At 38.0% G+C, this 144,179-nt stretch overlaps 3 protein-coding genes across 7 annotated transcripts; all 3 read left to right on the plus strand.

Moving 5' to 3' along the window:
- The first annotated feature begins 6,986 nt into the window (after positions 1-6,986).
- oafa (OAF homolog a (Drosophila)) lies at positions 6,987-30,778 on the plus strand. Its single transcript, XM_053507292.1, has 4 exons — positions 6,987-7,617; positions 24,994-25,128; positions 25,831-26,011; positions 27,752-30,778. The coding sequence occupies exons 1-4, from the start codon at positions 7,408-7,410 to the stop codon at positions 28,024-28,026; spliced, it is 801 nt and encodes a 266-aa protein (XP_053363267.1). The 5' UTR covers positions 6,987-7,407; the 3' UTR covers positions 28,027-30,778.
- Positions 30,779-32,873: 2,095 nt separating this feature from the next.
- tlcd5a (TLC domain containing 5a) lies at positions 32,874-36,644 on the plus strand. Of its 2 annotated transcripts, none has more exons than XM_053507294.1 (3): positions 32,874-33,002; positions 33,747-33,956; positions 35,401-36,644. In XM_053507294.1, exons 2-3 carry the CDS (start codon positions 33,761-33,763, stop codon positions 35,931-35,933), a joined length of 729 nt encoding a protein of 242 aa, XP_053363269.1. In that variant the 5' UTR covers positions 32,874-33,002; positions 33,747-33,760; the 3' UTR covers positions 35,934-36,644. The 2 variants fall into 2 exon arrangements, with proteins under 2 accessions (XP_053363269.1, XP_053363270.1); XM_053507295.1 differs by having other exon boundaries at positions 32,942-32,993.
- Positions 36,645-42,061: 5,417 nt separating this feature from the next.
- arhgef12a (Rho guanine nucleotide exchange factor (GEF) 12a) lies at positions 42,062-114,799 on the plus strand. 4 transcript variants are annotated; one of them, XM_053507269.1, is made up of 40 exons: positions 42,062-43,264; positions 65,623-65,643; positions 67,896-67,990; positions 75,958-76,056; positions 76,688-76,737; positions 78,621-78,678; positions 79,734-79,897; positions 80,178-80,237; positions 80,777-80,866; positions 83,542-83,622; positions 83,749-83,877; positions 83,981-84,079; positions 84,171-84,281; positions 86,088-86,186; positions 86,505-86,547; positions 87,609-87,714; positions 88,869-89,006; positions 89,092-89,124; positions 89,598-89,712; positions 89,803-89,905; positions 90,050-90,259; positions 96,399-96,534; positions 97,668-97,703; positions 97,845-97,978; positions 98,129-98,275; positions 98,373-98,458; positions 98,556-98,681; positions 100,911-101,025; positions 102,769-102,869; positions 103,247-103,324; positions 106,041-106,116; positions 106,231-106,398; positions 106,478-106,565; positions 106,708-106,785; positions 106,889-106,968; positions 107,412-107,579; positions 108,305-108,466; positions 108,590-108,807; positions 108,912-108,969; positions 111,930-114,799. In XM_053507269.1, the coding sequence occupies exons 1-40, from the start codon at positions 43,233-43,235 to the stop codon at positions 111,938-111,940; spliced, it is 4,002 nt and encodes a 1,333-aa protein (XP_053363244.1). In that variant the 5' UTR covers positions 42,062-43,232; the 3' UTR covers positions 111,941-114,799. The 4 variants fall into 4 exon arrangements, with proteins under 4 accessions (XP_053363244.1, XP_053363242.1, XP_053363241.1 ...); XM_053507267.1 differs by lacking the exon at positions 111,930-114,799 and adding an exon at positions 110,420-110,806 and having other exon boundaries at positions 108,593-108,807; XM_053507266.1 differs by lacking the exon at positions 111,930-114,799 and adding an exon at positions 110,420-110,805.
- The last annotated feature ends 29,380 nt before the right edge of the window (positions 114,800-144,179 follow it).

Below are 144,179 nucleotides of genomic sequence, written 5' to 3' on the forward strand. Positions count from 1 at the left end.
TTGCATTACTCTCTTCCCTTGCAGGCTAGGCAATACTACTTAATTGTGGGACTGTGAGCTCATGAATGCAGAAGAAGGCAGTTAACATTTTTCCCCAACTGTTTTAAGATGCCTGGTAACATTTGCTGTATTTAACTGACTTCAGAAATCGGAAGTTGACTACTTACATCATTTCCAACCTCTGTGTGTCCAAGATACAAAGTGGCGGAAATTTTTTTTTTACACATTGACATTCATCCTTTGTGAACAACAATTATGCCAGATAACTATGATGAGTAATGTATACCGATCAGCCATAACAATAAAACCACCTCCAATGCATAGATGTCCCACCCCACACCCCACAGCACCTGACAGACTCACTGGGTGCCAGACACCACAGGACACCCACAAAGGCCCTGCAAAGCCATTTCCCAAGGAGCCAGAGCTGCCCTGATGGCACAAGGAGAATCCACCGATTAGCCTGTTGCCTTGCACCTCCAGGTTCCAGGTTTAATTCTTGCCTCAGGATCTGTGTACATGAAGTTTGCATGTTCTCCCCATGCTTGGTGGGTTTCTTCCAGGGACTCCTCCCACAGTCCAAAGACATGCATATTAGGCTAATTGGCCTTCCCAAATTGCTAATAATAATAATAATAATAATAATAATAATAGTGTGTGTATCCATGTGTGAATGTTGACTGGAGGTCCTACCACGGTTGCAAAGGTGGGAATAAATACAATGGCCACCGCTGCCCTCCACAGTCCCTAGTTGAACCACAGAGGTTCCTAGATGAATGGATGGATGGATGGATGGATGGATATATCTTTATGTACAATACTTGTACATAAAGCATATAAGGGTAAAATAGGTATGTGAGCAATTATGTACATTTAATATCAGAGTTTGGATTGAAGGAGAATGCATTCAGGAAGCATATTATTTGTTTCTTTTTAGAATTTAGAAATGTGATCTGTAAATGACTGCAGCAGTAGCATAATTCAGAAAAGATGTGGTGGCTGGCTAAATGTGTCTTGGAGAAATTATGTGATAGACTTCACATTTCCCTGGCCTTATTTGTCACATGTCAAGCCGCTCACCTATTCAGGATTTATTGAATGATTTGGTCATCTACTTTGTCAAAGTCAGAATAAAACATCATTTTGCTAGCTATGTTGTTTTTATATCCAGTACAACACAGGTGTCGTGCCAAATGTTCTTAAAGTCAAATTCATCACTTCAAAGCAATATTCGCTGCTGCTTTTAAAAGCGTTTCAGGCATTTCGGAGGCACTAACAGGCAAATATTTAGCACTGCCAGAGACTAAAAAATGAAAAGAAAAGAGCTTTTATAAAAGGTATTACACAGCCACCTTTCCAATAAAATTGAAGCTCCACGAGCACTTATGATTTCCTGCTGATTATTATAGAACTGAAACAGGGAATGGGAACCGGACTTGTCGGCACATGTCCCGCTTAAAATATTCCTGTTATTGTACTTCAAACCTACAATTTGCTTACATCAAACATTCATAACTTACTTATCCACTACATGCAAATAATGACATGAAAACAGAACAAAACAGGTGTCAGTCTTTCTGGAATGAAGAGCAGTTTGAACTGTGCTATTTCCTTAGGAAAATAATTGACTAAAAAGTCATTTGAAAGAAATAATGGAAATGTAATTATATCTGGAAACATCATTAATAAGGATGGCATAGTTCTGTTGTGTCTTACATAGTCTTATATATAAAAGAAATAATATGTGTCTTAAGGGGAGGCACGTATGTGGCTGAAGCCTATCCCAGGAGACTTAGGGCACAAGGTGGGCTACACCCTGGCCAATCCATCTCAGAGCATACACACACTCATTCACACACTACAGCCAATTTTGGGAATGCCAATTAGTTTATTCTAAGCAGAGGACCAGAGGAATCCCACCAAGCATGGGGAGAACGTGCAAACTTAATGCACACAGACCTGAGGGAGGAATTAAACCCAGACCCTGGAGGTGCAAGGCAACCGTGCTAACCGCTAAGCCACCCTGCTAGCATTTATTCATACTAAATTTAATTAAATAATGTAGATTATATTCTAAATCATTGAACAAATGTTTCACTGTGACAGGCTGCAAAGTGCTTAAAAATACAATATGAAAATTGGTTGTTTATGCAACAACCTCAGCAATGTATGCAGCAGGAATAATGTAATCTATTTGTTGCTTTAACAAATGCGATTCAACAATAGAGAAATAAAAGAATGGACCATAGAATTGGAAAAAAAACGTATTATGTGATTGTGCCTAGCAACTGTAGCAGAGAGACTGTTCTTCTGTCAGAAGGCCACTTTTTCAGTTCCACCACAAACCAAAAACTTGGCTCTTTTATGAGTAGTGTTTTAGTGGTTTATACACTCTACTGCTATATAAGAAAGATTGCTCAAGGCTGTAGAATAACATTGGTGTGTGCCCCTTTTTTTGTAAAAAAAAAAAAAAAAAAAAAGAAAAAAAAAAAGAAGAAGCTAGTATTTCAAAAAATAAACAGCCATTTTATTCTTCATGCATGCATAATGCATATTTAGCTACATTAATAATTATGTAAGAGGAACATCCTGACAAGAATAGTTAAACAATTGTGTGTGACTTTATTACTTGAGCATCTAGTTAATCATGAACATAATGTAAGCAATATGACAAAACACTGACAGGACAGAATACACACTCCAGTGCACTATGATCATTGAGGACCATGCAGTATAATAATGTTATGTGTAATATTTAACATCCCTCTCCTAGCTTATATAAAAAGGAAAAGAGAGGAACAAGGAATGATTTACCTATCAAATACAACCCAGTTGATGTTTCACTGCCATCTTAGTTGCATATTTTGGCTTCAACACACCACAAAAGGAGAACTGTTTACCTGACCCTGTCCTCATCTGGCTTAACCAAAGTGCTGGGCCACATGACACTGCTTGATGACATTCAGAGCCTATGTGTTTGCTCTTTCTCCTCCATCACAGCCCTCGTCCACACACTCCTACTGTTGTGCGATCTTCTCCGTGGTGGCCTATCCTACTTGGGCCACCCAGTGAGAAGCTCAGCACCTGGGAAGATGAGCATTTGTGGGCAATGATTTAGGTGCATCTTATCATTCTCAAGCAATTCACAATTTTAATGTGTCACTTTGATCACTGTAAACATTTCCAGATGTTGCTCTTGATGTGTGGCACTTCCTCCCTTTCCAGTGTTGTCAGATGCTCCCTTAGGGATGTAATAAAAAATAAAACAGGGAGACAATTTAATTACCAGTGTTGGCAGACAGCATGAATAGGTTATTTCACATTTACTTTATAGATTTATGACCCTAAAAATTTGTCGCTATGTGTCACGAGTCTCAACGGTATGAAAGAAATTTGTCCAAAACTAATATATATATATAATTCATCCCAAAGGCATTTTATTGGGTTGAGGTCAGGAGTCTTTGCAGGCCAATTAAGTTCTTCCGCACAAAACTTGCTCATCCATGACCTTATGAACCTTGCTTTGCGCAATGATGCACAGTCATGTTGGAACTACTGAGAGCCTGGAAATGTCCAAAATGTCTTGGTATGCCGAAGCCCAACTCCTGGAAAACGAATAAGTAAAAGTATAGTTAAAATAATTGTGATGTAATGTGATACCTAACACCTCATGACATTCTTTCTTCATTTTATTTTTATTCCTGGTGCAGATTAACTTCAGGCAAATCCCAAAGGACTGGCAAAGTTTCTTTAAATTCTTCTCAGCCAGTTTTACTTGATGCTGTGACAAAATCGACTGGACAGACATTTAGACAGACAGACATACAGATTTTCTGAGAGTGGTTTTGGTTCCTCCAATTTATGGAATGTAAAGATATAATTGAAAGAGTGAGTTCTGACCAAAGTACAGACAAAACATGTACTGTATATATACATAAAGAAGAATTGATTGCAATAGTAAATGTAGTAAAAGTTAAGTTTAGTACAAAGCTGTTTAGTAAATTTTTCCTCATTGTACCAGGATGCTGTTAAATTTCTATATATGATTGGTTCATTTTTCCGTAACAGCATTGCTCAGACAAAAATGCTGGCTGCCTTTCTACCACAGTGCGTCTTCAAAGGTAAGGACTTTATTCTTTCTGGTTTCTTAGTAATATTACAAGTGTTTTAAAAGAGAGAACAAAAAGAGTGTCGTTGGAGTGACCGTTTATAGCTGCCATGACCTATATGACAACAGGAACCGTCATGCGGATGTTCTAAAACATTACGGTTATACAGTACATGGTTCCTCTGAGACAAAGAGTTAGCCAACACCAAACCTCCTAAACTGATTATCATGGGCAGCATAGCACACTCTATTTACCCTCTCCTGCATACATGAGCTTACTGGTATGAAGATTCTGACATCAATGCACAAGCCACAGCATGGCCTACAAACATGACCACCAAGAAATCCATCTTCAAGCACATACAATCTAATTCACCTAACTACTGATTAGTAACACCTGGACTCAGTTACACATACACACACACACACACAAACAGTATAAACAGACTCTCATTTCACTCACCGAATTGAGAAGTAAACACTCTCTATATTATCTGCCAGTTTGTTTCCCTAAGCCTTTTGTTTATGGATTTTCTTTTTGCGTATTTGATCCCATGTCTGATTACCTGTATTCTGAGATTGTTGTGACACAGTTTATGTGGTCAGCTGATCACCTGATCTTGGTTTGTTTATCTTTGCTGAATTTCTCTACCCGGATTTGATTTGAATGCTGATGTTTTATTAATGTTGGTTGACTTGCAACTACATCCACCCATCATTGCCTGTCATACTTACAACAGACACCAACACTTGATGTCATCCCATCCACTAGTGGGAGAATGGCCACTTTCCCTCTTTTAGAATTAAAAATATTGTATATAAAGGATATATCTTCTTTGTCATTGTACAAGTCCGGCAAAGTTGAAAAAAGGTTATTGGGAACATTGGGAATCAAACCCCACAGCCCAAATAGACTGGAACCTTAATCCAGACCCTTGAGCTGGTTTTAGAATGTGTATTCCAGACCTTACTAGATTTCAAGAGAACTTCTGTAACAGACTGAACTATTACATGTTCTTCAAATTACATTAAACAAAACAATAGTTACAAACGTTTTTTTTGTACTGAGTGCAGTGACTCAACAGAGCTTTGTAAATTTACATGATCATAATAGTAAATGAACTGTATTAGCAGACTATTTGCATGCTTCAAATTAAAGTAATCCTCTATTTCTGTACTGAGTTTCGAGTAATTATCTTCATCTTCCTTTTAGTGGACTTTGATGATTGTCATAGCACATTGAACAGATTTAAACACATACTCTTATAACTTATCCTTTACAACATTCAATTGTGCTTACACCAAAACAGGCTGCATATAGTACATTGTAAAGCTATTTTACAACTGTACGACTACACTTCCTATGGACTCTTAATCCTTATTGACATGATTTGCTGCAAGAGAAATAAAACACCTCTGAGTATGCTGTTATAGAACCTAAGAATTAAAGGTAACAATAGGCACTTTCACACAGAATGTGCTATTAAGCCACAGACAAAGAACCCCTTGACATGCTGCCTTTGGTAATTAACACTAAACCCACCTCAGTGTGTGCCTTCAAGGAGCATAGAAAGCTTGTGACGTGTAACACAACAGCATCAGAGTCTAGCTGGACATATAACATACTGTTTGTGTCTGAAATGTTGTGCATAGTGCTGCGTTTAGGAAAATAAAGTGGTGTGAATTGAGTGCTGAGGCGCTTTAGCTAGCTATGCACATTTACATCATTCACAACGTTTAGAGGGTGAGTCTCCCCAATTTACCACCATTTCCAAGTGTTACACTTATTTTTGTTTCTGTATGGTAAGCTGCTAACTGTTTACTTTTTTAATAGATAGGATAAAGGGGTACAGATGATAAGTGAGTAAGTGAATGCATATGGTAGATATTTACATATAGGCCTATTACAAAATTTCCCCTCATATTTAGCTGGCTTCCACGTCAATCACTATTCAAAACAATAACTAAGAATCTGCTGACCCGTTGAGAGACTCGTTAAAAAATGGTCCAATCACATGGGTCCAAATATTTAAAAACAATATTGATTCGCTAAGAACAAAAGTGGGAGGATTCGGGGCGCACAGTGGTGCGTCGCAAGGATAATTTATAAAAATCCAATTAGAGCTCAGCCTCAAATCACATGCTTTTCAAAAATGTACATACCTATATAGACACTTGTTTGTCCGTCGCCAAATACAGTTAATACAGTTTAGATTTTTTATTGTAAGTAAATTATATTAAAAATACATTAAAATATTGTGACTATATGACTTTATTTCATTATTAAAATAAATAATTATTATGTTTAATAATTACATGTTAAAGTAGCATTCTTCTCTGCCTAATTTTAAGGGGTATTGACCGGTCGCCACTGTCCCAGATGCTCCAAGAGACCCAGGGCACTAGACAGGGTACACCCCGGACAGGGCACACACACTACGGGTAATTTGGGAACCCCATTTAGCCTAATCTGCAGGTCTTTGATCTGTGCGAGGAAACCCACCAAGCACGGGGAGAACATGCCAACTCCATGCACACAAAGACAAGAATCGAACCAGGACCCTGGAGGTGCAAGGATTCTGTGCTAACTACAGGTATAATCCAGGATTCAAATTGTCAAAGTGTGGTTCTGAGAGCGTGCAGAACCATTTTCATACATGACTTCTCCACCAAACTGTGCACCATATTAAAAAGTAAAGTTGATTCAATTACAGTCCTGAAGTGTGTGACTTTTTTTTCAGTGTATAATCTGAGGTGAGTGAAGGTTTGGGAGGGCGCTGCGCCTTTAAGAGTTCCCTGCGCTGAAACTTTGGAGGCCGCTGCAGTGTGGAGTTGTACTTTGGCTCGCTGAAGGAAGTGACGGCTCTTAGACGGCGAGTTCAAGTCAAAAACACTGAGCAGGAGGAGGAGGAGAAAGAAACTACAACAGAAGTGAGCGTGAAGCGCAGTGAGTGTGTGCTGCCACTCGGCAAAGCAGCGTGCGTCTGACTTGAGCCGCGTCCTTCTCACAGCTCACTGAGTCAAACTCTGAGATTGTTCTCAGCGACAAGTTTGAAACTTTTATTTCTTAGCCGATTGATTTCTTGTTACAATGTAATTAATATTCCGGCGTGAGACCATGGATGAAAAGCTTTAAAAAAAAAAAAAAAAAAAACCGTTGGTCAGGTTTGTTACTGTGCGTGTGTAGGAACTCGGTGTAATGAGGCGAGTCGGTTCCCCGCCGCTTGACTCGGTGTCGGATCTGTGGCTCGTCTCTCCGCGCTTTGCGTTTTGACTGCGCGTTTTCGCCTCGTTTTGGGATGTCTCCGGGGTCAGTCGGAGTCATCCTGTTCGTCTGGGCTTCAGTGCTCAGTGCGGGTTTGTGCTCCGAGCTGAAAGTGCGGGTTCGACTCGCTGATGGTCGGATCACTGAGGAGCTGCTGGAGGCGGACAGTGAGAGAGACTCCATCACACTGGAGTACAGGCAGGCTGACGGCACTCTCATCACTTTCGTGGCAGACTTTAAACAGGTGAGATAAGACACACACAAACACACACACTGCTGTCTTCGCCATTCACGGCTTGTTGGATTCAAATATGCCATCTTCGATATCAGATAACTAGACCTACATCAGGTACTCTCTATCACGTGACCTTGGAATGACAAGATTCTCATTGATCATGATGATATAATGCTGTTTGTAACTATCAGAGAGCATGTGTATGTATGAATTCTGGAAAGTTAAAATAGTAGACACTAGACAGAATAGTAGACGTAGAGATATTGGTACTATAAATCTATTTTTACCTTCATATTAATATTAAGGACCCAGATGTTTTTTTCTTTAAAAAACTTTTATAAACTGCACCAATAAATTCATTTACATTTTACGGCATTTGGCAGACACCTATGTCTAAAATTGATTTACATGTATCACATTACACATATGAGCAGTTGTGGGTTAAGGACCTTCCTCAAGCCCAGCAGTGCCAGCTTGGTCCCGACACATACACCGAAACTGAGCTACCCGTCTTCTATTTAAAAATAAAGGTGCCTCAGAAAGTATTTTAAACTTCGCAAAAAACAAAAACATATGCGTCCTTAGACAGTTTTTGGTGGATCTTTGGTGGAAGTCTTTAACCGAATCTTTATTTAATTGGTGGCACGGTTCCTCATTGGATAACACCATTGCCTTGTACCTCCAGAATCAGGGGTTCGAATTTTGCCTTTGGTGTGCCCTTGTCTCTGGGATAGGCTTCACCTCCTTGTGATCCGACACAGGGTAACCAATATATAAGAAACCCCTAAGTTCTACCTGACTCCTTCAATGAAGAGAAATCACCTATGGTTATGAAAGGATTTCAAGGTTTGCCTAAATGGAAACACTATAGAAACCTTTAGGGTAATAGAAGAAGCTTTATTTTTCCACATTCTAGAACAATACTGGAATTTTATTTAAACTATGAAATAACACATGGACTTATGTAATCAACAACAACAACATTAGTCAGTTGTTATTTTAAGACACAAAGGTCTGCTGCTCTGAAACGTTCCTGCAAGAACAATATTGTCAAGTGCATTTGCAAAACTCATCAAGCACCATGATGAAACTGGCTCTCGTGAAGACCATCTCAGGAAAATAAGACCAAAATTTCAAGTTACCAGTCTCAAAAGAGATTATTGCATACTTTGGATGTCTTCAAAGTAGAAAGAAATACTAAAAATCAGGAAAGAAAGGAATTTCAAACTTTTGACTAGTAGTGTACTCTTTAAAGTACTAAAGTCACCTAGGCAGCCAGATTGAATCTAAGCTTAGACTGCTGCCTGTGAATGTTCTTTCCATGTGGGTTTCCTCTGGTGTGTCTGGTGTTCTCCCAACATGTCATTTGGTGGATTGGTTATGGTAAATGATCTTTGTGTGTGCGTTGTAATGGACTGAACTCCAGATCAACCATGATCAGAATTAAGCAGTTGCTAAAGATGAATGAATGAATGACTGAAATTAACCAAATGATTTCTAGACCAGGAAAGCAAACTACTCCTTTACCCTATGTACCTGTACCAGGTGTATTATATCCCAACTTCTGTTACTTTTTCTACCATGCAGCCAATATACACTGTGTGTTTATGAAAGAAGCTGTAAATTAAATTAATTTAGGGAACTTGCAGACAGTATTACATGGATTAGGTCACATCTGAACTTGTGGAAATAATATATCCATGTTTTCAGCTTCACCCAAGGCATGTGCTTTTCTCACGATCTCAGATCGCCTCTTGAAGATGTACTATACCTCCTTCCTGCCAACTTTAGTTTCAAACCGCCTCTGCAATGCCTGATTGAGCAACCTCTCAAAAACACTTAGTTTCCTGAGATGTTGGGTACTGTGCTGGACCAAAGCATCATTTATGATTGGTGAGCATTGGTGTGTTCTATTTATCACTTGTCCATTTAACACATTTGTCACAAAGAAATAATGGCAAAAAAATATTACTTTGCGACCTGTTATCAATATTCGTTATGGATGCTGAGGGTACGTTCATAAATTTGATAAATTTAATAACCTTTACCCTGATTTAAAAGTTAAGAGCTGTTTATCTCCTGGAGTAGTAATGACTTCAGAGACATTTAAATTTTAATTAATTTATTTATTTATTTATTTATTTATTTATTTATTTTAAACTCAGCCTTTCTTTTTCCACTCTTTATCAGTTCCACACAGAAACCCGTCTCCTTTTCCCCCTACATGTGTTTCTCATCTGTGTCATCTGCAAGGATTTATGGAAACTTGAATTAACTTCGACTCGCAGCTGCCTTCTTGGATTTACTGCGTTCTGGTTAGCGAGTGATTTTACGGCAATGCCAAAAAAATAGACTGTCGACAGTCAGACAATGCTACGTGTCAAGTAGTTGTGCAGACACCAGGTCTCCAGGCACGGCTGGGGCCACTAAATGAACTTTCATGCACTTTCATTTGAATAAATTTCTTTTACTTACTGCGATACCGAAATAACACTTAAATGACGAGTTATTATCTGAGAGAACAGGGTTTGTTCTCTACATTAGTTCAACTCTGTCGGTTAAAGCTGAGAGAGTGAAAGTGCTTGCCAAATTAGTTTCATTTTAATACTTTGCCCAGTCGAATCAAGTTGTAAAGTTATATACGAATGCTTATTTATTAACCACAGAATTACCAATGTTTGCTTGGCACGATCAGTTATTTCAAACACAATTTTTTCCCAATGATTATCTAAAGAGGACTGGGAAACTTTGCAATTCACAGGAATTGTGATTCGTCTTCTTGGCAGATACATTTGGCCGGGAATCAAACGGGACACCGATAAATGCTACAAACTGGAATCCTGTGTATATTTATTAGGTCCTTGAACTTTTGTTCCATAAAGGAGGGGTTTAGGAATTTTATTTAATAAACTAAAAGACTTTGAAGTGATTGTATGAATTTCTTTTTTGCTGCATGGTATTTTGGTCAAATATTCTTCTAATATTACTAACTGCCCAACAAGTTGTTATTATTTTAGTTGTTTTTGGTGGGCGTGTATTCCTTAGAAGTGGCGTGGTGGCGTAGTGGTCAGCACTGTGGCCTTGCACCTCCAGGGTCAAGGGTTCGATTCCAGCCTCAGGTCTGTGTGCATGTTCTACTCGTGCTCGGTACTCCGGTTTCCTTCCACGGTCTAAAGTCATGCAGGTTGGGTTAATTGGGGTTCCCAAATTGAGTACAGTATATATGCCCAAAGACTATGGACGGATTGGCACTCTTAGTTCCTGTTATCACTTAGTTACAGGTGTAAGCCTGGAGCCCATTCCAGGGGACTTGGGCCACATGTTGGGGTACACCCTAGATGGGGTGCCAATCCATTGCAGGGCACAAGCATATACACACAGACACACACCAGCCACACGAGCCTACCCAACATGTCTTTAGACTATGGAAGGAAAGTGGAGGAAACGGGAAGAACCACAAACCCTGGATGTACAAGGAGACAGTGCTAACCAATAAGCTGCTAGGTTGCAACATGTCCTTTATATTAGATATATACAATATTCCATTCATCCATCTAGGAAACTTTGTGGTCCAACAAGGGACTGTTGATCCCAAAGGTGACCATTGTATTTATTCCCATTTGTACATCTGTGGTAGGACTTACAATCAACACACACACTACAGGCAAATTGGAAACACCAGTTAGCCTAATCTGCATGTTTTTGGACTGTGGGAGGAAAACGGAGAACCCGGAGGAAACTCCATGCACACAGACACTACATGGGAATCGAACCCAGGACCTGAAGGTCCAAGGTGACAGTGCTAACCACTAAGCCACTGTGCCTCATATACCATGTTGGATACTATATAAACTATACTGGATACACAGCGACATTTATTTGTGTAATTATATGTCATCTTAATGGTGGATATTACACTAGTGTCAAAGCAACACTCATGCTTAGGCAGAAATATGACACGGTGTCGTGTTTGCCCGTATTTTGTCATCAGCTGTTTTCGATTGCAGCAGTACTAAATTGGTCGTCGTCAAGCAGCTCACGTTGTGTGTTCTAATCCCTCATGATCAAACATTATTCTTTACGATGTGCAATTGTGCCTGCAAAAGCAAAGTCAGGCTTTATAGTCTAAAACCGGCTTTGGCTATAATTGCATTATCTGAACAAGAGAGCCATTTTCAAAGTGATAAAATAGGCTGAATAATGTTAACAATATTAAGCCCTGTAATCATTTTTGGCCCTTACTGCACAACCCTAGTCTACACCAGGCTGGATTGCTCGTGAATAATCGGGATCCATCAAAACAAAGCGGAGGTGTCTGGGGAAACGGGGCAGTAATGTCACAGAGTTGCGAGAATGTGCTATAAACATGCGAGCGTGAATGCTCACACTGGCATTGTCTTAAATCACTCTTTTATCTAGTTCTAGCTGTATCATGTTTCCAGGTTCTCTCCCTGTCCACCCTTAGGCTGTTTAATATCTAGGCTGTCTTCAAAAGAAAGAGGCAGTTATGGAAAAAGCCCACACAGTAAGCGCTGGTGAATGTGAATCGATTCATTTCTCCTCACACCCACTGCTGTATGTAGTAGTTGGCCCCTTTGTGCATCTCCACGTTGGGGTATCCTTGAACTACTTGGCAGTGACCCATCCCTGCTTCTTTTTCTCCTTTTTCTTCTTTTACCGAAGCTATAAACTTAATCTTGGAGTAACCTTGGCCATGGTGCTGGAAACATGCTCATCATCAATAGGTGTTTTTTCATCAGCTTTTAGACATATCCTGCTGGTTTATGGCTTTCCATTTACACTCTCGAGAGCTTTTAAGACCAGTTATCTAGTAAAACATTAACAAATTGCTTATTTAGATTTATTCATTTCCTAGCCGGAACCTAGAGCATGTTTATACAGTATTTCAAGTGCCACAAGTAACAACACGTTAGAGGCAAGTGATAAGATAATAAAGATGGCTGTAGCCAAACACTGACAATTGGTCAAGTGCTAGTACTTTTTATAGCTAAAAAACATTATTCATAAGGAGGTCAAACTTATTAAAGATATCATCTTAATCTCAGTTTGAACCGACTATGCAACTCGCTAAGCGACTAAATGCTGTAGGTGGTCAAAAAAAAAATCAGCGTGTTATCTTGAGAAGTAGCAAACGACTCGTTCATTTTCATGGAATGCACATTGTTGCTCTTTCCTCAGATCGGCGCATGGCACGGCTTGGCATTGTTGTTTCATTGTTGACTCCTTAGTAAGGATTTTATCTCTGCATGCTCATGTGCGGACATATCTGTATGGGCTGCCTGCCATTATCCCTGCTCTTGTTTGGGAACAGGAAGCGCAGGAGGTGGAGTAACGGTTGCATTCATTAGAGTAAACCCCCCACACAAACATGTTTGTTGTCTGAGCGGTCTGTGTTCTCTGTGTGGATGTCGAACTCTCCCAGGCTGCGGTGTCACTTGCAGGAACATGCCACGGGTGCTTTGTGCTCGTGTCACTCTTTCCTGGCAAGGAGCGACACGTCTTTAGGTGCTTTCAAATTAGGCAATATGAAAAGTCACTTGGCGTTGCTGAGTCACTCGACTATCTGTTCCTCAAATCCAATATGACGGTGACTTCATACGAAGTTGTGGTAAATGAATGTGATTAGTGTAACGGAATAGACTGGATATTGCATAACGTTTCTAGTAAACCCTTTCGTGACCTTGGGTTGTTTATGCAAACCAGGCATTATGTCTTGATCTATTACTCGATCGGGTTTTACAAATCGTTTAAGCAGCTCAGAAACAACAGATTTACTAATGTACTGTACATTATACTGAAGTGGCTAGGAAAAATAATACAGTGCAGAAGTTTTAATAATCGATTAAACAGAAATGGTACCAAAATAAAAAATTTTAAGCACCACAATCCCAACGAAAATTAGTAATATAAGAAAAGTTAATGAAACCCAAATAATGTAAGCAAATTGAATAATATTTTTAAAAATAAAATCCTAATAATAACAATATTGTATTAGACCATAGTTGATTAGTGATCTGTCAATATTTCTCCACATTTTGGCACATGTAAACCATGAACCTTTGTGAAATACAGTTTTACTGCAGTTATACTGTATTTGGCTCATTACTGAGCAAACTGTTTTTCCACATGTGCACTAACTACACTTCCAGGCAAACGTTCCTACACATCTTCTAATTCCATGGGATTTCTGGATTATTATTTCTTTCTACATTGTAGAAGAATGCTGAAGGCATACAAAATATGCAGTAATTTTCTGTGTCTGCTACTTCTGCTCTGTAAATCCTTTATAACGGCTCTAATCTGATGTGCTGTTTGTTAATTGGTGATTTTTGAGGCAGGTAACTCTAAATTAACTTCTGGAAAGGTTTTCATGAAAGCCAGTTTCATCATGGTGCTTAATGGGTGCATGCACTTGACATTACTGTTCTTGCAAGAATTGTTCCAGAACAGCTGACCTTTATGTCTCAAAATAACAACTGACTGTTTTTATTACTTAATTACCTAAGTCCATATGTTATTTTATAGTTTTGGGAAAAAATAATTCAGTATTCTTCTAGAATGTAGAAAATAAATTCGAACTTGTGTCCAAACTTTTGACTGGGATTGTATATTTTCTCTCGCTCAAACTGCTTTCATGCTTTGTGGCCATCAGGGTTGCCAGACCACTCTGTAACCAAATGGTAAATACTGAACACCTACTGTAACCAAATAACATAACTTCTGGGAATCATACTTTAGCTCATCTTTTATTAAAATTAATCTACACATTTTAAGACACATTTTCTATCCAAAGGTAATAAAATGCTATTTACTGGAAAGCCACCCAATCTGGCAACTCTCTTTCAACTCAACTTTGCACAGCATGACAAGGTAAACTCTAGTTGGCTGTTTCCTTACATCCAAAATTCCTTAACGTCAATACCTTTTTGCTTTGCTGCTGTTGTCTCTTTGTCCTCTTTCAAAACTAAGGCCAATGATGTTCAATTCTGTGCTTCACCTTAAATCGAGTAAACTTATCATGTACAAGTTTGCGTAGTTCATATGCACATAATGTAAACGTATCATGTACATATGTGAGCTACGGAGCTTTATGATGCTACACAAACATTATTGGTTTCATTTAAATTTTGATTTTTAAGTGCAGTTAGCCTTGATTAATAATTGTCATCAATAAAGTTATAAATATCCACCAAATATGCAGGAGCTGCTAAAGAATAAACATAGACATTCTTTCTATGGTTCATATATACAGCATTTAGATATAATAGTAAAAACACCTAGGTTTTGAGATTCCCCTTGTGCCACAGGGGTGGCTCTGGTCTCTCAGGGTCTGCACTTGGCTTCTGTGGGTGTGCTGTGGTGTCTGGTACCAGGAGGTTTGCACCGGATCCTTTGGGTGCTGTTGGTTGAGGCCGGGTCAGAAGCCTTGGGCTTGTTGGCTGCTGGGCACCGTGTGTGGCAGGCTTTGGTCCACTGGGTGTTCTGTCCATTGATTTATTTCATTTTTTAGTGCTGCATTGGCTTTTCCGTGTGATCGACCAGGTGATTTTGATATAAGTGAGTCTTGGGTGCACATGACCGTGTCACCTATTCATTGGTATGTAATTAATAATCAATGTAAATGTGCTAATGTTATGTAGTGTTAATGTTATAACTGATCGGTGTAGAAATTAGTTTGAACAGATGCTTAACAGTATTTTCAGAATAAGGAACAGTAGGGATGTGGCATAAGTAACTAAATTAAGCAAAATAAAAGAAAAACTCTCCAGAACTTGGCTAACACAACACCCTGACATCTTGAAAATGAACACCAGATGAAAATAACACGTTTGTTACACCTCATTACTAAAATGTTAACTAAAAACTTTGTACTTCTCGCTCTATCTTTTTTTTTGCCATCTAGCTTATTTTCCGTACCTACATAGTTTTCGTACTGCACTTTGATCAGCTGGTCATACCCTACAGGCAAATTGTTGCTTCTTTTTAGCCTGGACAATCGGGATTTTGTTTTAAGCATAACATTAGACCAGGCAGTCTCACGGCAGTGTTGTGTTATAAATATAATAGCACACTAATGAATGCAGCAGTATTCAGTTCGGAGTGCTATGGATTTCGGGTTCAGCCAAGAGTTTTGATTTCAGTGTAGTTAAATGGCATTCTCCTAGCAGTCTGACCGCAGACTCACATGACCTCTCAGGAAATATTGGAGCAGTTGGATTGCTTTCCCTGAGCATGATTGCTGTGCTCACAGCTGCCTAAACAAACCGAGTGCGTTCGATTCAGACTGTAAGATCTCTGCAGTCCTCTAACAAGTTTGGTGACGATTTTGTTTCTCATCCATTGTGTCAACTGCAGGCGCTTTCCCAGAGGACACTTCAGCGGCTCCATTCAGACCAAATGTTGATATCTTATTCAGGCTAGAGCCAAGCCTTGTTGGCCTTTTGAGGACTCCAGATAATGAAAGAACGGCAGACGCAGCTAAGAGCACCCAGTTGCCGAGTGCTCTGAAACACATTCCATTAGTGACAGTGATGAAGTATGTTGCGTTTAGGGTAGAGCTGTCTTTCACAATACAGCGTTGTCACTCCTAAATGAAGATTACTGTAAGCAAATGCTTTACTGGGTTGGCGGTCCGATGTATGTATATATGTACGTATGGTTTTGTTTGTACATAATCTAAATAGTAGAGAGGAGGAGGGGTATGGGACAGGGAATCAATTCAGTGATGAATCATGATTCTTTTGTATGGCAATTTATGCATCACCACAGTGACTCCCAAAATGATTTATCTCCTTTCGACAATATTTTAATAGATTTTATAACAAGCTAAACATGTGTGCATTTTAACGCACTTCGTGCAATCCTTTATATAACCCCCTTAATCCAACGACTGGGTGGAGCCATGCTACCTTCTCTTTTCAATCTTTGAAGACGGGACTTGGGAATTTAACCAAGGACACTTACCTTTACAAAGGTAAGATGGTATAATTAAATTAACTGCATTAAAGTAAGATTTGGGAAGAAAATAGGTGCAGACTGAAAAAGAGCTTCATTTTAATGATCGAAATTCTACAACTATATTAGTATAAACTAATTGGCCTTTTACAGTGATATAACAATCATATATATATATATCTGGAATAACATTATGGTGCTCAAAACAGATGTTTGGGTTAATGACAATTAGGCCCCCCTGGCTTTGGCCTGAAAGATAAAGTGGTAGTGCTGCATGAAATGAGGTGAGAATTATCAGAACTGTGAATGTTTCTTGTAAAAATGCAATTGTGGTGTTAAGTTGTTTAAAGTGTGAGAGAACTTGCCTTCTTTTGAATGAATGATTAAGTCCCTTAAGTTTAAAGAACTATTCATTCTCCGAGAGAGAGAGAGAGAGAGAGAGAGAGAGAGAAGGGGGTGCAGGGTGGTAACCATTAATTATAATGAAATGCCAAGTGTCAACCTTAAAACAAAGGTCTAGAACATGGAGAGATGTATTACAGATCAACTCTGTACACAGTTCTAACATAGTACTGGCTTTGAAGATCCCATACCCCCATTGGACCCCCCCGCCCCCCATCACACACACGTATACACACACACACACACACCTCCCCCCATACCCAATTCCCCTCAGCCCTAAGAAGAAAGATGCTAAAAACAAAGCAGCAACAAACCTCATCAATTGTCCATGTAACCCACAAGTCATTAAAAATAAATACGTAAATAATGATAAACAACGCACAAATTTTACGCTGTACTCGGCATGAAAAATCTCGTTAGCTCAAATTTTCATAAGCATAATCTTCTATGACACGAATCTGCTGGTATTCCAGCTTCCCTCTCCGCCGTGCCTCCCGAACTAGAAGGTCTTCAATCTGGCCTAGGATATACAAGTTTTATCTCCTGATCCGGCCCTCTACTGTAGGTCTATGACCCTGGTCATTAACTTCAAGCTGTTTTCCCAAAGACCGGAAATATTTTCCAGCTTGATTACACTCTGGCTCAGGTTATCCGTAGCGAATTCTAAGCAGGGTAAGCATCGACCGTGGTCTTCCACTTTGGCTTGAATCTGCTCCAGTTTTGTTTCCAGTAAACTAAATGAAGGTTTAAATTCCGCCACTAATGCTTGACAGTGTTTATTCAGCAGCATGGAGATTAAATGTTAGAGCGGTCACAGAGTTATATTTTTTTTCTGGTTTTACGCTCTTACTAGTCATTGTAGGTCAAAAATAGGTGACTCCGGGATAAAGGATAAAAATCTAACACCCTAAAGAGTAAATTCAACCTTCAGGAACGGAAGAAGGAGTGAAGAAATTAAGTTTGATCAGAGCATCTGTTTTCCACGTCTACTCCATGTTGTCGCTCACCCGAAGTCCACTCCAAAAATCATTTTTTTAAAATGTTGCAGTTCCTCTATAATCCTACAGGTGGCTCTCTAAATTATTCACAATAAAAAAAAATCATAATTTAATTTGAATGATAATATTTATAAAATTGTGACACTTACAGAATCGCATTACAGATTGAAACGGCATATAGGTTTTGTGATATCGCATCAGGTGATTCCGTCCACTAAACAGTTATTCTCATTGAATGTCTTTTTTTTTGGACATCAGATGGTAAAGTTAATCTGATGTACCAAAATCTGATCACTACACAATCATCTGCAGTACTTTTTGTACTACAGTTCAACAGATTGTCTATGTCGAAAAGACTTCATATGTCTACCTCCTCCACTCTGTAGCATCACCTCTTTCTCTTGTGCAACAGTTTGGCATGATAAGCAATGTTGAAATATTGATCTGACTGTGTGGTTATTATGAAACCGGTTTCATGAATTTGATTCGTTCCCAAGCGTGTGAGAAAGGAACCGTTTTTTTCTTTCTCAGATGGGGGTGGGGTGGGAAAGTTAATTAGCCGTATTACGCCACGCCGTGCCGTTGGCAACTTCGCTCATTCTGTTCCGCTAAGGCAAGCATGCTCAAGCGGCTGTTTGGAGGAGGAAAAGCTTGAGTAAAGCAGAACAGTTGATGTTTTACTGAGAACAAACAGGCAGTTGGCTGAAAGCAAACACCCTTCTATTAGCCACACAAGTAGAGGCCAAAGATCACATGGCACAAAGCGGAAGCTACAGGAGTGCCCTTTTCTAATATCCCTTGTTAAATGTGACCTCTGTAAAGTGCTTCTGTTGATACTTCCTCCTGTGGTTTCCTGATCTCTGTCCTGGAAAATTGTGTATTGCTCAATGTTGTGCCCCCCCACCCCACCCAAGGCAGCTTTAAGAATTTCCAGCTCAGTCATAACAGGTAAAAATGCAGATTGAGAAACACTGATATGGTGTTGTTTAAGAAATCTGTGCATGTCATCGCCTTTAATTGTGTTTTGATGCTAACTGGGATTATGCTTAAACATGTTTCTTCTAAGCTACGTGGTCCAGGTGTGAGCACATTTCACATTCTTGGTGTAATTAGCTCCAGCTCAAGCATTTCTCATCAGCTTGACTCCCTCCCCCTTTTACGCGCTATTCTGCGACATCGCTAGTCTTTTACAAGACGGATTAAAAGGCCGCCTTCAACCTGTGCCTTTTCACCGGGCCGCTTAGTCTGCCGGTGCAAATACCTCCGCTGTAGCCGAATTCCTCGTAATCCCCTTTCGCTCCTGCAAGAGAACTGTCACACAATGCTATTTTTCTTAATTTCTCTTCGCAAGCATTAAACCACCCTAACCTTAAACATTTTAATCTCTACAGCTTTCCGCTTGCCTCGCAGGTTGTTTGCTTATGGTCTTTGGCTCCCTGCCACAGTTAAGTCTCAGGCCGCACAGAAAAGAAAGGCTAGGCTTTTTGCTAGATTAACTAAACAAAAGTGCCAAGTTAAGACAAAAGTCAGAAACCTGGTAAAACACGATCATGGCTTTTATTTTCCCCCGAAACAGTTCAGACTTGTAGCAAGACTGGCTGGTTAGAGTGTCAGATGAGGAGGCCTCATCAAACAGACCCGCTCTGTGAGGGGACCGGAAAACAGGAAGTGCAGCAAGCTCTCCTGGGATATCCTAGAGAAAGGTATACTATATGTGATAAGGGGCAGCTGTGCGTCCACTGAGTGAGGTGTTCCCGATTTAAAACCTTTGTACGTGACGGAACGAGTGGAACATCAAAAAGTTTATGAATAACAGCGTGCCCCGATGGCGATCTTTGTTCAGCTCTTCCCCGTAATGTGTTGCTCGCCTACGTGTACTTGTGTACAAGACAAACCTCTGGCTGTTTCAGAAGCTTGTTTTTCCTGCATGTTCAAAGAGAGCGTCGAACAAAGACCCTTAATATAACTTCCCAGTCTATTGTGTGGCAGGTTTTGTCATTTCATACAAGTACAAAGTCCTTAAAAAACCTGCACAGAAAACAAGCTTCTTAATTTCATTGGACTATTTGCATACTATCTGCCAGAGGGGGAGAAGTAAGAGACTCGGACCAGAATAAACTGAAGTGCAATAAATGGCCTTTAAAGTGTGTCACTGTTTCCTTAATTAAACTGCTGAGGCATACACTGTGTAGTGTAACATGTGGGGAACTTCATTTTTCATTTCTATAGGTATGTTGCAAATTACAGAGCTGGTGCAATCCTTCAGACTGCATGTAATGAAGATTAAAAAAGAATGAAAAGTTGTTATATAAATATATTCTGTATAAAAGCGTGTTGCGATCTGCTGCTTCACTATTGGCCATCAATGTTAGTCTCTAGGTTGTTGGTTTAATCCCTGGTGCATTTATTTGGGTAAAGGAAAATATATGGGAATTTATGGTCGCACACAGATGCCCTGGTGGTTGCGCTTGTGGGCGTGGTTGGTGCCCATGTCTCGTCCTTTATGCACTGGAAGGTCTCATGTGGGTGCTGTGGACTTGGAAGAACTACAGTTGTGAAAACTATGATTCTCCTGCTGGGTGTCTTTTCAGCACACTATGCTCTGTTTGACTTTCACATACAGTTGTAGAAAAGCAAATATTTATAATCTCACCTCGTCTCACCTCAGGGAGTCTTTTTGTGATTATTTATCAATCTTTAGTTGTAAACTGAGCTTTAAAAAGATCTAAATCTACATCCGGATTTCTATAAAGCTGCCTCGAGGTGCTGTCTCTTGTTAAAAGCACTATACAAATAATAATGCATTGAACTCAAATGAATGAATAGATTATACCATTCTGTTGTTAATAATTTTCTTATAGGAACCTGTCCTGCCGTGTTTTATTACTTCCTTATACACCACTTTCGGGTTTTCAACAATACCACTTTGTTTAAAGCTAGTCATGAACCGATTGAAAACCTGACCAATGCACCTATGTTTTATGACCAATCCATTCGAGATTAAGGGCATTTTCACATCAGGGCCTTGGGATCATTTCCCAAGAACATTTGACCACAAAGTCTGGTTTATTTTGATTAGCGAGAACACGATCGTTCAACGCTCGGGAAACCTGCCTGTATCTGCTGGAAAAGGTGGTCTCGAGAACAAAACAGCATACTTCGGCACGGATTGAATCAGATATGAAAGCCAGTCATATTTGGGAACAGAAGTAGATCGCTGATTAGACGCGAGTTCATCAGTGAATCTGAATATTGAAATCTGTGTTCATAGTATGTGTCAATCTCATCCTCTCACCTACACAGAAAGCAGATATCAATAACATAATTTAGGATAGCGCAAAGCTTAACTTCCTCGTTCTTTTATTCTTTTGTTTTTAATAGCCAAGTAGGTGCATACTGCCACCTGCTGTATCAGAAAGTCTAAATACGCTAGCGTGGCCTCCCTAGTCCCCATTTTGCTAAAATAAAAACCTCTACCTCTTGGAAAGGCTACATGATTTTAGACCATGGCTGGAGGGATTTGTGCTTAAGACTTGACACTGATGTCACAAGAGAAAGCTTGAGTTTCAGGTCATCTCAAAGTTTTTCAGTACACCGCTCTGTGTAGGCCACTGGTGATTTTGCACTCCAGCTCAAAACTGTGTCTTCATGGACCTTACTTTATGCACAGGGGCATCACCATTCTGGAATATGCCTATGCCTCTTAGTTCCAGCGCAGGGCAGTGACGATCTATACAACTTTGTGCTTCCGACTTTGTGGAAATACTTTAAGGCAGAACCACATATGGCAGTGAAAGTCAGACATCCAGATAATTATGACCATGTAATCTATTCAATGTTCTTGCCCTCATTTTATGATGAAATTTGGTCTTGCTGATTGCTTCCCTGATGGTTGTGCTGGTGACCGGGTATCCTCATATGGTCGGTTACAGTGGCTCAGTATGTGTCAGCTCATTAAAGTGATGGAAATGAGCAGCAGTTGTTTTGGCTGAAGGTCACTATGACTTTGCGAAGGTATGTATGGAATGGGATTAGAGTGGTCTGCATTGTGTAAAAAGTGCCAGTTTAAATAAAAAAAGGAGAAACGTTCGCTGCTAACAGAAGACATTGCACATATGCTAGGACACGTCTTATTCCAGTAGAGTCTAATCACTTTTTTGGACATGTTGTTAAGTTTGGTTTCTTGCCTTCTGTTTATCAGCTTTTTGAAATATAAAGTTTTGTAAAGCATTGATGTTTCAGGTATTAAGTATTAATTGAAGTTACTGTTTTGCACAGGGCTTTGCACTTCTTTCTTTTTGTACTGCCTCCACAGTCGATCTGCAGTTTCGCTTCAGGTTGAGAGAATGTGTGAGCATTTGGAGCTGTGTAGTGAGACATGTCAGCAAAGGCTCTGCCCGTAATTGGCACTTGACTGGTAGGATGAGAGACGAATGCGTATTTCACGCACACACCAGCCAGGCGCCAGCAGAGGAACAGGCCCCTGATGATGATCTTGTTTTTGGAGATGACACCCAACCAGTGAGAGTGAACTTGCCGTGCGTCATGGTTTGTGTTTAGTCTCGTGACCAGCATGATGTTTTACAAAGGTGGAGTTGAGGGTGTCTATTGTAGCAGAGACTGAGGGATAGGCAAACTGACCAAGGAAGACATAAAAAGAGGGGCTGAGAGACAAGTGGAATATGGACCAATGGACAAGTTAAGTTGAGCACCAGAAGGCTGCAGTGTTTATACTGGCTTTTCAGGGAATTGAAACCGAAGCCTGGATTGGTAATCTAAATAAGACTTTAAACTTATGAAGGAAAAAAGGAAATAATAAGATACGTCTTTTTGCATAAAAGCATCAATGAATAATGTAACAGAAGGATAGACTGATGTGATGTCACCAGGCAGAGCAAAGCAATATTGTCTGTGTTGTGTATTAGAGTTTTTGCCCAATAACTTGGCCATTAATTCCTTTTCCAATCCCTTCATGATTGAGAGGTCTTCTTTCTTCTTCTTTGTTCTGCTGATTGTTCTGTCATCTGTGACCCTCCCCCGCCCAACCAACATGAAAAATCTGGACGTTTTGATCAGCGCTCAAATGAAATAACAGAAGGCTGAGGGTTTTTTGGCTGCCTGTGCGTCTGGACTGCAGGGAGATATCTGCTAACTGCATGCAGAGGTGTTTTGTTATTGCGCTGACATTGAAACCTTCTCTGCGGAAAGTTGGAGATGATTAAGCTCCAGAGCAAACAAACGTCAGCTGGTCTCTGTTAGTTTTGATTGTGCAGGAAGAACAAGACTCTCGAAGCCTTCTGCTGGCCTTATGCTCTGAGACCTTGTTGTGTGGGTGTGCATGCGTGTGTGTGACCGACAGTTGATGAATGATTAGACAGGTCTGTGCTCTCACTCTTGTCAGTGGCTACCCATCATTTTCTCACATGGAACTCTTTATAGCTACAGGATCCCTGCCAGGGTGCCGATCATGTTGCCAGTAGTAACCCTGTAATGTTCCGAAATGTGCAGCGCCTTTGCGTCGCTCCAGCACAAAACCCTACAAATCTGTTATTCACCCACTGAATCGGAATCGTGGTTTCTTTATTCGAAGGCAGGTTTAAAAGGAAGCCAGTGACCTTATTTTTTTACCGAGAATCTACTGTCACTCAAAAGCCAGATACACTAATATTTATGCGGTGTACACTGTGTGTGATTTTTGCCCATGCATTGAGTACCATGGATTTAGAGCAAGATATTATTCCCTCTAAAGCCCCATCTAAAGCTATAGGCAAACAGCTCTATAGCATGATGTTGCCACCACCATGCTTCAAAGGGCAAGAGGTCTGCTTACTGCAACTAGCATATCTTTTAGAATTGTGACCCCAAATGTACAACTTGGTCTTATTAGACTGTAACACATTTTGACACAATGGTTTTAGGTGATTTATTTTAATATATATATATATATATAGGCGCCTATCCGATCCAGCTCCCATGGAATGCATCAGACAAACAAGTTTGATCAACAGAGGCCACACCCTCAACCTGCAGCACCCAAAGGATTCATCGTTAACATCCCATTGCCAGACTTCACAGCGCCCCCCCCTTCCCTCCCTCCGGAGACTCCTAACTGTTTTGTTCTTCTTTTTTTTTATTTGCTTATCCACATCAAAGCTGAAGAAAACGACCAGACATTATTTATTTTGGTTTCATTTCAGAATTCTACAACAGTAACAGGGCATGTAGACCTTTTAAATCGGCGTTTCTGTTGTTTACCAAATGTCAAAATAATGCTGTATGGCGAAAGCTATCGTGTAGACATCTGCAGTGTGTAATGATATATCTGGTATGACCGGATCAAATATGTGTGACGGTCTGGGAAAACACATCTGATGTCACTGTGGTAAATCCTGGCAGCCAGACAAAAGTGATGGAAAAAATGACTGCCAGTAATATCCTTGTCATCTGTGTATATACGTGGCATGGAGATGGTATTATTTAGGGTGATTTCTAAGCCTGCTTCGGAGAGCACCGTTTTAAAGTTTTTTTTTTAAAACCTCACTCGCTTTGTGTGCTTTCCCCACACGAGGAATGTCCGGTTTTTCGAACCGCATGCCATAGTGTAATCAATTTGGTCAAAGTCGTCATCATCAACACAACTCTTCTCTAAGCAGCAGAAAATGTTTTAGAGTTTTAACATGTTGAACAGGAACGTCCTGGATGGATGAGAGTTTTTTTATTATTATTAGCATGGATAGAGATCAGTCAGTAAAGTGATGGAGGTGTATTTAAATGTTGGGAGTGAGTTGTACCTCCTAAGAGATTATCAGTACCGTCCATGTAGGTCTTTATCAGCGATCACAGTGATAATTCATTTCTGAGTGTAAACTTAGATTAGATTATGAGTGTAAGTGTACAGTAGGTAGGCTTGGTGTTCGGTTTATGGACTTTTCATGGAATCTTTAAATGCAGCTTTTACTTCATTTTTGCCTTCAGTTCAGAAAAATTGCTTTTCTCTATTTTTGTTAAGGATGTGAAGATCTTCCGAGCCTTGATTCTTGGAGAGCTGGAAAGAGGGCAGAGCCAGTACCAGGCACTGTGCTTCATCACACGCCTCAGCCACAATGAGATCATCTCCAGCGAGTCCATGGCCAGACTCCGGCAGGTCAGTGTTGTTCTCCAGAGCCACACACAGCGTGCAGGAAAGATAGATGAATGAGGATGAGGGTTTAAAATGGGCTAATGGTGATTTTACATTAGAATGAGTAAAGTATCGTGGAGAGAAATCAACGGGAATTGAAAAAATGAATAAATAAATATCCACCAACTTGGCAGCCATTTTTCTTGCATACTTTTATAAAGTATTTCCAGAATAATGAATAATGTCCATAATTGAAATATCTTATTTAAACAATCCTATGGACCTGCTGTAATTATGCCTCATATCCCTGGTTTAGAAACACCGGTGTAGGCTGTATGTAGGTGTGTGTGGATTTTATGTTCCAAAGTAGATGACTGTTACATCATGCAAAGGGCAGACCTACAGTATAATGATGTGTCTTATTAGTAGAGATGGGGAGGGGAAAAAAAAAAAAATCTATTTTATAAATTCATGTATCGCCACACTGATTCTAAAATTATTTTTAGTGTGGTAGAAGCAAAGTATTTGCTAAGTTTGTTCAGAACTGTAACAAAATCTAATACAAAAATATTGTGATAATACTGTATCGGTACTTTCCCGATGATCCATTCCCATCCTTACTTGTTGATGTCACAGCTTTAAATATATAACCCAAACGAAGGACTTCTGTTGGTTTAAACATTCTGGAAAGTTTGTTAACTTAATAAAAATTTGAACTGTGCACAGAAAAACCCCCACACTATAAGGACAGCGGAGGAGAAGAGGCCGCCAGAGACGTACAGCATGAACATAGCAGTTAACCTAACCCTGGCATGGCAGCTCAGCGCCCTCGTCTACAACACGTGCAGCGTGGCGCGCGACGCCGTGTACACGCGTGAGGCTGACATGCGCCACTGGCTGGCCACAGGCAAGTGCTTCTAATTACAGCCTGCCAAAAGCGCACGCTTTAATCGAGTCCCGAACTACTGCCATTTTCCTCTTAAAGGCTCAGGCCCAGTCATTTTCATTCTTTAGCATCAGCACAACTGGAAATAGGAAACACAGTATATGGACAGTGGAAGAGCATACTTTATTTCCAGTGCACACAGAAGTTGAGCGTTTCTAAAATGCTGGTGTTTGAACACGAATTGAGAATTCGAATTCGTTTTAACAAGAAAATGACCATTTCTTTCAAAAACTGTTATTGATACAACGTTTAGAGCTATTGATCAAGGAGAGATGCTGAACATTTTGTGTTTATGTTAATAATTAATACATTTAATACAATTTATTTAATGAATAATTAATTCAAAAATCTTGTTCATTACATCTGTAGTACAGTATGTGCAAAATGACCTGTTGAAAGTCTAAGGGCAGTTCAGGCACGGGTAAACATTTTATCACAGATCACTGCGTGACGCAACACATACTGCAACCATTAGGAAAGATTAAGGTCTTAGGATCGGACAGATATGAGAGAATGTTCTGAGGAAAGCTGTACTAATGCAGCTGCACAGTGGATGTAATGTAACGGTGTTAACATTAACTTGTCAAACTACAACTAATAATAACAAATTTGAAGTCAAATGAATTAATAAAACTGCAAGCAAAAGATTTTAATGAAGTATTGCTGCACAACCAGAGTCAGTTTCCATTCGGTGTCCCGAATGTCTTCATGCATAAGCGGAATTAACAAATGGACGTCCACTTCTCAGTTGGTCCACAACACTTCCATACTCTTTGAATTTGTTATGCTTGGGAAGTGTCATGTATGTGTTGTGTACGTGTGTGATATGCTTGCCAAGTCCATCACGACCCTGTGACCCTTCCCGATCCAGCCTTAGGAATGATTTCAGTATGTTCTTCTTTTGCCAAAAGCATTCTTAAACCTTCCTTAAAAAAAGACCAAATGTATGTTATAAGTCTGAAAAGTTATTTTGCAATTTCCCCAGTGTGTGGTAACTGGATACTATGTAGTGTTAGTCATTTCAGCTGCCCACACTTTCAGGAAAGTTTTGTCCCCTCCATGCATGATCAGGTAGCCATTCATCTTCACTGACAAGACTTAACAGGACAGACAAGTTTGTGTGATGTCAGGCTATAATATAAATGCTCCTCCCAAGAAATCACACAATAACCGATTCATTAATCTTCAGTAAGGGTGTTATAGTGGTCAGGGTCACTGTGGCTCCAGGGCTTGTCACAACAACAATGAAATACACACCGAACACGACGTCAGTCCACAGCAGGGTACGATTTACACGCGTTAACGCATGCAGTCACACTTAAGCGTAGCCAGCAACCCTGCAGGCATTTATTAGAGTTGGGGGTTTGAAGTCCAACTCTATGAAGACACTGTCTTCTGTCTGTTAATTAAATATGTTAATGTTAATTAAATATGTGGCTTAACTATTGATTGGTTTAGTAAAATCTTGTAATGAATAAAACATCAACAATCAGTCATAGGATGTGATGTGAAATATAAAAGCATAACTATAAATTATTCCCGTCTAAAAAACGACAAATTATACTATAACTTCTAAATGCGTTTGATTAAATCTCTGTTCTTTTCTCATTGCAGTAAATGTCTTATTTGTATTATTCTCACATTTATCCACGTTTGCATTGTTCCAATGGTCTGTGCTAAAAACCGCAATCTTCACTGTAGGTATGGAGGGTTCCATGTTCGAGACCCTGCCGCAGGCTTCGGAGGCTCCCGGGCTTCAGAGCTGCCGCTTAGTGAAGGATCTCTGGCAGCCCTGTTCCTGTAGCTACAGCGTAAGGCTCGAGTGGTACCCGTGCCTGCTCAAGTACTGTCGGAACAAGGACTCTTTGGGCCACAGCGCCCCCTACAAGTGCGGCATCAAGAGCTGCAGCAAAGGCTACGACTTTACATACTACACGCCTCATAAACAGCTCTGTTTGTGGGAGGAGGAGACTTAGCGTTAGCGATGCATGCTCAGTTTCACTCGGCATCGCTTTTTTTTTTTCTTATTTGAGAGGGATGACTTTTTGTTCGAGCCCTGAGCCATATGATTTTGACTCTCTATTCGTGAGAGAAGGTGTGACATGATCTCACACAGAGTCAAGCACCTGGGCCTCAAGATAAGATGAGGAACAGCTTCATCTGCATGAAGGCCTTCTGGGTTTCCGTGCGGCAGGCCACAGCGATGACATCTTTTTTGTGTGTGTGTGTGTTAAATCTTTTCACTATGATTAGTGGAGGTGGAACGAGTCTACAGAACTTGCAGATTCACTTCCTGTAGACCAAGCAACTGTGAATCAGTCGATAGTCTAACAAGCTATAATCTGGTAATTACCTAAATCATGTTCAGTCCGGTTTTTATGCTTTTTTTTTTTTTCTTCTGGTCACCATGTGTTCTAATTTATTGTTCGTTGTGGGAAATTATCGTAAAAGATTTATGCACATGTTCAGAAAGAAATGTTTGTCACGGATTTTATTTTAATTTTTTTAGGATTTTGTTGCCCTGAGGTATCACAGTATGAGTGTTAATGAGGAATGGAATGCGATCATCTTTGAACACTGTCTCACTATTAGCTTGTAACCAATCATTCCACTGTGTTAAAGTTCTGCTTATTTAAAGGGAAGATCCACCCTGAACAACTTACCAGATCATTTGTATAATCTTCCAAGGTGTTTCTGATGAATTTCTTTATGCCTAAGTAAGGAGAGCGATGCAGCAGCACTTTAAATTTTTTAGTATGCCTCACATCTTCCTACATTTCAGGTTTGGAGGCTTCAAATGTAATTCTAACATCATCGCTCTCTCCACTGTGCTGATCATCTCATAGATTGTTAACTAGCTAAGCCAAGTCTTTACTATAGCTTGGTATAAGTGTCATATACAGTATATCTGTGTAACTTTTAAGTTCAGCATTTGCTGTCTCCGCATTGCTAGGTTTTTAGTAATTTGTTAGGGAAAAGGCGTAACAGCAAAACATGAACATCTGATGTCCATTTATGTCCACGATGAGTCAAAAATGATCTGCACACCAGTTGTGTTAAAACTTCTGTTGGCCACATAGTTCAGGGCTACTGTCCCCCAGTCACAGCTGTGCAGATGTGAAACTGTTACATTGGTTCATTGGTAACTGCGGTGCGAGCAAAAATTTATGTCCCACGTGTGATTTCTGTAAAAGTACAGCGGATGCAGTGATTATTTTTTGTGGTCTCGGGGTGTACCTGTTGCCGACAACTCACAGAAGAGCAGAAAGAAAAGCATTTGGATATCTCCAAACAAAATGTGAACTCTAAGGAAGGTTTCTTAAAGAGAATCATTACTGGTGACGTGACATGGATTTATCACTATGAGTCTGAGCGGAAACGACAAACGGACACACGACATCGGACGAACGACATGGGACGGAAACATTCTCAGTTGCTAAGAAAATAACTAAGAAAAAGTTAAAAAGTCAACCATCAGCTGTAAAATTGATGCCTACAGTTTTCTGGGATTCTCAAGGGCCAGTATTGGAACATTATCAGGAAAAAGGTTCACAGTTAACAGCGCTCGTTACAGTGAGATGCTTGTTAAAGAGATAAAGCTTAAACTTTGGATTAATCGCAGAGGACTGCTATCCAAGGAGTGATCTTGGATGACAATGTGCGTCCGCATACTTCTGCCTACACTGTCGACACTCTGTTCTGAGGTGTTAAAAGTATCCCCCCCTATAGTCCTGATCTCACTCTATTAGATTTTTATCGGTTTGATCTCCTCAAAGCAGCCCTATGAGGGTGAAGATTCACTTTTGATGAAAAGGTGAAGACAGTGGTGCATTCGGACTAAAAAAAATTTAATGAGGGAACATTAAAAACAATATTTTTCAACAATTAAATTTTTTTTCCTTTGGCTTACCCTACGTACAACACTAAACCCATATTAGATATTATGTATGTTCTAGATCAATTATAGTATTTCTGAAATATAAACCTATTTCAGGGTGGAGCTTTCCTTTAACAACCAAATCACTGTTTCATGTCTCTGGGCCTCTATGATCAGGTTGTTGGGACCACACATCATTAGTATTTTTTTGTTTGTTGTTTTTTTTTTTACACACATTTGAATAGATAGAGAATTTTGCCCTGTTACTATGCATTTCACAGCCATGTTATTGCAAGCAAGCACAAAAAAAAAAAAGAAAGAAAAAAGGTAAACATGCATTTCATGTTTATGGGAGGAAAAATATCCAGGATTACAGTGACATTTTACATTCAACACTGCCATCTTCTGGTCACAGGCTATACCATCTGCTACATCTTCAACAGGACATGAGTTCATCCCCAAATTACCAGAAGTGTTCTTGAACTAAAAGAATCAAGCTTGCACATGTTTGAGATTTACCGAGCAGGACCAAAAAGTGCTTTTGCCATAAGAAGGAATTCTTACTTTCATTGCAACTTACCTTGTCCATAGTGATGTGTTTATTGTTTACGCTACTAAAACAACTGCTATAATAATCTATTGGAAAAAAGTAAGGCAGTGATAAGTGTTCAATGCCAAATTGTACCTGCCCAGACTGAATTTTGGGCTCTTAAAGTGCCTTGATGTATCAGTGTTTACTGATTATTTTACAGGTAGAAGTTATAGAATTGTGTAAAAAAAATATTTTTCTACAAAAATGTTAAATGACTATGAAGTTATAATTTGAAATAAAATCTATGGTCCAGAAAGCCTTTAAAGTTGTCTTTTATTAAATTCAAATTAGAACAAATAGGAACTCAATAAATAATAATTTCACATGTTTACAACAACCCAAAAGAACGCAAATGAGAGAAATAAGTGCTTCTCTACTTCCTATTCCCTACAAAAAGTAAAGTACATTACAGGGTATATTTACCTGCTATGGTTTATTGTTTGTGCACTAACAATGTTCGCTTTGTTGAACTCTGTCTCATCTGGATTCCACAAGGTCTTTGTTGGTGTTTTGTGGTATCTGGCATCAAGATGTTACCATCAGATCCTTTGACAGGTGTCGCCGTGAACGTATAATCCTTCATATAAGACTTCATGTCTTGGTGGTTTTAATGTTATGGCTGGTCTCTGTATAGTATATTAAAACAGTGTTTTTAGTGCAGTCCAGGATTCCAAGGGTTCTATAAGGTGTACATTTATGATTTATTTTTGATAGGCCACATGAGTTTACCTGTTTTAATCCAAACCTCACATCAACAAAACAGACTATAATAATGTCACTTGGACTTATCGTTTGTCCAATTGGCAAAAAGTTAATTAACACAAATGTCTATTATTTATTAGGCTAATTAGCACTAATAAAATGTCAAAGTATGATTAAGTTAACGGCCCTATATTTTTAGATACGGGCACTGATTTATCTGAAAGTTAAAGGAGTAAAAAAAAAAAAAAAAAGTACAAAAATATTGTATTATTCTAGCTTTGATTAAAGCATGCATTTGCCATGGAATTATTCTGACAACATTATGCAACATCACAAAATTTATGTACGATTTGTATTAAGTCTTAGCTAAGATCTGGTATTGATGAGGGAAGTGTGAAACCCCATCCTGGAAATTCTGTCACATAGTGCATCTGGAAATGCTCTTACTTGCACTATTGAACATAGCTGTGATTTATACTGTATATGACCATGATTTTTTTTTCATGACCATAAGATACATGTCACCCTACAATTGCATCAATGACTGTACTGTATTCAGTTTCAAAAGTTATTGTTCATAATTTATACACTAAACACCTCATGCACTTTTATTTGAATTTTATTACATTTAGTAACACTGTGAATATTATAAATGTTCTATCTTAAAGTTCTTTGTATTTTTATTTAATTTTATATTCTTTTTTCTTCTTTTTTCTTTTTTTATGCAATTTATTTATCTCAGAGAAACCCATTTCTCTGCATATTATACTGTGTATGGCTATGTATGTTACAAAGAAAATTTTAATTTGATTTAATATTCTTATTTATTTATATATTTTTTGTATTGCTGACACAGTGGCATAATAGTTAGCAATGTGGCCTTGCACCTCCAGGGTCAAGGCTTCGAGATTCCTGCTTCGGGCCTGCGTGGGTGGAGTTTGCATGTTCTTGCCGTGCTTAGTGGGTTCTTCCCACACACACACACACACACACACACACACGCACGCATTCATATACTGTTTATATATATATATATATATATAGAGAGAGAGAGAGAGAGAGAGTCATGTATACACACTTCAGGAAAAGAAAACCAGTAAGATTTATATTAATCATATTATTATTGTTATTATTATTATTATTATTATTATTATTATTATTATTATTATTATATTAGAATGCATATCAATAACATAGCAAAACATTAAGTATTAAAATATTTATACTATATAAGTATTTCCTTTCCTGAAGTTTGTATAATTTTTTGGCTGTCTCCCTCTCTCTCTCCCTCTCTCTCTCTCTCTCTCTCTCTATATATATATATATATATATATATATATATATATATATATGATGTATAGTACTATTGTTTATCTTTCATATTTACATTTTGTCTATACCTTAAGGGAACAATGATCTGTCATCTAATTACTAACTACTGCAATTAAATCAAATTTACTTACAATATTTACTTACTCTATTTGGTTCAACAGGGTGCTCTAGTTAGTACAATCGTAAATTGCAGTAATGTGTTCGTGCCACGAGAGGCCGCTGTGTTTTTTTAATATATATATTTAAAGACGGGTGGGCGGGGTTTCGGTTTATAAGGGCTCTTCTGGTTTATCTGGCTGATCTGCTCTGTGCGAATGCGGCTTTTGTTTGCTAGTGACTCGCGCGCCTCGTCTCCATGGAGACGGAAGGCGGTGACAGTTGTGGATGAGGCCAGTACACAGGCGGACACGGCCATTACTGCGGAGCCACCGAGCTACAATGTAATTCAGGTGATTATTGCTTTTAAATTATGTTTTTTTATGTACAGCGTGGTGAGGGTTTTTGAAAAGCAGGCCATTTACATTTATGTCTTGTGAATGTTTAGATTATAGCAGTAAAGGGTTTAGATGATGCTGGAATACGTACTGTCCGTGTAAACTAGTACAAACTAGCTGTCATGGGGAATGTATTTCATCTTAGGTAAATTGATAATGAAGTTATATATATATATATCAGTATGTAATTTCTATGCAGATGGAATCCCACCATGCCCTTATTTCAGACATTTCAAGAAGGTCTATTAATATAACAGTAACATGATTGTTGTGAGTGCGATGTTATCCCATCATGATTAACTATTATACTGTAAGTTGGACATATTTTCTTCTTTATAACCCATATTATGTCATGCCTTTATTATTTAGCATGGTCAGTGTGGATCATGTAACTGTTAGTATGTGAATCTCGCTGCTCTTTTGCCATAGTTACTTTTACCCTAAATGTTTTTTGGCACGTGCTGATAAGAGCCAAATCTTTCTCAATTCTTGATGTGCAACAATACTGGGCTCCTACACACTTGTACACATGGGAGTGGTCTGAGGACCGAGAGTTCCACTGGACTCCCACAGTTTAGAAGTCCTACCAAAGTCTCTCAGTAAATGTCTGTGATGTTGGCATTCTTGAATATGGCACTAAGAAAGCCCAGTGATCTAAATTCTTTTTTCTTCTTCTTTTTTTTGTATCAAAATTCTCAGCCCACGGCTCAAAGATGTCGCCGCTGGTTCTTGGAGTAGGTGTTTGCTTGGCGGGGTGGATCGCTCTTTATGCGCTGCTGTGTTACACAAACAGCTCTTGTGGCTATGAATGGAACTGTCGTCTGGTCACACTGTTTCATGGTATCCTAGCAGTATGTATAACTGCGTATATAGGCTACATAGACGGACCATGGCCTTTCACCTACCCAGGTAAAAAAAACAACAACTACAATACACTATAGATCAACCCTGCACAACAACCTTATACATGCAACCACAGTTGACTATTGGATTGGCAACTGATTTTTCAGGATTTTTTTTATTTTTATTTTATAATTAAGGAGATTTGTAGTATAACAGAGACAGACAGGCATAAACTATGCACATTTATATATGGTTTATAGCAAAAAATGCCTGTGAAAAGGACACCACCTAGCCAAAAGTAAACAATGGAAAACCTCCTCCTGTATTTACCTAAGCAAATAGTTAAGGACCTTATCACTGGATTGTTAACGACAAATTATTTAACCCTATCTAAATCAGTGAGCAGCAGCTCAATTATTGCCCTACATCAAGCAAGGAAAACATTTAAGGAAAGTGCTGAAACTACAAAAATTTAGTTGTAAAACACATATTTGAAACCTGTAAGGTTAGTGGTAAACCATGATCTCGAGGAAGAACTGCGGTCAGGTGTCATGGTAGATCATTTAAAGGGGAAGTAATGTACCCATTATGATAAGTGCCTACTATACAGGCCTGTGAAGGCAGGGTTATGATCTGGGGTTGCTTCTGTTGGTCAGGTCTAGGTTCACTAATGTTATGTGCCCAAAAGAATGAGGTGAGCTGACTGTCTGAATATAATGAACGAACAGGTTTTTCCACCCGTGGATTTTTCTTCCCTGATGATGCGGGCATATTCCAAGATGACTTGCAAAGATTCATCTGGTTTAAATTGTGAAAAACTGGTTCTCTGAGCATGAGACAATCTTTTCACACATGGATTGGCCACCATATTGTCCCATTGAGAATTTTTGGGATGTGCTTCAGAAAGTTTTTATGCAGTGGTCTGACTTTCCTGTCATCAAAACAAGATCGTGGTGAGAAATGAATGTAGTTTTGGACTAAAATAAATGATGTAACATTGCATAAGGTCATCAAAACAATGCCAAAATGAATACATGCTTTAATCAAAGCAAAAAGAATGTATGACTTTTCTTTTGTGGCCAGGCAGTTCCTTTCCTTTAGGAGCTTGTATGAATTACATGTATGGATTATATGAAGTTTGCTTTCCAATCCTTTTTCCATTTCAGGTATATAAAATGGCTTCAGGAACTGATCCTTATAGAATTCATGTTCCCAGTTTAAACAGTTTTTAAACACATTACTGTTCACTCAGGCAATAGGACGAGATTTGTTAATAATGGTGATGGTAAATGTGTTAAATAGTTTTAGGGTTAGATAGTTAGTTTATGAATCAGGTTTATTACATAAAGGGGAGAAGATTTATTCACATGAACACAACATATATGTTTATTAATTCACAGCTTCATTCATTTATCCAGATTTACAGTTTTTTAGCTCCTGCATGAATTACCAGAAAATGTTAGGCCTAATTTTATGTTTTGTTTGTTAATTTTTATAAAATGATTTCCAGGCACGAAGAACACCCCTCTCCAAATCACAGCAATGGTGCTCAGTCTAGGATACTTCATCTTCGACATGACCTGGTGTGTGTACTTTCAGAGTGAAGGTCTGGTAATGCTTGCCCATCACACCATGAGCATTCTGGGTATTCTGCTGACCCTGTGGCTGGGTGAGTCAGGTATTGAGTCCTGCGCCGTGATTTTTGGCAGCGAGATCACCAACCCGCTGCTACAGACACGCTGGTTCCTGAAGCGCTCTGGCCGCTATGACACTTTCCTGGGCGAATTGGTGGACTTCCTGTTCGTGGTGTTGTTTATCATTATGCGAGTGTTTGTGGGCGGGGCTATGCTGTACTGCGAGCTGATTTCACCCAGGCCAAAGTTCATTATCAAGTGCGGTGGTGTGGCCATGTATGTCTTGTCATGGGTGTTTGTGGCAGACCTTTTACGTTTCCTATATCGTAAAAGCAAAAAATCCCAACATCGGAAGAGTTCAGCACAAGTACATGCTGAGACCAATGGCCAAGAAATTAAGAGGGACTGATAGGAAGGTTCAGACTGGACAGCATTTTTATCAGAATATACATCTTTACTCTTGTTTATCAGATATAAACTTTATCTAACTTTGTTCACAATGTTTTTATGAACATGATTGTATTATGATGGAAATATTCCTGAATATCACAAGTTTGTTTTAACTGATTTACACTTGAAGTAGTAGTTTATATGCTTATTTTTTTTACTTTTTTTTTAAAAAAACAACCTTTTCTAACATACATAGACAACAACTAACTTGGCTCTAACTTAGTCTATTCTAGTAAAACTTTCGAAAGCTCTTTTTTTAAGCCTGATTCTGTTAAGCGACTCCTATATCGCTTTTTAAACACTGAAGTAGACAAGGTGAATAATGGTTATTAGGTAAAATGGTAATTATATTAAAATACGTTTTTTACAATACCCATGAACTTGGGTGCTAATCTTAGAAGTAATTTTTATTGTCTCAAATTTATTTTAGATATCAGTATTTCAAAATTAATCAATAATTATTAAAAAGAAATGAACAAATAAATAAAACATTATAATAATGAACAACACACTGTGAAGTGGGTAGAAGTTCACTTGTGTAAGAAATTGTGGAATTTTCCTTTGAGCCACATTGAAGTTTTGACACTTTTTTAACTTGTGCAATATTGCTTGTACATTTATTGTGGTTTTTACATTTTTGTAAAACTAAGGATTTAAACTAATTTTAACAGTGATAATAAATGTAAAAAAAAGACCTTTGTATCAATTTAATTTTTTCACCCTTGGAAACATGTTTTTTAGTTATTAAAAAACAGTGTAGTATTATGTATGACCACCAGGTGGAAACATTGTACACATGTTCAGGGACCAGGCCAAACACAAAATATTGTGTTACAGAACTATTACACAACCATGACATATACTGTTCAGTTTGGACATAGCAAATATGTACAGTGTATACTATTTGTAGAAAATTGTATGAGTATTTTGTATTGCGTGGAATTATAATAACTTAAGGTATCAAATTAGTTACGAGGGGTGTTCAAGCCAAACCAGGACTCTGGTTGTGCAGAAAAACAGAACACTTATGGGAGTAAAAACTACCTTTATTTCTCTATATACTCTCACGATAAGTCATAAAACATCTAAAACACTAGCCTTCCGGGAACTCCTTTAATGTCCCAAACTTGAAATGGCTATAAGCTATATGGCAATAACTCCCAGCTGAGCTTTAGTAATGTTCATATGGTGTTTGTGAACGATTATGTGTACAGTTCCCACAGACAGATGTGTCCACAAATTGTCAACAAGTTATCTGTCGATTTTTATGCATATGGCGGGCTAGTCACTGACTGTTCACGGAAATGTACAGCCTTCTTTAAAACTTTGCACCAATTAAATGTTGTAGTTCTGTCGCTAAGAGTCTCATCACCGTACAATGCTTGAAGTATTCAGTAAATGTCAGTTGGTTTTAAGCCCTTTATTCACAAGAAAGTTCATCACCAGTCCAGGTTTGACTTGAACGCCTTTCATATTTGGTCAAACAGAATAGTCTGAGCCAGATTACTGATATGTGGCTGTGTTTGACAGGTTTTAATACAACATTGGTTTTATATACTGTGTATATATATATATATATATATATATATATATATTAGTGCTGTCAATCGATTTAAAAAAATTAACTAATTAATCGCACATTTTTTTTTGCAATTAATCGCGATTAATCACAATTAAAAGACTGAAACTTTTTGGATATGTAAATGTAAATAATTAATGTAAACTCAAGACAATGAAACTATGTAAATTCAAATATGATTGTTTATTGGAATTTTTGTTTAACTTGTTACACAGATTTTCTCATCTAAACAACATACCTGCAATAAACCATCAATATCCTCCAAATTAACTGTTGGCGTGAAAGCCATATTTATTACAGAAATAAAAACACAGGTATGTGCCATTTGTGTAATTTAAATTTCAAAACAATCAATGCAATTTACATTGGCGAGGCCCTGTAGAGATTGTTTCGGTGGGGTGTTTTGCTTTTAAGTGATATGTCAAAGACGAATTACTTCTGTGGTATTTAAATTCGGCTTTGCAAAATGTACAGATTACTTTTGTTTTATCCACAGAACCATCCGGCAGATGGTTTATCCATACTTCTTTGCACGTTGAACACACGTCGGCCACAACAGGAAATTAAAAAAACTGCAACCGCGTTAATTGCGTAAATTTTTTTTAATGCGTTAAATATTTCAAATTAATCGCATGCGTTAACGCGCTAATTTTGACAGCACTAATATATATATATATATATATAAAGAAACGTCCTCTGACGTTTAACTGTTTTTACTTTATGTAAAATGTTTTTTACATTGTAAACTTAATGTGTAAATATTTGTATGAACACTAAAAGAGTCAACACCATAAGACATAAACTAAAAATGTTTCACAATGTGTCCCTGAATGAAGGGAGGCTTAAAATCAAAAGTACCAGTCAGTATCTGGTGTGGCCACCAGCTGCTTGAAGTACTGCAGTGCATCTCCTCCTCATGGACTGCCTATTGTGGACAGTCTGAGCACTGATGGAGGGATTGTGTGTTCCTGGTGTGACTCGGGCAGTTGTTGTGACCATCCTGTACCTGTCACGCAGGTGTGATATTCGGATGTACCGATCCTGTGCGGGTGTTGTTACACGTGGTCTTCCACTGCGAGGATGATCAGCTGTCCTTCCTGTCTCCCTGTAGCTCCGTCTTAGGCGTCTCACAGTGCGGACATGGCAATTTATTGCCCTAGCCACATCAGCAGTCCTCATGCCTCCCTGCAGCATGCCTAATGCACGTTCACGCAGATGAGCAGGGACCCTGGGCATCTTTCTTTGGGTGTTTTTCACAGTCGGTAGACAAGTCTCTTTAGTGTCCTGCGTTTTTAGAACGGTGACCTTAAATGCCTACTTTCTGTAAGCTGTTAAGGTCTTAACGACCATTCCACAGGTGCATGTTAATTAATTAATTATGGTTAATTGAACATGCATGGAAAACATTGTTTAAACCCTTTACAATGAAGATCTGTAAAGTTATTTGGAATTAAATTTTTTTTTTTACAACATTATTGTTGAAATACACAGTCCTGAAAAAGAGACGTTTCTTTAAATTTTGCAAACTTGGACAATTTGGTAATACTTAGATTTGATTACTGTACAGCTAACTATTGGCAAACACATACCATCAGTAAGAAAGGAAAGTAATAGCATTTGGTTTCATTGTGGCCTAAAAAAACACAGTTAGTAAACATAAATCAGTGATATTCCCCATAGGAATGTGATATTAAAACTCAATGTTCGACAATTGCCGGCTACTCTGCCCTACTCAGTCAATTATTCAGTAAAAGTTAAGTAAACCTTTATTGTTACTAAACTTTAAACCCAAGCATGAAACACAAACATGTTTTACAATAAAAAAATAAAACATAAAAAAAAGTTTAAATGAACGTTATTTAATGAATAGCCGCACTGATCACTGGTCTTTATGATGAAAATTTAACTATTGGTTAAATTTGTCTTTTTTCTAGGTTGTGTTTCAGTAATAGGACATACATTGTAGGCTTAAATATAGAACACTTATTATTTAATAAGTTAACAATGCAAATGTATTCTTAGAAAATGCAGGCAAAGCAAGTACTATAGTGGGTCGATCCAGCAACCTATATTATTTCATTGTAGTATCAATTAAACATTCCTTTTCAAACTTACAGTCATCACCGTTATTCAGAAATGAAAATTGCTTCTCTCTTTCTCTTTAACACACACACACACACACACACACACACACTATTGAGTGCCACTTCCAGCCCAAGTACCTGTCTAGGTGCAATAAACGATTTACAACCTAAGGCTATTAGGTAAGTAAGTATACTGGAACATTATCACTACAGTATTGCAGGTATTTTATTATTTCATGCATCTTTTATACGACTTATCCCAGAGTTGCGGGGAAGCCTAAACCCTAATTCCAGAAGACTTCAGGCACTAGGTGGGATACACCCTGGTCAGGGTGCCAGTCTATCGCAGGGCACACACTATTTTAGTTAAATGAAATTTTATTTTTACAACAGTTAGCTCTGATCAATCTGAATGATCAATCTGATTGGTAATAATAATAGATGATAATAGCATTGGATTTAACTATATGTATCACTCTGTGTCCTAGGTATTCTACATTTGTTAATTACACTAACTGTCAGTCACAGCATAGGTGTGTACAGACCCCAGGACCGAGGGAGAGCATCTGCCTGCCAATACCCACATTCAAAACCAGTCACCGACAAATTTTAGCAAGGAAAAACATCTTATAATGTAATTTTAAACAAAACTTTGTCTACTTTATGATTGCTTCTATGAGGTTCTGAATTGCCTCAGTGTTGTTTTATTTACGCCTGAGTTGATCTAGAAAGCTAATACAAGGCTGAATCCCAAATTCCCTCTTAGCCTCCAGTCACGGGCACTTCTTGGTTGTATACCCTATCGCACTAGCTTTTTGTTTAATGCTATTTGGGATTTAAGACCAGAACCTGGAAGTTAACTTCATGGAAAAGCTGAAACTTAGAAGAGAGTCTTTTAAAGAGAAACCTTACATGACTGACCACTACCTTTATGTTTTATTCTCCTCACCTTGTAGTACCGGTAAGAATTTAAAACTACTTTCACCCTCGGGTTAACTACTAACTGACTGTTTGTAACTGTCAGTGGCCAGCTTTGCAATCATAATATATAATCAATAAATGGTGTTTGTGGAACTGTTATATAAAAGCAATATCACACATAAGAACCTGCTCATGTGCTATGGTTTCATCACAGCTGTGCTGATATCCAGCACAACAGAACTCCCTCTCATGTGATAACTATACTGACGCACTTTTAACAATGAATGTTGTCGCTACGCCCACCGAGCCCCTAAAACAGGGAGGGTCAGTGGTTCTTCCGGTCAAACACAGCTGAAACAATTAATCTGTTAATTATTAGGGTCAATGGGTAAAAATCAGTCAATCAATCAATTAAAAAATTCATTAATTATTTAATATGGTGCGCACCAGAAAAGGGTGTACACACATGCTTATTCACACACTATGAGCAATTTGAGAACACCAGTTAACCTAATCTGCATATCTTTGGGAGGAAGCTGGAGTACCCAGAGGAAACCCACCAAGCACAGGTTGAACATAAAAACTCTATGCACACATGTGCTTAGGTGTAAAAGTGACAATGCTAACCACTGAGCCACCATGCCGCCACATATACATTGCTGCACAGTGAAACTCTTTATTCATCGCATATTCCAGCCTACTTTCTACTTTCTAGGCTGGGGTTAGAGCGCAGTACCAGCCATTATATGGCACCACTGGAGCAGACAGGGTTAAGGGCCTTGCTCAAGGGCCCAACATGTTCCGATCAGTAATTCAGATACATAAAACACTGAGCACATTTTTTTACAACTATAAATAGATTTCTTTTCATCTATAACACTTTATCCTGTATACAGGTTTGCATGGGGCCTATTGCCTATCCCAGGAGACTTAGGGCACAGACAGGGTGCACCCTGCACAATGTGCCAGCCCATCGCAGGGCACACACACACATTCATTCACACAACAGGCAATTTGGGAATGCCAATTAGCCTAATATGCATCTCTTTGGACTGTGGGAGGAAACCGGAGTACCCCTAGGAAACCCACCAAACGGGCAACATGGACACAGAAACGGGTATCGAATCTGGCCTGAAATCGAACCCGGACCCTGGAGGTGCAAGGCGATAATGCAAACCAATAAAATATAAAGTATAAAAAAATATATAAATTTTATACCTTTTTTGTACCTTTAGGGGCTTTATACAAAGCAAAAAATTCTGGATATACATAAAAAAATTGATGTCTCATAAGAAGAAAATAAACGTTGAAATTGCTTTCTTTCTTTCACCATAAATAATCTTTTTTGGCAAACCAAACGCAGAATACCAAAGAAAGAAAGAAAGAAAGAAACATTTCCAGACAGTGGTAGGAAGCACTAGCTGGTAGTTGGGTAGTCCCATCAAACTCTATCCAGCAGCCAGCCCCTTCTCTGTGTGTGTGTGTGTGTGTGTGTGTGTCAGCGTCAGCGTCTCGGTGTCAGCCCCGGCTCTCCAGCTCCACACAGCCGGACACACAGCTCAGCTCTCGGCACTTTCCCCCTCCATTATTTCTGGATTAAACGGAACGCACGCGCTCTTCTCCGTTGGAAGCTCGTTACAGCGGACAAGTCGTACGAACTCGGCGTCGCGTTGAGTCCAACTGCACTTTTCATCTGTTTTCGCAACACGAGCGTGTTTTTTTTTTCTCCATATACGCGGAATTTTTTGTTTGCGCTTAATGGAAAATCTCTGCAGAGAAAATTCAACGCAAACGGTCTAAACTGCTTGGAGATCCGCAGACTGCTACACGAACACCGAACCGTTATCTCTGTCTTAATAAAACACAACTTTTCGCACTTTATCACGCGCGGGCTGTAAATACGAGTCAGGTCGGTTAGTTTAGGACCAGCGCTCTCTTTGCAGCAACTGTCTGGATGCTAGCCGGAGTTAGCTTTAGCTTCCGAAGCTGGAACACAGTATGTTTATAGGCCTGTGAGATTACAAACGTAATTAGTTGCATTTATGTATATATGTATTTCTATATTCATGCAAAATGCAACAGTTTTGTGCTGCTTGACATTTCGTACTTGATGCATATTTCTTACACAGAGGCGGAGCAACACGTTTTGGGTCTGTATATCTGATATTAATAGGAAAATTTGCACGAGTTTTTATTTTATTTTATTGTTGACATATTCGAATAATCGAGCCATTCCTGCGTCTGTTGTTTAGTCGTAAAGTTAGATTTGATACACAACAAGTTTTTTCTTCCTCCTCTAAGAGAGTCAAGTTCAAGAAACCAAGGATTTCAGGCAGATTACATCAGTCACGTCACTTCGACTTATTAATGAGTGAAATGATCGATTATTCGATGTGCATGTGCTAGTTTTGTGATCTCCATTATCTAATGATACATACAGGAGCTTGGACATTTTTTTAACACTTTCCTCAATCAAGTGGGAACTTGTTTCTCATCATTAAAGAAGATGCAATAAAGTTGCATAACCATGGTGTAGATATTTTTTTGTGTATATATGTGTGGAGACTTTTCTGCCTTTCAACCCACTGATGCTCGGCACCGACTGATGCTTTCCAGTGACTTTAAATATGCCATTTGGATTTAAGTTGCATAAAAGCTGTCAACCAGAAGCCCAATGAGCGACACACAGCCAACACTCACTGACAGGTAAGATGAACTTACTGCAACACATCGGCTTTAGGATATTAATGGAGTTCTGTATGTGAAGTTGGACTTGGTTATGACTTGTGATTGCTCTGGGCATTCAGGCATCACTGACTTGCCAACTTAATGTTGATGAACATGAGGATTGGCATCCTGTTGACTCACTAAAGTTGAGTTTGCTTAACCAACAGAAGTAGTATTGGTTAAACTGTGAACCTAGATAGAAAAAGAAGAGCTCTTGGAAAAAAAATTCTTTATCCTTTATACCATCCATTAATACATCTTCAGTGTTTTCTTTAACAAGGTCAGGATTTTAATGGATCAGGTGCCAATCACAAGGGTGCAAGTCATTAGTTCGTTCTTGGAAATTAGTAAAAAGTACATGCATAGTACACCTAGAACGTGATTGACTAGACTGATTTAATTGCTCTAGACCATTTTTCAGTGTACCAGATATGTCACAACACCTATTTATACAATAAGTAGCTCCCAATAGTAAAGAAAATTTTTTTTTTTGAGTTGCGCTCACAGAATTTTCTTAAAGTTATGTGTTTCATGTATTTGCATGCTGTTTTGCATAAGAAGCTTTTTAGTGTTTGTTAAATGTAGTTTTGTAAATTTTTCCTCTTGTGGAAAATGAGTGAATAATGCCAGTGTTAGAGATTCCCCCCCCCCCCCCCTAACTGACGTAATTGACAGCTTTGCACTATGTGCATGGGTGTGGTGAGAAATGAAATTGACGTAGTTTGAGTTGTTCTTCACAACAGACCCTTTTTCAGTCCTCAATAACTTTTTTGTTTGGTTTCTTTTTTTTCTTTTCCTTTCACGGGGTAAGTCTAGTGTCTGTCAGTGCAGAAGGCCCACTTTTACGGAGGTGGAGACACGGTTTCTCTTTTAGCTTAAAAAGTCTGAACAGTGGCAGTCTGCTTTGCATTGTGAATTACAGGTTGGCTTTTTTGCCTTTATGGCTCCAGCTGCTAAACTCATCTCACACAGGCCTTACACAATGCTCGAAAAAGTTTATCAAATTGATAAAGATTAGCTGGTCTCATTTCTGCATGACATCTTGTCATTGCTTGTTAGTTAGTTTATTAAAATACAAAGGGTGTTCAAGTCAAATGGGGATTTTAAGTATGCTGGACAGCAGAACACAGGTGAAAACTAACTTTATTTCTCTACTGGCTGAAGTACGTGTCGTTGACGGTTAAAGAGTTTGTAGAAATATGTTATAAAACTAAAAATAAGCTGATCAGCTTTAAGGTAATCAGTGATATTATTATTTCAAGTTGAACCCCAAATTCTGTACATGTCTGCCTGTGTAACTGTATCTTTCTGAATTTTGTATCTTGCGTATCTGTGCATCTACACTGTTCGGTAATTAGAGAGTTAATCACAGATAAGAAATCCAAAAAGTAAATCAAATAAATGAACTTTTTTCTTAAAAATTACTCCAGCGTGTTAAAATCACGTATACCACTTCAGCGCTGTTATTTCAATGGTAAAAATATTAAGTAATGCCAGAGGAAAGAAAGTTAGAGCAAGCATATCCTCAGCAGTCCCGGAATAGTAAAATACCCGAATTGAGAGGCCGGTATGACCGAGCAACCTTTCACATTCATTTACTGCCTAGCACATGTCTATACGTTTACCGTAATTCCTAAATTGATAAATAATATTGAAATGCTGTGGAAATTTTACTTATTTATTTATTTTACTGCATATATAAAGCAAGAGATCTGAATCCTACCACAAACATGAATTCTTATTGACGGGATCCATCTTAAATTTGAATTCAGTATGCCAGAGCCATGATCAGATTGTCTGCTGGCCTCCCAGGAACTCCTTTAATGGCCTAAACATGTGAAAATGGCTTTAAAGTAGGTCAGGACTGTACAGGCATGTGGCAATAATTCTGATAGATAGATCCTGTAATGTGCAAGCGCTGTTGGTGAATGTGTGTGCAGTTCCCACAGATAGATGGTGACAAGTTATTTATCGATTTTCCAATATCAGGCATTGCACTTACTAAATATTCCCAAGACAGACTGCAGTGGGCTCTAGGCCGTCTCAGACGGGGATGACCAGTCCCGGACCTGCTTGCCTCTTTAAAATGTTTAAACCATTTAATTATTATTTTTTTAACTGTAAATATCTATTGATTTCTCTTCATTTAAGAGAAATTTAATCACAAGTCCCTGTTTGACTTGCACACTTGTCATAGCTAATAACTAATAGATATTTTATTAAGCTTTTTCCTTTGTGGATGTTGCAGTGGTTATTGAGACTTTCAGATAGATTTTGTTAAAAAAGAAATAGTACTGGCTTTGAGACAGCCAGCAAAAATCTGAGAAAAATTCAAATTCATCTGGTTGTGCGCAGCAGATTCTTAAATCTAGTTGTTCTTTGGGGAGCATTGGACTCACAAAGCACAGGGAGAACATGTGAACCCCAAAGGTTATATGGTGTTGTAGAACTATGGTTGAGCTTTACTGTAAAATAGAGTTGCTAGGAAAAGAAGTGTTTCTGTAATACAGTAACAAAACAGTATTATAAAACTGTCTAGTCTCTGTATAAATAGCTGAGAGAGAGAGAGGAAAGTAAATGTGCTCCAGTTTTTGATGAAAGAACTATTTATTTGTTTGCTGGTAGCTCAGAGACCTCCTTATGTGAAGTCACGGTTGGGTAGACTCATCAGCAAAGTTTGACTTGGATCTTTACGTTACTTTACTCAAATTTGGAAGAAGTGTGTTCCTTCTATTTTTTTTCCTGTTTAATCAGATTAAAGGAGAGGTAATGACATGCCATCTTAGTCGCATCCAGTGCTGGATGATAGAGTACTTCTGGGTGATAGATGTAACGAGTAATGTAACATGTTAGGTCCTCCATTTAAGAACTCAGTTTTTTAGTTAAAAATGTATTTAGTTATTTAGTTATGTAATCCTTGAGCCAGACAGCAGTGATTCCCAATCCCTTAGTTACTGTAATTCCCCCCTTGTGTTAATCCTGCTGTTATATCCCTATCTCACCTATACGGTTTGACTATGTGAGGGCCGACGCGCGGAAAGATGGAAACCTAATCACAGCGCCAAAACTCGCGGTCAATCATGATGAACTGTACTTACATCCAAACCGTGTAGGTGAGATAGGGGTATTAGTAGTTAACAGATTATGGGCCAAACTTGCTTGCGCCAAGTGATGATGGTAGAATAATTATAATGGTCTTGACTAAAACAACATGCATGAGGAATCACAAAGGAGTTTTCATTTTCTGCAATGGAAAAGTACAAAGTACTCTAACGAGTCAGAAAGTAATGCTGTAATGTAACTGATTACTTTTTAAAGACAGTAATTTTGTAATGTAATTAGTTACTTTAAAAAGTAACATCCCCCAACACTGGTCGCATCACAATTAAAGTGTGTAACATGCAGCTAGGTCAAGGCAAGTTGAAAATAAATAAGTTACTATGATTATTGAGCAACTGTCCATGCAGGGTTTATTTAACAGCACACCCCAGAGTGCTTTATATAAGTCAGTCACTTGTTTTATAGAAGCTGTAAGCAGTTAATCCCTCCTTAGCCTCTTTCATTTGTTCTTACTTCCAAAGTTAATAAGACAATAAGACGAAAAGTAATGAGGAAATTAAACAAACAAAAAGAACATCAGGTTTGATGTATTATTTAGACAGATCATTGTTAACTGGACACAGTGCAGACAACCAATGCAAACCTTATGTGGTATTTAGAAACATGAACTGGGGTTCGAGGCTTACTCGGGGACAAGGTAAAAGTAGAAGGTGGCGTGCATTCCGAAGCAAAAATGGGGGAAAAGTTCTTTGAGAGGATGGTGGGTATTTTTTTTCATTAGTATTTGTCTCATCACAATTTTAAAAGACTAACCCATTACAAGGATACTTTGGCTCTTAGTGTATTTTAATCTAAATTATGATTTTAATTAGGTTCAGAGTTAATGATACGCATAGAAATTTTGTGTAATTAAGTTCGCCATTGCTGATTAATGGTAGTAATCCAATACTTGAATGGAATGGAAATTATTCTAGATTGTATATAAAAAGTCTCCTCACACAATCATAAAAAAATTGTCACAAGACATTTCTCCATTTTTCTGCTGCTTAAACAAAATGGAAAATACTGCTTCATTTAGATATGCAGTGCCAGATTCGATTTGTACAAGCTTGTATGAAATTATAGCTATTAGATTTTACTGAATTTAGGTCATAACTTTTGTTTTTTACTCGGTGCACATTTCTTGCATCAAAAACTATCTGAAGTTTCAGCTTGATAAGATGAGACTGCTTTGCAGTGAGTCGAGTTTATCCCACTTTTAGACAAACTTAAATAACCTTTAAAATCCTGATCTCCAAAATCTTCTCTGACATACCTTTCCTAACATACAGTGTTTTTTAAATACGGTTATGTCATGTTTACAATCCAATAGGAACTAGAATCACCAGGGACCACCTGAAACGATATTATCACGATACCCATGTGCTGATTCAATTTGTATTGCGATTCTTTAAGTGTCAAGATTTAAGAAATATCCCAATTCAACAAATATATATAATAATTTTTTTGATTGCATTACAACTTAGCAAGTACGATATGTAGAAGTGGTCCTGAATGGGGGCCGAGTTTAAAAAATGTAGCAGAACGATTCCTTCCCATACCCGTTCCACTCCCCCGATCTTACTCCACCTGATGCCTACTGTACTTGTGGCTAACGTTAAAGGAGATTGTGTTCAACTGTGAAGATCCGCTAATAACTAATATTACACAACCAAATTGTTTTTTTTTGCAGGAGCTCGCAGCAATCTTTGTTCCGAAATATGGTTAAGAATCTGCGTGAATGATATGAACACCGAGGAGCAATTTTTTAGCAATTAGAGCTACAGTAGTTCCTGTATTGGGTCGGACTACATGGGCTAGGCTTTGCTCACGACGTGCATTAGCGAGCCATGGACCTGTCGCCGGTCCACAGATTTTCCTTCCTTAGACTACTTTTGGTCAGTCCTGACCACTGCAGATTGGGAACAAGAATCACAAGAGCTGTAGTTTTGGAGATGCTCTGACTAAGTCGTCTAGCCATCACAATTTGGTTCCTATCACAGTAGCTACAGTTTAAATACAATATACTGTACCTGGCAGTGGGTGGTTATATTAGGCAGCAAGTAAATCCTTTGTCCTGAATTTGATGTGTTGGAAACAGAAAAAATGGGCAAGTATAAGGATTTGAGCAACTTTGATATGGGCTAAATTGTAATGGCAAGATGGAACTAGTGGGAAACGAAGGCTGGTCAATGTAATGTGATCCAATAGAAGAGGAACTGTTGCTCTAATTGCTGATTAGATTAATGTTGGTTCCTATTAAAAGGTGTCAGAACACACAGTTACAAATGAATTGTTAAAAAAATTTCAATGTGGCGATACAAATAAAATGACTTTTCTACACAAAGAATCACAGCAAAACACTGAATCAATGTTTTTCTCCCCATCTCTACCATCCCAATAACCACCGGAAGGTCACCGGACGGCACATCGGTCGTAGCCCTCTGAAAATTTCTTTTGGGGATTCCTCCAAATCAGTTCATTTTGGACCAACATATGCAGAAACTGTTCTGCTGCATCCTTTACCGTCTCACTTTCTGTTGATTTTAAGCTATAAAAGGCAAATGATACAAATTACATGTGGCAACAAAAACCATTTGAGGTGATACTTGAAATTTGCTTCAAGTCATCAGTGAAGGGTTGTTTATCTTAACATTTATATATATATATATATATATATATATATACTGTATATAAAAAAGATAAGAAGAATGCACCATTTAAAAGTAGCACAGTCCTCAGGAGGCATTTATCAGGTTAAGAAGGCTGTTTTGTTCCTTTGCACTTCCCAAAATCATAGTCTCTGTTATTTAGTTTTTTTGTTACTTTATTTTTCTCAGTAGTGAAATTAGTTTGTTTGCTCAGTTCAGTAACTTGCAAAATGGTCTTGAAAAGCTAACATGATTAAAAAAAAAGAAATTCACAATCCATTAATCCATTCATTTATCTTTTTTGTTTCATGTTAGTGTTAAATCATTTTGAAATTACAACAAAACAAAAGGTCAATTAAATTGCATAACATGTTTAATCATACAGCTCTACCACTGACATGGCATTCCAAATAGCAGTCCAAATACGTATTTTGGTAATTTTTTGATGGGATATTTACTTTTGCTAATACAAAGTAGGAAATCATTCTTGGACACAATTTAAAGGGTTCCACACTGGGAAAGTTGATATCAAGCATGGCACCCACTATTTGAACTGCTAATTATAATGCCATGTCATTGTTAAAGCTGTGTGATTAAATAAATTATGCAATGTAATTGAGCTTCCTTTGATCCACACTTTTAAAATGATTTATTTTGAACTTACAATTGTTAAACTGTATAAGTGTAAAGGTTTAAATTCCTTAAACATGTATCACAGCGTCTATAGAAAGTACAAACTGCATTATTTCCTCAAAGAACTTGCAAAATATACTCATTTTGCAAGGTTAGCCCTTCTCTTTCTTCTGTCATTTGGTGGACTGGAGTGGGTAGCAGAAGACATATACTGTAGGGAAAAATGATTGCTTTTCCATGAGACAATTCATTAATACTTCAAAGCTTGTAAGAAATGTAGCTGCTTGCAACAAATTAGACAACAATACACTTTAGTGCTGTTGATTTCAAATCAAATTGCTCCTGCATGGCCGTAACTGGTTAAGTAGAAACGAAGGTGAGAGAGTTATTCTCAACATTGTTTCCAATATGTCGTTAATATTAGATAAAGTGTGAAGGCGGACTTCCTTCTTGTGCTTCTTCATGTTTATTGGTGGATTGCAATGCAACTTGGAGCATACCGCCACCTACAGTATCGGAGTATGTGCAAGTGTACTTGGGTAAGCACCTGCCTTGTTAATGTAAAAGTTGAGCGTTTGGACGAGGAGCAATTGCACTTAGACATTGTAAAAACTGTACAAATTAAACATAAGAGTTGTATGGCTGCTTTATCTGGACTTTCTGGCTACCTTTACATTACCAGCTTGAAGTGACTCAATTCCGATTTTTGTCCCTAATGTTACACAGATCAGACTTTTTCGGATTTTCTGAACACCCCAGTCTGATGTTTTTTTAGATCAGATTTGAGTCACTTTCATACTATATATGGTAGTTGATCAGAACGGGGAGATCAGAATTCATTTGCGCAGTCAGCACAGTGCGCATGGCGATTTAGCAGTGTTAGAAATAGCTGCTGGATCAGCTAAAGCAAGACTTTCTTCCTTCTTCAAAATTGCATTCCATGTTTGAGGTCACACAGGCTCATGACATGTTTTAACCCAGATGACATAGCAAAGACATGTCGATGTTTGCATGCGTGCTGTATCAGAGTTAGAATTTGTCCATATTGGAGGTAAATAAAAGTCACTTGTTTTATGAATTTGAACTGTCATGACATTTTAGATCTGACCTAAAAAGATTTTTTTTATGTGAACATTGATCTGCATTACACCACCATTAAGCTTAAACATGGGGGGCAGTGGTGGCTCAGAGGGCTAAGGCACTGAGTTGCTGATCAGAAGATCGACAGTTCGATCCCTAGCTCCACCAGGTTGCCACTGTTGGGCCCTTAAGCAAGGTCCTTAACCCTAACTGCTCCAGGGGCGCTTTATCATGGCTGACCCTGCGCTCTGACCCCAGTTACGCTGGGATATGCGAAGAAGGAATTTCACTTTGCTGTAATGTATATGTGACAAATAAAGACTTAACTTAACTTAAACATATGAACCAGTTAAAAACCTGCCCAACATGCCAGATTCAATAAGTTATAGTTTCCCTTTTTATTCAATAAACCTAAGGCAAACCAAGCTGTGAATTAGAACTTAGCAGAAAACCTAAACAGAAAAAAAATTCCGATCACGATAACAATAAAAAAATAAATAAAAGACAGCTGTTCGAGAAATCCATAGCACCCTACAACAGTAGTGTTCTTTACCCAGCCTGTTTTTTGGCCTGGAGTAGAACCACACCTCTGAGCACCTGAAGCTGACAAAAAGTGCTCCTGAAAGCTTCTCCACACGCCTAGTAACCTGAAGTTGAGCGATGTAAATAGGAGTGTGTAAGCCTGGCAGCAGGTGAGTCATGAGCTTTGTCAATGTGCTGTTTGTAAACCTGGGTGTTGCCTGAGCCTGCAGGAGCGGGGTGGGAGGGGGGAAGGGGTGTGCGGGGTGGGTACACTCCTCTGGCTACTTCTGCTTCTGCTTGGCCTCTGGGGAATGAACTGCATGTGTGACTTCTTTTAGTCAGTGCGGGATGAAAGCCACGTTTATAATAACTGGGTGCATAAAAGTCATTCAGTCACTGGCGGAGGTACTTACTTTCTTCCATTTACTAATTATAGTATAAAGCAGTGCAGTGTGTTGTTTACCTTGTAAGAGGCTAAAGTGACTTCATATCTACAGTATGTCTATTAAACATGACTAATTTTGACATTTACTTTGGTTAAAGTTTAGTCACTGAAACTTATTTAATTTATTAAATCTTTTATATTATATTATATTATCCTAATTTGTTGCAAACAATTTAATTAGAAATTCCATATTACAGAATTTATTAATTTTATTTGACTTTTTATATGACATGTTGCAGCTCAAAATGCTGGCTCAAAATGTTTTCTTCTTACTGTATGTACTTTACAAGATTAACGACAGCATTAGTTAAATGTCTAAGAGACCTCGAATACAAGGACAGATTTCATCAGGTCTCATCTCATAAGCCCTCATAGTACATAAAATGCCCAGGAAAAAAAAACTTGCTGCAAAAACAAACAGCCAGAGGTGAAGCAGAGTTATAACTGCTGTTATAAGCCATTAGGCTACGTGCCAGCTGCCATGATCATGATTTCTTTTGTAAACACCCATTAACCAGTCAAAATCCTGTTGCTTGTCAGTTATCATAATTATATTTTTTATGGATGCTCTCGATTTCCCTGCTGGAGGTAGTGGAGAGTTTCATGATTTCAGAATTGTTCATTGTACTGTTTTTATATTTAGGAGACATTAGAATTAGAATCTAACAGAGTCTTAATATTAACATTGGTGTGACATGGCCTGATTGAAGCCAAATTATTATTAACTCCAAGAAAATAAATTATTTTATTTATAGCACATCCTGAATTGTTTCGTTCTTCTTACGTCACAACAACTTGCCAGTTGCGGTTTTGTTTTGTTTTGTAATAAATGACATTGTAACGATTCATCGTGATGCAAAAAAAATGTGATGATGTGCATTGTTGAAGCATTCTATTCTATTAAATATGCATAATGTGCATACTGGTAATTTAATTGCAATTTTTAATGGAGTGCCTTCAGAATCCCTGTCGCATCTGTTAGAAGTGACCAAAAGCCAACAACAATATTACAACTGTTAACCCCTTCAGCTTCCAGTCAGTCATTTCCAAGTCATGAAATCCCTTTGAGATCATCAGTACATTTATGTGCGTGTTTTTAGACATAGTAAAACTGTTATAAATTTTGTTAAAGATTTAGCTTAAACCTCTGTTCTTAGAAGCTTTTCATCTAATTAGCATTAAGCAGACTAACAATGTTAACGATTAATCTTTTACCAGTTCAATTCTGTTAAGAATTTAACCGAATAAAAATATTGTAATTCTGTATGAAAACATACATGTTATATATACAATAATTTCTGTTTTGGTTTATAATACTTCATAGCTCATCTATCTTTTAATCAATGTATTTAACGAAAACAGTTGCACATCAAAGTGTTGTTATTCTGGAAAAGAAACAAATAGTCAGAATTTATCTCGTCAGGTCATATTGGGTAGTTTTACTTTTTATTTTTTAAATCTTTTTATCCATGCATCCATTAGTATCATCGATCAACTATGGTCTGTTACACCACCCATTATCATTGTTTTATTATTATTATTATTATTTTATTCTGTTCTGTTATTCTGTTTTTATTCTGAGTTTCATTTGCAGTATATGTCTTGTGTAACTCAATCGTTGTGATGGTGCAGCTATAAAAGAGCGTTTTCTTTCCAATAATAATTAGTAATTAGTTGATTATTTATTATTATTAGCATGTTCAACTATTGGTTAAGAAAAAATGTGTTAAATTTGCTAATGCAGACAAAAAAAGGCACAGAATTATGATGAACTGTATTTTAAAACAAGTGTTTCAATTTGTGATTTTGAATTGCAGTTCGATCCTTTTGTTCGAAAAATTCATACATACAGTGAAAAATTGAAAGATTTTGTTTTAAGAATTTATACCACAGCACTGCTCAATGATACAAACGATAAAACTTTATATTATACGAAGGAAAGTAATTTTTAATAATATACTTTAAAAAAGCAGCAATAAATAGCAGTTTATCGTTTCCACAAGGCTGAGCTTTTATTTTTCTAAATAATTTTTCTTTTTGCTCTATCAAAAGTAATCTCGGTGACTTTAACCATGGGGGATCTCCTGTGTATTCCTGGGACAGTATCTAGGGTGGCACTTTCAGGGTGCCGACCTATAGAGGAAGTCGATAGTACATCAAATAAGCACTCTTTATAATTGTGGTGAACAGAAAAGCATCTTAAAATAACATTAATAGATTTACAACCAAAGAGAGTAATCCCAATCCAGACAGTTAAAGACAGAAAAAGACAAGGTGAATTTGTTTTTCTTCTAATTTTCAGCTCTCTATTAGAGTCTCTGCACATGACAGTCTCAGATTCCTGTTCTTGCCTCACAGGACTGGCACCCGATGCATGCTGAAATGCTTTTCTGCTGACCACAGTTAACTGTTAAGAGCGATTATTACATTTTCTGTTACAGCTCAAACCAATCTGGCCCTTTTCCTCTAACATCTCTTATCAACAAAGTGTTTCTGTCTATAAACAGTTCAGTACAGAACATTCAGTTCAGTGTGTGTTGAGATCCGAGACAATATAATCTAGTTTCAACCACACACATTACAAGTTTTGTGGTCTGGTGGTTCTTCCACTCAAACCTTATAAGAGCTGAAAGTGTAGAAAGTGATGCTAGACAAGATGTGGTGTGCTTTCTCTTTTGCAGTTGTGTGTGGATCTGAAATGTAAAACCCAGTTTTCTCTTTGTTTCCATAACAGAGTTGCAACTTAGCAACTTGATAAGCATATGTTCAGAAATGCTGCCTTGTAGGAATAGGTGTAGTGCTGCCGCAGTGCAACAGTTCGACTGTTTGAGGAGAAAGAATATTTTGGTCAAAAGTCATAAACATTTTTTGCAAGAGCTCGAAGATCTAATCGTCAGTGATTCTTACATACCATACCACCCCTAAAGGACAATGAAGTAGTTCTATTAGGTATCCCGTGTGGTGCTGAGAACCAGACTAAAGGAGGATCTAGTTTTGTATGACCTCGTTAGGAGACAAATCTTACCAGCCTGTTCAAGAACAGGTTTCTACACAAATGGAAAAAGGGAAAAAAAAGCAGGGAGTTGTTGTTTCTTTTATTTTGTGTGTCACACACTGGGGATCCATGAAATCCAGAAATGATCAACAAGGGAATTTTGTATAATAGGTGACCTATAAACTCTATTTTCATGATTAATGTGAACATGAACTGAAGCTCTTGACCTGTGCTTGGGAGAGGTAAAATATTTGAGTATTTAATACTACTACTACTACTACTACTAATAATAATAATAATAATTATTATTATTATTATTATTATTATTATTATTATTGTGGCTTACAGTACAGCTAACGAAAGTAAAAAATCCAGTATCCTTTCTAGTTTAAGTAAATTATATCCATGCAGTATAAACACCATGTATCTCTCAGTTTAGCCACCTTCATTTGGACGACTGCTGACTTGACAGCTGTCTAGACGATGATCATTAACAACCAGAATGTCATTGCTGAAAGGTCTGACTGTTTGCTATACAAGCATATTCATGTAAAGTTGACTGGAAAGGAAGTATCTGGTAGGAAAAGGTGCACAAGGAACAGGGATGACCACAGTCTTAGAAAGATTGCCAAGCAAAGTGGAGTGAGGCTGAGGTCAGTGCGTCAAGAGCCACCACGCTCAGAAGTCTTCAGAAAATGGGCGACAGCTATTGCTTTCCTAGTTATCAAGCCACTCCTGAACCAGAGACAAAGTCTAATGTTTTGAGATACTGGATTGTAAACTTTTAGTAGTTTTAAACTGTAATCGACTGGCACCGGTGTGGGTGGGCCTCAGTAGGGCTCAGACCATCCACTTAAAAACTAGAAAATGCTAACACAAGGTTACTTTTCCAGTGAAATTCTGTCCGTATCAATGTATTTGTGACAGTCAAGATAAGATAAAACTTTTGTTCACCCTTTTTGCAAGATCCCCCCTGCTTTCTTTTGAAAGAGAACCGACTAATTAATTGAACTGCAATAAAATAATTTGTGTTCAATACCAAACCTCATCATCTTCTGATGTAATTATTAAACGTAGCATTACTTTTTCGTATTATTGGTCTACTGGGGTTTGTGGGTTATTGGTTATAGTTCACTGGTTGTATTGTTTGTTTTTCTATGCATAGTTATATATAGTTATTTCAGGCATGTTTTGACTGGTCCAGTAGGTATAGCACTTCATACTGAACATTTAACGCTGTTCTTTTGTAGGCATGTGGGTGGTTTTAGTGGCATTGTGTGGCTGAGATGCTGTCAGGCATCTTTTTTTCTGTTTGCTGTTTTTGGGGATAACAATGCTTTTTGTGTATACTTGCTGTGTATTGTAGAAATGATGTTGACAATCGTAATACGATATTTTTGTCATATCACTTCCCAACTTCTCCTTTTTTTTGGCTTAAAAAAAAACTGAATACAGTGCAGGTTCCCAATCCCACACTAAAATAACTAAGCTTCAGCCAAACTGGCATTTTGATAAAGCTATAATACATAATAATAATTTAAATAATTGGTCAATTATCAATTCTGTCCCCTTTTTGGGCGTTGTGATATCAAATATTTTTTGTTTGTTTGCTTGTTTTTTATTGCTTCAAAAGCACTAATGTGTATTATCGGATTATTCTCAAGCAGCTATATTCCTAACAGGTTTTGTAGTACTAAAATAAAAGTTTTAAACACTACTAAAAGTGTCTAAAAAAACCTTGAAATGCGGTGTAACTTGTTGCTGGCGGTTTAAATGCAGGTTATAAATTTCATGTCACAATGCGCATTGCAGTAATTGCCATGAGTATTCTGCAAATAGCAGGCCCACCAAGGCATCAAGTTTTACAAGACGCACAACTTGGCGTTTTTAGCACATCATACAGCAGCTCATTAAATGAAAGGAAGAACATAATTTAAAATTAAAACTGAATGTATCCTATGACCTCATGACCATTTAGATCACGTCAAAATGTATCTAATTCATTGTAAAGACATGAGCAAGCAACTCAGTATTTCATTGAGAACAAATTGTATTCTGTAAAATGAAACAGAAATAGGCCTATACTAGAGCTTGAGCACTACAGCATTTAGTTTTGGCACAAATAAAAAGTTTTTAGGCCTAATGGATATATAACTAAAAATTCTTATCTGTCATGCATTGGTCAACCTGTTACAAGCACAACAGTCTTGCATTTGGTGTATCAATTTTTAAAATGTTGGAATGTGTTTTTAATTTTGTATTTCCCGTCTGAGAAACGATAGAAAGTTTCCTGCATTCGGCTTAGAATTTAACAATTTGCACAATGCCATTGTTGTGTTGTTGAAGCTTTGATTTCGTGTCTCTTATAAAATAATGCTATTTATTCCGGCCAATTATTTCCACCACACTCCAATCCAAGTACCCATAAACTCAAAAGAAGTCATCACAATACTTGTGAGTATATGTAGTGTTATTTTGTGGACTTTTACAAATTGAAAACGTTTCACGCTTGGACATGTGCCTAAACATTTTTAGTTGACATCGATAAGTGAATGGATTTAGAATAAAAAAATATATATAAAAAAAACCTAACACATTAATTCAGTTGAATTCACCAACCACCGATTGATTACATTGCACATAGCCTAGTGGTAGGTTAGTTATAGTTAATGCCTATACTGTATACAGCCAGCTCTTTTTGGTCATTTGAATCAGTGCTTCCTTTTTATTGTTTCTATTACCTGTTAGGAGAAACTACACTTTAGTTGTGATATTTTGAAACAGTTATTTATTTTATTGTTTACTCCTTCAATTTATCAAGTCAACAGAAAATGCTTCAACTTCCGAGCAGCTTCTTTGCTTAATCAGCTAGTAAATCAACAGAAACAAAACAGGTCACAAGCATCACACCTTTATATGCTTCATTAAATTGCTGCTTAAAGTTTTAAATTTTGCTCGCATTTAGTTTGAAGACACTATCAATTTTATTGACTAGAAGTGACTCAGAAGCAGTGGTTAACTTTTCTAATGTATAGCGTTACTGTATGTGCACAAGGTTGTGGGTAGTCCAAGATCAAGGTTTGTAACCTCTGGGTTAGCACAGAGCATCATCATTGTTTAGCCTTAGGGGTTGTGAGTGGGTTTATTGGAGCAGAAACAGAAAAGTATCTTCAGGCCCTGAACCCCTTAGTGGTGATGTTAGAATGGATCATGCATACAGCCGTACACATCGCTCTTTAGCTGATATAACCGTAACTGACAAATCTGCATTGCCCTAATGTTCTCGTCCTTTTTGTTTTTTCTTCCCACTACCCTGCTCCTTGCTCATGCCATGACTTGCCATACACAAACACACACACACACACACACACACACACACACACAAAACCACAATTTCACCATACTGGCCATTCATGCTAGTTTAACATGTTGATTGTTTTTCAAGCAAGTGTTAGCTTCTGCTGATGCCAGTTGGTGTGTTTAAGATCATAAAGCTTATTGATTGTGTTTCTCATGGTGTTTAAATGACAAGGGCACTATGCATGATGACAATACAGTACAATATTGTATAATATAGCTAACAGGAATGAGATTAGGGATAGACAAGGAATATTTAGGTATCGCACTTTTGTATAATATATTAGTGAGTATGGCTGTAGTTAAGCAGTCTGCAAACAATAAAACAGAAGCAATTAGGCAAAGTAGAAATAAAGTAATAGTAGAAATTAATCAATCGGTAAGGTTGTAGCAGAGCACTGGAGGACTTATATTTAGGTGTTATTAGTAAAAACTGCAATAAATATTTACAGCAATAATACATGTTTTTTGTTACTGTTGCCTTTTTCATATTTTTTCCCCAAGCAATTTGTGACTGTTGCCTGGTATGTAATCCCCAAAGTAGTTTATTAAACACCCTGAGGCTGTTGTTTAATATTAAGCATGCAAAAATGCAGCAAGAAGATATGACATAAATAATAACTTAGAAATATTTTTAAAAATGTATTATTACAAAAAAGATATGATCAGGAACTATAACTAATCCACGATGACAAATCTCATTTCAATCATGATGATGATTTTTCTTTTTAAATGAACTATTTGCCAGCACACTCTGCATAACTGAATACACCTATTTACAAGAAAGCATGTGATACAAATAGTTAATTAGGCAATTATGTATTAAGGCACCTAGATGCAAAATTAAATCAATCAATCAATTGCGGCTGATTATATCATCGTTTTTTCTGTATATTGTATATTGGGGGTGTGTGTGCATGGAGCTCTTCCTGTACCTGGTGGGTTTCCTCCGTTTTCTCCCACAGTGAGAATTTGTGGGCAGCGAAAGATTGACACCCCATCCAGGGTGTACCCTTCTACTACCTCCTAATACTACCATGTATCTGAGAGATTGCTGTTCTACTGTGATAAATCTTTCATGCACAAGAATGATTCTGAATTAGACTGCAAATAAAAAGAATTTTGTTTACTCTTCTGTTGAAGTCAAGCCTTAGTAAACTTGTTACTTTTATACACTTGTATCTTTGCTTCTACCTCATAGAAGTTGTATGTTTTTGTGCAACTTAAACAACCATATTGATATTGTTCCGTGTTTTTAGGTTGATGTAGCTGGTCACCTGTACTGACATAATAATTGCATGTGCTTCCGTGATTAAAAGGTAACTAAAGGTCATAGAACCATCAATGCATGTTTAACTGTTGTTTTGTTAGGTTAATTGCAAAGTTCATAAAGCAGCTTTGTTTTAGTGATGTGCTCTGAAACTTGTTTGACTTGAGTTAGCTTGTCATAATTAAACAATATCACACAAGAGGGAGTGCTGTTGTACTGAATATCAACATGGATCCGATGTGGTCGAAGATATCATAGTGTAGTGGTAGGCTAATTGGTGGAGATTGAGGAACATTTATTCAGTTGTAGATCACCATTCTTTTGTGCACCAACTCATTGGTTTCACACTGACTGCGATTTAAAAACAGATCAGCTATTGATTGGACGGGGCTGTTTTTATGGTGTTAGATTTTCAAAAGTTATGCGCAATAAGGGCCTCCAATTTGAAAGTAAATTAGTCTCAAACCCACTCATTACACATGCTTACACTAGTCTCAAAATACCCCCTGGAACCATTTAGACTCGAAACGCATGTTAGCTCATAACAGCTTGATACGCAGCTTGAGCTCAAGACTTTGGAAGCATTTGAGCTGGAGACCAATGGTGACCATTGTATTTATTCCCATTTTGTACGACCATGGTAGGACCTCTGGTCAAATTATAAGGAATGGACCGCATTTAATTACTCACGTTCCATTCAGTTGTGAAGCTGGTGAATAAAGCTGACCTTTTGCCACTAACGTTTCCTTTTGTAACTCTTTCTCATTACTCTCACTGGCATTAGTTGAGTTTAAACGTGTTGGCACAGAGAATGTGCTCCGGCAAATTTGCTAACACTGGAAAACGGAAACCAATTTGCCTTAAGTGCTGGTTTTCGCTTGCTCATCGATGGAAACTGTCTTTGGACTTACAGCAGCTGTTTTAAAGAGTCTCTTCATTTTCAACAGTGTGATTATGGAACATTGAGGACAGATGAGCTCTGTCTTAGATTCATCAGAAAGTGTGGCTGTAACAGGGTGGTGTGAGGTGAGAGGAAAGTGGTGATGTCATTGGTTTGAAGCCCAGGTCTGCTGACTTAGCCAGAGTGGAAACAGCAGGCAGATATAAATATCATGTGTTCTCACAGTTTGAGACAAGAGTCACTCACTCACTTTCTTTCACTCTGACTTACCCCATCTTCTTCCTTTTATCTGCTTAACTCACAAACAACCCTTATTACTTTAGCTTCTCGTCCCTGCTTCTCGAGACAGAGGAACAGGAGTGGGATGAAGGTTGGACAACATACTGGTGACTTATATTATAGAATTTCAGTTAAAAGTGGAAGTATTTAGTCAAAACAATGCACCATGATTATTTTTGCTTTCTAATCTATAATTTTAATTGTTTTAATTTTAATCACATTGTTTTGCCTGAGAAAAAACTGTCAGTCTGCATTTTTTTGATATGCATCCTAGTCATACTAATCATAGCGAATGTTTTCAATAGTGGTTTCACCTGGCAAGAAACAGACTAACACAATTACATATAGCAGGATGATGTAATCAAATTAGCAAAAACATACAGCATAATTTTCCGAATTAGATGAAGTTTCTACCTCTTAGGGAGACAAAGAAGATGCTTCATTTTATTTAAATGATCTCCATTTTGAGTTTTCGTCTTAAAAATTTTAATTTTACAAGGAATTTCCGTCTTCATACAAAGTATTTTTGGCATATGAATGAAAGAACGAAATGAACCGGACGCCAGCTAAGTTGCATGGACATTGGGGAGCCGTTCAAAATTAGTCTGCATCAGTGAAAATCCAAGCGTAGAGAGTTTAGGCATTTTATTATTTTTTTTTTCTCAGTCAGCTAAAGTCGTCAACCCGTGATACCAACATTGCCTTCAACATGCGTTCAAAAGCTAAGTTGTTTTTTCGCAAACCTTATTATTTTTTTTGGGACGTTCATATAGCAATACAAACTTTTGTCCTAAGAACCCGCTTTAATTCATATGCAGAGGTTTCGCAGTACTAGTATTTGCTTAATCCAGCGTGAAACATTTTTACTTAGTTTACTTTTACATCTTCTAGTCTGGTGACTTATTCATCTTCACACACATGAAAAGGTTTAGTGTAAACCACATTATGTAGTATGAGAAGCATCTCAACAGGAGATGAATTGGCGCTCCACATTGATGGATAAACTTGAATGGATGCTGAATAGGAGTAATTAGGTACACTGTGGCCAAAAGAGGCTACTCCATCAGCAGGGTCAAATTATTGGCCAGCATCAAGCAAAGACAGCAACGAAGAAGATTTGAAATGTCTGGAATTGAATTAAGGAGTTAAGAGTATTTTTTACATGACAAGAACTCAGAGGATACAGACTAAATAGATGTGTAGCCAAACTACGTGTTAGTAAGGCTGATTGGATGAAAAAGGATACAAATTTTAGTCCAGCTTGACTCTATTCCAAAACGGATTGGTGTCTCCGGATAAGAAGGAAAGTGCATAAAGTGATGCACTTATCATGCATAATGCCCACTGTGCAGGCATCTGGAGGCAGTGTTATAATCTGGGTTTGCTTTAGTTGCTCAGGTCTAGGTTTAACAATGTTCGGTGGCAAAAAAAAAAAATTTGGTCAGCTGCCGACCCATTATCCCCAGTAAAGGGGAATTTTAATGTTTCAGCACACCAAGACAATGCCATGCTAAGGCCCTTTTCTGTCCCAACATGACTGTGCTCCAGTGCAAGGACTATAAAGACATGGTTTGAGTTCGGTGTGGAAAAACTTGACTGGCGTGCACAGATCCCTGACCGCAACCCCATCGAGTACTTTTACATTTACATTTGGGCATTTAGCAGACACTCTTATCCAGAGCGACTTACATTTTTATCTCATTACACATCTGAGCAGTTGAGGGTTAAGTGCCGCGCTCAAGGGCCCAACAGTGGCAACTTGGTGGTTGTGGGGTTTGAACCTGGGATCTTCCGAACTGTAGTCCAATGCCTTAACCACTGAGCTACCCCTGGCTTTTGGTCGACACTGTCACAGTATTGGTGACATTGGAAGACATTTAGTTTTTTTTTCAGTTGTTAATGTTTCTTAATTAACCTAGCCAGCTAAGCTACATAATGTGCATTAGTTAGCCCAGCCCTGCATGAGTTGCAAAACCTGCCAAGATTAAAAAAGAAATAATTAACATTAGGGCTGGGCAGTTTATTAAACCTTAATTAAAACTGACATTCAGAACCTTTAATGGACGTAATCTTGCCTGTGTAATTTCTTGTGTAGTCATGTACTGTCACTTTAAAAATATTCCGCCATTGATTTACATATTTACTGTACAAATGTTTTCAGTGAACAATGAGGACAAAAAAACTACTAATCATAGTCAAGATAAAATGTTTATATAATAAAATATATAATATTAATGAACCTTTTCTGTTGTTTTTCAATTCGCGTCACCGATTGATAGTCGACGCGTGCATCCAAGTATATTTGCTGTGAACAGAGCATGACAGTAAAGGAGCGCATGTGATGGTACAGAAGGGCAGCATCCAATAATGTGAGCACTTGTGAATCGTTGGCGAACCTACAACTGTTGAATGGTCTGATTGTCTTATCTTTGCAAAGGCTGTATCGTCACGTGCGCTCCTATACTTTCATGCCGTGGAGGCGGATGCAGGATGGGAGAGAGTATATCACGGGATAAAAGATCGCTGCATGTCTGTGTTAAAACTTGGAGCTAATAATCATAATAATAATAATTATAAAGTACAATAACACCATTATTTTTTCAGCTCTGATTAGAAAACATTGCTCTCTAGCTTTATAAAACTACGTAACAGTTGACAAGAGTTGTACAAGCAGAAAAGTTAAAAGATTTTCCAGTTTAGGACACGTTTAATTTATGTATTCCAACTTTTTTATGATGTAATCGTAGATACTTAAAGACTAATTATGCATGTCAAACTGAGTTCTATATGTAGTGGTTAGGTATATACCTCTTGCAGCATGGTCCGCCTCAGTGATATTTTCCATTACCACACGAGTGGTGGAACTGCCCATTCTCACATTTTACGGTCGTCAAACCACTCCGCCCCTAACTTGTACTAAAGTCCACCCATGTGTTTCCATGAAATTCACAGTCCTGTACTCAGGGCGGGTTTAATGTCCCAGTCTATCGTACCAATGGCATGGTTTTTAGTGCACTGTTTCCGATCCCATATAGTGCTGGTATAAAAATGGTTTGCCAAGCCCCCAGTTGTTCTTAGGTCATTGCCATTTTCCTCTGGAAATGCACCGATTCAATATTTTATAGTTGTAGGTCAGAAACTGTAACAAATAAATACCCCACCTACTGTGAGAATCGTAGTATTGTATAAAGCATATAGTAAGTAAAATTATAAATCTTGCCCAGTTATAGTCAGTCTGTTCTAACCTGTCGTGATACACTGGAAATGAGTGACAGATAAATGATATCGTTATTACCCATGGAGCTTGTTTGTGCTTACTTTTCCATTTCTGCCCTCTAGCCTGCAGGCTTTGGGGGGGGGTTGGGGGGAAACACCATGGAACGTATTACATGCTCACTTATAAACAGCCCATTCAGTGCCTTCTCACTGCTCTCAAAGAGATTTTGTTCAGCCAGAGCTCGCTGCAGACTCGAAAGCTGTCTAAGCGGGCTTACACTGTGTAGCTCAAGTGAATTTGTTTAGTATATTTTACATTTCTTCTGCTTAAAACTTTTGCAAGACAGCACATGGCCTTCAGATGATGGAACATAATTGTACAAATAAAGATGTACTTGATTTAAGCAGTTTCTCTCTATTTTAGGCAGTAACGGTGAAATTAGTGTTTTGGACTGGTACTAACCGTCCCTGCCCTACTGACAGCCCTGTAGTCTTAAAGGTGCAGTTGTCTTTTTTTTTTTTTTTTTTTTTGTATAACATAAAAACATGATTTTAAAAACACACAGTGTGTATGTGAATGAGAAAACCATGTGGTTTGGTGGAATCAGCGCCCATAATTCTCACTCTACCCTATTCTTGGTCTGTTTGAAAAACTTGTCTAATGTGTGTATGGAATAGAATAGACACTTTATTATCATGTTCAAAACTGTTTATCACCCTTATATCCGATTACGTTTAACCGTGGTGACTCAGGTGTCAGGCTCGGGGTTGCTGATCGAAAAGCTGGGGGTTCGTAACTGTATATTAACAAGCCATCCTTTTATGCACTTTGTGTAGAAGTTCTGCAGTTTAACATTGAGGATAGCTATTTATTTACTGCGGAATGGAAACAAGAACCAGTGTACATGATTCTGGAACAATTTGTGCAGGTGTTTTAAAACCTGAAAGCTCTCCCCCTTTCTTATCCATCTCACATAACTTGACTTGACATCGCTATCTTTTTTTATGCAAATTAAAATGGAGTATGTTTGGAATTCATTAATATAAAAAAAATATACGTATATAGGTAACTATGTTTATTAAGGCTGTCACAAAAAAAATGTCTGAAAATGCTTAAAAATGGCACGTTTAGTGGTTTCAGTCAAAAAGGAAAATTTGACAGAAATAAAGGCTGGAATCAAGAAATAAAACAATCTTTCCAGTACGCTGTCAGAATGCCAGTTTTGTGAAATCTGGACTAATAAACCTTTATTTCAAATGCAGCAGCTAATCCTAAAGTCATTTAGCAGGCTTAGTTACCCACACATATAAAGTTATCTGTCAGGATTGCATAATAACACTTATATGCATAGCCTAGTCAGAGAGACTGTTATTTCCTCTAAACCCTTTAAAATGTTGAATGGTATTTACTTTAAAATGGTCCCCGTTACAAAACTCTGGCAAATAGGTAGTGGCATTAAGGTGTACTGATTAAAAAACGTTTATTCATGTAAACGATGCAGTGATTGACATTCTCAGGCCTAAGTGACCTAACACATCATGCATAATTACACAAGTTCTGATCACGTGCTCCTTGTGCTAATCAGTTCCATCCTAACCACCTGTATTTAACTAAATGATTGGCAAAGAGTATGAAAAAAATCATAGTGTTGAGTAAAAGTGGGTAAGAATGATTTCTCTGGATGTTATGTAATTGCGCAAATTGTAAAATATTTTAGTAAATTTTTCTAAACATTTCACATGGCAACAAATGACAAATATGGGTGTCTCTAAAACACGCTGTCCAGTATGTAATAAAATATTTTATAGACAGTGATTGCTTTATGGTTAAAAAAAAAAGGATTGTTTATATGGTTGACTACTCTTTTTTTTTTTTTTTTTCCACACAGGTTTACCAAAAAAGCAGTCAGGTGAGTAAGTCTCTTTTTGCATGTCTGGTTTGGCCAAATTTTCTTTTTTTTATTCATGGTAAAAAGGCTTGGCTGAAGCACAGGAAGGAATGTCAGGCTGTTTAGTGAGCAAGCACCATATAGAGACCCTCAGTTGTCCATCCCGGCTGCCTCTGAGGACAGAGAGCTTTCACAGAGGAGGTTTGATCAGGGTTTAAGAAGCAGGGCAGTGCTTCGGCATGAAACTTTGTTTACCACATATATGCTTTCAGCAGGGGTTCTGCACAGCCTGTTTAAATTTTTTTTTTTTTTTTTTATCACTGTCCTGTCGATTTCCCGACCGATCCCACCTATAGTATAGTATTAAATTAACTCTGAAGAAAGAATGTGATCCAAAATAAATTTTTATGTCCCTGATCCCACTGTAGCATTGAGGAAAAAAACAGTAGATATCATGAATATGTTTAATAGGAAACATAGCAGTATTGCTAAAAAAAAAAAAAAACGGCTTCATTTTGCTAGGGAACATAAAGATTTCATAAAGAGAAACCTCATGCTGACTGCCCATTGTACGAGCCTCTCAAGACGTTGTTATGATCTGACAACCTGTTGCTCAGGTCTAGGCTCAACAACATTATGTGGCAATAAAATGAAGTCAGCTGATGACTTGAATGTCTTGACTGACCAGAGTATCGCATCTATAGAGCTTTGTTTGTTGATGTAATGGTTATTCCAAGACTCTGATTGTAAAAGAGTGGTTCTCGGAGCATGAGAAATTATTTTCACACATAAACTGGTCACTACATTGTGTGCCGTGATCAAGGCTAAATAAAATAGAAGAGTGTGTGACTTGTTTTTGTTTTGGCTGGGCAGTTTGCAATAAAATGAGCTTAGCTTGTTCTGTTTCAAGTACCACCAAATCTATCATTTGATAAATGCATACCCATGGTAAACACGTCTCATTGTGGAAATCTCTCTGTTCAGTGTTCTGCTATATCAATAAACATGGCCTTTTTTAAGCTTCATATTTGTCCGTCCCCTCCAGCCGGCATGAAAATAAAAAAGTGACCGCTCCCACAACACTGATGGACTTAGATTTTCCAGTCAGTCTGGGTTTGGGATCATTTTCCGTAAATTTTCCCCTGAGAAATAAGTTTAAGGCTGGTTTATGCTTAATACTTTTGAGGTGAAGCAAGTTGAGTTGCCTTGTGACAGACAAGAGATGGCAAACAGATTCGCATGTGCACACCTACAGAGCTCTAACAGAACATCAAGCAACCTTCAGCTGAGCACATGGTCAGAGTTCCAAAGGCCAGTGTACTGTAACTATTCAATTTGACTGCAGTCTAGGCACTGCTTTGATAAAGAGTTATAAATAACAAAAATATCTGAAAATTGCTGATCTGCGACGGGATAAAGGAAAAATAAAATAAATAGTTGAGCAAGAAATTCAAACAAATTAGAACTGTCATTTAGTTTTTCATTTTCACCTAATATTCCTTTTGGCCACTAAAACAGTAATGACCTGTGTGTCCTGATACTGTACCTATTTATTGGAAACAGCATTAACTATTTCCCCAATGTAAGCTAAAGTGGCTCTTCTATTGGATCGGACTACACGGGCCAGGGTTCACTCCTCATATGCATCAATGAGCCTTGGCTACGCATGACTCTGTTGCTTTTCTATTTTAATACAGTGGCTGCTAGAAGTGAGTAAGATATATTGGGCAGCAAGTGAAACTTTTTTTTCCTGAAGTTGATGTGTTGGAAGCAGAAAAAATGGGCAAGCATAAGGATAGTGACTTTGGTAAGCACTAATAGCTAGAGGACTGGGTCAGAGCAACTCCAAAACTGCAGCTCTTATAGGATGTTCCTGGTCTGCAGTGGTCAGGACATACCAAAAGTGATCCAAGGAAGGAATACCGGTGATGGGAGGTCGAGGCTTACTGATTCACATGGGGAGTGAGGTCTGGCTTGGTCTGCGGAGTTGTCTGATCCAATAGAAGAGCTACTGTAGATCAAATTAATGAAAAGGTTAATGCTGGTTGTGATAGAATGATGTCAGAATGGAGTCAAAAGTTGTCTCTGTTCAGTGTTCTCCTATATCAAGTTGTATAACGTATGCATGTATGATGACAGACACTTATATGACTGCCCACATGAGGCAACTTTTTTTTGTAACGCTTACATGTTTTCCCCTTTTTCTGTTCAGCCTGATAAATAAAAGCACCTATGGTGACATCTGACCCACCACCCAATTTCTCTTTTTGCAGAACCAGTAGCATTCTCAGCAGAGATCACCCCCCAGACAAAAAGCCGAAAAGTGACAAGGCTTCCGTTCCTCCAGCGCAAGACTTTGACTCCACAGGTAAATCATTTTATCTCACCGTCTCTCCACCCTTGCTCCTCTTTTGGGTTTTCCCGCCCTTTTTACAGATCCAGTGGTTGGGTCAGGCTGAAAAAGCATGCACTGTGTGTGGTTTCCATGGGGAACTGAAGTGCTCTGTGCTATTCAATTTAACGCTGAGCTCTCAGAATGGCAGCGGTTGTCCTCTGTTTAAGGCCCAGACACCGAGTCATTGCCGAGACGAGGAGTCAAACAGTGCCGTGATTCAGCCTTCCCGACCATAAACTATGCATATGTTCCTGACCCTGTTTGTTGGCAGCGAGAGGACATTATCAGAGATAGAAGACAGCTTTTTTTCCCCCAGCTATTGCTGAGCAGAGGAGAAGTTTTGTGCATATCTTTCATGTGGTGTTTATGCTAGGTCAGAACATGCCAGTCATTTGCGTAACAATGTAGAGCTTTCAAAAGAAGTATGTTTGTAAAAAAAATAATTAGGATGAATGGAAAAGAGACCTGGCAGCCTGACTCACCCCCCAAAATCCTTTGGTGTAATCTGCTGTCTGTAATTGTTTCCTAAAGCAGTTTCTGTGATCGTCTCCTTCATTGCCTGTTTCTTTTTGTTTGTATTAGAGAAAGATATTTCACGTTTAGAAATGTCACACTTTGGGATCGCAGTGAGTGATGGTAAACACAGTAATTTCAATTATTATATCTGAACTCTTGTAAGGTTGCAGTAAGGCCTTTTCTAGCTTAACTCGTTATATTTCATGGTGCAGTTCTCGGAAAATGTGCTTGTAATAATGTGAAAGCATGGAAAATATTTCACCAGGCTAACATTCATTTTTTCCGCTTAGTATGAACCGCATTGTATGGTTTGTTGTTTTTGAAAAGGAATGTCGCATATGTTTCACTGTCATTGCAGTGTGTTGCTGGCAAATTGTTTCAGCTTGTGAGCAAAAAATGCTTTATATAATAAAGATATTATATGCTCCAAAATAAATTTGGAGTCAGTGTGGCAATACATGCATCGCCCCACAAAAGAATCATGAGATGTAAATGAATAGATTTTTTCCTCCATCTCTACATTACACCTTGAAAATATGTCCTGCAAACAGCAAACAGTCACGTCACTTAATGTAAAATATTGCCTAGTATTACAGTGGAACCTTGGACTACGAGCATAATTGGTTCCGGAAGCGGGCTCGTATTTCAAAACACTCGTAAACCAAAACGAATTTTCTCATAAGAAATAATGAAACTCAAATTATTTATTCCACATTTATTAAAATAAAAACATAAAAAAATTATTAACACTAAATATAAAGTAAAAATAAAACAAATTAACTTGCACTTTACCTTAAAAAAAAGTAAATTTGTTAAAAATAAATTCCGACAGATAAGTGTTTCCGTTTGTGCGCGCAGGCGCTGTGTGTGTGTGTGTGTGTGTGTGTGTGTGGTCACAGTGTTATAGTAAACAGTACACGCGTACATGGATGTTAATTAAGGACGCGCAAGAGACGCGCAAGACCCAGCAGCAGAGATGATTACCCGCAATTCCGAAGAAGCGCATGCGGGATACATGATACTCGTTACTCGTAACCTAAGACTTGTTCGTTTTCCAAGTCCAAATTTATTAAAAATCTTTGTTTAACTTGCGGCTTGCAAACCGCGTTCTTGCAATCCGAGGTTTCACTGTACTTTTAAAGCTTGTTTTTGGTCAATTTTAAAGGCAAAAGTTTTCCCATAAATATAATTTCCAGAGCTTTTAAATGAAATCATTTTGACCAGTTATAGAATGTAGTCCTGAACGCAATCAGAAATCTCTTCAATCAGTAACCCTGAAACAGACTTAAAGCACCAAGTATCTATTTAAAATAAGGCATTTATATTGATTGTTTTGGTTGAATGTTTGAAGTGGCCCTTCACATTATTGCAGTCGGTTTCTGAACTTTCAAGCCAGACTGGTTTTAAGCTTCCCGCAGAAAGAATAATATATTGGTCTGTCCATTCATCTTTAAAGGTTCTGTTTTCATAGTCTGCTTTCATTTTCTCGAGTAAGCCGTACTCACGATTTCATTTCTGTTTCTTCTGCACACTTCATTCATCAGGGAAGCATCAGTGTTTTCATATCTGGGAAATGTTTTATTAAACGTATTTAATGAATAAATACTTTTATTTTTTAATTAGTTTAATCACGTTTTTTCGTATGAGACTGCAACACCCTGCAAGGTTCAGAATTAAATGAGGACATTTTTGTAGGATTGTAACCTCAGTGTTTTTCTGTGACGGACAACCTCACTGCTCAGTACACCTCCATGCTCTGTTATCTCACTTCTTTATTCTCTCGCATCCACTCAGAAAGGGCGTTCACAAGCACCATAGTGTTCCACTATTAATCGGAATGAAAGGAATAACCACCTTTCTCTTGATAAGGTAGTGGCTCTGATTGGCTTGCCAATTTGCATGTTACAAAATATCTAACCAATGAATTTCCAATGAATTAAATGCTTTTTAGCTGGCAGAATGACATGTCATATCATGAAATTCAATGCTTTGAGCCTGTAAACACATATCATATCAGTGTCCATGTAAACAGTTAAAAAGATTTCAATCAGATAAAAAAATTTGTGTAATAATGGCTACTGAAACTTATAACATACACAGTTGTCCAATTTCACCTATCAGCACACTTGTTTTGCTTGGCACCTCCTCCTATTCACTAAACATATTTAAATTATGTCCCGTTGCTGCGGGGGATGGGTACAAATGTTCCTGGATTTATGTTTTATTAAATGGTTTTACTTTACGATGGTGCGGAAGTAATACTGGGTTAGCGACATGCAATGCGACACTCTCTTGTGATGCAGATAGTCACAGCTCATAATCGGCCATGCCACCATCAGTACAAAAAAGCAATACCCAACAATCTTTGTCACCATTTATTTATTAATTTTTTTAATATTTTATTATAAAATATCCTTTTTGTTAAATAATTTTCTAAAGTAATGCAACATCTCCGACAGCAGTGATAGCTGGTGTAAAATGATAGGCCTTGTGATTGGATGGGTGGATGAATATATAGTTAAATACAGTTTATTTGATTGATTGATTTTTTACAATTGTAGGCTAATCTAAGTTTTCTGAGCATGTCTAAGGTAGGCTAGGAGTACAGTATTAAATGCATTTTCAACTTAAACTACGTTGGTTTATTAGAACATAACTTTTTTGTAAAGGACCTTCAGTACATCTCTAGCCTGTAGAAGACAAAATGCACTAAATCTATTTGAAACAATATCACACTTAAACTCTAGACCAATTCCACAGAAGAAAGGTGAAGGTACCTTGTATACAACGCCCCCCCCCCCCCAAAAATCAACCAGTCAGTACTGTATATCCTCGAAGATCGCTGGAAGCAGAGCAATACCGATGCACCTGATTCAGAGTTACAGTAGGTCTTAACATAAAGATCAAAATGATCTGGAAATGAGCATTAATGCAGAAGTACAGTAGGCCTGAGGGTTACATTCTCACCTTTAGCCTAAGGGATGCTTTAATCCTGAGCTGAGGTTTACCATACAGTCAAGCAATATAGTATGAGTAAGAGATTAATATCAGCATTTCTGTGATTCAGAGTAGGCATGAAGCCACAAGAAAAGCAGTGTAGATAATTACAGTTCTGCTGATATTAAATATTCAGTCTATATATATTCAGCAATTTCTTGTTTTCTATAAACAGGAAATTAGTATCAAGTAGCTTACACCTTTTAATTTCATCGTCATGATTTTTATTTCTTTCTACACTGTAAAACAATGCTGAAGGCTTTCAAAATATGCAATAATCTCAGTTGCACAGTTGATATTGATGCGTTGCTACTTATGCTCTGTAAATGGCTCTAATCTAAGGAGTTTTGAGCCTGGTAACTCCTAATGAACTTCTCTTATGCGCTTAAGAAGTTTTGGTCTTGTTTTCCTGGCATGGTCTTCATGAGAGCCAGTTTCATTCTCGTGCTTGATGGATTTTGCAAATGCACTTCTTTGCTTGCTGGTTTGCGTTAAAAGAGAAACATCACACAAAACATCTGCCAGTATTACAGTACCAGTCAAAAGTTTGGACACATGTTAGGATAGATTTTTCCACATTCTAGAACATATACTGGAGGTTTCAAAACCATGAAATAACACATACGGCATTAGGTAATAAATTAACAACAAGGTCTGTTGTTATTTTAAGACACAAAGGTCAGCTGATCTGGAATAGTTCTTGCAAGAAGAACTTATAACCTTCTGGTCAGAAGTCTCACATCTTAGCTAACCACTGAGATACCCCTGCACTTCTCTGTGATGGAGGTGATGTATGTTACAGCCACATTAGAAGACTTATAGGCTTACAATTTAATAAACACATAAAAGAAGGGGAACGTTTTCGAGAAGCTATCGATGGCAATCTGTAAAGTGCTTTAGCGTTTTATATAAGAGCGAACTAATATGAGTTATGAAATTTCATTAATTTCAACTTGTTCATTTATAAACGTCTACAGTTACGTACTTGCCAAATAAAATTTGACAAAAATAAGTAATAACAAAATGACTGAAGCTGTGTGGGGATTTTTATGATTAGAAACACATCAGGGAATTTAAGCGAAAAATGAACAAAATTGCTGTACAGTTTAATAACATACTTTTTTTCTTCTTTCAGTGTAATCTCACGAGAGTATAGCCTAAGCACAAACTTTATTTTCTGTGAGCACAGTTTGTAATTTCCTGCATGTCAGACAACAGGAAGATACTGCGTATTAAGATAACTGCTAATCACACTGCAAAGTAGAAGGATCATCTGAAAAGGGTAAAAATAAATATGATTTTGGTTAAAATAAAGAGTGTTTAGTTTTGTTTATATATTAGGCTTCCTGTATGGAGAGTAGGTTATCATGAGTGAAGACTTTTCCATTTAAATAGAAATAAACGTAATGGGGTTGCAAGATGGAGTAACGGTTATCTCTGTGGCACAAAATTTCAAAGACACGGAGATTAGATTAATTGGCATTTCCAGATTGCTCATGACCTACATAAGGTCATGGGTATTAAACAAGGCAGTACAGAAGATCTCGAAAACTTGGCAGATATTTAAAAGTCCATGTATCATTTTTTTTAGCCAAATAATAAATTCAGGCTTTGACTTAAACAGAATAATTATATGCTATGCAATGCTTTTTGTGTGTGTGTGTGTGTGTGTGTGTGTGTGTGTGTGTGTATAGACTTGCTGCTTATCATTATGGACTATTTTGGTATAATCTATTCTTTTGTCCTGCTGCTTTCTGTATTGTTTGCAGTAAACAGTGTATAAACCTAAAACCATGTTATTAGAGTGTCAGATTTTATTGTGAAACTGATCCTGAAATGAAAACTACCAACCCTGCGACTTTATTTTCTGTCAGTTCCTAGATTTCACACCTAGAATTGGCTGTTTCCATTATCTGATTATTCTTGTGCTGATGTTTATGCAAATATATTCGCATATTTGTAATATTTACAATTCAACGTTAGCGCATCAGTTCAGCTACTTTATCTTATAAAGTGAAATAAAGTAACTTTAAATCTGTGTCATATTCAATTAAGCAGTACTGCATCAGCAAGACTGTGGTTTTACTGAATATCAGCACAGTTGTGATTCAGCCCTTAGCAGGAAGCTGCAAGCAGATATTTCGTTTAGCTGCGCAATTACAGCAGTTCCTTAAACAGGAAATTAATCGGGATCAATTATATTTCATTTATGTTTACTTTAATGGCATTTGGCGGAACAGTTGAGCAGTGCTAAAGGATTGAAGTTTGCATGGTGCAGAGTGCGGAGTAGTTTTGTCACAGTACCGAAAGTTTGTTTCAAAGATTAACCTGTATGTGTAATCACTTATTGAATTTTTTTTTATAATTAATTATTATTATTATTATGAATAAAATAATAATTTGATCATTATTAATGTGTATGACATGCCTCCGAGTGAAGCAGTGGTAAAGTGCTCGCCCTTTTATCGATTTCCGGGTGATTCTGTAACCCCTTGCAGCTGGACGTCTGGAGAGAGCTGATTGGCCGATATCTTATAAACCTCCAAGTGTGTTACGCCGTCCCCAATGGTGCGTGAGCAGAGCAGTTCGAAAAGATGCGAGTTCGGTCGGCTGGCATCGCATGGTTTAGGGGAAACCACGGTGGTAGAAGTAGTCTTAATGTGGGAGTCCCCTAGTGACGGGGAGGAATTGAACATGACTAAGTTCTGGACGGGAAAATAAATAAAAAATATATATATATATATGTATGACATGAACAATCCTGCAAAAGTGGAAAAAATTACTTTAATCCTGATAGAATTTTAAAAACCTATCAGGTCATGCAGTTTTTAGACACTCCCTTACCGACTCCATTACTATAAAGCCCCAGTGATCTTCCTTTCTGAGAGATTAGATTCAGCAGGTTTTAATGGAGGAAAATGTGAAAAAAAATATTCTTGGTTCTCTGCCCAAAAGTAAGAAAATACACATTTAGTCCATTTTTCTGATATATACTGCTGTACAAATACAACAGAGAATATTAAACATACAGTGAATGTACCAGTATAAAAAACAACCTTTACTAGACTTAAAAACAGCACATGTACAGTGGGGCTGCGTTTTTTTTTTTTAGACGCTCGTCTTTTTAGCACGCTTTACAAGTATACCTGACATATCGCCACACTTCACTTTGGGCCATCTTTTTGCCGCTGCCCTCTCTTCAAGTCTAACGTTATAACAAAATGAAAAAGTTTCATAGATTGTTTGGCAATTGTGTCAGGTATTTCATCCCCTGTTACATCACATACACATCACTGTGCTTAAAGAGAGATTTATTTCAGCCAGATCATACAGTATAGACATCCACTTAGTAAATGTATTGATTATTTAAATATACGCTGGTATAATACCGTTAATACTAAGGAACCTACAATACTTTTTTAAATAAGATAAGATGTGATTTCCGTCTTGGAACAGCATTTCCAGGACTTGATCATGTTGTTTGGTAAAAGTAGTATTTGGTGGCACTGGGCATTACCAGGTACTAATGCCAATAGCTATTGCACCTTTAAAATAATATATTTTTATCTTTGTTCTGTTGAGTTTGTGAAAGCTGTATGAAAATGTCTATTAAAGGCTCAGTAGTTTACCGTGAAACGTGTTTGCCAAAATAGACTTTAAATTAAGCCGGTCATTACCACTTTCAAGGCGGCCTGGGAAAACGCATCACGTAGGGAAAATTCAACATTTTTCATTTTCCGTTTACTTGACACTTTTCTTAAAATTAAAAAAATAAAAAAAGAACAGTTTTTCCCTGTATCTCAACAAGCCGTAGTGACCTGATTAAGTCTGCTTCCATTTGACTACAGCGTTTCTGAAAGCTAGCAAGGTCTTAGACAGACTTTACTGGATCTACCACTGTTTATGTTAAACTGGAATTTTTACCCAGCATGATCTTTGCAGGTCTGCAGCCAAGCAAGTAATTAATAAAAACATTTGCATGATGTTTTGATGAAATATATTAATAGCATTATGGTACGTCAAACACTTTTGCAGTCTTACAGCGCCACGGTCCTCATTTTGATCCTGGAGTTTTGCATGTTCTTATCATGTTGGCGTCAGTTTCCTTCAGGTTTTTTTCATCGTTAAAAAAAAAGATGCAAATGGGTCTAGACTGGCTTTGATAAACTGTCTCTGGGTGTGTGAAAAGTGTTTGTGAATGGTACCTGGCTCTGGATGCACAGTAACTCTGACCTTAACCTATAATGGTCCGAAATATGTTATAGACAGAAAGACAAAAAAACAGGAACCCTGACGTTTCAGCTTTTTGTATATCTATACTATGAGGTTCTCTTCTTTGTTGAACAGTAGATGTTACATTATTGTCTTGGCTGATTTCAGCTTCGTCCTGCATTTATCAAACTCGTTCTGTCTTATTCCCTTTTCAGGACTGGTTCAGAGATGCGTGATCATTCAGAAAGACGAGAACGGTTTTGGCCTTACAGTGAGCGGAGACAACCCTGTATTTGTGCAGCTCGTCAAAGAGGGTAAGTGGAATTTCTCTCTCTCTCTAGCCCTCCCTCCGTCTCTGTGTAAAGGATGATGTGGCTTGGCAGCAGGTCAGCACAGGAGCTGATATTTTCTGAGCACTAGCAATTAGAGGGAGCCTAGTGCAGGGTGAAAATGTAATAGCGATTCCTGTCATGACAGCCAGTGGCTCCATCCCCGCTCCACCCTCCACCCATCCAAATTCATTATTTAAAAATTATCCTTTACATAAGAGCTCACATGGAGCAGTGGGTTAAATTGGTTACTGTCCTATGTTCTATTTCACATTCTGTTTCATGCTCTGGATTGTGTGTGTGTGTGTGTAAGTAATGATACACTCTAATGTGCCTCTCTGTAATATTGTTCTCAGCGTTAATCCATAATCAGCAGTCTATGCAGGGTGGAGCGCTGAGCCACGTATGCTCTTAAGTCGTGGTGAGAAGTGACTAGAGCGTGCCCTCCCTTTCCATTTCATTCAAGTACAGTCCATATTAGCGCATTAGAAAAGCCTGAAAGCAATTTTCCTAATGAAGGAAGCTGCTCAGAAATGATGTGTAATTATCAAATGTGACTCAGGCACTTAGACTCTAATTAATGTATAATGTGTGCGAGTGTGTCCTCTCTCGGTAGATGGAGCTGCTATGCGTGCGGGGGTTCAGACTGGGGACAGGATCATTAAGGTGAGTTTATAATGCACCTTCAGTGTAGATGGTCAATTTTCCGACTTGCCAGAGGTGTTGAAAAGGGTTGCTAGAGGTTTATGGCCAACAGTTATTTACTCTGGGGTTGTGTGTACATGCATTTGATTAGCGGAATATGTTTAATCAAACTGATTGCTATCAGAATTCTGTTTTGGAGCATAATTTAAACCCATTTTATATCAGATGATAGCAGAGCAGCACCTACTGTAGGATGCAGTCAACATCCAGACTTGTTTATTTAAAATATATTTTTTAATATATATATATATATAAACTTTGTATTGCAGAACACATTTTCTCATAGGAAATAATGTAAATGCAGATAATCCATTCCAGCCGCCCAAAAGATATTACCAATATTACCAATTTCCAACACTATAATCATATTTTTGCATATAAAAATGTTTGCACATAGAAATGTATGATTCCTCTTGGCACCAGCTGCTTAAAATGAAACTAAAAGAGGTCCACTTTTCTATTTGGTACCGTGCTTGCTTTTCGCACAAAAAAAAAAAAAAACAACAAAAAACTTAAACTCGCTTCGCTTGGCTTTCCACTGGATCAGAAATTTTTTGAATGGTTTCCAGGCGTGCACGCAACTTATGCACACGGGCACCATGGACACGTTTTAATGATGTTTTGAATTGTCCTTCACTAACTCTGGACAGGGCAGGAGGGTACAGAGGCGTGTGTGATAGTACAGAAAATCATTCACAAATGTACAGCAGTTGAACAGTCTGATGAACTTTCATATGTTCACGAGTGCTCACGTTATTGAACGCAGCCCTGCTGTACCATCACATGCACCTGCTGTACTTTCTTGCCAGACAGACAGATGGAGGAGAGGAGCGAGTCTATTATAGGATTAATGATCTCTGCATGCTGTTTCGTTTCTTTTGTCAGGGGGGCCGTCTGAATAAAAACTCGTTGCAAAAATAAAACATTAGGCCGTTTGGTGACCATTACAGTCACCATCTGTAGCCCTGATTTAGTTGAAGAAATCTTAGAAGCCAAAGTAAAATAATTTGTATGCCTACAAAAACATGACACACAGAATGCAATATTTGAATCTGATGAAACCAACAAACCCAGATATTCGCTAGCACTTATTTATGGGATGTAGGATGCAACACCTTTGTACGCCTCAAATCAAATTAGTGATCTAGGTTGCATGTAACAGCTGAGATCAAACAGATGCTTTTGACTACAACTCTTGACTCTGATAAGCTGAAGTGTGACACACGAGCCCAGTCCCCTCATTAGACACAGTTATATACATGTTTTTTTAATGACTAAATAAAAATCAGATGCTAATAAAATGGGCTCTCTGCTCCCGCCCCCCCAAAGTTAAGAGTCCGTAAGTGGAAACATTTTTCTGGGTTAGCAGTTTCTGGAGTACCACCGTCTGCAATTTTAGTGCACTCCTTACCCTCACACCCCCATGTTTAGTCATACCGGGGCTGTTGGTCAGCTGATAACTTGAATCAGGTGTACAAACAGTCAAACAACAAGACAAGCAGTACACCAGGACTACTGCCATTGTAATTCTATCACCACATGAAATTTGTTGCTCAGTCTGCCACCTGCTGGCCAGAATTGTGCACAACAAGCACACACTGTGAAAGATTATTATTTGTTAAATTTGTGGATTTATATTTAAACGTGTAGGGAAAAAAAGACAACTGTGCTATAGACTACAATTTTTATTAGTGCAATAGGGAATTTAAGATATTAGGAAGTTTTAATTAAGGTTATGGGTTATTATTATTATTATTATTTTAATAATGATTGTGCTTAAGGTACAGGTGCCAGGTGTGTATTGCAATGTATAATGTACTTTTACATGTACTTGTCTTTTTTAGGTCAATGGGACCCTGGTGACACAGTCAAACCATGTTGAAGTGGTGAAGTTAATCAAATGTAAGTGTTGCCTGGCATGTTTGTAGAAAATGTAGAGCTGTTCAAGTCAAACCGAGACTTGATGATGAATAAAGGTGTAAATTGACATTTACACAAGATTTCAAGCACAGTGCGGTGATGAGATTCTTTTAACTGCATTTAAACATTTGAATGGTGCAGAATCCCTGTCAGGGTGACTCTGAGCCCCTGTGAATATCCAGCGATTGGATTTCCTAATTCAGGAAAATCAACAGATAACTTGGAGCAACTTGTGGCAGAGACGCATCTGTCTGTGGGAACTCTACACACAGTCATTCACTAGCACCCCTTGAACAGTACAGGAACTCAGAGGGAGTTATTGCCACATCTCCCGTTAAGTCCTGACCATAATACTCAATAGGTTTTCAAATAAGGTTCTTTCTTCCACTTAGAACTGTTTTGTTATTCTGCAGAATCATAAGTCCTGGTTTGACTTTAACACCTCTTGTATGTTTTCAAAGCTGCCAACATTGCTTAAAAGAACCTCCTAGCTAAATATTAGTAAATAAATAACTCCTGAAGACCAGTAAGACCATAGGTCCCAGTGAGACTAGAATTCCCACTTTCTTGTTTGGGGTTGTGAGTTCGCAGATCAAAGTTGTTCTATTGTTTGATTGTTAAGTCTACACGCCTGAGTGAAATTGAAATTGCAATGTTTTTTATTTCATAATAAAAATCGCAACCGTTGGTTGAAAAACTGTACAGACCAAAGAACACCATATTTACTATAAAGCATGGTGCATTAGGAATGCGTTATTCCAATTTCACTTTGAGAATGTCAGTCAGCCTAATTTGCATATCTATCTACATAATCTGTGGGCGGAAAACCGGAGTACCCAGAGGAAACCCACCAACACGGGGAGAATATGCACACTCCATACACACGGAATCGAACCCGGAGCCTGGAGGTGCAAGATGAAATATCTGATGTTGAGACTGATCAGGAGTGCCAAGCTTTAATTTGATCACATTGTCATATTTGTGAAAATCCACCAGCACGGTAACAAGCACTGATTCTACATCCTTGTTCCATTCAGCGGGTTCCTACGTGGCCCTCACCGTATTGGGCAGACCACCTGGCTTACCCCAGATTCCTCTATCAGAGGTTGATCTGAACCTCGAGTCGATAGGGGATAATGGGGCATCCTCAGACTCTTTCCCACATTCTCCACGACAGATCCGGAGCAGGCGGGAATACAAGGTAGCAAAAACACAGCACTTCATCTCTACTAACCTGAGTATCTTTAAGCCTCCTTCTTTTTTTTATAACTTCCCATAAAGAGTGGAAATGTTTTTATCAGAGCTAATAAATCTAATTTATATTGGAAATTTAGCTTTAGTTTGTTATGGTTTGGGAGGAAAAACTGTAAAGTGAAAATTCGTTTTGAAAACTTTTTTTAAACTCCATTATACAATATATTTGTGTGTGCGCTCTTCAATGATACTCTTCCCCGATCTCCCTCACACCCTGAATCATTAAGGAAGAGAACATCGTGATGCACGGCCCGAAGCCGCTGACAAAAGATAGACAGGAGTTACAGGTTAGAATTTCCCTGTTGATTGTTTTAGGTTAAGGCTTCATTGCCTGCAGAATTTTGCATGAAATATAATCTATTAAATAATGCATCACTCACTATTGTCTTAGCGTAATCGATTTTACACTGTATTAACCTGCTTGTAGTACTCTGTGTGGTTTTTAGTAATTTGCTTTCACACTTGCGTTATGTTATAAATATATGATGTAGCCACAGAGCTCCAAATATGACCTTAGCTGATAAGAAATGATGCTTTTCCTGTTGAGGTCAAACTGAAAGCTGCAGTGTTGAAGATCATAAAGGAGGTCGTCTGTTTCTTACATTATATTCTTACCGAGCTTGCTTGTCCGTCTATGTTACAGTATTTGCCGGGCTTGTCAGTCTGTAATACTTTTGTGTTATTACTGTTGATTTCAGCATACAGGATGGATATTGTTGAGGATTATTATTATTTTTTTTTAAGAATGTCTCTAAATGTCTTATATTTTAAGATTGACATGTTACTGGCTTCTGGGTTTTATGTTTTTTTTTTTCTTGGCTTATAGAACATGAAGGAAGAGTATGTTAAGAATCCCGCCATCCGTCTCCTGAGGGACATCCAGGAAGCCAAGAGAAACACACACAAAGCCTCACAGGTATTCCAATTCTCACAATTACAATGTTAATGATGTACTTTGGATGCTTTTGTGACTTACCACAGATGAAGCTGCTCAGGAGCACTCTCTGTAAGTGATGTAACTAAGGTGTTATTGTATGTTTTACGCACACACAAACACGCACACACAAACACACACACACATTATGATACCCTAATTAAGTACAGTATATCTGGGTTCTTTTTATGTGCACATAATGTGTATTATGTCTTGACACATACGGTTCATGGTGTGAACCAGTGGATCACAGATTAATTGACACATATGAGACAACTCATAAGGTGGCTCGGGATAAAACAACTCAAAAGAGGAGCACCTCTCACATCTTCTATTCAGGTTTAACTACACCATCACCAAAGAGCTACTGTGTATATAGATAATTATATATATATATATATATACACACACAATGTGTGTGTGTACGGTTTCACATGTAGAATGAATTTATAGAACACCGGCTTGAAGGGTTTTTTCCAACTATGCCGTCTGATTGGTGAAACAGTCATGCGGTAGTGATGGGAAGTTAGGATCATTTTAGTGACTCAGTTTTTGAATCTCGTTCATCAAAATGTACTAATCTTTTTTGAGTCATTTAGTTCATTGCGTTCTTTTGTTCAGAAATAAAATTACATGTTACATTAAAAAACTCAACTTGTCTACATACACATTTTGTCTACAGTTCTATTAATAAAAATATTACAATGCAGCTAAGGACATATTATAATAAACCGAATGTGTAGCTCACCTCTCACATCTTCTAGTCTGAGTTGTTGGTTCTTTTGAATATATTGCACTGCATAGCGTCTATGGGAGTCACGTGACAAAAGAACAAACGACTCGAACTAGAAAACTCCTTAAGAAGAACCGTTCAATTCTGTTTCCTGTTCAATGCACATCATAGTGTCTTTAAGGGGCACGTGACAAAAGAATGTTTACTTTATATTTTACTGAACATAAAATTCACCCAGCAGCAGCAACTTCAATAAAGGAGAAAGGATTTTGGATTTAACCTACACTACCAGTCTAAAATTTGGACACGGCTCCTAATTCCATGGTCATTCCTGATTTTTGTTTTTTTGATGGATTTTGCAAATGCACTTTACAATACTGTTTTTGCAAGAACTATTTCAGAACAGCTTATACCTTCGACGTCTTCAACAACAATCAGTTATTTTTACAATGCTTTATTGTATAGTTTTGGAATATCCAGTATTGTTCTAGGATGTAGAAAAATAAATCCGAACTTGTGTCGAAACTTTTGACTGGTCCTGTATGCACACCTGGTGTTTTTTTTTTTTTTTTTTTTTTTCCCTCCACTTTGTGCCGACTGCCTTAATCTTATCAACGTTGACATCTCTGCTCTCCTCATTGCTCTTTATCACATCTCTTTGTAGTCTTTACTGTGGACTCACTCAATTCCCTGTGCATCACCACCTTGAGGCATTTTAGCTTCTTCCAAATGCTCTACTTCCAGCTTGCTCTATTGATCCAGTTTTACACTTCAATCACTGAGTCCATCCTCAAGTCATTAATAACTGTAAGGTTTGAGTCCCTTACTTCACAGGAAGGAGTGCATAATCAAGACAACAAAAGGGATCATTAGATGCAATCTGGCATCTCTTCAGGACATTTACAACAGCAGGCGCAGCAATCATGCATGCTCGTCAACCGTAGCAGCGCTTTAGCCCTAAAATCAGTGCCACTCTTTACTGTCTTTACAAGGATTTAATTGTATGAATGTGGAAAGGAATGTACTATTCACTATAGATATGGCACAATTATTATTGCACATTATTATATAATTTGCCATATTTCTTTTAGCAGGTTATTTTTTTACTTCTTGTCGACATTAAACTTATTTGTGGTTCAAGTCATACTTGATGATCATATTGTGTACTGTGCAAATGCTTTCAAGCTGTAATATTTTTATGGTTTTCTAATATGCTTCCTCTGAGACACGTGAAGCCATCCATTGCATCTGTGCAAACTGTTGCTTATGCAGTTTCACAAGGCAGCTAAACGCAGCTTCTTTTAGTTATTTGTTCTGGAGAGTTTCTTCCATTGAGTGAATGCTTGACTGTATTAAATTCTGTTGGTTGACTTTGCCAAATCTAAAACCTTCCACCCTTTTTTTTTCCCTCTTTGATGACGTCCTTTGCTGTGTTGGCCGTGTGGGTTTGTGTTGGCTTTGCTGTTTTGGGACATTGTCTTGTCTTGTTGTGTAACTTGGCAGGCAGAATGTTGTCAGTAGACTTTTGAATTTGTTCGGCTCATACTATTATAAGTTAAATCCCCAATAAATTTTAGTGAGCCAGTTCAACTTGGACAACTAGGAACATTTATCAGTTAAGCGTTCCAATATTTTTGTTCACCTAAAGGACACGATCGAGTTTAAGCGAAAGGTGCCATTCTGAGTTTCCACATCTCGATTCAAATATCATCTTATGTTCATCTTTTGATCTTCAGTGTGTAGGAAAGACAATAACTAACCTTAACTTTTCAGAACTTTCACAGGGTGCACAAACTTAAAGATCTCCAGGGTTGACTAGTTTTACTCCAAAACACGAGGAACAAAGGAACCCAGAGATCACCAGTTTATTGTGATTTGTTTTATTATTCTACTAAGACTGACAGTAACAGTGTTTGTTTTACAGGATGGTCTTCTTCTTGAAGATGGTGAAAGTGCTGGTGTAGTGGATGTGGACCAGGCTAGCTCCGATGGCTTGTGGAGCCCTGTAAGTGCATCTCGTTTAGGAGTACCTCTTCGAATCGTTTTAGATTCAAAGTGAAATTCCATATGTGCGTCTTTGGTCGTGTAATATCATAAATATGTTTAAACGTGGTATTGGGCTGCCTCACAGGCGCTGCATCTCCACCACTCGGCATCTTCTATAACTGTTGCCAGAACAGACTCGAAAAGTCCAAAGAGCACACAACGAAACAGCCTCAACTCATGGTCTTCACCTGAGACTGCAGACACCTCTGACCTGGTAAAACAGAACCTGTCCCCTGATTATTTTATCATAATGAGATTGATTTTCACACAAGTGATGAACTTTCTATGATAAAACTACTCTTTCCTGTCTTGTGCAGGACCTCCATCCCAGCGTGAAAAGTCCCTCCTGTCATCCCTCTCCTCAGATCATGGGAGCCGAGGATGACTACTTTGACTCGGAACATGAGCAGGAGCAGGTACCTTTCAGATCTCAGTTCTTCTCTTGCACCCTTTGTTCAGATTATTTAAAAAATGTTGTTCCTCATCCTGGCTTCTTCTGTGTTATAGGCGAATGTCCAGTGTAACTGTTTCCAGAGTTTGGACCTGCTTAAGAATCGACCTGCGCACCTTGCAGCTTTCCTGTACCATGTGGTGTCCCAGTTTGACCCTGCTCCTGTGGTAATGAGCTTAGTACAACTGTCTTTATTGCATATGTGTTATTACATTTTAGTTATTTTATTAAAATGCATAAATGCTGATCCACTAATCCGTATTGGTCTCTGCTGATTTATTTAGAAAATGCTCTGATGCCAACATCTGATACTAGGAGATGCTGTGTGATATAAGATTACTGTATGTTGTTAATATGAAATTACACTACAACAAAAACGTGACATACAATACAACATAATTTGATATGATGTCTTATAGTGTTTAAAGAGTGTCAATAGTAGAGAGAATGGACTGTAGGCTATCCTGAACCCACAAGAGCAGTCAGGGTGTTCATTAGAAATAAGAAGATGGTGCCACAAGTGTTGGGCATATAATCATATTCAGAAGCCTGGGGCAGTAAAGTGTGCGTCCAAACGAATTTCCAAGCATGGGAGGTCTTAGTGCACAATACTGCTTTCAGGGTCTACACACCAATGGCACATCATTGTAATATGAACTCATCATGAGGTGTTCATTGCCAGCAGCTAACTGTGGTATTGACAACAAGGTCTTATGGCTTATGTATACAGTGAAAATAATGAACTGTATTTTACTTACAGGTGTATGTCCAGTGACGTAAAAATAGTGCTGTGAATCGATAATTTTTAAAAAATTTTATTAATCATAATCATAGTCTGTGATTAATCACGATTAATACAATTTTAAAATACTCTGATGTACTTTTATTATAAATGTGCAATGTTGGAATAAAGAAATGCAAAACAAGCTGGTTAGAGGAAACAGATTATACAGTTTTATAATAACTCTAACATTAACATTTATAAATGTTACATTTAAATCTCTCGAATGGACCCGGCACTGCATTCAGTGGCTGGGGTAGTATGGGGTTTGGCAACCCACTGACAGCGGGGCTCAAACCCGGTAGAGCCCTAGTGCTCCGAGACACCACTTCCACATCTTACATCTAATGTATTCTTGTAAAAATAGTTCCTCTTGAATGTAGCTCAAGCACCCGACTTTGGTTTTATCCAAACTTTTATCTGGAAGCTTTTTATAATGAAACTTGCCTTTTAACAAACCTGGCGATGGCTCCTCAGTCATCTTATTATCCACGCTAAACATGTCATCATCGCTCACAGCCGGGTAACCATGCTGCTATTATGGGAAGCCATCACGGTCAAACTATATATATATATATATATATATATATATATGTATATATATGTATATGTATAACCTGCTAATCTTGACAGCCCTAACACTTTCTCTATTGGAAACCTTCTCTGTTCAAGTAGCCAATGTAACAAGCTAGTGCACTTTAATGGGTGCTATATGAACTGAAATGAATAAACAAAGCTTAATAACTTATTTATGCCCCTTCTATTCTGATATCATGGTTACATAATAGGTAAACAGAAAGTTTCCTAAACTAGGATTAGGATCTTAAATAAAAGAAAGACGGGTGGTCAAAAGGCTTGGTGCTGCAAAAAAATTTAATGTCTGTTCCAGGTGATTGAGCCAAAAAGTTTGGGAGCTTGACTTAATACAAAGTATGTTACCTAATTCGATTTTAGAATTCATAAGGGTCTAAAATCGATAAATATGCAATTCGATTTTGCTTTTAGATCATTTTTATATTTTTTTCTGATCTGTTTACATCTGTGCCTGCCTCTACATTTCACCCTCTAACAACCTACTGTACCTCTTGTATACCTTGTTCCCTCCAGCTTGTGCGTTATTTGTTAAATTAGACAGCTTTTTAGTCGGCCTAATTGAACATAATTGTTTTCATGTCTTATCTCCCATGTTCAGCTTTGCTACCTTTACACTGACCTCTACAAGCAGACCAACTCAAAAGAAACCAGACGCATCTTCATGGACATCTTCACCTTCTTTATTGACAGGGGGGCTGTGAGTAAAAAAAAACAAAAAAAAACGGTTCCACACTTTTTAAAGACCATACATGATATTAAACATGAATAGGGAACATCAGAACATGGTAACATGATAGCTAGTGTACTTGTGTGCTTCTCTGTTGGATATGCATTGGTCCTATGTGACAATGTTGTTTATTACCATGTGTCATTTAATGAAGAGATTAGCAGTAGTCATTCTATCCAGGCTGTTTGTTTTATGTGTAATGTTCTTATGCATGCAGATGCTTCACAGTTAGATAAAATCACTATGCTACTTATTTAACAAGACAATTTCTTTGTTTTTTTTCAACAGAACCTAAAAGTAACTGTGCCTGAATCTATCTCTTCTGAACTCGGTAAGTTTCGCCTTTAATTAGAAGTTCCCTTTTTATAGGTGCAAAATAATGAGCAATGCGTGAATGTATTATAATTAGCTGTTTGACTTAAGTGATATTTCTTCTTCAAGCATTTCTTTCTGGCGAACAATTACTCCCGAGTGGACAGCTTGTGCTGTTATGCACTTAGATGTGTTTAGTTTGCAGTCTGATTTAGCCTCAAATATATAATTTTTTTCTTGTACAAAGCTTGCTGCTCAAATGAATAGCATTTAATTCTTTATGTTAGAAGGTCCCTTCAAATCCAAATTTTACCATGTTTTATTTAGTTCTGTCAATCGATTCAAATTTTATCTAGTTAATCACAGTCATTGTCTGTGATTAATCATAATCAATCAATATTTAAAATAATCAAATTTACTTGTATTATAAACATGCAACATTAAAATAAAATAATGCATGACAAACTGGTTAGAGAAAACAGGTTATGCAGTTTTATAATACTGAATGGCACTGCACGCAGTGGTTGGAAGTATGGCAACCCACTGAAGGCGGGGCTCAAACCCAGATCTGAGTATCTGAAAATCAATAACTTGGAGCCTTAGCCACCTGAGCCACCACATTTAATGTTGTATTGTAAAAATAGTTTTCCTTGAAGGTAGCTCCAGCACAAAACTTTTTGGGTTTTATCCAAACTTTCATCTAGGATCTTTTTATAATTTAACTTGCTTTCCATGTGTGTTAAACAGTAAGTGTAATAATAAAAAGCTTCTAGATGAAAGTTTGGATTAACCCAAATTTGTGTGCTGAAATTACCTTCAAGGGGCACTATTACCTGATAAGGTGACGGATGTTTCCTCAGTCATCTTATTATCCTCATTAAATAAGACATTATCACACAAAGCCGGATAACCATGCTACAATTTGGGGAAGCCATTAGGAACAAAAAAATGGTCATTTATATGCGTAAAAGAATATTTAGTTCAAATTTTTAGATTTATTACATGCATTAGCATGTTAATATTAATAACCTTAGTTTTATTTTAAACGAATGACAATGTGTCAATCTGTGGCGTTTCTAGAACGACGGAGACCAGAGCTGATTCCAGAGGAACTGCACAGACAGTATGTCCAAACAATGCAGGACACACTTCTCCGCGAGGTGAACAGAATTCTAGAGGACTTTAGGTGAGTGTGGTGTTAAGATTGCAAGATAGCATTTAGCTTAGAAACGTATTAATTCATTTTTTCGTGTGTTATGTAATAAACAGAATACTGGGTTATTATTTCCTTTGAGGCTTAGATACTTTTCACAAGGGAGGTGCCTTCTGCCTAATCTTCTGTTCAGATAAAATAAACTGTAATAAATTAATAAACAGTTGTTTGATGAAACATTGGTAGAGAGGAAATAATTGTGTTTATATTGGCACAAGCACATTTTGTTCCTTACAGCAGTTAATGCTTTCTCCTGCCAGTGGCAGCACAGGCAATTATGTTTAGTGAATATAATAAAGTAAAATAATGAGCAGGAATGTTTAACAAAATCTTTAGCAGAAAATATGCTACAAGTCAGTGCGTTGTTTAAGTCTGTAATCCTACTAGCTGCATGTGCTAATGCAGGTGAAAGTTCAAACCTTTTACAATCTCATGAATATTGAAAGTTTTATTGCATCTACAGTACAGATGAGTTTAAAAGTCTTATGGCATTTACAGACTTGCAGTGAAAATGCATATGTATATACAGTGGAGCCTTCGATTGCGAGCATTTAAAGCGTGCTTTATATCAAAACACTCGTATATCAAAGCGAATTCTCTTATAAGAAATAATAAAAACTCAGACAATGTGTTCCACAACCCAAAAATATTTATATAAAAATTATTAATACAATAGAGCCGACAGTTCTGTAAATTATGCCTTTATTGACAACAAAAAGGCATGAAATAGTTACAAAAAAACTAATGACACACATGTGCTCTGCTTACCGCGTTCAGCCTGCTTGTTCTCCGCTCTTTTTAAACATGCAAATCCTTACCATTACTCGCATCTTCACTACAATCACATTTTTTCCATTCTTGTGTTTTATGTGAACTTAAGCTTTTGGCATGTATGCTTATGATTTTATGTATTGCATTGCTGCCACATAATCACCTGCTTAAATTTGCATGGTACGGGTGTTTGCGGCATCCATATTAAGCTTTAAAATATAATAAACCAAAAAATCTTAAATAGGGATTTCATTTCATTAGTATGGTAATAAATTGGCAATTTCAATTCTATGAAGTGTTAAGCTGCATTCTTTTCATTGTTATTAACTTCAGCTTGTCTGTGTATGTTCATGCAGACAGAAACACAGTATGGGCCTGACTTTAGTTGAGGGTGAGCCGTCACATTTGGATATAGAGCAGTTAAAAGACCCCACTGCTCTGGAAAGAGAGAGATCCTGTGCTGAGAGCATCCTCACCAAAATCGATGACATTCTGTAAGAGTCACTTTTTACGTCTCTAAAGGTTAAACATTTTCCTTAAGTCTGCTCTTCCACTTAACCCACCTGTCTTGTGCAACAGGTTGTCTTCACTAGCTGCAGAAGAGGAAAAGTGGTGAGGAAAACCTTTCATGTCCACCTTGCACAACCATTATAAAGACAAGGCATATTATAATGAGCCCGTGGACCATCTGTGCATGTAAATGGGAGAATTTGAATCAGGATCTTAAGTCAAAACTGTTTACTTACATTGAGGATTAAAGCACAAACACTGACACGCAGGGAAACATATGCGAAGTGCCATCTGGATCTAGCAGCAATGATTTGTTGAGAAAGAGTAATGGAGAGTGCAATTGGGACATATGGTTTAGTAAGACAAGAGCTTTATGGAACAGAAGGATGTGGCCACATGGAGGCTTTATGTACATAAGCAACAAGCTTGAAGCTAGCATATGGTGGTGTAAATGAAGACACCTAAACATCAGCATGTTTCAGATTTTCTTATTTGTCGAGCCGGGACTCCCATTCTGGTTCAATATTGTGAAATGAAGAATGTGTTGTGTTAAGGCCTTATTTTCATTCCTGCAGTACCACTATACAATATGTGATCTACATCTACATGAAGCATTTGGGCGTGAGAGGCAAAGAGCAGCGTAACCTGGAGTCCAAACGCGTGCGCATAAATTTCCTGCCCAAGATCAAGGTGGGTTTATGCCACTTTTTTCACTTTTTTTCTGATTTTAACCTCACCTCGACTTTAATTTTGAGGTTTTTGTATTTCGGAAATTCGTAGAAGAGCAGCAAGCTGGAGAAAGAAGTAGAAGAAAAGGTAAAGAAGCCTCGTTTCAATATCTTGGGGCCGCAACGTCGACCAAGTCGCATTGAAACAACGCCTGGTAATATTAATTCCAGTTTCCTGTTTACAATCTCTAACTGATTTATTTTTCTGAAAAAGTCTTTAAGCTAACTACTTGAGACAGAAATGTTTTAAATGAATTAAATTCTCTGCATCATTAGTGTGCCTGTTTGTGTCTAAGCAGTAGGTCGCTCTGTGGATGGAAGCAAGCCAAGACCTCAGAAGCAGCTCTCACAACCAGGGTTGGGAAAGTGTGAGGTGGTAGATGGTGGGCGTTTTTTACGGGGAAGCCAGTCAAGCGAGGGCTCAGACCTCATCCAAAACTCCACAGTCATCAGCAACCTTCCTCCCTATAGCCCTGTCTCAGACAACGCCTTCAAAGACACAGACTTTAGTGAGTACTGCAACACTACAAAAAAGAAATAATAAAATTATTAATAATAAAACTCTCTCTTTATAAGCTTTTAGATAGAGGTTAAAGTTATGATTAAGTCCAGAATGACACTGCTGCCAAAGGTTGTACTGTACAATATTAAATATTTGTTTTGTTCAGAATTAGCTTTTAGCGAAAACTTACCACTTTATTTAACGACATGTATTCTAGCAAGATTTAACAGTTATTGGCAACAAGTCTTCTCTTATGATGGTTGGTGAGATTAGAACAAGAGCAAGGAATTACAAAGTAAGGAAAATGAGACCAATCCTCAATACGAAATCTCTTGAAAGATCTTTTAGAAAATCTGCTGGAGTAAACAGGAAATTAAGAATCTAATCAAAACTGGCCACCTGAATTAAAATCAAAGCTCGGGGATGTTTTAAAGGGCAAACCAACTACAATGTCTTACTGAATGGACCCACGTTAAACCAACGAAACAAGCACACCTTCCGAGAATTCAACTAATTAACAACAATCAATTTTTTGCTTAGTCCTCATTTATTGAGGCAGATTAAAATTTTTATTTATTAAAAATATATTAACCTTTTTGAAGTACAGTAGAACCTCAAATTTAGAGTTCTTACAGCGAAATTTCGCATTGCAAAGTGCAATTTCCCATGTCAAATAATGTACATGCAAATAATCTGTTCCAGCCACCCAAAGGTATTTCCAATGTTAAAATCATATGTTTGCATATAAAAACAATCAGAACATTTAGAAAAGACATAAATGAAGTTAAATATGAAATAAATAGACATTAAACCTACATACATTTAACCATTAAATTCCTCTTGGCACCAGCTGCTTTAAAAACTAAACTGAAAGTGTCTCCCTGTTCTTCTAGCTATTCTATCGTCTTTGCCAGCATTTTTGGGACCCATGGTGCAATGTCTCCAAATGAATCTTGCACAAAATGCGAAGGAAAAAAAAAAAAAATGTAAACTTAGCTGGCCGGCGTCCGGTCTGGCTCGGTTCATTCGCTCGTACAGTATGCCGAAAATGCTTCTTATGCCCAGGCAAATTTCTTGCAAAATTTTTGTTCTTAGGATGGGCTTTTGTTTGCCAAGGTACCACTGTATCAACTTTGAAATTATATGTTTCTATTGGTTGTCAACCGGTTTCTAAAAGTAAAATTAAGCAATATCACATAAGAAAGAGTGAACATGTCACAAGTTTCTCTTTAAAGTTTCTATATCCACTTTTATCTCTTTAGAATATCAGCTAACTTCCATGGTTGAATGCCATAGGGTGTAAAATGGAAAGTGTGTGCGCTATGTGGAATTTAACACACACAAAATAATGTCCATGAATCAGGGGTTAGAGAGGGATTTGGGATTCTGGCTTGTGTTAAAGGTAGTTAGCTTTGTAGCCCTGTTGGATCAGAGGCAATTTGGAACAACTTTTTACTTTTTAGCTTTTACTAAAGAGACAAAGTGATATTTAAAATGACATAAAGTTATCAGATGTGCTTTCTTGCTTAGGTGACTAGTTTGTATATGGGTTTTAGCAAGCAGCTGCTCTCTCATCTGTCCAGTACTGTGGGCTGTGCTGACGGTCTCTCACCCATGCTGGCACCCAACAGTTAGTTTAATATAGTTGAACATCCCAGTGCTGTTACGCTCTGTATCACCACTCATGGATGCCTCTAGTTTACTCTGCCAGAATTTACTGTTGTATAATAAGAACTAATAGCTCATATGTTCATCCATTTTGCTCATGTTTGGAAGAGGCTTGAACCTGGAAACGTTTTCAGTATGGAGAGCATCAGCACATTTCTACTTGTGATTCAGTACCACCATGCAGCACCCAAAAAGTAAGCAAAACTGATGAGCAGGAAATACAGCAACTGCACCATGAAATATGGATTGACATTGGAGATTTCCCTGCTTCTCTTCTCTTGTTTTGTGTAGAGGGAGAAATTCTACAACCAATACATGATTTACTCAGTAAATATAAACACTATCATGTCGGTGTATCACTTGTTATCAGCATGGGAGGAGATGGGAGGTACCGGAGTATCTGTACTTTGTTACTTTACTTTAGTACATATTTCATGTTTCTGTATTTTACTTAAGTAGTTTTATTAAAGGATAGTTTTTACTTTTGCTCCACTCAAAAGTGCAGCAAATATCTGTCCTTTGTGAATGCCTTACCTTTGAGACACCCAGAATAACATAACAGGTGTTTAAAATCATAAGTGGAGCAGAATGGAGACAGTGACAGACACAGACTTTTGATACTTAGGTACATTTGAAGGTGAGTACTTTTACTAGAGTACACATGTAGATGCAGGACTTTTACTTGAGTAATATTTGCCCTAGGGATTTTCTACTTTTAGTACTTCAAGTACAGGATTTGTCTACTTTGCCCTACTTCTATGCTATTAAAAGAAAAAAATCGATAATCTACTGTAACATCTTGATAAATTCCAAATACACTTAGAGTTTTGTGCTGGAAAAAATATTAGTAGCTAGGTAGTTCAGCTTTGCAAATGCAATTTCTCAATAGGAAAATCATTAGGGTATACTTTCTGTTTTAAAAGAAAAAAAAAAACAGAAAAGTTGTCTGCAATATTTAAAGTGAAAAGTCTTCACTGAAAATGATAAAAAGAGCCACGATTGATGCCTCCTGTGAAGTGAGTGATAAGAACTGGGGAAGAGAGAAACCAGAATATCATTTATACACCTTGAAGAGCACTGAAAAACTTTTTTTAGTCAGAAGAGGTTCTTAGCTGAACAAATCACGTATACTGTACCTGCCATTTTTATCATGTCAGTTAACTCGAAGCAAAAACGAAGGGAGAATTACTGCCTATGCCATTTCTATTCAAAATGAATCTTCTGTTGTTATATATGAGGAAGAGGCCACATGTACTGTTTGTTTTTATTCCCTGTTAAAAGTTGTTTTTTTTTCCTTATGTAGTCTTTTTCAAATGTTGGATTGTGATACCTTCACGCCTGACTGATACAGTATTTCAGGGTTTTTCTTCCCAGCTCTTGCAAAGCTTTCGTCAACTGCTTCTGTTTTTCTTGAATGATCTGGAGTGTCTGGTGTCTGGTTCTTAGTGTCCCCCAGTCATTTCTTTCTTTTCAGGACAGTCAGAAATGTCGTATTGGTACAGTAATGCCCATTGATCGTGTGATGACTATGATCAGTTCCCTCTTTTCTCCCAGTTTTAAATGGGCTTGCTTTTCTCCCATAAACAGCTCTTTGTTCTCCATGTTGGTTTTATACTTGTATAGACACAGTGTAGGCTGATTGGCATTTCCACATTCCCATTAGTCTGTGAGTGAGTGTGTGTGTGATTATGTGCTCTGCAATGGATTGGCACCTCGTCCAGGGTGTACACCACCTGCTATCCCGAGTCACGCGGGAAAGGCTCCAGGTTTCCCAGGACAGGATAAATGGTATAGAGTATGAGAGTGTGAGAAAGTAGCAGGGCACACCTGGGAAACAGGAAACATTTATTTGTTGTTATTTCAATATTTTAGATAACATGATTTTAAAAAAAAAAGGTGAAGAAAACATAGCACATTTTAAGTTGGTTAACACATGTATATTCGAGAAATCAAAAGAAGTTATCTTGTATACCTTTTGCGCTGAAATCCAAATGTCTGGCATGCTTTTGCTTTAAAATAAATCCCCCTCTCCATTCTAATACTTTTAGTCAGCACTATATAATGGGTTTGTCATTTATTTTTCTTAATAACTCAGGTAGTCAGATGAACTTCAGAGATATTCCGTCTGGCAGTTTGTGGCTGACTATTTCTACACATTGTTCAGCTATTGTAAATAGCGCAATCTCACCTCCGGTTTCCTCCCACAACCACCTGCATGAGCTTATCTTTTTAAGTCTGACTTGTATGAAAAGCAATACAGAACAGAGTTCAAAGAGCTCTGTGTACATAGTGATTGATTCCACTGAGAACACTGATACTAGCTCTAGGCTATAATAAGCACTGTGTATTGCGTTTGACTTGACAAAACTCTGGGCTTGTGTCAGATAATTCGTATCATCCCTGTACATATGAACTAGCCGAGGCTTTATGGTCGCATTGAGATCTTGCTGAGATGTTGCTTTAGGCCAGGTTTTTATTTGACCCTTAATGCCGCTGGCATTATTCACATAATCTGATCTGTACTTTTTGTACATAGATGGGATGTAAAACTTTGGTAACATACAGCAGCATGGGTTTTTTAAACCAATATAAGAGCTAGCAGTTAATATATTAAAACTTTACACCATTGCTGTCATTGTTATGAGCTGTAAAAAAAATATATGGCTTCAAATTTAAAAGGTCCAATAGAGTACAGCCAGACTATGTTTAAATACCATTTTTACCCCAATTACTGATAATCACAGACTTGAAAAAAGTATTCTTATTTAGCTGTCTACCACAGTATATTGGAATTTAATAATAAATATTCAAAATAAAAATATGAGGGGAAAATTTATTTATAAAAAGATATACTGTATAACCAAATCTGATGAACAGAGCAGGAAGCAACTTGTCAATTAATGAAGTCAGCATCTCATAGGCAGGAACTCAGACATCACTGCGTTTTATCCATGTTGATGATTTGCCAGTCTTTTAGCGCAGCTGTCTTCAGTTCTAGTTTGTTCTTGTCTTCAGTAAAACACATGCTCAGTTGGATGCAGTTTGGGTGATTTACATGGCTTTTGCAGGACATTCCACTTCTTTGTCCAGGTTATTGTCCATCTGCATTATAAAGCCCATCCAACGAGTTTTATCATGAACCATCCAATGAGTTGTGAAGCATTTGGCTGAATTTGGGCAGATAGTTTATCCCCATGAAGTTTAATTTTTTCCTGCAGCTGCACTAGGGTTTGTCACAACAGATCATCTTTTTTAATTTTGGCTCAAGTTTTATCCACATGCTCTTCTTGGATGGAACTCTTCCATTTTTATCTGGGTTGGGGCATTGGCTAGGATGCAGACTGTGCCGTTCACGTGGCAGACAAGAAACCTACCATTGAGCCGTCCATGCGTGAGAAACTATGGCCCTATACGCCTAAGAATTCTCGAAACCTGTTTGTGAAAAAATAATTTGGGGGGACGCAAGATGAGTAAAAGATGGTAACCACATCAAGATGGTTTTGGAAATTTGTGTCTGTCTGTTTGTCTGTGCACCCATCACATAAATACTGTTAATCAGATTTTAATGGTGTTTGCACAGGTGTATTTGGCCGAGCTTGAGGTAACATATGGGCCTTGTTTCCCATGTGCTTATGGGTGTGCAATTTTTATCTACTTAATAAACGCTATCTCACTCCATATAGTTGTCATAAACAGAAAATCAAGCTATAGAGATCAAAAACGTTTTTTTTTTTACCAGACTCTAAACATATTTATATGTCTGCTGTAAAGTTGAGCATTTTTAGTACTGTGGTTTATATAGCAAGCCCCTGGTGGTCATTTAGGGAACTGCATGTTTTGGCACATTACATTTACATGGCATTTGCCCGACACCCTTATCCTGAGCGACTTACATTTTTATCTCATTACATGTGGGGTTAACTTTGGTTACGTTGAAGGCCCTTTGGTAATAAGTGTTATTTTTTCTCCACACTCTTTTCTTTTCCTCATCCTAGTAAAAGTTTATAAGGCATATTAAAAAGTACGGTAACTCCCTCACTGCTTACCTGATTTAGATGTAAATTTCCTCAAACTAAAGATGAAAGCCTGTATTTAATTAATTTCCATTTCAATATTTCTGTGGTAGACAAAGTAAAAATAACACACACTTATGGACCTGAGTGAATAATACTTATACAGACAATTTATACATTTGCATACGGTATTGATTCAGCCATCTCCAAAGGCAGTGAAATAAAAGTGTTCTGAGCTTTGCTTGAGAAAATGTCATTGATGCTGCAGATAGTTTAGAAAAAAGGTATTTGAAATTCAAGCACTGATAAAGTAATACATTTTTGTATTAAAAATGTAAAAGTACAAGCTTTTTTATGTGTATGATTCACAGGGAAATGAATTTGATGTAGCCACACACACACACACACGTATGTTAAGAGTGACAACATGTTTAACATTTTTTGTTGTTGTTGTTTTATTTAAAGGTGTGAACCAGTCATCCGGGCACCAAAGGTTGAGTGATGGTATGCAAGTTGGGGAAGGGCTGGACATGACATACCCCCCATGTGATTACATATCCTACAATGTAGAGCATCTTGATGAGGACAGAGATGGAGACAGGTATACAGCCTGTACACTGTGTGATTTTAGCAGTTTTACAAGATTGTTTCTCGTCACACTGTATGGGACGATCCCCAATATATTTTAACCCAATTGTAAAACATACGGTGCAATAAAATATCAAGTTGTATGATAAAGATCATCTATCAGTGGATCTGCAATTAAAGAAAACGACTAGATTCTGATATCTCATCAATCATGTGATTTCCGTCTGGTCCAGGAAACGGATCAGGGTAAACAGAAATATAGAGCCTGTAATAATAGCAATGTTACTAGAAAAATAAATAAATAAAGTTGCCCTTTTATGCAAAGTGTCCTTTTCAGGTCTTCAGACAAGTCTCCAATGTACATGATTAAAATATATATATGTGTGAGGAGGGGAAAAAAATTACCATTTTTGTATAAGCCAGGCCGTAAACAAGCCAATTAGATTTCCTTCCCTAATGTGATCTCTCCCAAAAAATTGCGCTTCCAGAGGACGAGTGAAATGAAGGGAGTTTTAGGTTTTTAAAAAAAAAAAATGCATTGAATAGTTAAAGAAACTTGTTAAATAAATAGCATAATATGGGACCTTTAAATGTCATTAAAAGGATTTTGGAGTCATTTCTAGAAGCCCTGATTTATTCTCTATTGCTTTCTACGTCTCTTTTTTTTTTTGCCCTGTCAAAGTAGAACTAAGACAAGTCATCTCCTTTGCCACAATTCTTTTAACCCACCGTTGTTTTAAATCTTGTATTGCTGATGGGTTTTACCATTGACACTACAATATTTTTAGAGGTCTCCTGCATTTTGTGTTATCCTTTGCCATCTTCCTGTTGATGGATTTTAGATGAGCGTAGCGGGACTACACACGAGATTTTCATAAAAATATTTCTGACACCGCCAGAACTTAGGTTGCAGTAATCATATCTCATTATGCTTTCCGAAGCCGCCGATTTCGAAGCATGATCAAAGGATTCCTTAAACATATGTGTTTTTTGTCTGTGACGGCAAATCAGGCTGAAAATCATACATTGTAAAGTATTATGCAAAATACAATCGTCCAAACGGATTGAATAAAAGAGTTCAAAGTCTGCTAGATATAACTCAGAGGAATAAGTAGGTTCTTTTTATTTATTTTATTTTTCTTCTAGATTTGTGGATCTAGGCACACCTAAGCTGAGCAGAAGGTATTTCTGCCGCATGCCCTTTTTCTATGTCAACATTTAATCTTTGACTTTGATGCACTGTACTGAGCTGTCAGACAGTTTTTGATGAGCACCTCTGTTGTTAGTTAACTCTTTCTTGTTCTCTGTGTATCTATCTCTCAGGCTGGAGGAGGCACTGAGTGAGGATGATGGTGTTTACTCTGACATGGATCCCCCAAACTGGCAGCAACTTGTAAAGATGGAGGTTCTGGCTGAACTGACACCCCAGGAGATCAAGAGACAAGAAGTTATTAATGGTATGATAACGCAATATTATCTTAACATAGCGCTGATTTAAGGAAAGTTTTAAAACGCACTGCATTTATATTCATATGTTTTTTTTAAACCATAAAAACTACCTTTCAGAATAAGGAAGTGTTAACATATACATCGTTTTATTGTCTCAGAGCTTTTCTACACAGAGCGCGCACACATGCGCATGCTGAAAGTCCTGGACAATGTCTTCTACCAAAAGCTGACCCGTGACAACATATTACCACCTGCCGATATTAAAACCATCTTCAGCAACCTGGAGGAGATCATCCAGCTCCATGGTACCAAGCACGCCTGCTATACAGTACGACTACATTTATCCTCCAATTTATCTTCTCTCATTCCATTTTCCATACCATCTTCTTCACTTTACTCCAGGGACGATTTCCGAGAAGATGGCAGCAATACGCAAGAGGAATGAAACGTCAGTGGTTGGCCAAATTGGAGATGATTTGCTGTCTTGGGTAAGTGCAGGGGTTTAACAAGGAGTGGAAAGTGTGAAAGGAGCTTCACCGCTGACCCAATCTGTCCTATTAAGCCCTGCTTGAATTTCTTATTTAGTTCAGCCGAGAAGAGGAGGAAAAGATGAAGCATGCTGTAGGCACCTTTTGCAGCAACCAGCCCTTTGCTCTGGAGCTCATCAAGAGCCGACAAAAGAAGGACCAGCGCTTCCTCAGCTTCATGCATGTAAGGGCAACATGCACACACACTATATGTTCACACACCATCATCATCACCAGGCATCATCACTTGTTGACACGGTGGGTTGTAAATAAGCCAAAGGATATTTACCCTATAGGCAGCATGGCGGTGCAGCAGGTAGCCGCCTCACAGCTCCAGGGTTGCATTAAGACTCTGTTTGATTTGCATTGAGACCAAGAATACCAATTTTTGTTCTTGCTGTCAGGCTATTTTTGATGGAAATGAAAAAAGCTAGAACCTTTGCTTGACATTTGCATATGGCCGGCTGGAAAACTTTTTTTTTCCTCTCTCTCTGCCGCCTTATTTGTTTTGAATCTAAACCTCCTGCAAGCTTCTTGACTGACAGTTCGTTCACAAAGTGTTTTTTCCAAAAACTTTTTCCTTTTTTTTTTTTTTCTGGTGACAGGAAGAATGTGAGTTCTGTAGTGGGGTATATGTGTGTGAACTGTTTGTAATTTAAGCACTATGCCTGTTGAAGAGTTCAAGGGGATGCTCGTGTGGAAGATTCAGCCACATATTCTTGACAATTTCATTGCGTGGTGTTTTCTTTCCAAAGCTGGTTTTGATCATTTGCCAGACAGACCAAAGTCAAAAACACACTTTATATTCCATGTCCTGCTATATATGTAACAAAGAATTTTACAAAAAAAAAATTTTAATCTTTAAGCAGTAAAATTATAGACATTCTTACCCAGTTTTCGGGAAAAAAAATCAATTAGTTTCCCTGTTGTATAAATATGCAAATACAATTCTTTTGTAATCCACTTTCAGCTGTCCAGTTTGAGTAAGCCTATGTTCTCTGTAGTAGTAGAAACGAGTCGCAGAACAAGTCGTAGATTTCTGCTGCTACAGTCCTGTGTCAAAGTTATATCAAGATCTGACCTTACGATGCTCATTGAAATGCAAATAACAAAACAAAAAATAATCTCAGACCCTACAGGCCTCATTGAGCATGTTAAATGTCCATGATGGTACAATTAGAAGACGACTGAACAAGTACAGTTAGTTTGGAAGGGTTGCCAGGAGAAACCTCTTCTGTCTAAAAAGAACATTGTGGCACAACTGAGGTTCTCATAACTGCACCCGAACAAACCACAGGACTTCTGGAACAATGTCCTATGGACTGATGAGACCAAAGTGGAGCTGTTTGGCCCTAATGCTTAGTGTCATGTTTGGCAAAATCAAACACAACTTTACAGCACAAACACCTTATACCCACCGTCAAGCATGGTAGTGGAAGTGAGATGATTTGGGATGATTTTGTAAGCCTTGAAATCTTGGCACCTTGCAATTGGGTAATTAAGTATTGCCCATGTCCCCATCCCCCCCCCCCCCCCCTTTTTTTTCTTTCTTCTTTTTAATTTTTGTTAATTGAATTATGGCATGGTGAAAAAAGTTATATCTTGTTTGCCTAATACTAAGATACTGATTATAACAGTATGTTTTTTTACACAGGGACACAAAGAATTAAATGAAAGGTTACTGCGTTTTACACATAACTATAACTGACAGGAGTGGAGTTTAATTCGGTCCTCTGCTTTCGTAACCTATGTGCCTGAAGGTTTGCCTCGATGTGTTCTCTGAAATAATTTTCTGCTCATTCTGAATGAGTGATTATTTCAGTTACTGTAGCCTGTAGTCACCTTCAACCAGTCTGATTGTTCTCTGATCAACAAGTAAACTATACAAGTACAAAACTATACCAGTAAACTAGATTACCAGTAAACTCTGGTAATCATATACAGTACATTCGCTTTTTAAAATGACTCATTTTTATAATGACATATACTGTATATATATATTTGTTGGGAACATTAAGCTTAACATTAACATCAAGTGATGAATTGATTATGAAACATTAAGCTCTGGACCTGTCTCTGTATGACTTTATACATTAAATAATTTGGAGAATTATACATGGAGCTGGTGTATGGATTTATATTAAACTGGCCAGAGGGTAAATGTCAAAGCTTAAAAATGTCAATCGCTGCATCTGTTTATATGTTCAGTTTATATTTCAGTTTATATGAACATATTACAAGCGGAGAGTAGAGGTAACCATCTTCCACTGGAGAAATCACTTTCAAATGAATTCTGACAGAAAGATAAGAAATGACTTTATTTTTGAGGCACTGTTAGGTGTGACTTGTGTCATCTACTAGCCTTGTTTTTCAGACCTAGGAGCTGAAGCTGCTATTTTTTGTCTGTGTGCAGGAGGCAGAGAGTAATCGGATGTGCCGGAGGCTGCAGCTGAAGGACATCATCCCTGCCGAGATGCAAAGACTCACCAAGTATCCGTTACTGCTGGAGAACATCGCCAAGTACACCGGTACCACCTACATAAATATGTAATGGGGCGTCCAAGTCAAACTAGGTCTTTCGATTGTGCAAAATAAAGTTATGAAAGGAAAAACTACTTTTATTTATCTCTAATCCCCTGACACACTAATGCACTAATGCTTGGATACCATCAAGGTAGAACATTTTCTCAGTATGCCGGAGCCATGTTCGGACTGTCTGCTTCAGGTTTGAACCGCTGGCCTCGCAGCTCCTTTAACGGCCCACACATGTGGAAATGGCTTGGAGCGAGGTCAGGACTGGTCAGGCGAGGCAAGTGCTATACGTGAATAATAGTGTGTACAGTTCCTACTGTATACTGTAAGTTATCGACAAGTTATCTGTCAGTGCGTCACAAAGGGACCAACAATAGTGGGCTCACATCAGTGTTTTACTTTGGCTAAGAGTCTTATCTCTGTACTGCCACCATCACTGTATCTTTAGGCTTTTGTAAATGTAAATCAGTTTTACATCACAAAATCTTCATTCAAGGGAAATGTCATCACAAGTCCCAGTTTGAACGTCCCTCATATTGGTATGCAATTACATGCAGTACCGTTTAAAAAATTTTGGATCAATTACAAATTTCTTTGTTTTCCAATGAAAAATATATTTTCATGAAATGCAACAACAATTTTATCCACTTCACAAACAATCGCAGTTAGCCGGAATTCTGACTGTAAAGTGGCCAGCACTGAACTCTATTGAGCTGTTATGGGAGCAGCTTGACCGTATGGTACGGAAAAAGACTCCATCACCCTGTCAATCTTGTGGGAGATACTCCAGAAAGCAGGGGGTGAAATCTCATCAGATTATCTTGAATAGTTGACAGCTAGAACGTCTGCCAGGCTGTAAATGCTGCGAAAGGTGTTTTCTTTTTGATGAAAGCAAAGTTTAAAGAACACATTCATCATTTCAATCAAAATCATTATTTATAACTCTAACGACGTCAGAGCAAAAAAAAGAATGATGTTCTCATTTACAGTACATAATAATTATTTGGAATAATTGACATGATCCCAAAAGTAATCCCAAACTTTTAAGCTGTTGTGTACATTCATCACACGTATAGTATCATATCATACATAGAAACACTCATTCTTACTTAAAATACACATTTTCCTAAAAATATCGTATTTAATTTCTCACTTGCACAGATATGCAATCATTTCCCGCACATACATGAATATAAATGAACTCATTTCGATGCAGCTACATACCCCTCTGTGTACAGTGCTATCTCTATGTGTATGGTGTGAGGCATTTAGAGAAGTGAGTGATAGCTCTGTCCTTCTTCTGGCCTCCTCCTCTCTTTTGACCGCCAGCAGTGGAAAGGGCTGCCAGAGGAGCGGCTCACCCCAGACACAACTCAGCCTTTTCCAGCACAGCTCTCAGTAATGAGGCTTATTTAGTGCTTGTGTTGGCTGTTAGCCAGGCAATTTCAAATCGCAAATAGGCTGTTTTTAGATTATTAATTCAGAATTAACCTAAAGAGGCTGTTTTCGGAGCATTTTAACTGGCCCGCTTGCATTCAGAAAGAGCCACAATAACCTTAACGTAAAATTTGCAATTAAGAGATACTAATGCTGTCTCATTTGTCTAAGCCTGGGGATGATCTCAGTTCAGGCAATCTGTTTCTAAGCTAGCGAGAGAGAAAAATTAGCCACTTGGCAGGCCTGGTGATTCTTAAAAAAAAAGAATTCTCCTTTGTGTCCATCTATCCATCTGTCTGCAGGTGATCCAGAGGAGAAAGACAAGGTGAGGAAAGCAGCTGACTGCTGTCGTAAGATCCTCAACCATGTGAACCAAGCAGTGAAGGAGTCCGAGAATAAACAGGTAATCACTTTGATTTTATTGAGCTGTGGTCCTTTTTTATAAAAGCTAAGCAAACATCACTAGGTTAACTCTGAAGTGCCATTTGGGCCTCTGCTCTTATTTTAGCAAACACATATTTCATTTTTCAGACCTGTCAAATTCTTCTCTCAAATGCATTATGATGAGCCAGAGCCGCCCAAAATTAAGGGAGGGCAAATAATCAAAGCATTTAAGACCTTTTTGCATTATAGTACACTACATATATCCTAACTGTATACATAAATATAATGTGTAGTTTTTTTGTTTTAATTTTTGCTTTCTTTAATTCCCCATTCCATGTATTATCCATCCACTGGTGAAATATTTGTGAAATCTGTGTGATGTTATGAATTATTCAGCATCTGGAGGACTACCAGAGACGCCTGGACCTCTCCTCTCTGAAGCAGAGTGAGAATCCACTCATTTCCGAGTTTAAGGTTAGCCTTGTTAAAGTGTGTTTGGTTTAAGTCCATAGTATTGATATTAATCCAGACCTGCCAACCTTCATACATTTTTCATAGCCACATTTTCCCACCAGAGTTACATATAAAACATACCAAAAAGAGGGCTCTTCCCAAGAAAACGGCAAATGATGACATGAAATTACTCTGAGTGTTTCGTATTTTGCAAAATTATACATTTTTTTCATTTATTGTCCAGTATTTCTCCCCATAAATTATTATTTTCAATCACAGCGATGCCAAAACCATCTCTGGCCAGGACCCAAAGGAACAAAATTAGCCATGCAAGTGTGAGTTTTTCATCTGCGGCATTTATGAGATCATATACAGTACGTAAAAGAGGATGGATGCAGTAGCTCTTTCCTTCAAGTGTGTTATGTTGTCTTGTGATGCAGCATAAGTAGTATTTTAAGAAAAAAGGTGCTTGTGGTTGGTTTTGACTAAAGACTAATGCATGCATGATGTCATCCTTCACTCTCTTTGTTTGGTAGCTGCGATATGTTAGGAAAACTTGTCATTGCTGTAAACCAAATTAGAGAAAAAGTTTTGCAGGAGGAGTTGGAGTTACTTCTGTTTCTTAAGTGATGCACCAACATGTCCTTTCCAATTCTTTCTAATGTTAATTAGACTAATTAGACTACTTTAAGTTAATTAGACTAATTAAAAATTATCTTCAAAAGTAAAGAACAAAATAAAATTTTCTTTAGGGTTGGCAGGTCTGTTGTGAACATAGTAGAATAAAGCCTTGTATATTTATACAAGAATATACTATCTATACAGTGCATCTTGAAAAAGTAAGAATATCTCTATATATAGAGGCTTTTTTTGTTGTTTTGATAAGTATGGCTTATAGCTGATGAAAATCAAAAATTCAGTATCTCCAAATTTAAAAAGATATCATAAGATCAATCAAAAACAATTACAATACAGAAATGTCCAATAAAGTATGTTCATTTATACATTCAGTACTTGGTTTTTGCTTCTATAGCATAACTTACTGCATCACTATTGCATGTCATGGAGGCGATCAGTCCGTGGCACTGATAAAATACTATTGAAGACCAGGTTGCTTTTATTTTTGGGTCGAGTTCTCATCTTTCTCTTGCCCATACTACATAGATTTTTTTATAGGGTTCAGGTCTAATAGAATCAGTAATATCATGGTCAGCACATCAGTTAGTAATAGTTTCGGCACTGTAGGCAGGTGCTAAGGCATGTTGGAAATCTGCATTGGCCTAAAGCTTGTCAGCAGACAGGAGCATGAAGTGCTCTAAAATTTGCAGACCAACACCGTCAGATGACATGTCACCCCAAATCGACAAAATTACACACTGGACTTTAAGAAACTGGGATTCTGTGCTTCTCCACTCTTCCTCCAGATTTTGGAATCTTAATTATCAAGTGAAGTGCAAAGTTAACTTTCATCTGAAAAGAGGACTATAGACCACTAAGCAACGGTAGACATTGTCTCTGGTTCAGGAGTCTCATGTATTCAATGTTTTTTGGCAAATACCTGAAGATGTCTGTGCATGGTGGCTCTTAATGCACTGACTCCAGCCTCTCAATCAAAGCTGTCTCAAACTCCTTAATCAACTTTAATTGGCAATCTGCTTAAGACTGCAGCCATTCTTGTTGCTTGTGCAGCTTTTTCTACCGCGCTCTTTCCTTACTGTCAACTTTACATTAGTATGCTTTGATACAGCTTTTTGCGAACAGTCAGCCCTTCCAGCAATGAATTCTCTGGCCTAATGTCCTCCTGGGGGATGTCGATGACTGTCTTCTGGAAAAATGTCAAGTCAGCAATCTTCCCAATGCATGTTGTAAGGGCCATATTTCATTCTTTAATTTGTTGTTGTGTTTATTTTATTTCAATTTATTGGGTAAGCATTAAGACTGTTAGTAAACCAGTAAGCATTAAGTCTATTAAGTGTATTAGTTAAGCATTTAGTATTATACTCGTAAGTTGTATTGTGACATCATTTCATAAGTTGTTCTGTGACATCATCCCACAGTTGTGTAGCTGCATGTCTATCACGCACGTTAGTTGTTCAGTTGCTGTTAAGACATGGAAGGATACGGAAAGGTTTGGAGTACACAAGCTTTTGACCGTGAGCCACGTGAGACTGTAAGCTAAAAGATACAGTAAAATAAGTTGTTGTAACTGTAATCTACTGAAGCTACAGAACACAGCAAACGACTTGTCGTGACTACAGTGGATTTATGCAAGAAACTGTAACAACTGTTGTACTTTGATGTTGAAAATAAAACAAGAGACAAAGAAATCAACGAACGCCTGAAGTCGTGAGTGACACTGTGTAACAAGAAAGACACGTGTCAGAACTTGTGAATAACATGCACGAACACATGTACTGAACTAGACCAAGAAATAGATGGTATTTATACAGTATGGGCTGTAATTGAACTCAAACTCTAAATTGAATGTTGTAATATTTTAACATTATTAGAAAAAAAGGACTAGATTTTTTTTTATGGGATATAAGCTGTAAACATCAAAAACAAAAAAGGCTTGAAATATTTCACTTTCCTTGCATTGATTCTAAAATGTGATTTTCACATTTTAAATGAAATTATGAAAGAAAATTAACATTTTCATTATAATAAAATTGTTCAGATGCACTGTATATGTGTGTACATAGAAAGAAACTATTCATAACTAAATCTTATCTTTCAGACTTTAGATCTTACCAAGAACAAGTTGATTCATGAAGGTCCACTCACCTGGAAACTGAATAAAGACAAGACTGTTGGTAGGGCAACAGAAGAGATCATTATTGCACACTATTTCTGATGATGGCTGTATTTAGGACGTGCTGTATGTAATATTCAATGACTCGATTTGGGCATGTGTTTGTTTCTGTTAGAGTTATACACACTGCTCCTTGAGGACATCCTAGTGCTGTTACAGAAGCAAGACGAGAGGCTCATTCTGAAATGCCACAGTAAAAACCGTGCAGGCTCGGCTGACGTGCAGCACATCTTCAGCCCTGTCATCAAGCTCAATACTGTACTGGTGCGATCAGTGGCCACAGGTACGCTCTTATACATGCACACACACACATACAATAAAGTGGGAAATGGTGTCAATTAACACTGGCCTTTCATAACCAGACAATAGATCCTTCTTTGTGCTCTCCATGTCGGATAACGGAGCTCAGATCTATGAACTGATGGCCCAAACAGTGTCTGAACAAAGAATGTAAGTGCTGAGCGTCCCATTTGTCCACTAATTAAATTTTTTTTGTTTTTGTCTCCGTTTTTATTTTCATCTTGTTTCTATCAATTTAATTACTCAACAGCACCTCTTATTTCTATTCTTTGATTAATTCTTCCTCCCTTAGATGGCAGAGGCATATCATTCAGCGAGCAGAGGCAATGAAGTCCAGGCCACATGGCATCATTCCCCTGCCTCAGCCTTCGTAAGTTCACTTTCTTTCTCCTCTCGACTCCAAGCAACTCAGATGTTTCATGCTTCACTCCCAATTTAAATATATATTTACATTGAATTTTAACTTTTCTTAGAGGGGAGAGAAAGGGCATTGAAGTTGGTAAACTTGCCAAATCTCCAGAGCGTGAATGTACTAGCAGTGTTGAGGTCTCAGGTAGGTGTAGCTTCTTGTGTCTTTCTATTGATGCCAGTGTATATGGCATTAATAAAAATGATTGTGTGTGTATATATATATAATATAAAAGACTCGTTGCAAGTTATCGCAAACGCTTGATTGCAGTTATTGCTGATAAGGGTGGCCCAACCAGTTATTAGGTTCAGGGGGCAATTTTTTCACACAGGGCCATGTACAGTAGGTTTGGATTTTTTTTCTCCCTAAATAATAAAAACCATCATTTAAAAACTGCATTTTGTGTTCACTTGTGTTATCTTTGACTAATAGTTAAATGTGTTTGATGATCAGAAACATTTTGTGTGACAAACATGCAAAAGAATAAGAAATCAGGAAGGGGGCAAATAGTTTTTCACACCACTGTATATATACAATAAATATATTGTACCAGTCACTGTGTGTGTGTCTGGACGTGGTGCTTTCAGGTAAAGCCTGTGATGCAGTGTCTGATCATGCCTCCAACAATGAGGAGCAAGAGCAAGCTCAAGCACATGGCCATGACGAAAGCTCATATCCAGGGCCAGAGCTGCTGGGAGGCTGTGACGCAGAGTCTCCATCCTCTTCCTATAGAGCTAATGAAGCTCTGAAAACCTGTGAGTAACACATTCCTGCACTGGTAGACACTCAATAGGTCTGACATTCTTGCGGAAAGTTTGACCAGTCCTACCCACATCCAGAAAAAGTTCAGTTTATGCACACACACACACACACACACTAAAAGCGAGAGAGAGTGTGTGAGAACCGGCACGGTGTCAAATTATGCGAGCGCACACATAACGACAGGCTAAGGGGAATTTTTTATTTTTTTTAACCCTCTAATGAGACTTTCTTTTGCTTTACACGCGTGCACACACGTGTTATAAGAAAGGGTACATGCGCGCTGTACACATGCACTTACAGACACAAAATTAAATATGTTTTACACACACACGCACACGTGATCACAGTGTTATAGTAAACAGTACACGCGTGCACGAATGTTGATTATACCAGTAAGAGATGCGCATTAAGACCCAGCAGGGGAGACGATTACCCACAATTCCGCAGCGCAATAGAGAGGAAAAAAATTGGCTCCGTTGTGATCACGTGACGCTCTGCGTCAAAACAAGAAGTGTATGCCTGATACATGATACTTGCTACTCGTAAACCGAACCTTGCTCGTTTTTTAAGTCAAAATTTATTAAAAATCTTTGCTCTTATTACGGAACACTCGCATACCACGTCACTCGCAATCCGAGGTTTCATTGTAATGATTTTTTTAAAACTGCGCTTGAAAATGAGTGTCTTTTGTGTTTTGCGCTTTCCTTTGCGTTTTTAGTGGCAGCTTTAAAGCAGGTGCTGGTAACTCAGCTGATGGCCCAGAACGATGGGGAGCGGATGGGCCGGCGTCTTCTCAGGACAACATCTTTGCGCACATCATGCAGGACTCAGGACGCCTCCTCAGGGGACACGGGTTTTTTTGAAGGCACCGAGGATTATGGTGAGTGTCACATCTCTACATCTGGATTTTATTTCATTTTTTAGCTTATAGGAGTTAAAATCTTCAGGATGTAGCTGAATAATGCTGTGAAGGAAAAAATGGAGTGTATGTGTATAAATGAAGCAGGCTACCTGGTGCTGGAAGGCTCGAATGACTCTGAGAGCAGCGCTGATGATAACGTACAGTTCAGGAGGAAGGAGTTGGGGCTTTCCCGTGGCTGTGCTGCTGACTCGGGTATCAGTCTCAGGTTTTCATCGTCCTCTGCAGAGAGCTTATGCGGAATTAGCAGACAGGTTCTGACGTACCTGCGCTCTCTGCAAGCCAACCTCAGTCACCTCAAGGTCTATCCGCACACAAACACGTGCCTATAGTCTTTTGATGACAAAGTGAAAATAACTTTTATGATGGATGTTTCGAGTGTTAACTCTGATCAATGTGTTTTCAGGAGGTAGAGAGCAGATACTATCTGTTAAAGCAAAAGCAGGACACTGAAGGAAGCAAAGGTACAGTATAAGAATAACAATAAGAACAGCAATAATTTGTTAAATAATAGTTTAAATAGAACAGTAGTTTTTCCCCCTCTGCCATTATTTATTCAAATAAATCCAAAAAACTAAAATATGTGGGCAATACTAAGCACTCCCCAGGATTGAATAGCCTTTAACATTTCTTCAGTTCATTGAGGTTTAAAGACTTTGCAGATGCACGGCTCTCTTAAGGTCTTGCAATTGGGCTGAGGTCTGAACTTTGACTAGGCCCTTCCAAAACCTTTCATTTTTCAGCCATTCCGATGTAGATATACTGGTCTCTTCAGACCATTGTCCTGTTGCATGATCCAGTTCTGTCCAATCTTTAGCTGTCAGACAGATGGCATCACTTTCCCTCTAGTTCATGGTTGACTCAGTGACTACAAAGTGTCCAGATCCTGTGACAGCCCAAATCTCCACCACTCCACCGCTGTGCTTAACAGTGAGTATGAGGTGTTTCTGCTTACATGTTGTTTGGTTTTCACCAAACACGGAGCATGGTATTAAGGCCGAACAACTCCACTTTGGTCTCGTCTGTCCATAGGACGTTGTTTTAGAAGTCTTGTGGTTTGTAGTCAGCTGCAGTTTTGAGAACCTGAGCCATGCTTATGTGTTCTTTTTAGAGAGAGGGGGTTTCTTCTGAAAACCCTTCCAAACAAACTGTACTTTTTCAGTCTTCTTCTAATTGTGCTGTCATGGACTTTAACACTACCTCACTGAGCCCTGTAGAGTCTTTCTCACTGTAGAGGCCAGCGGTAGCTCAGTGGTAAAGGCATTGGACTACGGTTCGGAAGATTCCAGGTTCAAACCCCACAACCACCAAGTTGCCACTGTTGGGCCCTTGAGCGCGGCCCTTAACCCTCAACTGCTCAGATGTGTAATGAGATTAAAAATGTAAGTCGCTCTGGATAAGAGCGTCTGCCAAATGCCTAAATGTAAATGTAAATGTAGAACGTTAAACTGCAAATTGCTTCAAAATGGTTTTATAACCAGATTGATGTGCAGCAAACCATTGCTTCTCAAAGACCATTGCTTATTTCTTTCCAGCTTGGCACTGTGTTGAGACAAACCTGAATGGTCCAGACCAGCAATCTGCCAAAATGTCTGCTTTTCTAAATTTACCCACTTAAATCCTGAGGAAGCAGTAAGGGGGTACTTAGTGTTGCCCTTAGGTTCTATACTTGGGTCGTATTTACCTTTATATAAATTCATATTAATCTAATACAAATTATATAAATAAATATATATGTAAGTGCATAAAACAAACACACAAGCCGTCTCTAATTACAAAAGAATTATAAATACAGTTGCAAAAAATTTTTGTGTACCCTTTGGTTTTACCAGGATTTCTGCATTAATCATAGTACGTATGTTTTTCTCAAAAAACGTTTTACGATCGAGGTTTTTTTTTTTTTTTTTTTTAAAGTAACCTTAGAGCTGCCGATGGCAAAACTGGGTGTCAGGTTTTCCAGTTAAGCAGATGACTTCCAAGCAGATTTCACTTAATATTAAATGAAGACCTAGAGAAGACCTAAAAAGCATAAATTGATTTGCATGTAATTTCCATGTTTGTGTGTTCCAAGTTTCATCTGGGTGAATGTTAGTGTTTTCTTATATTGTGTGGACTTTCCTATTTTTCCATATCTTATATCTTTCTTTGTTCTATGTCATATGTTCATAAAGCAACCCTCGCAATGTGCGTTCTTATTTCTTATATGGTTATACTTAATATGTCTTCCCTGAAACAAGCAATCATGCTTTTTATTGTCTGTCTGTCAAGACATTTTGCTTAAAACGTACTTCAAATACCATGCCTGAACATTCTTTGAGTAAACCAGAGAGAACATCGAAACATCACATCTGTCCCTCTCCCCTGGTTCGGCAAGCATGGCGAGACTCTTCGAGCAATAATTCTTCCTTTAACTAATTTTAAACTTAACAGTGAACGATTGTTTGTGTACGCATGGTGCCATGCAGTGGACGACTTATCCATGGTGTGCTTCTGCCTCGCACACCGTCATATGCTTTGAAAGCACCGCAGCCCTAACCCAGATAAAGTACTTACCGAAGATGGATGAATGATCAATCGAGAATATGACAAACTGTCCACAAATAGAGGATTTTTGTGCTGTTGGTACTCTCCCTAGGAAAATCACCCCACAGCACAATGATAAAAGAATAATCATCAATGATAAAACTACCAAAGGGTAACAGCAAAAGATGAAGATGATGCAAAAGATGAACGTGTTGAAGGCACTGGGTGTGTCCACTTTAGGCAATAATTTGGATGTTGTTAACAAAATGCCACTTCTTTTCTCCAAAAAAAAAAAGAAGAAAAAAACGTGCAAAGAATACTTCATGGTTTTACAAAACAACAAATGCCATGTGGAAAGAAGACAAAAATGTTTTTGGCTTTGATTTCACACCACCGTACTTGAAGGACGAAAAAAAAAGCATTGCGCATTCACACCACGAGAACAGAAAACATGATTGTCTGAACAGAAGAAACTCTTTTCTGACTCATGTCAGAGTTGGGACTCTTAAACTGCGATGATGTGAGCTCAAGAAGGCTGTTCATGAAAAAATAATGCATTTTTAGAAGAATTTGTTCCTCTCGCTCTCTCTCTTGCTTGCTTTCTCTGTTCATGGTACCGTAGCAGCTACTTGAAACATTTGCTGGAGGTCACTGCTGCTAAAGGAAGCCACCAGATATTAAATATGAGGGTTCGTTTCCTTTTTCCTGCCTGTGCTGTGAATTATTAATCAGCATGTTTAATAAAGACAGGAAGAGTACAAATGTTTGTGGGTTAATAATTTAGCCTGCATAAGCGTTTCTATTATCGTGAGTCGAATGCAAAATGAATGCAGACATCCAGGTAGTTCCAAAGTGTTGTAAAGACACATGTTTACGATTCTCCCTACTTCTTATTATCTAGATAAGAAGTAGCTGGCTCGAGATAACCTGAGGGCACTTCAGCCTCCTGTACAGTCCGCAACATAGAAAGCGAGTGATGAAGAGTAAAACAGAGCAGCATTTCGAGCAGCAGAGTATGTGCCCTTTATTTAAGTCAGTTAGGGAAGCTGGGCGGTCCTTTCTACACCTAGTTGGTTTCTGCGGCACTGCCTCACTCCTGTGATGAACAAATATGTCCTTACAAATCTATATATATGGTGTGTATATATTTATGAATCATTAAACATTTTTAAGTAATCACGTCACTTTTTAAATTTAGATATATTTATTTTATTTCCTTTCCAAGTTACTTGCAAGGTTTTTTTTATTGGGGTTTTTTTTTTGTGCTTTTGGTTGCAACTTTCTCTTAAGTGTGCAGTGTGTGCTGTTGACATGTCTATTACATCATTCTTTCTGAGAGCTCTCTACTCACACCTTGTATAAAAATGCACTAGATTCCCTTCTCTTTTTATATTTCAAGAGGTTAAAGAATTCGAAATGAGGAGAGCATGAAACCTAAAAAAAAAAACTGCCTGCAAATGCAGAATATATAACTGTTGAGGTGGCTAGTGATGCTAATGATGTCCTGTAAAGTTTTATGTATGTCTATTTTTTTTTATTATTTTATTTGAGCTGTTTAATGAAAATGTCTACTGTTGCATCGTTTTGGACACCGTTTTGTTTTTGAAAGGAATATTGCTCTCGTTCTGTTACATTTTATTTCGCGAAGTACAACCAAAACCACCAGCGACATGAACACAAGAAATCGTATGCATGAAGTATAGTTAACACACAGGACATAAACATAGTTGAGGTACATATTACCAGAGCTTGACTAAGAAGCTCGCAGTCAACAGAACTTTAAATCTGGTGCTGTAAGAGACATAAAAACAAACAGGTGAAAGAGATCAATGGCAGGTGACTTGCCTACTTCACTGGGTAATGTGGTTCAGCTCAGTGGTTCTTAACTCCACTTCTGGAGGACCACCTGCCTTGCACATTTTAGTATTTTTCTTGCTCTATTGCACCCAATTCAATTAAAGACATGCTGTTCAGTAGCTGATTAGTAAAATCCGAAACCTAAGAATTTTGTGAGAAAACACTAGATGTGTGGGGCAGGTGGTCCTGCAGACCTGGAGTTGAGAACCACGCATTTTGCTCCTCTGTGGCTCCACTGTGACATTCTGTTTCGTCATCAAAAGCACAGAAGCCATGACTTTTAAATGTCATGGTAAAATTGATATTGTGCTGTCCCAGTGTCCTTTGTGTAATAAATTAAACACAATAGGGTGTGCTTTTATAGCATAGCACAATAATCCATGTTGGGGTAGTGTGATGATGGCTGACATGAAGCCACCTCCTTGAATTAGATTTTTTTCAAATAACAAAAAATCCTGAAGTCTCGTACTATAGCAATTTTCCATTACAGTTTTTGGTTTAGTGTTTTTTTTTTTTTTTTTTTTACATTTTTTCATATTGTAAATTTAAATATTTATACTGTAGTTGCATTTAATATTGTGAAGTGTCAGTGAAACAAGTTTGTTCCTACTAGCACTTGCATTATACCAGCTGAAAAATTTAATAAAATAAAAATTTGACTGGTCAAAAAGCATTCCATACCCTCCATCTAGAAACGTCTGTAGTCCAACTAGGGATCATGTAGGCCAATAGTGCCTATTGTATTTTTCCCCATTTTGTACGAACATGGTAGGACCTCCTATCACCATACTCGCACACTACAGGCAAGTTGGGAACGCCAATTAATCTCATCTGCATGCCTTTGGACTCAGAAAAACCCACCAAGCACGGGGAGAACATGCAAACTCCATGCACACAGACCTGACGTGGGAATCCAATCTATGACCTGGTGATGCGCGGTGATAGTGCTAACTGCAAAATCTAAAGAACTGTCACTCACTGGATTTTTCTCTTTTTTTTATTGCACCAATACAAAACTTTTTAGACTTTTGTGTGTCTCTGAGATGACTTTTCTCCCATTCTGATGATTGATGTGAACATTATCCAAAGCTGCTGGCCCGTATTTGCATGATTTTATGCATTGCACCGCTGCCTCAAGATTGGCTGATTAGACAATTGCATAAATGTGAAGGTGTAAAAGCTTTCCTTTTAAAATGTTCGGTGAGTGTCTGTTTAAAACTCATGGGGAAAATGTGTTAAGACATTGTATTTAAAAAAGATTTCAAATTATAAGTCGCACATGTGAAAATAAAGAAGCTTTCTAAAGTTCAGAAAAAACATTATTAAACAATGCTCTGGTGGCACCTTAAACACCCCCGGTTAGTACAGTTGTTTAGAGAATTTGCAGGTGAGAAATTCACAGAAGCTCAAGCTATTATCAACAGACAGGTTTGCTGAGCAAGATTTCACAAGACAAATGATAAATTCAGCTCATCATGTTTGGTAAATGAATGGTCGTGAAGGCTCAACCCAAGTACTCCATTACCACAGTGAACTACTAATGACCCATAATATGGATCTGCTTCTCTGCCAACGGTACTGGGACATTAAACATCATTAAAGGCAACATAAATGAAGCACTGTACCAGGACATATTGGAAAAGAATTTAATCTGATAGTCAAAAAAAAATGAATTTGGGGAGAAAATGGAAGTTTTACCAAGACAATCAATCCAAATAGCTCAGGAAGGCCATGAATGGCCCGAACAATATTCTGAAATGAATCTCACTGAAGGATTTTAAAACTGAGTCTATCAGCGGGACTTTACCTTGGGGAATTGAAGACATTTTACAAGAAGAAGAGCTAAATTGAAGCACTATTCTGTAAAAACCTAATTACTCCTTACAGTTTTGCAATAAAGATGTAATTTTGTCAGTTTGTGGTGTTAGAATTTTTGTCCTATCATTTATTTATTTATTTATTTACGTAACTTTGTCTATACTTATTGATACATACCTTTTTTCCAAGTCCAAAGTGTTTGAATGCCTCATTACCATACTGTACTGTAAGCAACTGCTTTCAACTGCACTTTCCCCTTTTTCATTCTTAGCATGCTGGTGTTACAAATACAGTGTTGTCTGCTGCTTTGTCTTTGTCTTAAAAGAATGCAATTTTTATTTAGTGCTTCTGTCTATAGAAGGTGCAAACAACCAAACAACCTTTGAATGATGAACAAAGAAAAAAGGACATTGCAATCTAACAAATGTGGTAAGTGTCAACATTACATAGATATCACGGCACAATACAAAGGATTTAGTGTTGAGCCGCCAGCTCATCAGAGTAAAACGTGCAAAAATAGAAAATAGTGTGGTTTCTGTCTGTCTGTTTGTGCCTGCGTGTTGGTGTCATTCTAGTCCCTTGATATTGAGAAGTTTGGTAGTGTGTGGAAAGGAAGCTGTTACACAGTCTGACTCTCTTGGCCCGAATGCTTCGCTACCTTTTGACAGATGTCAGGATGGTGAAGAGTTTGTGTGATAGGTGTATGGAGACATCCACTATGCTGGTGCCTTTGCATATGCAGCGTGTGGTGTAAATGTCTGTGATAGAGAGAAAGCGACAATCCAGTGGTCCTCTCAGCTGTTGCTGCTCAACAATCTGGTGCCATGTTTTGCGGTACCCAAATTATTTGCGCAGAATGCCGTCAATTATCCCCCTATAAAATGGTTAAAATGGGTGGTGGATGATGAGCTGCTCTCAGTCTTCTTAGAAGGTAGAGATCCTAATCTTATGATATATATCTCATAATACAGTAACAATGATCTAGACTTTCTTGTATTTTTTATGTAGTCTTCAGGAGGAGTTCTACAGGCATGTATTTTTTGGCACGTTTTTGACTTTAATTTTCTGTCCAGTCCCTGTATCTGACCAGTGTCACATTAATATTTTTTATTTAAGCCACACAGTTCCTTATAAATCATAAAAATGAACATCTAACTTAAAGCATGAACCTTGGAGAAACAGGTGCAGATGATGACAGATGATCAGGCTGGTGATTAGTATACTGGTGATGCTGAATGCTGAGTGGTTGGAACAGACAAGAGGGGAAATGGGGTTGCTGCTGTTGTTGTAACATAAACAACCAATTATTAAATTTTATCCTTGGGCACTTCGCAGCATGTCACATTAAAACATTTGTTCCCGTTTCTTTATTCTACATAATGTAATTAAATGTAATTTAATTTGTTATGAAGAAATGAGGGGTGGCTCAAGACTTTTGCACAATTCTCTATGTGAAATAATATCAGGAGCTCAGATCAATATGAACTGTGTGCCTCTGCCAGCAGTCCTCTCAAAAGAAAAAAAATTGTGTCTAACAAGGGCCTGTCTGCAGTTTGATTTACAATCACAGTTCTTCAAGCACTCTTTGCCAGTCTTCAACCCACCTGTCCTATATGGTCAAGTAGCATTGTCTTCTAAAATGTTTGCCACATCTTTAGCTCAAGATCCAACAAACAACACTAGAAAACGGCTGCATGCCAAATAGTGAATAAGGAATGTATTCAAACACTGCAGTAGTCTTGTCAAGTGTGATCAGAGGAATGTAAGCTGTGACTGATTTTTTTTTCCCCTCCCCTGCATTCTGACGGCCCACTGTTGTTAATCACTACGAGGCAGTAATGGACAGAGATTTGGTTGTTAATCTCATTCTTTCAGCTGAGTGTGTGTGTGTATGTGAGTATGTGCGTGTTTTAGGAGCCTCCACAAAGAAAATCAAGTGTGTGCGTGTTTTAGAGGGCTGTAAGACGCAAAAACAAAATGCACTTTTGTATATTCTGGATTCATTACACACAGTGAAAAAAACAAAGCCTTATTTGTCTTAATTTTAAACTATCAATCAAAAAAGGATTTTCATGAGCTGTATGCCATAATCATTCAAATTAATAAAAAAAAAGCCTTAAAACAACGAATATAGAATATAGTGTATGAGTTTTACTTTTTGAATGACATCACCAAAAAAAAAATGTTGCCAAAGAATGCGATTTTACTCAGATTATGTGACCTAATAGAATAAACCCTGCAGATTGATTAAAAGTCCATGTTTAAAGCTCTTTTACCTCGTACAGTATTTATTATACTAAAATGTTTAGTTTCGCTGCTTGTGATGACATTTTCATAACTCTGATGCCAATAGAACAACCCTCAAATCTATAGGCTCGTGATCCCACGTAGTGATTTACTTCTACCAGCTCACCAGGAGTATTAAGTTCCCGACTTATCCTCAGCAATGGACAATAGCAGCATGACTTATCATACTTAAATGAACCAAACTGTGAGTTGTTGCTGTACTGACTGCAACCACGGGTCGAAATTTATCAGTGGAACCACAGGGTATGTGAGAAGGAGCATAGTGAAGTTTTCTGTTTGATCATGGATTTTTCCTTTCATTTTTCTGTTCATTCCACAGTGCATTCTTTTCTGTTTTAATCCAAACAAATGAAAAGAAGTATAGTCTATGAAACTTGTTAGTTTCAGTCTCTAAATGGTTCAAGAGCTCAAGGGCAAGCTTTCTGGAGCTGGGGTTGAACTAGTGAACTTCTGCTCAGTAGTCCAGCATCTTAACAACTGAGAGTTAGTGTCAGCTGGAGGTGATTGTGCTTCCCCTGCTGAGATTCGGTCAATACAAGGTTTCTTCCTCCTACCTTTGTCTGAGCATTTTTGAGCAGTTTGTGGTATTATTTAGTTACAGAAGTGCTATCAGACATCAGGTAACAACTTTTCTCTTCACTATCACCATCATTGGTTAGCTCATTTTGCTATCCCAGAGAATATCTGGAAAATATACCCCCCCCCCCCCAAGATTTTCTAACCGGGTTCAGGACCAGTACTGCATTCAGTAACTTCAGTAACTCTAGTACGGGGTGTGGCAACCCATACTGTATATATTAGGGGAAAAATTGTTAATACTGCTGCTATACAGTTTTGTGCGCACAATAAGTCTACTATATTTTTATTTATCATATGGAATTTAACATAAAAAGAATACAAAAATATGCCAAAGGTTTTAGAAAGGGTACATGAAAAAACGAAAGCCTAACTAAATAAACCCATGATATTTCACTTTCAACAGCCTTACTCTATCCCACTACACATATACAACCGCAAATGTCACACACTGCCTATGCCTAATTCCATTTCTTTTGCACCAGATTAACTCAAGTGGCACCTTTCACCCTCCCACTCAACAATCTACAATGTACCTGGCTGTGATTAACCTCAAGAGTCATTAAATATATAATTGAAATCCTTTACACAGTGATGCACATCCAGACTGGAGCTTCAACAACAGCTTATTCTATTATATCAGGACTAGGATACATGACTTTGGAATGATTCACATGTATCAATTTAATTTCGATTGCATGGCATGTTCACATGTATTTAAAGAATAACTGAGGTTTGGGAGAAACGAGTCCAATCCTGAAGTACCACCTACTTCTTAGTTTACTTTTAAATGGAACACAAAAAAAACATTAATCCATTTTATTTGGGAATGTAGCAGATGCCCTTATCCAGAGCGACTTACGGTAAATTTCTATTTCATTATACATGTACATGTCAGCAGTTTAGGGTTAAGGGCGTTGCTTAAGGGCACAACAGTGATAACTTGGCAGTCGTGGCATTGGAACCTGGGACCTCCCGAACCGTAGTCCAATACCTCAACCGCTGAGCCCAGGTAAGAAACATGATAAAATGACAAAAACAATGACAAAAAAAGAAAATTGACTTTGAAAAATATACAGTAGGTGACAGCATCTTCAGGACATATACTGTACCTGTATTTGTGATGGATTCTCTTTTGTACTGGCTTTATCATGGATTTTGTTAGATGACAATTAATACATATTATTAAAGCTCCAGTAGCTCCTAAACAAGTTGTACAACAACAGACAGGCATATGCTGGCATATCTACTGTTTCCACAAATTAATAATAAAAAAAAAAAAACAATATAAAATGTCTTGTTTATGTACCTGCACTGTCATTTTGTAAAGTGAATATAAGAATACTCAGAGGCAATTATGTATACAACAATATATCAGATAACTTGCATATATTTAATGTCTTAATAGACCTTTTTAACAATTCTTGAATAAATGCAAAAAATATAAGAAGTTTATTACTTCTCTATTAGTTTGTGGGTAATAGCAGTTTCTTAGGAAGACCTACACTCAACTACTCCATGAAACTATACCAAACTCCGTTACTATGACCTCCAAAATGTCAAGATAGCAAAACACATGTTGGAAGAGAAGCTCAGCAGTTTTAAAGGTGATGCATAAGCTTGATAATGGGATAAGCCCAGTGACCTTGAAAATCTGTCGACTAATACCTTGCAAGATGGAGAGGTCAATGATGAAATCAACAGCTTTGTGGTCCCTAAGACAAGGACAGGGCCATTCATTTCTCTTCTATGACTGTACATACCTTTCATGTTGGTCCACAAATGCTTTGTTCTCAGGAGGTTTTAAGGGTACGTGTGGTACCTAGGGAACTGTATGCCCATGTTGTAAGTCTTTCTCTAAGGACATTTGGCACAAACTGTCAACCACTTAGGTAGGCAGTGGGCAGATGGTTGGAATTGGACTATTTTCTGGTTGATGTGTGGCAGATGATTGTTCATGAGTGATGGGAATTGTAATCTTCTGTGACCATGTTTAAGGGCCTCTAGCCAAGGCGTTTAGTGATTTTCTGACATAATGAAATCTCTGACACTTATTGATTTTTTTTTTCCTACTAAACCATCTAGATTAAAAGTGAAGGCTGCAAATTCCTGCAGATTGTATACATTTTCTTACAAGATACATATGTAGCGCTCTTTTTATGTAAGCCATTATGGGAAGCCACCTAATGAATGTGAAGTATGCCTGCCCACATGTGGCCTGCAAAAAATTAATCATTAAATTACTGTGATTATGTTGGGAATTAAAAGGTCCACTTGATTACAGTGCTGACTATGACCTTTTAAATGAGTTCTCTCTGTGTTCCTGCCCAAGGTTAGTTACTGCCTGTAAAACATCAACAGTGGATTCTATGGCCAGGATAGGATATGAAAAAATTTTACTTTATACTGTGCCCCACTCTGATAACTATGTAGTTATACATACTGTACAGTATATAGGCAGCCATAGGAGTCATGTTCCTACGGAGGATACTGTATGTTGTTATAAAACTCTTTAGATATCCTATTCATGTCAAATATATGTGTATGTCCTCCGGATATGATATTTGTACAACAGATGTGGCCAGTCCTAATGATTTCTTCTCTTTTTGAATATCAATTTTAAAATCAAGCAATGTCTTGAATTGAAAGAATGGAATATAGTATAATGCAAATCATAAAATTGTTTTTAGAAAGGTGCTGCAACAAAATAAAATAAAAAATAAATACAAATAAAAAAACTAATAATATTGCTACAGTATATATTGAATATGCTTCAAAAGTAGACGATTTCATTGTTGCCTATGTCATTACACTTTTGTATTTTTTGCCATGAATATTTAGATGCAAACAAATTAAATAAAACTAAATAAAATAAGAGGTTCTCTCCTGGGCAAAGCTGAGTCAGAGGAGGTTGTTTACTCAATTACCTGTTTGTTTTCATTAAGAATAACAAAAATGTCACAAACAGAGTTTTGAACAGCAAAAAAAAATAAAAAATAGTTTCTACACTACAAAAAAACCCTTTTGTTTAAAAAAATTACTGCAGTGAGTATCTATTAATTTTTTTAACAAGTATAACAAAAATATTAAGAAATATAATATAAAAAAATATGCCATTGAGTATATATAGCCTATAGCCAGCGCCTATTACCATGATCATGCTCCTCACTTGACCAGGAAAAAGAAATCATGTAAACCTCTCAGCACCATGGCCAGCTCCACAACCTGTTTAGAAGGGGCAGGGTGAACCAGCTCAGGCAAGCTCAACTTGCCTGAGCTGGCAGCAAATCACTCTCCACCATACGGCACCCATCAGTGTGGTAAGTAGCTGCCTTAAAACACAAAACTGTCATCTGTTCTGTGTTTATGCGTTTCCAGAGACTAATTGTGCTGAAAACTCTCCCACATCCCCTTGCCATCTCCTTTGGTTCTTTGCCTTTAGCCTCCCATTAGCCATAACAATCCCCAAATTCAGAACGTCCGCTGCTAATCGCAGAAGACACTACTAGAGGGACTACACTTTCTGCACCTTGAACTCCCTGTCTCTCATCCCCTCTTCATTTTAACCTCCCTCAGTAAGAGCACCCTTTTTCTCTGCAAACTCCGTGTCTCAGTGTCTGTGTCCAGTTTGCCTAGCTCAAGGCTTTACACTGTTGGAGAATGTAGGCGTCTGACAAAAACAGTACTTCAACCAGCAGGCACTTCTGCAGCAGCGTACTCAGGAGTTTCAAGTAACGGAGCCTGCTGGAGCTTCTGAGAGAGGAGTCTATGCCTACAGAACCCAAACTGACCAGATCTGCTGCTGCCCGAGGGCTTTGGGCCAAGAACTGCAGCATTGATGACACTAACCCTTCTTCCATAGAGTGGTTCCATATCTGGGAGCTCCACAGCTGGCCGTCCTCAACATGGGAAGTGCTATCACACTAGGACATTCAAGCTGATGCGTGAAGTCCATGGCCAGTGGACAACCTCTTCGAGTAGCTGGAAAGATCCTGCTTCATTTTAATGCTCACTTTAACCATGGGTTACTGGCAGGTGGCTCTTACCCCCAAGGTGAAGGAAAAACAGCACAGTGTGTGGGCATTGGCATTATCTAGTGCTTACCTTTTGCCTACCTGTGGCTCCTGCAACCTTACAAAGGCTCATGAACATTGTGTTTTGTGACCACCAACCACATCCATTTATGTTACTGGCACGACCATCTGCATCACCTCTGTTCTGTCCGAGGGACCCCACAAAGCAGGCCTGACATGTAACTCAAAATAGTACCACCTGGGGCTGAAAAAGCACAATACCTGGAATATTAGCTATAGATATCAGTATAGAAGGGGCAGGGTGCATCATCTCACCTGGGCTGGCAGCGCATTAGTAGGGAGATTAGCTGTCTATGCACTTGTCTAACCATGCTGGTAACTCTCCCACATGGGGCATACTACAAAAGAAAGGTCAGTGTCAGGCTTCAACCGCCTTCTCTGGTCCATCTGCATCTTCTCTGTCAGCCACAACCATCCATCTGATTCAGGACATCGCTGCCAACCGCAGATGCCAAGTAACTCAACTCTCTGGACTTTCCTCCCTGTTTCTCACTTTCCCTCCCCTTCCCCTTCTCAACGTTTCATGTAAATAAAAGGGCATCTTTTTCTGTCTCTGTGCCTGTGTTTATTTTGCCCACCTCAAGTCTTTACAGGTTTGTCTGTATGTGTGCATTATTATTATACATACCAATTAGCCAAACCATTATGATCACCTGCCTATTGAGTAGGTCCCCATTTCTGCCACAAAAACAGTACCAACCCGTTTTTTCTGAAGATTCCCTTCATTCAGTTTCAGTTCATTGATTCCCTTCCTTGAACCACATTTTGGTGTGCCTTGACTTCTGCAAACAAACATCATACAAGAGCTTCAGTTTTGGAGTTGCTCTGACATTGTAGTATAGCCATAACAATTTGGCCCTCATCACTGTAGCTACAGTTACAATAACTTATTACAGTGCCACCTGGAAGTGGTTGGGATTTACTGTATTAAACAGCAAGTGTCATGTGTTAGAAACAGAAAAATAATTGGTAAGCGTAGGCATTTGAGTGACTTTGACAAGGGCTAATATTAAGTGTGTTCACAATGTTATGACTGATCATAACATCATACATGTTTACTGCCAAGGTGGTTACACAGTCATTCATACCTTGACCCAGGTGACTCTAACACATGGGTAAATTGACTCCACAGATATCATCAGTGTTGGGGGACATTACTTTTTAAAGTAACTAATTACATTACAAAATTACCATCTTTAAAAAGTAATCCATCTTTTCACGCGTCAGCCCTCGCATAGTCAAATCGCATAGGTGAGAGAGGGGTACAGTATAACAGTAGGAATACCAGAGGGGGGGCGGGTTATCGGGGAGTGGCTTGTAGGACAACTTTCTCACGCACACACACACACACACACACAAACTGGATTGGGAATGACTGCTGGCTCACGGATTACATGAATTGTCTGAATAATGAATTGCATTTTTAAAAAAGTAACAAAATAACTGGGTACTTAAATGGCGGACCTAATGTGATTACTTGTTACATCAAAAAAGTACTCTAATGAATACTTTACTGTAACTTGTTACACCCAACACTGGATATCATATACTTGCCATTCAGGTCAGTTAGTTAAAATTGGTAAAACCTTTTGGATAAAAGGTGAAATCCAATTGTTACTGAATAGCCTCTTTGGCACAAGTATGATCTGGATGACTGAGAATCTTCACAGACACTAGACTGTGTAAACTATTAAAAAACAACCAATGCTGCTCTACCTGACAGCAAAGGGCTTCTGGCAGCATCTAAATTTGTAGTACAAGGTCACAGGTTAGTAATGCTTAACTACATTTAAGCTTCCACCATTACACTGTCTTAAATAAACTTTGAATTCAAACATATGAAAATGAATATAGTACTTTATAATGACCTTTAAAACTTGAACATTTAACAAAATTGAGTTGATAATGTTAGAGCATTTGGATGCAGGTAAAATTAAACAGACTTTAAAAATCTGGTAATCTATGACAAACATGTTATACCTCAATTTTTTTTTCTGTAAAAACTGGTCAGTCATGTAATATTTAATGTTATTATAGTGGGTATAGTAAATATAGTGAATTATTATTATTTATTTTTTTTACGCAATAATGCAGACATTATAAACATAAACATATATAATAGAACGTGTACTGTACTAAAGAGAATATGGTGCCTAAGACTTTGGTACTGTATATCAAAGCATGATTGCCTTTATTTATTTTATTTTTTAACTTTTTATAAAGGTTTAGTGCAGTACAAATAGCTATGCTTGATGAACCCATTGGGTTCCATGGACCATTTTTTTATCATAACTTTTTGGCTCATCTATGATTGAGGGGACCAAATGCTAACCCATCCAGATTGATCCCACAGAAAAGCCAATGTAGCACAAATGTCTAAAATGTCAATGCTGGTCATGATAAAAAGGTAGCAGAACACCCAGTTTAATGTTACTGATCCAGGCTCCAAATTCCCTAGATCTCAATCCGATAAAGCATCCATGAAACTTACTGGACAAACAAGTGAAACCACAGAGACCCTACCCCACAACCCACGAAACAAAGGATCCCATCCCAACATAATGGTACCAGACCCCAGATCACACCCCAGAGGCTCTGCAGAGCCAGTGGTACAAGAAGAACCCAGAACCAAGAGGGTTTTAATGTTAATTTTTTGGGTTATGGCTGACCAGTGTAAACTTGTGTATTGTAATGGTGTGGTATTGAGGGCTTACAGTATAGACATGCTTGTACCATCTGGAAAGTGCCAGAGAAGAAGCCATCAAAGTGTCATGAGAGTGCTCAGCAGGTTTTGACTCATGACAATATATGGCTATGCTGTCCCATAGTAATGATGGAAAGCCACAAGCTTGTGCTGTTGACAAATGTCTGTAGCATTCACAATCTCTCCCACACACACACAGCCAGCATAATTTCATGTTTATTATTGTTTTAGGGATAATATTTCAGTTACTGTTAGGTGTGAATCTTAGATATTATTGTAGTAAGTGTGTTGGCCATGTGCCCAATTTCTGGTCGATTAGCATATAATGTATAGATTGATAGATTAATGTGGAAGGAATGCTAACTTCACAGAGTAAGATCATTTTTCTTTTTCGCTTGTGTCTGTGCAGGTGTTCTCATCAATGCCTGAATTTTTACGCCTTCTACTTTCATTTCCCTTTCATTTTAAAATATTCTATGTAAACTCTGGACTATCGTATGTAAAAATACTAGGAGATCAGCAGTTTATGAAATACTTAAACCAGCCCTTCTGGTAAAAACAGCTACATAATGATCAAAGAAATCACACATTTTCTTCATTCTGATGTTTGATGTGAGTATTAACTAAAACTCTTGACCTATATCTGCATAATGGTTTTGCAGTGCTGCTGCCTCATGATGCTTAAATGACTGTAGGAATGAGCAGACATTAAGGTGTTTCAAATGAAGCAGAAAAGTGACTATATGTAAATGTAATCAATGAAAATATGTAATAATAATAATAATAATAATAATATTAAATAATAAATAAATGAATAGGCGGCACAGCAATTTATTGGTTAGCACTGTCGGTTTGCACCTCCAGGGTCTGGGTTTGATTCCTGCTACGCGTCTGTGTGTTGAGTTTGCATGTTCTCCCTGTGCTTGGTACAGGGAGGCGTATATTAACTGTCAATATATTGAATGATTTATTAAATGAGGGCAGTGTTCTGATCTACTGTAAATATATTTATATAGTGAATGTTTTTTTTTTTACACAATAATGACATATATACATATATACATATATAATAGAACACCAACTGAGATCAGTCAGTGCTCATACTGACCTCTGTCTGCCACAACATTAAAACCAACAGGTTATCGATATTAAAAATATTACAGTTTACTATTACCACTAATTTGTAAATCGTGCCCATGTGTAAAAATAAATACATAAATGGATTGAATTTAAATGTGCAAAATACAATATACAGTTTTTATTGTGTAATAAATTTTCAATTTACACAATATAACAGCATAAAATCTGGCAAATCAAGACACTAAATGATACAAAATGTCACACAACCTGACAAAGATATTAAGTGTCACAATGCTCAATTCAAAGTATGATTTAAACATGTTAAACAAATACAAGTTAAACAAAGGCCACAGCATTGTGACAATCTTCCTGTGAAAAGAATCAGTCAAAAAAGGGAAAAATCGGTTGCTTGCTGTACTGTACAGTATGTAAGGGCTACAGGAACTGGAAAAGTTCTCTCTCACCAGCTACATTAGTCTTCTCTTGTTGTGGATGTCCAACAAGTGTGTTCAAGGTCTGAAGCTCCTTAATATCTAATGGAACAAATAAAACAAATTAAAATTAAAACATTTGAGATTTATCTAGACACCATTTATCTACTCCATTCCCAACAGTCTAAAGGTTGAGAGATGGGCTTAAGTTTGCTCATGAGCTGCTGCTTACCTGACTGATGATGTGGAGCTGATGGAGACTCCAGAACATTCTCCTGCAGTTTCTTAGTTGAGATGCTTCTTGTTCTTGAATGCTTCTGAAAAGAACCCAGTTAAAGCAAATGTATGTTTATAGAATATAATTAACATATATAATATCTCTAAATAATGTCTCTAAAGTTACATGTTCTGGTAACTGCTGTTAAACACTAAGCACACTATAATAAAACTACTGGTTTGCAAAAACTGATCATGCAGTAACATTAACAGACTATTTTTAAAAAACTAAAGGTAAAAAAAACAAACAAACAAAAATCAAAACAACAACTTTTAACCTCACTAGTGTAGCACAGGTAGAACAAACGTAAGCTGTGTAATTTTCAGCTAAAATATACAGTACTACATGTTTTTGACCACAGACTCTGAACATTTTTGTTTAACATTCTAACGTTTTTTTTTTTAACATTCTGACTCCTTGTTAATAATAATTAGGCACTTAATTTTAAATTTAGCGCAAAAAAGTAAAACCCACCTTCACTGTCCACTTTGTCTTCTTCTTGGTCTTCTTCCTCATTTGATCTGCGGCAGACAAAGTAGGCAAAGTGTTTTTTGCTGGCTTGACCCCGAGGCCAGCCGATGCCCTGCACATTTCTCTAACACACTGGCCACTTAAACATTTGCAGGCTTGGAGCATGTGGGAGAACTTGTGGGTCTCTATTAGAATCTATATGTACTGTAGGATTAATTGGTTTGGCCATGCGAAAAGTTTGGACATTAAGTCATAAATGTATAATCAAAAATAGGTTTGGCCTTAATGATAAGTACAGAAATCACAGAACACAAACATTATCTCATTGCTTCACTTCTTGATAAAAAAAAACAACAATTTTGTATTTTAGTTCTTTATTGGTAATGACATTTATGCAGAAAGTATAGTAAAAGCTTGCCATTTTCCAGTTTAATTTAAATAAATTCATTTTTGTGCTGCAGGTAATGTGATGTGTAAAAGGTTAGCCATGTTGATCAACTAGGGACATCTGTGTGTACTGTAAGATAATATAACTGGTGGTTGTATCTTTTTTTTTATTTAATAAAGCTAGATTTCAAAATAAATAATTTATCTATTACTAAACAATTTTATAATTGATTTTTGTTGTTATCAACCTACATATTTACAAATCTTTATTGAACACATGGTTGTTTAAAAGAGAAACTTCCTTGGGTACTTTATTTTTGTAATTCTAAAGCAGAAAGTTCAAATAATTTGCACATTTGCAGTGTTTCCCACTGGTGTGAAATATACCTGCGGTGGTAGGCAGCGGAGCGGGCCACATTACCTGCAGCACAAAAATGGTCTACTATACACAACTAACAACAAAAAAAGTATATATTTTATATTTTAACAGAATATTTAGGTTTATTTTATTTTCTATTAATTTCACATTTCAGAGAGCCAACCTGCACATTCCAGGGTGGCCTTTTATTGTGGGCAGTATAAGGTACACCTGTGCACTACTCATGATGTTAGATCAGCATCTTGATGTGGCACACCTGTGAGGTGGGATGGATTATCTCAGCAAAGCAGAAGTGCTCACTATCACAGATTTAGACTGATTTGTGAACAATGTTTGAGAGAAATGGTAATATTGTGTATCTGGAATGAATTTTAGATCTTTAAGTCCATCTCATGAAAAATCGGAGCAGAAACAAAGGTGTTGCGTTTATATTTTTGTTGAGTGTATATATGAGTCAGGATTGTGCAATATAGAGTGACATTTAATTTTAACTAACTATACACACATGACTAAGGAAAACATATTTACAGAAGAAGAAGATGAAGAAGAATGCATACATTAACTATGCAGTCCAAAATAAAGTGACACGTGATGAAAACTGTCTTGGTCAGCAAACATACATTTTATATCAAGGACATAATATATAATAATATACAGTTCGCATTTTGTGTGTTCTACATTTTTGCATTGTCATTCCGGTAGTAGTAAAATGTAAAACACATCACAGTTTACGAGCACTGTCTACTTTGTGTGCATCTCTGAGATTTAGAGTTAATGAGCCATATTTGAGGCTCATTTAAGAAGATTGAGAAAACGACTAAAATCTCATTTAAGTCTCAAAGACGGCTCGTTTCTGTATATGTGTGTCACATATACAAGACAAATATAAACTATCTTCAGGGCCACATTTTACACATCTTTGCTGAAAACGCCTAAATCTCATTCAATTCTCCAAGATGGCTCAAAAAGAAGAGATTTAAATGAGATCTCATCTTGGAGTTTCCTTACAATATATTAATTAATATAAGCACTAGTTTCCTATATATACCCTATACCCTACCTTATGCCCTATGTCTCCTGGGTTAGGCTTCAGGCCCACTGTGACCCTGTATACAGAATATAAATAATATTTGTTTTATTTTTATTTAAATAATAACTATTTATGTAAATGCATATATTCTCTATGACTGAACTTCATTCATAATTGTCATTTTTCAAACTGTAGCTGAAATTGTGCGTGTGTGCCATAATGTATTGATTTGTAATAATTACTGGATTTGTGCACGGGTCAATATTTAACTGATGTTTTCTTCTGGTTCTGTTATGTCTGCGTGCAATGCTTTTTCAAAACAAAGCTTTCACAGTGCAGTTAGCAACTATTGCATGGAGCTTGACTGAGTTGAGTTAGAACAGAAAATAGTTTGTGTCCTTAGTATATAGTATATGTTTCAATATATCACAAATATACAGTTATTTTAAAAAAAAAGCGTTTTTGTATGATGTATGATCTAGTTTTAAGTGGTATCACTACAAGAAATAATTAGGAGCTTGAGACCTTTTAAGGCTTCCTGAAGGACTTTTTTTGTCCCTCATTTTCAGTCCAGTCTCTGTACCTGAGCATTTTCAGATGAATGGTTTTTGTTTGTTGAAGCAACACAGTATAAATCAGTCAGACAGACGATAGGGGAAATAAGGTTGCTGCTGAGGTTACATTAACAACTATTTTTAAATTGCATTTAGGCACTTTGCAGCCTAATTATGCCAATTTCTGCTTAATCTTTCATTTATCATTTAATATGAAAAAATGAGGGATGCCTCAAGACTTGCACAGTACTGTATACCAACAATACGACTATACATTGCTATACTATGCTTCTTCCGAGATGCAATTATTTTTTTAACTTCTTCTTATGATGGGTTACAATGCAGTTTAAGATACATTTACATTTAGGCATTTTGCAGACGCCCTTATCCAGAGCGACTTACAAAAGTGCTTTGTAGTTTTCATCATTGGATAGATCCTTACACTGGGTTACTGGGTTACTAACAAAGTACTATCAGTCAAACACTCTGAATACTCTGTCAGATACTCTGAAAAAAGTATCATCTGTCAAGTTAGAATTTGGACCTGGATCTAAAATAATAATAATAATAATAATAATAATAATAATAATAACACATTTAATAAGCATAACCCAGGCTCATTTTATGTTGGCAAAGTAACCCTCCGGTTCCCCACTGCAATCTTCTCCAGAAAGGGCAAGTGATGCTGCAGGTTTGCTTTGCAGCCAAAGGCACACTTGATAGTTGATTGGAGACCAACCTTAACTGATTAAATAAGTAAAATCAAGTCTGTTTCCTGCTTGCCTGGAATGAAAGCTTCTAGCCATACTGGCCCTTTCTGGAAGAGATTAAAGACCCCAGTCCTGACTCATTACAATTGACCCCCTCATGGTGAGCCAACAGGATAGCGACACATTGCCTAAAAAAGTTGTTTAGGTGGTCTGATCCATCAAATTCTCTTACAGTTCCTAGCTTCAGGGGTGGGTCCAGTAATCTCTAACCTGCACAGATATTGCTCTCCCTACAGATGGCCAGTTTCTTGTACTCCTGCTTGTCCAACATTGTCAAATGTCAAAACTGACTCACTGTTTCACTCTAAATAAGCAGATTGGACAGATACAAAGTCTTAGCACTGCAAGCAATTATAATGCACAGAACTGAGAAAATTGGAGCACAAAAATAAATACTCAAGTTTTTTCTGGTGAATAAACCTACTTTATGTTCCCTTGTATGCAGAACACTGGCAATACCCCTCCCCTTACATGTCTGCCCCCAAAATTATGAATTATGTCAGTTTAGAGGGCAGCATGAAAGCACTCATTATGAAAGCACTCTAACAAGCTCTCAGCGATAGTTAAACCCAATATATCAGACAGAACCCAATGTGCAGAAGGAGCAAAGAAACCCCTGAAACAATCAAATCAAAAACAAGTAAGATGAATACCACACAGCTTATACAGTATATTAGGTAGCATTTTGAAGCACTGACTTATGGCTCAAAAGCATGGCAAAGACAATGATTGCCTATTCTAATAATCCAAAGTCAATTATCACAGTAGTTTAAATATTCAATGTAAAACACGAAGTGGTATTTATATTTCTTAACACAAAAATTATTTTTATATAATCAGCCATAACATTAACACAAAGGTAAATTATCAATTATACGGCATTATATAACATTGATTATCAATTAAATATCAGCAACCTGGTGACAGGGTCATGAGCACCAAAAGCTTACCTACTGTATGCGTATTGGGAGACAATGCCTAGCCTGTTTGATCTGATTCTACAGAAAAGCTAATGTAGCATAAATAGCTGTGGAGGTATTATACAAACATAATATTATTTACCATTAGTGATTTTGTTTAGCTCACAGGGTAAGTGGTGACTCAGATGGTTAAGGCGCTGGGTTCCTAATTTAAATCTTGGAGGTTTAAGACCCAGCACTGCCAAGGTGCCACTTCTGAGCCCTTAACCCTATTTGCCCCAGGAATGCTGACACTGTGCTCTGACCCCAGCTTCCTATCTGGGATATGCAAAACAAAATCATTTCACTGTGCTACAAGGTACATGTGACAAATAGTTGGAGGTTACCTCATCTTTATTTAAGTGGAAATTCTGGCCTTAATTTAATTGTGTTAATATGGAAATCTTCTTTTCCCGTGTATTAAATGTCACACAGTCTCTGAAAATTCAGATTATGGTTACCAGGTATGACTTCACATGTTGTTTTTTAGTTTGCCAATGTTCTTCAATACTATACTGCAGTATCACTAAAACACAGACAGTGTCTGCATCTGAGTGGATTATAAATGTCTATTATAATTAAAACACTCTCAGTTATTTCGAGCAGATTAATGGATGGAGGGTGGCATCACAACATAAAAGCAAGTTTATAACCTGTTCAAGGGCACTCACATAAGCATATGACTCACACAGAATTTTGTTCTCTACATGTACATATCTTTAAATTGTTTTATTTTTTTTCATCTGGAAAAGGGAATTAAAGAAGTATTGAAACTCTCTGACAGGAAAAGTACTGGTTTCTTCTGACAAGGTAATTCATTACAGAACACATGATTAGGCCATACTGCCAAACTCTGTAAAGATTAACAGCTTTCTCTATTTCACATTAATTTAAACCCTCTGATGATTGTCACAAATGCCTTCGACTGCTCTATTCACAATGGGCCATCTGCTTTGCTAGTAAATAAGGCAGTTTATAGCAGTATGGGTTTTTAAACCCTTACAGAAGCCTTTGGCCAAAACAGCATTTAAACATTTTGAAAAATATTTCTCATAATAAATTATTACTTTAGTCTTTTCTGAAAAAGCAAATTGCTTACAGAAATGCTTTTGTATGCATTCACTGGCAATTTATTAAGGTACACCTGTTCAAATGCTCTTTAAAGGAAATATTCTAGTGGCAGCAACTCAATACATTTAGGCATGTAGACATGGTCAAGATGATCTGCTGTAGTTCAAACTGAGCATCAGACTGGGGAAAAGGGGTTATTAACAATGACATTGAACGTGACATAGTTGTTGGTGCTACATGGGCTGGTCTGAGTATTTCCGAAACTGCTGATCTAATAGGATTTTCATGCATAACAATCTTTAGGGTTTACAGATAATGGTCAGAAAAAGATAAAAGATCCAGTGACTTGCAGTTCTCTGGTGACAATGTCAGGGTCAGAGTTGTCGGAGTGTCTTGAAAGAGTTCACTGTACTCAAATGGCCTTCACAGTCACCAGATCTAAATCCAGTTGAGCATCTTTGGGGTGTGGTGGAACGAGAGATTCACATCATGGATGTACAGCTGACTAATCTACAGTACCTGCATGATGCTATCATGATAACATGGACCAAAATCTCTAAGAAATGTTTCTAGAACCTTGTTGAATCCATGGCACAAAGAATTAAGGTAGTTCTGAAGGCAAAAGGTCCAACCCAGTTCTATCAATGTACATGGCCAGTAAGTGTATTTTAAATCTTTTTTCCCCTTTCTTTTCTTTAGTTTTCACAGTGTATGCAGAACAAATGGGAAAAATGAAATGCATATTTAAAAGACAGCTGTATAATTCGTGGCCGTTATTTTACTGGACCAAGGCACCTACAGTGAAAATGTACTGCCAAAAGTTTAAGTTAAGGAGTGGCACACGTTCAGGAAGAAGGATGCACAATCACTCCTAATGTTTTGTAAAAATTGGTTTGGGTGAAAATTCACAAGTCTGTGATGCAAAGCTGGAAGAACAAGTTAGATCCAAACTTATTAGAGATGAGGAAGACTTGTCCTGACCGAGACTTGTGTGACACGATGGACGCTATTGAAGGGCTGAGGAGTCAAGTGAGAGATTGAAATATACAGCACCTTATACTGAAATTATAAAACCTAATCTGTATCTAGCTATGTGACAACATCAAAAATATATATTTGGGAGATTTATTTTTCTATGGTAATTTTATTTGTGTGTAAATGGAGGTAATTTTACACAAGTGGCTCCAAGCAACTACCACGGAGCTTTCTCGGCTGCAGCAGCAAGGAGGTGAGCACGTTCCCCTGTCCAACCGAGGTAAGGAGGCACAGCATTTTCTAACTAAGCTCTTATCCCATAATAACATCGAGGCATATCTCCAAACATTTGAACACACTGCCAAACAGGAAGGATGACTGCTGCAGGACAGAAGTGCAATTCTAAATTTACTACTGTCTGACAAAGTGCAACAATATTACTTCTCGTTCACAGAGAAGGAGGTTGACCAGTACAACCAGTTCAAAGCTGAGATCCTTGCAAGGTGTGGTCTCTTGGAGCTTTCATGCTGACACTGAATTCCCACTGTGGGCCTATGATATGCAAACATCAGGGTGGCATTGAAATGTGTATCTACACTCTCAGAGGCAGGGAGGCCTCTCTCAAGTCAAGTCAAGTCGAGTCAAGTCGCTTTTATTGTCACATCACGTTACTGGTACACTGGTACCGTACACGTGAGTGAAATTCTTATGTGCAAGCTACACAAGCAATAGTGGTGTACAATTATAAGAATAAATATACATATGGATAGTACAGAAGTAAAATATTGTGCAAGTGTTATAAAATATATATATATATATATATATATATATATATATATATATATATATAATTTATAAAAAAAAAAAAATAAGTGAGCATAAGTATACACATCTACACATACAGAATATACACACATATACACGTCTATGTATATATATACACATACATATATCTACATATGCACATACACACATATGCATACATGTATATACCCATACACACACGATTGTGGGAGTGTTTACTTGTGTATAATGTATAAGGAATGACCGCAATGATTGTTGGGCAAAAAGGCAATTATGTGCAATATGGAATTCATAAAGTTTCTTAGTGACTGTAAAGTGACATTGTGAAAGTGACAAGTGGAGACCTATTGGTCAGTGTTCAGTAGTCTGATGGCCTGATGATAGAAGCTGTCCCTCAGCCTGCTGGTTCGGGACCGGATGCTTCCATACCTCCTGCCTGACGGGAGCAGTTTAAATAGGTGGTTACTGGGGTGACTGGAGTCTTTGATGATCCTCCTCGCTTTCCTCAGGCACCGCTTCCTGTAGATGTCCTGGGGGGAGGGAAGCTCACCTCCAATTATCCTTTCGGAACACCGCACCACTCTCTGCAGAGCTTTGCGGTTGTAGGCGGTGCTGTTGCCGTACCAGGTCGTGATGGATCCAGCGAGGATGCTCTCGATGGCACAGCGGTAGAAGGACCTAAGTATGCGGGGGCTCATGCCAAATCTTTTTAGTCTCCTGAGAAAGAAGAGTCGCTGCTGCGCCTTCTTCACTGTTTTGTCAGTATGAACTGACCATGTGAGATCCTCTGCTATTTGGACACCCAGGAAGCGAAAGCTGCTCACTCTCTCCACAGCAGCGCCGTTGATGATTATGGGGGAATGTGCACCCCTACACCTCCGGAAGTCCACTATCAACTCTTTGGTCTTTCCGACATTGAGGGAGAGATGATTCTCCTGGCACCAATGTGTCAGGGCACTGACCTCATCCCTGTATGCCGTCTCATCACCGTTGGTGATAAGACCCACCACTGTTGTGTCGTCCGCAAACTTCACAACGATGTTGGAGCGGCTAGTGGCCGTGCAGTCGTATGTGTAGAGTGAGTACAGTAGAGGACTCAGTACACACCCTTGTGGAGCACCCGTGTTCATTGTGACGGGGGATGAGGTGATACTGCCCAGTCTGACCGTCTGGCGTCTGTCGGACAGGAAGTTGAGAACCCAGCTGCAGAGAGAGCTGCTCAATCCTAGATCTTGTAGTTTCCTGTCCAGTTTTGAGGGAACGATGGTGTTGAATGCAGAGCTATAATCTACTAGCAGCATTCTCACATACGTATCTTTCTTCTCCAGGTGGGTGAGGGCAGTATGTAGAGTCAGGGCTATGGCGTCATCAGTGGACCTGTTGTGGCGGTATGCAAATTGTAGAGGGTCCAGTGAGTCTGGCAGCGCAGAGCAGATGAAGTTCCTGACCAGCCTTTCGAAGCATTTGCTCACGATGGGGGTCAGGGCTACTGGTCGCCAGTCGTTCAGGGATGTGATGGTGGAGGATTTGGGTACAGGGACAATGGTGGCCATCTTGAAGCAGGCTGGGACTACAGACAGAGAGAGGGAGAGGTTGAAGATGTTCATGAACACTCCAGCCAGCTGAGCCGCGCATGATTTGAGGACACGGCCGAGGATTCCGTCAGGACCAGCGGCTTTGCGTGCGTTTACCTGTCTGAAGCACTTCCTTACATCCTCTTTAGACACCGTGTGCGCACTTACGTCATCCATGGTGCGTTCGCTGGGCAGTCTCGTGTTGTTTCCTGTGTCGAATCTAGCGTAAAATACGTTTAGATCCTCACACATAGAGGCTGTGGTCTGCGGTGTGCTGGTTTTCTCTCTGAAGTCCATAATTGTATTCAGTCCCTGCCACATTCTTCTAGGATCATCAAATTGTTGTTCCACTTTGTCCCTGTACTCACGTTTCGCAGACCTAATAGTCTTCCGAAGTTGATAGGTGGCGTGTTTATATACAATGCGTTAGCAGAGGCAAAGGCAGAGTTCCGTGCTGCCAGTGCCATGCGAACATCACTGTTTATCCATGGTTTCTGGTTTGGATAAATTTTTACTGTTTTGGATGGAACAACGTCATCTACACATTTCCTGATAAATCCACAGACTGAGTCTGCGTATTCATCAATGCTGTCTGCAGCCCTTCGAAACATTTCCCAGTCCACGTGATCAAAACAGTCCTGTAACATCGAATCTGATTGGTCCGACCAACAGTGCACCGCCCTTAGGGTTGGAGCTTCCTGTTTCAGCTTCTGCCTATAGGCAGGCAGAAGCAGAATAGAGCGATGATCTGATTGGCCGAAAGGGGCGCGGGGGAGGGCTTTGTACGCATTCCGGAAGGAAGTGTAACAGTGGTCGAGCAGCCGCTCTCCTCGTGTGTTGAACTGAATGTGTTGATGGAGTTTTGGTAAAACTTTCCTTAAGTTGGCTTTGTTAAAGTCTCCAGTCGTAATAAACACTGCCTCTGGGTGCGCGGTTTCCTGACTGCTGATCGCGCTGTACAGTTCCCCGTGTGCTCGGTCAGTGTCGGCTTGTGGGGGAATATAAACAGCCGTAATAATGACTGCTGAAAATTCCCTCGGTAGCCAGAATGGACGGCACATAAGCATCAGAAACTCCAGGTCTAACCCTGGGCGTTTGCAGGTTCCAGGGATCCAGGACAAAGGCGTCTCGGACGAGATGAATGGGGGATTTGTGAATGGAGGATCTGTGTTCCAAAACTTAAACTCCAGAAAACGGTAAGAAAGTCCTGCTCTTATATCCAGTAATGTTTGGCGGTCGTAAACAAAAAGACATAACGTGTTACTAGTAATTAAAAAAAATAAAAATAGAATTAGATACAAAAAACCACTATTGCTTGAGGGAGCTCGCGACGAGGCAGACATACAGAGTAAGGCCCAGAGGTGAAGAATTACAGGTAAAATCCCTCCCTACTTCTCCATAAGACATTCCACCTCCAAAAACTAAACCGCCCACCAAAGAACCCATGCCCGACAACCCAATGCCCACCAAACCAAAGCTTCCACAAGCTTTTCCCATCTGAGGGTTTTGGGTCGGCTGCACATACAGTATATATTCATAACCTTGCCCCAACACCTATTCATAACACACCTCTCTCCTTGTCTCAGCAGGTGGCGTGCGAAGACAACTTTAAAGTGCTGCAAAAAGAGAATATGCATTTAAGACACTACAGGAGCCAGGACTTTGAGAAAATCTTTTCCACTACCATACAATTAGGTAAGGTGAACATAGAGAACTCCTAGTGGTTCCCCAGGGCAAGGTAGACCCCATGATGTACCTGGTTCACTCCTACCTGCTCGGTGACCACTTCAGAGTAAATAATACCCCCGAAAAGATTTTAGATCACTTTCATTGTCCCGGGTTTGATGCTGAGATAAAAAACGTCTACCAGAGGTGTCCAGAGTGTCCAGAAAAGTTTATCAAAGAAACCAGCCTGCCCCCTGCCTTATCCCACTGACGATTATTGGTGTACCATTGGACCTCATCAGCCCACTCAATGCAGCCAAGTCTGCTTGCGGGCAAGAGTATATCTTAGTAATCATGGATTATGCCACAAGATATCCGCACATTAGTGCTCCTCTTTAGTCATGTGGGGCTACCAAAAGAGCTCCCCAGGGTACACCATTTCAATTCTAGGTTAATGCGTGATCTATGGTGGCTGTTACAGGTAAAGCATCACCGCACCTCAGTCTACCACTAACAGACAGATGACCACATTTTTTACCTTCAGCAGGTGCAAGCGGTTAGTGGAACAACAGTCAACCTGATTGGGTATTGTGATGTTGGGTTGTACACCAACACTTCTTATTACAAAGCTCTGTACACAGGGGGGTTCAGTACCTCGCCAGTGCCAAAAAGGACATGGCATGACTATAAAAGGGGACCTAGGATCTTTGCTCAGCACCGCTGATCTCACCTGTTCTGCACAAGCCTGTGCACCTTCGAGGAGATCGTGCCTGCTGAGGATCAACCCAAATGACCGTGACCTTCACTGAAACAGCTGTAATGATGGCTGTGTATCCAGTAAAGCTCCTTTGGGATGTAGTTAACCTAAGGCTTTTCATAAGCTGACAAAACTGCAGCAATTGCATGATGCTGTCATGGTAATCTCTAGGAAATGTTTCCAGCTTTTTTTGAATCTATGTCATGAAGAACCGACCTTGAACCGACTCTCGGAGCATGTAACTTTATATAACTTTATATATAATTAAATAACTACATACATTTCTAGGCAGAGCTGGGCAGAATACTCTATTAAAAGAGTTACTGAATAATATATACATCGTTCGTACTGTGTAAGTAGATTCGTATTCTAACGTATCACTCAATAGTTTTAAAGAGAGCTAAACATGCTTTCACAGCATGCACACAGAGAGCAAGTGTTCGGTCAGAAACATCGGATCCTGTGGAAAAAAAAGAAAACTTCACACTGGAAAAACATATACATATTTTTTTTTTTAGATATCCCAGTCATTAGACTGTTCCGACTGTAAAAAATAATGGCAAGTGTGTACGTCATACTGTATTACATCACAAACAGTTTGAGCAAAAAACACATTCACACATTTAATTCTTACATACTCTCCTCACACATATTGGGATAATTGTAAAGGTTCACAGATCATTTGTTTCTTACATAAACTTTACAGTGGAAACTTGGATTACAAGCATAATTCATTCTGGAAGCCGACTCGTATTCCAGAACACTCGTTAACCAAATTTAAATTTCCCATAAGTAATAATAGAAACTCAAATTATTCATTTCACAGCTCAAAAAAATAAATACATAAAAATAATAAAAACAAAATATAAAGTAAAAATAAAACAAATTACCCTGTACTTTACCTTAAAAAAAAAGTTAAAATAAATCCCAACAGATAAGTGTTTTTGTTTATGTGTGTTTGTTTGTATGTGTGTGTGTGTGTGTGTGTGTGTGTTTGGGTCTGTCGTTATGTGTGTGCACACACGTAATTTGACACTGTGCCGGTTCACAAACACACAAACACACGCTAAAGGCGAGAGAGAGAGTGAACCGGCACGGTTTAAATTACGCGCGTGCACAGGCTGAGGGAGAAAATTGATTTTTAACCTTCTAATAAGACTTTCTTTTGCTTTACACGCGCGCACACACATGTGTTATAAGAAACAATACACGCTTTGAAAACACAAAATAAAATATGTTTTATACACACACACACATGTAGTCACAGTAAACAGTAGCGTCTAGGATCTTTTCCCACTAATGAGACTTGATTTTCCTGTTTACGCGCGCACACACACGCGCTGTACAAACACGCTTACAAACACAAAATAAAATATGTTTTACACACACATGTGGTCATAGTGTGCGTGCATGAATGGTGATTATACCAGAGATGCGCACTGAGACCCAGCAGGGGAGACGATTACTCACAATTCTGCAGCGTGAGAAAGAGAAAAACTGTTGGCTGAGTTGCTCGGCGTCAAAACAAGGAGCACATGCGTGATACATGATACTCGGTGCTCATAAACCAAGACTTGCTCGTTTTTCAAGTCAATATTTATTAAAAATCTTTGCTCGTCTTGCGGAACACTAGCAATCCGAGGGTTCACTGTATTTTATTTTCTTTATAATAAGTGTAAACAAGGTTACAGACAGATTAAATGCATGCATTTATAGATATTACCCGTGAATGTGATACTCACATTGAATGTACACACACTTTTTGTTTTTAATATATTTAATATTTATATATATATATATATATATATATATATATTTTTTTTTTTTTTTTTTAATATATATTTAATATTTAGGCCTTGTTCACTCGGGCGTTAAGTTTTTGGATAAACAAACGGGCTCTGAACGTCCTAGACGTTTATGTTGCGTTTTGTAGTGGCGCTTGATTGACTTCTACATCAGCGTTCGTTTGTCTCTGTCTAACATCAGCCTGCAGCCCAAATTGTAGTTTGTGTGTTAACCTGTGGGGGCAGTGTGTTGGGAACTAATTAGCCTGCCGCTACTAAGTTCACTCTCTGACTGCACAACGTCGGATTTAAGGAAATTTTTTTTGTGGTTTAAGAAGTTTGTCAACAATAATTTTTTTTTATTTTGCCCTTTTCCGCATTTCCCTATGTATAGCATGTAGGATCATGGGATATATCCGGTCCTCCAAAGCGTAAAATGAACGCGCAGAAAATGAACTAGAAGCGGTTTCCTTGTGTTCATTGGGTTTTGAACGCCAAGAAAAAGCTGCATGCAACGTTTTTTTTTAATGCCGCATAAACACGCAGCCGGACAAACGAATGTCACCAAAGCCCGTGTGAACACTCTCATTGACTCCTTTGTGTAGAAAACACTCGCCGCTTGATCCGCGCTAACTGGACGCTACGAACGCAAAAAAAAGCTCGATTTTAACGCCTGTGTGAACAAGGCCTTACACAGGGTTTTCTCTTCATCCTAACTTCTAGTTGGGAATTCTTCAGACTGCAACTGCAGCTATGTTCAAGATGTTATTTCTGGCTGGGGGTTGATTAAGTAACTGTGATAACCAAAAAATAATTTCAGCCATGAAAGCTGTTAATTGCTTTAAAGAGAGAGGTAAGCAGTAGAAGGAATAGCTACTAAACCTGTTTGGCATAAAAATTTAAGGATTCTAGTGTTAAGGACTTAATGCCACAAGGAGCAGAAATCTTATGCATCCAGTAACATCAATATCTACAGTACTAACGAAAAGTCCTTTAGAAATACAATACAGAACCTTTTATTATTATTTATTTATTACAAAGGTAAAAACTTTAGATAACTTAAACAGAATTAAAACATGAGGTTGGATGTGAGCAAGGGGACTGAGGGGCTAACAAGACATCACTGAACAGGAAGCAATTCAGTTCACTTCACTAATGCGAAGCATCACATTTGACTGATAAACAAGACAGAAGCAAAACTATGACTAAAACAAAACAGATGTAAGACATTGAAACAATGACAAAAGCCAACTGGCCAACTCATTCCCTTTTAACCACTATAGTTGTTGGGGTTCTGGATGGGAATTAACTACAGGTCATGGTGGTGATAATAACTTAAAAAATGCTTTGCATGCTAAGATGGATTTAGGATGGGCTTAAGCAAAAAAACTTTTTATTAAAAAGGGTACCCAGATAGCCGAAGGTCATTCAGTTGTAAAACTGAAGATAAGAAGTCCAACATGCAAATAATAAGACATATAATACAAATACATAAACTAAAAATCTAAACAAGTCGAAAGGCATTCAAAGGTGCAAACAATCACAATATACAAAAGACAATAAAAATGTTCTGGGAGAGTGTTCTAAAAGTCATAAGCCTCCCAGTTCACCAAGTATTATGTGTGCCACTAGAGTACACAATAGGGCAACAGGTGGAGAACAGTAAAGGCAGACTGTGAGTGAAATATAGGTGTAAGGGAGGGCGTATTTGTCAGGGGAAAATGACTGATGACTAGGGATTTAAGATGGGAAACAGACATTGTGATTGTTCCACATGAGCTGTAGAAGACGGAGAAGGCGTGCCTATTGATTAAACCTTTGCATCATCCAAAAGCTGGAGGACTTGGTTTAAGGTTAAAAGTTTTTGGGATTGTTGTAAAGGGGGCTGTGAGGGCCCATCCAATGGTTGAATCCACTTTACAAAGATTGGTTTGATGGCCTGAAGTTTGTTGTCACATGATAGCTGAGACAACACATCCCAAATGCCTCTGAAATGTCTTCTTTCAAAGAAAAGTGTTTGGGTAAATCTCTGATGACTTTATTCTTTGTTGGATTAATCTGCATACTTTCTTTTTACTGCTTCCTTTTCATTTCATTTACCTTTAGGCATTTGTAAGATGCTCTTATCCAGAGTGACTTACAAAAGTGCCTAAGTTTCCAGCATTGGATAAATCCTTACACTGGGTTACTAGGTCACTAACTTTGTATCATCAGTCAAACACTGTTGGGGGAAAAACAGTTTTTTAAGTTTTTTCAGAAGTTCATTCCACCATCTAGATGAAAAAACAGAATCAGAGTCTGGATGCATGTCTTTCTCAATCTCTGAGAAATGATGGGACCAGCCGAGCAGTGCTGGACAATTGGAGGGAACGTGGTGCGGTGTGGGGAGTGATTAGATATAAGAGTGGGTGCTGGGTTGTTTTTAGCTTTGTAGGCAAGCATCAGGGTTTTGAATTTGCTACAGGAAGCCACTGCAGGGAGCGGTAAAGTGGGGTGGTGGTGAAGAACAAGGTTAGAGACAAGATGTGCAGCTGCATTCTGGATCAGCTGCAGATGAAAATAGTGAACTGAGTTAGACCTCCTGCCAGGAGTGAGTTGCAGTAATCCAGTATTGAAATAACAAGGAACTGAACAAGCACCAGAGTAGCCTGTGAGGAAGGAAATGGGTGAATTCTCTAGATGTTGTAAAGACGAAAACAACAAGAATGAGTAAGGTTAGCAATGTTTGGGGAAAAAAAAAATAACAGTTGATTGTCCAGAGTTACCCCATGGTTGTTGTCCAAGGAGATCACAAAGTCTTTACAGGGTGCTAAATCACCAGGAATGAACAGCAGTTTGGTTTTACTGAGATTGACCTTTAGCTGATCCAGGGAGAGATGTCTGCCAGACATGCTTAGATCTGGGTGAAAACCTGAGTGTATGAGGAGGGATAGGAGAGAATAAGTTGTGTCATCTGCATAACAATGGTATGAAAAGACATGCAATAATATGACCTTACCACGAGACACTGTATGAAGAGAAAACAGGAGAGGACCAAGTACTGAGCACTGTGGGACACCAGTAGAGAGTCTATGTGGGGCAGATGTGGTTTCTCTTCATGTCACGTCATACGACCTACAGTATCTTTTAGGTAGAAAGCAAACCATTGCCATGTCGTGCTACGGATTCCAAAGCTTGTAAGAATAAATAAGAGAAACTTGTCTTTCAGTGTGTCAAATGCCGCTAGGAGGTCCAGGAGGATGAGACCAGATGATGGTTTGCCTGATCTAGCAACATGGAGCTTCTCAGTGACTGACACAAGGATCATTAGGGTTGTTCTGCAAAAAATTAAAAGATATTTAATTGCAAACAGTGCATTGGAATTTTAGAAGGAAAAGAGGGAAGTGATACAGAGTGATAGTTGCTGATGTCTGCTGGATTGACGCAGGGGATGGAAATAGCAGCAGAAACATGACCAGATTATATGGAAGATAATAATAACCCAACAAGGTGAAGTTTTTGCCATAAAACTTCTTTCGCGTTATACTTTTTAGTTTAAAGCGCTTCCTCGAGAGATATTACAGAACTTGCTACTTCTTGGGAAGCAGCTGTATGCATTCATTAGGTCCAAATTTGTAGGCACTGTGGCTCCTTACAATAGTCCAAAAGTTGTAGCTATGATAGGAAGAGTGTAGCGGTTCTTGATGGTCACCTTGTTAAGACCCCTGTAATTTACGCAAGGTTGAAGACCCTTATTTTTTTTTCCTCACGGAAAAGAATCCTGCACTGGCTGGGAGTAAGGGCAAATGGCCTAATTGTAAAACAAAAGCTAAAAGCTTAGCCCAAAAACTGAAAAAGGCCCTAATTAACAAACATATTAAAAGATTAAACGAAGCAAAAAGGCAAAGAACAAAAAAAGGATTCCTAATGTGTAAAAGGTTTGATGCAAAAGCACTTTGGCACTTTGCAAGGACAGTGGCTAGGTACTCATATAAGCAGCTTGTAAGGCTGAACAATGGTCAAAGAAAAAGAAGAATATAAGTCTGGCAAATAGTGTTAAAAAACACTCCATCTGTTATAAAAAAAAAAATTAAAAAAAATCTGTACAGTCCAGTGTTTTAAAAGGCAAAAATTAGATTTTATTTATCTAGCTAACATCACATGATATTTGTTTTGTTGTAATTTTTCCTTTGTTGTAAAAGATGTCACTTTAATGTTTGCATCACAGCCAAGCAGATTCTACATGACCTCTACAGCTGTTTCTTTTTCTCTGCGATTGCTTCCTATTGTTGGATGAAACTACATCAACACTTTCTCTGCAAGAATTACTAAATACAGAGGCCTGTACACCATGATAGAGCACAGACTCACCAACAGTGCTTCTAGTTTAGGCACTCACAGCAAGATCTAACAGGCTGCAATTTATTATGTGCAGGTTCTAGCCCTGTAATAAGATGTATGAAGTAGACTGTATTAAGATATTTACATTATAGAATGCATTATACTATTATACTGTATATACATTTTATAAGGTCGGAAAACAATATAGTAATCCCAATAAAAATCTGTAGGTTCAGAGGCTTATGTTTATTCAAAACTGCAAAAAAAAAAACCCAATACTGTACTGATCAAACAGAAACCGTTTAATTTTTTTAACTGAAGACCCAGGAAGCATATGTTTTATTCCAACACCTTGTTTTAGTGTGTGAGACACTAATTTATAATTATGTTAACATTTTTTTGAGGTTATGGTTCTATGTTAAGTTAAGTATGTTAAGCAACATTTAAAAGTCAGGTTAAGCAACCTTGATTTTCAAACAAGCATGTTAGGGAACCATCTCAAAATCA

This window comes from Clarias gariepinus, chromosome 11 (genome assembly GCF_024256425.1).
Source record: "Clarias gariepinus isolate MV-2021 ecotype Netherlands chromosome 11, CGAR_prim_01v2, whole genome shotgun sequence".
NCBI classification, from domain to species: Eukaryota; Metazoa; Chordata; class Actinopteri; order Siluriformes; family Clariidae; genus Clarias; species Clarias gariepinus.

Coding starts and splice junctions, on each gene's coding strand:
- oafa (XM_053507292.1), top strand. CDS start 7,408: ATGTCTCCGGGGTCAGTCGGAGTCATCCTGTTCGTCTGGGCTTCAGTG. Junction 25,129..25,830: donor CCATGGCCAGACTCCGGCAG/GTCAGTGTTGTT, acceptor AACTGTGCACAG/AAAAACCCCCACACTATAAG. Junction 26,012..27,751: donor GCGCCACTGGCTGGCCACAG/GCAAGTGCTTCT, acceptor TCTTCACTGTAG/GTATGGAGGGTTCCATGTTC.
- tlcd5a (XM_053507294.1), top strand. CDS start 33,761: ATGTCGCCGCTGGTTCTTGGAGTAGGTGTTTGCTTGGCGGGGTGGATC. Junction 33,957..35,400: donor ATGGCCTTTCACCTACCCAG/GTAAAAAAAACA, acceptor AATGATTTCCAG/GCACGAAGAACACCCCTCTC.
- arhgef12a (XM_053507266.1), top strand. CDS start 43,233: ATGAGCGACACACAGCCAACACTCACTGACAG. Junction 80,238..80,776: donor AAGATAGACAGGAGTTACAG/GTTAGAATTTCC, acceptor CTTGGCTTATAG/AACATGAAGGAAGAGTATGT. Junction 98,682..100,910: donor GCTTCCTCAGCTTCATGCAT/GTAAGGGCAACA, acceptor GTCTGTGTGCAG/GAGGCAGAGAGTAATCGGAT.